The 143,030-nt window shown below is 50.5% G+C and overlaps 2 protein-coding genes and 1 long non-coding RNA gene across 7 annotated transcripts; 1 reads left to right on the top strand and 2 right to left on the bottom strand.

The window, feature by feature from the left end:
• Window positions 1-3,737: 3,737 nt before the first annotated feature.
• On the bottom strand, window positions 3,738-41,385 carry RIPK4 (receptor interacting serine/threonine kinase 4). Of its 3 annotated transcripts, none has more exons than XM_086339226.1 (8): window positions 41,189-41,385; window positions 31,224-31,515; window positions 26,154-26,302; window positions 24,252-24,301; window positions 21,848-22,006; window positions 20,949-21,052; window positions 19,440-19,701; window positions 3,738-5,955 (listed from the first exon to the last, which is right to left on the bottom strand). In XM_086339226.1, exons 1-8 carry the CDS (start codon window positions 41,368-41,370, stop codon window positions 5,918-5,920), a joined length of 1,236 nt encoding a protein of 411 aa, XP_086195352.1. In that variant the 5' UTR covers window positions 41,371-41,385; the 3' UTR covers window positions 3,738-5,917. The 3 variants fall into 3 exon arrangements, with proteins under 3 accessions (XP_086195352.1, XP_086195165.1, XP_086195258.1); XM_086339039.1 differs by lacking the exon at window positions 3,738-5,955 and adding an exon at window positions 15,208-17,853; XM_086339132.1 differs by lacking the exon at window positions 3,738-5,955 and adding an exon at window positions 15,208-17,736.
• A 20,332-nt stretch (window positions 41,386-61,717) lies between these two features.
• Window positions 61,718-67,713, top strand: LOC147379044 (uncharacterized). The gene is made up of 3 exons (XR_015132008.1): window positions 61,718-61,827; window positions 66,313-66,393; window positions 67,604-67,713. It is a non-coding gene; the product is annotated as an uncharacterized LOC147379044 (long non-coding RNA).
• Window positions 67,714-69,575: 1,862 nt separating this feature from the next.
• Window positions 69,576-137,810, bottom strand: PRDM15 (PR/SET domain 15). 3 transcript variants are annotated; one of them, XM_086315767.1, is made up of 24 exons: window positions 136,699-137,810; window positions 119,977-120,022; window positions 119,363-119,456; window positions 117,813-117,966; window positions 115,334-115,586; window positions 104,224-104,325; window positions 103,714-103,938; window positions 102,117-102,237; window positions 100,553-100,734; window positions 100,344-100,438; window positions 99,913-100,000; window positions 91,296-91,463; window positions 88,662-88,759; window positions 86,397-86,528; window positions 85,493-85,627; window positions 84,645-84,808; window positions 83,784-83,863; window positions 83,355-83,474; window positions 81,592-81,723; window positions 80,188-80,271; window positions 79,671-79,846; window positions 75,488-75,568; window positions 73,790-73,999; window positions 69,576-72,198 (listed from the first exon to the last, which is right to left on the bottom strand). In XM_086315767.1, the coding sequence occupies exons 1-24, from the start codon at window positions 137,053-137,055 to the stop codon at window positions 71,722-71,724; spliced, it is 3,774 nt and encodes a 1,257-aa protein (XP_086171893.1). In that variant the 5' UTR covers window positions 137,056-137,810; the 3' UTR covers window positions 69,576-71,721. The 3 variants fall into 3 exon arrangements, 2 of the variants coding, with proteins under 2 accessions (XP_086171893.1, XP_086171897.1); XM_086315771.1 differs by having other exon boundaries at window positions 136,695-136,811; XR_015132004.1 differs by lacking the exons at window positions 69,576-72,198; window positions 73,790-73,999; window positions 75,488-75,568; window positions 79,671-79,846; window positions 80,188-80,271 and having other exon boundaries at window positions 84,645-84,831.
• Between the last annotated feature and the right edge of the window lie 5,220 nt (window positions 137,811-143,030).

Below are 143,030 nucleotides of genomic sequence, written 5' to 3'. Positions count from 1 at the left end.
CAGGGGCTGGGCAGCCCCCGTGGCAGAGACGGACCCTGGCTTAGCACCCCTGGAACAGCAGGGGTGGGCCAAGGGGAAGCTGCCCCTAATCTCACCCTCCACAGGACTGGACCTGGGCAGCACGGCTGGAGGTGTAAAGGTTCTATTTCTAGAACTCTCCAACCTGCCTGCTGAGCTCCAAGTCTCTACTGCAGGCAGGCAGATCGGCACGAACACTCATGAGATGCCCACTGAATGCATCATCCACCCCACTTCCAGGACCAACAATCAGGCCTAGATTGGGTTTCATCTGACCCCTATTCTTTCATTCAACACATATTTATGGAGCATATTTCTCTGCTCTCAGGTGGGGATGCCTATGGTGGGCAGAATAAACCCCCCTTCCACCCCTCTCCACCCAGGGATGATGATGATCCTGGTCCTGAGACCTGTGTCATTTCTTCTGGCAGCAGGGACCCTGTAGCTGTGGTTCAGGTAAGGAATGTGAGCTGGGAGATCATTCTGGATTATCCACGTGGGCCCAATGTCATCCCAGAGGAAGAGAATCAGTGAAGGAGACCTTCAGGGAAGCAGAGAGGGAGGGAAGTGATGGCTGGCTTTGAGGCTAGAGGAAGGGGCCAGAGAGCCAGAAAGATGAGCAGCTTCTAGAAGCTGGGAAAGGATTCTCCCCCAGGATTTATAGAAGGAACCTCCCTGCTGCCACTTGACTTTATCTCAGCCAGGCCCACATCAGACCTCTGACCTCCAGCACCGAGAGCTGATAAATGCAAGCTGTCTTAAGCCACATGTAACAGCAGCCACGGGGAACCAGCCCAGCAGCCCTCTCATTGACCTCCATCCCCAGACCCCGCTTCCTCCCTGTGCTTCACACCTTCCTCCTGCCACCTTTGAATCCAGACTTTCCTCTCCCAATACAGCCTCTGATCAAACCAGTCAGTCCTAAAGGAAATCAACCCTGAATATTCATTGGAAGGACTGATGCTGAAGCTGAAGTTCCAATACTTTGGCCACCTAATGTGAAGAGCTGACTCATTGGAAAAGACTCTGATGCTGGGAAAGATTGAGGGCAGGAGAAGAAGGGGGTGACACAGAAAGAGATGGTTGGATGGTATCATGGACTCAATGGACATGAGTTTGAGCAAACTCCGGGAGACGGTGAAGGACAGGGAAGCTTGGCATGCTGCAGTCCCTAGGGTTACAAAGAGTTGGACATGACTTAGCAACTGAGCAAGAACTCATATACCACATAATTCATTCATTTAAGGTGTTCAATGCAATGGCTTTTAGTACATTCACAGAGTTGTACAACCATCTCCCAGCCATCTCCATGGTCAATTTTAGAACCTTCATCACCTCCAAAAGAAACACTCTACCCTTTCAGTAACACCCTGCAATTTCCCTCAGCCCCCAGGCCCTGGAAACCAAAACACTTACTGTTTTTCTATGACTGTGCCTGTTCTGGACATTTCATATGAGTGGAGTCATGTAACACATGTTATTCTTGCCCTTCCTTTTCCTCCTCACCACCTCCAACCCGCCACTGCTTCCTGCACCCACCTGCCTGGCACTCTCTTCTCTCAATGGGGTGGGGGGCATGTCACCTGTTATGAGTGTTATTGTTGCCTGTTCTGGTGGTTGGGGGAGAGGTGTTGGGGAGATGCTTTCACTGTTTCCTTCAATGCAGACACCTGGGAGAGTCCCACAGGTGAGGCAGGGCATTGTCCTATTGGCCCCAGTCACACCTGGACGTGGGGAGGACTTCCTGGAGAATGTTGCCAGGACTGTGTGGAGGAGGAGGGATGTGGGCAGCAGGACAGCCAGGAAGCTCCAGAAGGAGGGGCACGGATGTGTAAGAGGGGCTGCCAGCCCTTCAGGGGCCAGGACGGAGGCCCAGGAGGGTAACTGAAAGTGGGGCTGGACACAGGCTAGAGTGAGCGGCCTTCATGGGGGCAAAAGGACCACTGAAGGCCTGGGGGCATCAGGCCTGGGAAGGAGAGTCAAGTTCCTTTAGAGGCCACTGGCTGCTGAAGGGAGAGAAGACAGAAGGTAAGATGGAAGGAGGCCTGGAGCCTCTCAGAGGGACATTCCTGGCTGGTGTCCTGAATTAACCTCATGAGTTAGTTCATGCTCAGAGCACAGAAGAGGCCAAAGTTCCTGTCAGGTGCCCTGGTGAGCACTCACAGCCGCCTAATAGAGTCCTCCGCACTTTGCACCCGGGACTTCAGGGACTCCAGCCAGCTCCCCCGCCAGCCCACACTCTCCCAGCTCCCTCCTGGGCGCTTTCCGGGTTCTGGCTCCACCCCAGGTGCTTCACCACTGAGTGCCACACCCACCAGGGGTACCTGCAGATGGAGCCAGGAACCGCCACACCTCCCCCAAAGTCCTTGGTCCGGAAGTGGTGGCCAGGGACAAGAACAAGCAACTTGGCAGATTGGAGAGAGTCCTGTTCCCTTCATCTCCTGGCTGGCTTTGCAAATAGCAAAGCACGTTGTCTTTGTAATGCAAGAAATATCAGCTCTTTGTTAATGGTCATGACCCTGATGCTGGGAAAGATCGAGGGCAGGAGGAGAAGGGGGCAACAAAAAATGAGATGGTTGGATGGCATCACCAACTCAATGGACACAAGTCTGAGCAAACTCCAGGAGACAGTGAAGGACAGGGAGGCCTGGCATGCTGCAGTCCATGGGGTCCCAAAAAGTCGGACACAACTGAGCAACTGAACAACAAAATGACATCTGTGGGTTGCAGTAAAACCTATACGATAAGCTTACTTGAGAGAAATTCAAATATTGAACTATTTAAAAACAAACTTTCGGGGGGGAATAAATTAAGAGTTTGGAATTAGCAGAAATATATATATATATGCTAATATATAAATTACAATATACAAAATAGATAAATAGCAACTGTACAGCACAGGGAACTATATTCATTATCTTATAATAACCTATAATGGAAAAGAATCTGAAAAAGAATATATATATACAAGAAAAAATTTTATATATCATATAAAACTGAATCGCTGTGCTATACACCTGAAACTAACATGTTGTAAATCAACTATACTTCAATAAAACAAAAAACAAGGAAAAATTCGAAATTTAATAGAAACAAAATTTTATACTCTTCAAAGAACCAAGAATTACTAAGAGGATGTTACGTAAGTAAGGTGCTAGATAAAATGCAGGGCACCCAGTTAAATGTGAAATTCAGATCAGCAACAATTTTTTAGTATGAGTAGTCCCTGATAGCTCAGTTGGTAAAGAATCCACCTGCAATGCAGGAGACCCCGGTTCGATTCCTGAGTCGGGAAGATCCATTGGAGAAGGGATAGGCTACCCACTCCAATATTCTTGGGCTTCCCTGGTGGCTCAAGTGGTAAAGAATCTGCCTGTAATGTGGGAGACCTGGGTTCAACCCCTGGGTTGGGAAGATTCCCTTGAGAAGGGAAAGGCTACCCACTTCAGTATTCTGGCCTGGAGAATTCCATGGACTGTATAGTCCATGGGGTCACAAAGAGTTGGACACAACTGAGCGACTTTCACACATACACACAGTCATAAACAATAAAATACAAGTATAAATTATAAACATTTGTGAGCTATTCATCATTTTTTGTAAGTCCATGCAATATTTAGGGTATACTTGTGCTAAAAATTATGAATCATTTTTAAAATTTCAAACAGAACATTAGTAAAATTGAGAATTGTACATTTTAATAAAAAATTAATAAACTATATTATGGCTAACTTTTTATTGTAAGTATGTCTTGTGCAATATTTGGGATATTAAAAAGTGATCTTGGGCAATAGCTTCACCACTCTGGGGCCTCGATTGTTTCATATCCAAGGTTGTAGTCCAGTGTACACACTCCCATCCCCACTTAATCAGGATCCTCCTTGTCACCTGGGAGTGATGATACTGACCTTGGTTTTAACCAACATGATCAGGGAAGTTGGCCCCTGGCTGAGATGCTCTGACTCAGGTCATCCTGGAAGCCCCCCCTAAGGGGACTTGGGACCACAGGGAGTCGTTCCCAGGGCTGAAGGTTGAGGGAGAACTGGGTTGTGAGTGAGGACGATGGGGAGGCCACTCCAGGAAGGTGTGTTCAGGTAGATTGAGGTGATGATTTCCTGTGGCAGGTCCCAGCAGGCCGTTGCTGCCTTTGATGAATGAAGGAAGAATGTGGCCAGATCAGCAGAAGCGGTTTCCTGTGACTTGGTCTCCTCGGCGGTGCTGTGGTTGTCTACATTAACCTCTTCCCTCCTGTTGTTTCATCTCCAGAGAGAATGTGTGGTCCAGGCCCCTAGTGGGACTGCCAGGCCACCCTGCATCCCTGGGCAAGCCAATACCTTCAGTCTTATGAGTTTACCTGTATGCAAGGTAAGCGACATTCACCCAACTGAACAGGGTTCCGTGGGAACCTATGATGCTGAGGGGGCTCCAGCACCCAGGGCTGCTGGTAAGGGTGAGGAGAATGTGATGTTTCATTCTATGCATCAGCTTGGCTAGACCATGGTGCCAGACATATGGCCAAGCATTTTTCTAGTTGTTACTGTGAGAATGCTTTTGGATGAGATCAGCATCTAAATTGGTAGACTTGGAGTAAAGCAGATTGCCCTTTGTGGTGTGAGTGGGCCTCACCACATCAGTCAAAGAACCCAATAGCACAAAAGATTGCCTTCTCAAGAAAAAGAGGGCTGCTGCAACCGATGAACTTTAGACTTCAGCTGGGTCTCCAGCCATCTGGTCTACCCCATAGGATTTGGGACTTGCCAGCCTCCATAATCTCATGAGCAAATTCCTCATGATAAATCTCTTAATTTGCACATTTTCACACCCACTGTTCTGTTTCTCTGGACAGATGTGATGAATGCAGGGCGTGTCAGGCCTGCTCCCTCCCCCAAGACCAGGAGAAGCTGACAAGCATCAGACACACAGCTCTCCAGGCTCGACCAAGGCTGGGAGAAGCCTTCTGGAGGGGCCAGATCTGTGCCAAACAACTGGCAGAGCTCCCCCAGCCCCTCCTTCATGGGCCAGCCCCACCCCTCCATCCCTAACATGGCTACAGCCAGGGTGTGGAGATCATTACTGCCACCACCAATAATCACCAGGAAACTCCACCCAGCCCAGCACCGACACAGGATTCCACAACAGCCAGGCCTCTTCTGACTCCTTGGGAGCATCTCTGTTTTGCTGTTTCAGAGTTGCTCCAAAGTGCAGCTCTGGGGGCCCACAGCCTGAGATGCCTCTGCCTCAGGAAGATGTGTCCTGTGAGTGGATGGTCATGCATGGGTCCCATTGTAGCCATTTCCCTGGGGAGGGAGCCCTGCCAGCCAAGATGGAAATGGTGGAGGGTAGGGTGGGGGTGGGGGCCCCTGGACAGCCTCCCCAGCCCCAAGCCCAACTCTCCAGCCCATGAGGCCTGGTCCTAGGAGCTCATCCAACTTGTTGGGAAGAGCCCAGGATGGCTCACTCCCACGCTGGGACCATAGTGTTCTAAGCTACTGCCTAACTGACTCCGAAAGGGGCAGCATGGGCTGCTCCCCATGTCTCCACAGCCCCCGTTTCTGGCCGGCATCCAGATCACTCCCAGCACACCAGCCCATGACACATCTCTGTCCATTGTTCCCACCTGCAAGGGCTTTCCTGGTCTCCCTGACCTCCCAACACCATCCCCTAGCCACCTGAGGGCTGGGTCCCCAGGCAAGGAACTTCCAGGCCGCCTCCCTCCCCTTCTCCTCTGGGCCGGCTCTCTCTGTTACCCACTGTCCTCTAGAAGGTGAGCAAGTGTCAGAGACGCTAGAGGGCTTGGTGTCCTTTGAGACCAGGAGGTGACCCACACTGCTCGGTGGGAGCTTGGTCTGTGCAAACGATGGAGGAAGTGAAGGAACAAAAGGTGGACTGAAGGGATGCCTTAGTCTGACATGTCCATGCTGCACAGCTTCATTACATCTACAAAAGAGATGCAGTGAATCATAAGACAAGACAGAGTCAGTGTAAAATAAGGACGCACCAGGCACCGCCCAGGTCCTTAGCGGGCCTGGAAGAGGAAAACACAAACAAGGGGCCCCTTTCTGCCTTTGGCTCAGGGCCTGGCAGCTGCAGGACTTGCTTCTGTTGAGGGACCTTTTTTTTAATGTATTGAGATGAATACACACAGCATAAGATTAGTCACGTTAGAGGCAGCTGAGGAAGCATCTAGCACATTCACAATGTTGTTCCAACCCCGTGTTTCCTTCCCTCCAAAGGAAAAGCCTGGACCTCTCAGCAGTTTCTCCCCAGCCTCCCCCCAGGCCTGGCCACCACATCCAGGACTTTTCCTATCCATGGAATATACAGTATGTGACCTCCGTGTCTCTTGTCTTTCTCTGGACATAGAGACTTAGAGGCTCACTCACGTGGTAGCAGGCACCCATCCTTCCTTCCTTCCTGGATAACACGCTACTGTGTGGAGATGCTACGCTGGGTTGATTCCAGTACCCACTGACAGACCCTGCACTCTTTCCCCCTTGCTGGTTGGGAACGAGCTGCTCTGAGTACAGGTGCGCTTGCACTTCTCTGAGTCTCTGTTTGCAACTCTTGGGGTGTAGACCATCAATAGTTCACAGTTCACAGGACTGTGGATATCCAGTTTTCAGGCATCATAGCTTCGCCAGCCCACAGTCAGGAGCAGAGGGCCGGCTTTGTACGTGGGTCTCCAGACTGCATGCCATTCTCCCTCCATGCTCAGGCTTCTCTGATGGTGAAGAAAGGGAACAGAAGGTGTGTCTTCTTGCCTTAGCAGGTGGGCAACACCCACCAGGCCAGGCCGCAGGCAATGTTGTTGGAGGTGGGGCCCACATAGTCTGCCACCACCCACCCGCGCCACATGAAATAACCAGGTTGGTCCACATGCCGGGGCAGCTAGAGGAGACCTGGTTAGCCTCAGACAGAGATCAAGGTTCAGCGTCCCACGGAGAGAGGCAAAGCCCAAGTCTGGGTGGAGGGAGGGAGGGGAGCGGGAGGAGCAGACTCATGAGTGAAGCCTCACCCAGTTAGTCAGTGGCAGGTAAACATCGTTATTTCCACTCGGGGCTAAAAGAACGAGAAGGAAAGTTCCCTGATGATGCCACCATCCCGAGAAGCCACCATCAGCCTCTGAAGGTGGATTTGAGTGGACAGGAAAATCTGTGTGGGTTAATTACAAAGTCAGTGGTCAGATCTTAAGTCAATAGAGAAGTCTTCAGGGTTGGTTTCATGGACATCACTGGTGTGCCTTTTTCATTCTCCCTCAGGAAAGGCCAGAGGTTCTCAGCTCCTAGCTCAGGCGCTGGCACTTGGGAAGGGCTGAGGAATGCTTGTTGGATGGATGTTGAAACTTGGGCTGCCTTAAAAAGTGAAAGCAGAACCCCCAGAATCCTGCACTTGGGATCTTTCAGAGAGCTGGGTCTCAGCCAAGATACCCTGCCTTGTTCATTCCCAAGCCCCTTGGGGTCCTGTCATCAGCAAATCAACATGTGTAGGCATGTTCACTTGGTTGTTGCTGCTGTTCAGTCACTAAGTTATGTCCAACTCTTTGAGACCCTACGGACCACAGCACACCAGGCTTCCCTCTCCTTCACCATCTCCTGGAGTTTCTCAAACTCTTGTTCATTGGGTCAGTGATCCCATCCAACCATTTTATCCTCTGTCGCCCTCCTCTCCTGCCCTCAACCTTTCCCAGCATCAGGGTCTTTCCCAATGAATTGGCTGTTCACATCAGGTGGCCAAATTATTCCTTGTGTGTTTTTTAATCAGATCAGTAAATATACACGGTGCATTAAGCAAAGAGCTCCAGACAAGGAAGCAGAACACAACTGTCCCCTGCCTTACTGGTCGCCCACTGCCAAAATCCAGCTCTCACACAGTGGGGCAGCCACATTCAAGTCCTGAAGTTCGTGACTTCCTAGTGGTCTAGTGGTTTAGAATCCACCTTGAAGTGCAGGGGACATGTGTTCAATCCCTGATTGGGGTACTAAGGTCCTATAGAGCAACTAAGACTGTGCATCAAAACTTCTGAGCGCCCACGCTCTGGAGCCCGAACACCACTAGAGAGTCCATGTACTGCACCAAAGATCCTACATGCTGAAACTAAGACGGAGGCAGCCCAATAAATAAATATATTTTTTAAAAACTTGAAGTTCAAATATTTAGTGTTCATCCTGTCCTAAGTGGTCACTGCTGTTCACTGCTGTTTTCTGTTTAAGTCTTCATTTCTGACTACAAAAGATGAAGATTGAGCCCTTTCATAACAGCCCCACCCACACGCACAGTCACCCAGGGTGGTTATGTCAACAGCCACAATGAAATTAAAATTCACTGTTTGTACATCACTATGCCTAGGTCAATAGGCTTGGACCTGCCCCTATCCTATGTGGACCAGATATGAAGACTTGCCTAATACACATTTAGAAATGTTGTATAAAATGTGAGAATCCCTTTACATGATTATCTAAATGTACCAGAAAAAAAGGGAGCAAAATTTCTAGGCACCAAAGGAGAAGAGAGAAATGAAGACCAACCTGGTAAATGTGGCTGCCAGTCTCCATACCTGGGGAGTTGGGTCCAACATCCCAGGACACAAGATAAGGCTGGGGCCCATGCAAGGCAGCTGTTGTAAGTGAGACCCTTGAGAGCTCCCTGTAAAGGAATATGTCTACCCACCAACAAAGAGAAAAGACCTGGAAACATACCTATCTCAGCCTGCGCCAGAGAAGAGAGAAGTGAAGTCACTCAGTTGTGTCTGACTCTTTGAACCCCATGAACTGTTGTCTGCCAGGCTCCTCTGTCTATGGGATTTTCCAGGCAAGAATACTGGAGGGGGTTGCCATTTCCTTCTCCAGGGAATCTTCTCAACCCAGATATCAAGCCCACAGCTCCTGAATTGCATGCAGACTCCTTACCAGCTGAGCCATGAGGGAAGTCAGCCCGTGCCATGGGTGGTTTAAAAAACCAAGCAAAAAAACAAAAACAAAACCAATCTAGAGAACTTGTATTGGTGAGCCTGTCCTTTTCAGGTGTGAGATTCAAACGTGTACTACCTGCATAGTCTAGGACTCACAAAGCCCTGAGATTAGCATGAAAATAATCACTGACTGCCAATACAAATGAGAATCTTGCAAACACAAAATCTCTCAGGAAAAACACATCCTCAGCTTAAGCACAAAATATTCCCACAGGCAGAGCCCTACTGAAAATGAGCTCACAATCCAAAACTGTAAGACATGAGAAAACAATCCACCAGCAGACCCCATAAACAGGGAAATGAGATTCCTAAGAACCTCAGGTAATAGGACTATCAGATAATAGCTTTAAACAAACATGTTTAAAATGATTATAGATGTAAAAACAAGGAATTGAACCCAGGTACTGCTGGAAAAAAAAGGGGGGGGGGCATATTCAGAAGGAGTGAAATAGAACTTATAGAAATAAAAAATACAATGGATGGAATAACAATATCAATGGATAAGTTAATGACAGGTTAGACACAGCCCCATTCTCACAAAGTCAGCTCCACTCTGCAACTGGAAGGCACAGCTCCTATATAGGGGCCAATGATGTAGACCATAGCGAAGGGAGAGAAAAAGATGGAGAGACAAACAAAGCTGACAATTAAAGGAGAAAATTCACAGCAGTGCTAGACTGAAAAACTACCTTCCCGGGGACTTCTCTGGCAGTCCAGTGGTTAAGACTCTGCGCTTCCCCTGCAGAGGGTATGGGTTTGACCCCTAGTCGGAGAACTAAGAGCAAATGCTGCTGGGCAGTCAAAAAGAGAAAGGAAGGAAGAAAAACACTTTTCTTAGAATGTTGAGGGCATCGCTCTCTTGTCTTCTAGTTTGCCCTTTGTTGTCTAGCAGTCTGATGCCACCTGACTTAGAACCCCCCACCCCCAAGCCCCGGCAACCCCCTGGAAGTTTCCAGCACCACCTCTGCATCCCCACCCTGACCTTCCGGGTGCCATGCTTTGACTAGCTGTCCACCCAGACATTGCCCTGCACCGTGTGATGGCCCTTCTGTAGCTGAGGCTCCTGTCCTTACTTTGGGTGTCTTTGCTTCCTTCTCTCCTTCTGGACATTCTCTCATTGGGATGTTGGGCCTCCTGGAATGATTCTGACCTTCTTTCCTTCTGTTAAGGGTTTCATCTCTCCCACCACATTACAAATTTTTTTCAATTTCTGTTCTCGAAATGTTCATGCACACACTCCTGTTCTGATTGCCGTTTGTTTGAAGTCTTCTGCTTTCTCTCTGAGGTAATTGTATATTTTAAAGTTTTCCCCTGCTCCATACTTTGTTTTCTCTGCTTGTTGGCTTAGTTGGGGGTGATGTCTTTCTTTTTCTTTCTTTTATTTTTTGGTTGGGGGTAGTGTCTTTCTTTGTCTTCCTTGTGAGAGGCTCACTGTTATCTTCCCAACGTGATTAGTAACTGAAGTCTGGAAGCCCTGTGCGCAGGGGCAGGGCTTACCAATGAGCAGGTGTCTCTGCAGGATGACAGAGGGCAGGGACCTTTAACTGTCAGGGCCAGAGAGCTTTTCCTGGCTAGAGGTGCTGAGTGCTGAGAGAAGGGAGAGAGGCCTGGGGGGCAGGGCAGGAGAGGCGCAGTTCCTATTTGTGAGTATAGAGAGTCACAAGGTCCAGGCACAACTGGTTCAAATGTGTCCCATGTCCCGTCTTTGATGGAGCAGGGGGCAGGGCAGGGAGAGGTCTGGGTCTAAGGGTTCCTGGCAAGAGCGCTGAGCAGTCCACGTGTCTGTCTCTGCCTTTCAGAGTCTGGTACCTTCACCTCTGAAGATTGACATTTTTAATATCAGATTCAACACATCCAGTTGGCTTTGTTCCTGGAAGCACAGGGAGAGGTGGACGGGCAGGGAGATGCCCTGCCTCCTGGGGAGCTGGCTGGTTAATTAGCAGGGCTCTTTCAGGTGGCTCTAGTGGTAAAGAATCCACCCGCCAATGTAGGAGATACAAGGGACACAAGTTCAATCCCTGGGTCAGGAAGATCCCCTGGAGGACGGCATGGCAACCCATGCCAGTGTTCTTATCTGGAGAATCCCATGGACAGAGGAGCCCGGAGGGCTATAGTCCATGGGATCACAGAGTCAGACACAACTGAAGTGACTTAACATGCACGTTCACACAGCTGCCCAGGAAAGACCAAAGAAAAAGGAGGTCCCATGGCCACAGCCCACCACAGCCCGCGGAGGAGGCAGCGGCCTGCCCAAGAGCCAGTTTTTTCTCAAGCAGGGGCCACCTCCCCCCCAGCCACACTCACTGTCCCCATCAGGTGCCACTTCACCAGGGGCTCATCTTTCCGGTGGCCCAGCCAGCCCAGGCAGTGACTCAGGAGGGAGGAAGCAAGGAAGGAGACCTCATTCCCTTTGGTTGCCACAGAGGTGCCCAGGCTTGATGAAACCTTCAGGCTGTGAGCCAAGTAGCAGCAGCATCTAACTCAGACACGAGTCTTAAAAATTGAGTGTCCTCCCCCAGCACCCTCCACCCTCACGCTCCAGGCCAGCACCCCACAGACTCTGGGAGCATCCTTCTGGAGCTACATGCAACTATTGCTCTTTAGTCACTAAACTGTGTTGCATGCACTCTTTCGCAACCCCATGGACTATAGCCTACCAGGCTCCTCTGTCCACGGGATTATCCTGGCAAGAATACTGGAGTGGGTTGCCATTTCCCTTTCCACGGGATCTTCCCGACCCAGGGATTGAACCTGTGTCTCTTAGGTCTCCTGCACTGGCAGGCAGATTCTTTACCACTGAACCACCTGGGAACCCCATATACAACTATACAGTTATTTTTCCCCTACATGTACTTGTAGGTATGAAATGGCCGGCAGGGATGCCTCCTGCCCTAGGTGGGCTTATCTCCTACTGCATGTTTCCTCATCCTCATCCAGCAGCTAAATGCTTTTTTGAAAAATGTGGGTCAGATGGTAAAAAAAAATCCGCCTGCCAATGCAGGAGACATAAGAGACACAGGTTCGATCCCTGGGTTGGGAAGATCCCTTAAAGAAGAAAATGGCAACTCACTCCAATATTCTTGCCAGGATAATCCCATAGACAGAGGAGTCTATAGTCCATGGGGTCGCAAAGAGTCAGACATGACTGAGCACGCACACGCACACACACATACGTTACTTTTAGTGCAAACATTTTTATTACAGATATTAGCACTTTCCAATAGTCACGGAGGACACTTATTCTTTGTGTAACCCCTTCATCATCACGGCCCTCAGCCACCTGGGAGGTTCTGGGTTGTTCTTCCCTCCCGTAGCCTGCAGAGGTGGCCACCTGAGCCACCTTTCTGTTACTTGGTTGCTTCATCCCCTTCAATCAGGTGGGCACCCTCTTAGATCCAGCTTGGCTTAGGGAGGACAGGGTCTCAGTAACTAGGGATGACTCTTCTTCCCTCTAGATATGGTGAGAGTTCACAGAGCCGGGGAACAGGGGTTCCTCCCCCACCTCTGATGCATCGAGTGGGTGACCCTAAGATACTCTCTCTGACCCAGTGGCTGTGGCTTGGAAGCCACTGGGTAACTGTCCAAAAGCCAGGCCAGTGCCTTCCAGAACATCCCTGCTATTATCCAGGGTTTCAAGAAGGACCTGAATCAGGGAAACTTCTGTCCAATTCCTGAGATGTCCAGACACACATTCCACTGGCATCTCAGGTCCCCAGGCGGGTCCAGCTCATCTGGGGGCTCTTTGTGGGGGGTCTCTGTGTGGTGAAGCCTGTGTCTGTTAGTTGTTCAGTCGCCAAGTCGTGTCAGACTCTTTGTGACCCCATGGACTGCAACACGCCAGACCTCCCTATCCCTCACTGTCTCCTGGAGTTTGCCCAAGTTCATTTCCATTTAATCGGTGACGCCATCCAGCCATCTCATCCTCTGTCATCCCCTTCTCCTCCTGCCTTCAATCTTGCCCAGCATCAGGGTCTTTTCAAATGAATCAGTTCTTTGCATCAAGTGGCCAAATTACTGGAGCTTCAGCTTCAGCATCAGTCCTTCCAATGAATATTCAGGACTGATTTCCTTTAAGATTGATTGTTTGATCTCCTCGTTTTCCAAGGGACTCTCAAGAGTCTTCTCCAGCACCGCAGTTCAAAAGCATCAATCCTTTGGTGCTCAGCTTTCTTTATTGTCCAACTCACATCCGTACATGACTACTGGAAAGACCTTGGCCTTGACTACACAGACCTTTGTTAGGAAAGTGATGTCTTTGCTTTTTAACACACTGTCTACCTTTGTCATAGCTTTCCTGCCCAGAAGCAATCATCACTACCCAGCCTCTAATCCACCTCTCCAGCAGGAGTGTCCTGGTTTTCCTTTAGCAAACTACCACCCCAAGTTCTGGGTAAGACCAACCACCTGACCCAGCCTGGGGTCCAGAGCATTCTCTTGCCCTGGCCACCACAGCTGGTCTTAGGAATGGGCATAGCCAGGCCGTTCCTAAGGGGAATGGCCAATGTACTACATCAATTCTGAGATGCTGTGAATGACAAAATGTACCCTTATCTAGAGCACCTCCAAAAGAGAAAAAAATGTTGCCAACTTCAACTGTAAGATGCCATCCACTCTCGCAAGAGCTGTTAAAATGTGGGGAGGAAAAAAAGTAAGTTCCTGTGTATGTGTGTGTGAGTCCCTCAGTCGTGTCTGACTCTTTGCAACTCCATGGACTGTAGCCCACCAGGCTCCTCTGTCCATGGGATTTCCTAGGCAAGAATACTGGAGTGGGTTGCCATTTCCTTCTCCAGATCTTCCTGACCCAGGGATCAAACTCACATCTCCTGCTTTGCATCTGAACCACCAGGGAAGCCCAAGTTCCTATGAATAACATTGAATTTGGGGTTTGAGAAGGGGCAGAGATGACGAGAACACTCTTTCTACTGGGATCCTTGGGCGGAGGTTAAGCTAGATGTCAGAGCCATTTGTGTTTTTGTGCATGGAGCCTGCTTGCACCTTAATGAGACCACCAGTGGGGAAGTGTGACACTTGTGAACACTGGGTCCAGCCATTGTTCACACTGGATCATGGTGTGGCAGATTTTTCTTTGCCAATTGGGCCCAGAGTGATGACTAACACCCCTGCATAGTACACTGCCCATGTGGTGCCTTTCCTGACTCAACAGTCCCCACCAGAGCCACATGTCCCTGATCATGATGTCAATGCATGGATACAATAGGAAGTCTGGAGCTCCAGCACCTGGGAAGGTCGTGCCGGTGCTGGAATGGCAGGTCCTGACCCCCTGACTTCATACGATAATTGTAAAGGAAGGCAAGAGAAGAGAGGAAAAGAGGGGGATAAGGATGGGAGGGAGAGAGGTAGGTAGGGGGAAATGACTGAGGAAAGTGGGAGGAGAAGAGGGGTGGCTGAGTGGGGAGGGACCCTTGCCCAGGGTTAAGATCAAAGTTTTCCATAAGCTGGCCCTCGAAGTGAAAGCTCAGGGAAAGGACCCTGCTGAATGTCAGCTTCTCCAACGCTGGTTTCCGCTCTGCTGCTGCGTCAACAGGAGTCCTGAATCAAACTGCCCGCCACACCCAAGTAGCTGAGGCTGGGCAGTGAAATGCCTCCAGCCAAGGCCCTGAAGAACCGGCACCAGGCACAGTGACCTGGAAGAAGACGGCAACTCTGGGTGAGTCAGCACTTGGGTGTGGAGCACTCAAGTGGAAAACCAGGAGCCCATGGTGCCCAGGCCCGCGTGCAGGGGCAAGAGCACCAGGAGCTGACGGGCGGTGCCCTCAGCCCAATGGGGATCCGGAAGAAATTTGCACCCAGCTCACAATGTCCTCACAGTTGTTGGACACGGAGTCTAGAAACCACAGAAATGAAAGGGCTATATCGGTCATGGTCAGGGGTCTGACCTCTCTGCTCGGAGTGAGGCAGCAGGCACGTCTCTAGGGGGGACACGGTGACAACAAAGTCATGAGACACCTGAGCCCACGGGACCACGTCTCCAAGGCTGGGACTGAGACGCAGCAGACACAGCACGCGGATACTGTGGCTATCCTGGTCAGTAACAAGGGAAAGCTTGCTGCCAGCTCACCCCTGGTTCTGACCTCAGCTCCAGGCTGCCCTTCCAAAGGGCGTCTCCACACGACGTGTGACCGCCTCAACCTCTGGTCTGCAGAAATCCGATTATTTGAGCTCATGTATAAAAAGATGTAGTCTCAAGGGCTTCAGAGAAGTAGGAAGAGAACTCAGCTTTATTGACATCAAGCAGACTTTCTTCCACGCGTTCTACATCCAACAGTAATACAACATAGTAAAGCACAAGGCGTATTAAAACATAGCCAGTTCTAAGCAGTCGGGATATTTCCTGTTATAGAAAAGAAGTAACCTGCCCACAGATTCACATTAACATACACGGTACATTAATATCAATCTCTGCTTCATACACCAGGCCAAGGGGCATGTGTACGTATAGGCTGCGGCCCTTCAGCAAACTGACTCTCACAACAGCATCAGCGGGAGGTGCGAGACACCCTTGATGATGAAAGAACAGTGCTTTTATAGCCGAGACCATGAGGCTGTCTCCTGCAGTCGTCTCGGGGGTCACACCCCGAAAGCTGAGGCCCCTGCACAGTGTAGCTGTCTGTAAAGCAAGTCAGGAGCCACCTGGGAGACCCCAACACAGCATCACTCGCCACAAACCACCGTCTCTCCAAAAATAAGAACTGGAGAGAAAATGACATGAAAGGTGGGTCACTGAACTCAATAACACTGTTCTGAGTCCAGAACTGAGGCTGTCCGTTGACTTTTGGACAGCTGACTTTCGAGTTCAAATATTTTATGCAACATGAAATGAACAAAGGCAGGTAGCACGGCTGGCATCCATGTGTGGCCACCCACAAGGACAGAGTGATGGACAAACAAACTTGGGTGTAAAAGGGCTGGTGAGACGACTGCTTTTGTTTTAAAAAACCAACTTATCAGTTTATGCTCGTTGCCCACAAACTAGATTAACCTACTTTTTATTTAAATTTTCATTATCTATTTGGCTGCACAATGTCTTAGTTGTACATGCACGATCTTCAGTTGTGGCGCGTGAGATCCACTTCTGTGACCAGGGCTCAGACGCAGGCCCCTTGCACCGTGAGCATGGAGTCTTAGCCACTGACCACCAGGGAAGTCCCCGAACTGAGTGCTTTTAACAGATCTCAAGCGATAGCTGACACTCTTCATCCATTACTGACATTCTATAAAGCAAGAATCCCACTCAAACTCTGTGGAGCAAGCTTCTTCACTGCTGCAAATGGAGACAAAAGATTCAGCTTCTCCCGCACCTGCGTTCCCATGCACTCCAGGCAGCCGCTCAGGACAGGTGGGCTCACAGCTCTGTCACTGAGGGACCAAGATCAGGAGTGAGGGACACAACCAAATGCCTCCGGCCCACCATCCCTCCGACATGGGTGCCCACTAGCAGCGGCCAAGCACACTGATCAACCTCATCGGTACGCCTAAGCTCGGTCAGTGTCCCGCAGGCCACGGATGTGACGAGCACAGCACGATGCTGGGACAGGAACCCTGCTGGGCCCCGTCTCCCGTGTCAGCAGGCTAGGTCTTGCTCCGCCGGAGGAGCGTGGCGGCAGGACTGGGGCCGCCCTGGAACTTGAGGCTCTGTAGGTTGACGTGGGCTCCGTGTCTGAGCAGAGTCTCCACCGTCTTGGTATGTCGGCCCTGGGCGGCCAGGTGCAGCGCGCTGAGGCCCTGCTCATCGGACAGGTCGAGCACATCGGCGCTGACCAGCTCCTCCACCACCTCCGAGTGCCCACCGGCAGCAGCCAGGTGCAGTGCTGTCTGGCTGCGGGGGCCCCGGGCCAGCATGTTGGCCCGCTCCTCCACCAGCAGCTTGACGGTTGCCAGGTGCCCATTGCGGGCGGCCAGGTGCAGAGCAGTGCAGCCCTCTGCAGTCACTGCCTCTCTGTGGGCGCCCCGGTGCAGGAGCAGCCTGGCCGTGCTCGTGTGGCCCGTCTCCGCGGCCACATGAAGCGGCGTCTGCGCCAGCAGGTTGCACACGTTGACGTCGGAGTGTAGGTCAATGAGGACGCGGGCCACGCGGTAGTGCCCGCGCTGGGCAGCCAGGTGCAGGGGTGTCCTCCCGTCCAGCGTCTGGGCGTCCACGCTCACCCCTGGCTGCTTGGCCAGCAGCTTGACGATGGGCAGGTGGCCCTGCCAGGCGGCGTAGTGCAGTGGCACCCAGGCGTCCTTCCCCGGCAGGCCTGCATCCACGCCACGGCGCAGCAGGATCCGCACGACGCCCTCCTGGCCGTGCTGGCAGGCCACATGCATGGGCGTCCGGCCCTCGCAGTCTGCCTCTTGCACAGAGGCGTTCTTCTCCAGCAGCAGCCGCGTGCTGCCCTCGTCCCCGTTCTGGGCCGCGAAGTGCAGGGCCGTCCACTGGTCCTCATCTGCGGCGTTGACACTGATCTTCCGGGCCAGCAGGAGCTCCACGATGCCCCGCACCCGTTTCTCCACGGCCATGTGCAGCGGGGTGGAGCCCCTCCTGTTGGTGAGGTTGGGGTTGGCATTGTTGAGCAGCAGCCACTTAACACAGTCCTCCTGCCCGGCCTCCACGGCCAGGTGCAGCAGGCTGGCACCCCCGTCCAGGACCAGGTCCACGTCCTGGGGCTGCAGGATCTTCATTAGCCTGCTGGTGTCCCCACTCACGATGGCGTCCACCAGCTTCTTCTTCTGGATGTCCGTGGTGCCAAGGTCTGCAGGGACAGCAGATGCAGGGGTCAGACGGGGCGGCTCCCGAGGTCTGGCCGGTGTTTGAACGTAGCTACTGTTTACCTGAAATCGCTTAAGTGTTTGTCCATGTGGTTTAAGACCTAGTGGGGAGACCTCAGGAAGGTCAATGAATATCCCCAAGGTGCTCTTTTGTCAAATTGCAAAATGAAAATCATTCCAGCTATCCGATGAAGTTGTGATTAAATAAAGGATATAAAATTCAGGCCCTTGCTGGTGCTCAGCAATGGCAGTGACTGCTAACAAGGGAGAGAAGGCAGTGAACACAGAGCAGGCAGGAGCCCCCAAGCCACTGGAGATCTGGCAGCTCCCACCTTGGGGTATCCCTCCAGGGCCAAGCAGCTGCCTGCAGCCCAACCTCCAAACAGTGCCTCTTGTCCCAGTACCACCACCTAGGATGTTTTCTAGAAAAATCCTCCAAGGACCGAGACTCCCACTTCAGAAGGACTGTTACTCATGATGTAAACATGTAAATGTTTGATTTACAGAAAAACCCCACTATGTTGTCTGGGGTTCTGATATGCATGAAACAAGGCGCCTTCATGGGAGACACACTCAAGGGGCCTTGCATAGGAGGAGGGGGTGCTGGGGGTGCTAAGACAACAGAGTAAATGCAGCTGGGACTTGGTGTTTCAGCACAGGCCCCTGAGACGGACCAGTGACTGATCTAAGCATGAACACGTTACCTGAAGGTACCAGACCCTGAGAAGAGTGCATTCTAATGACTTTCTCCATGGGAAACAGGTGCTTCTTTCTTTCCAACCTCAGCGCTGACTGCTCACCTCCAATGCAGCCAGGCCTTCCCTACATCTGCATCTTTGCAAGGTGTCTCCTTACTCAAAATGCTCTCTTTAATCCCAAACACACCACTCTAAAAATCCCAGGAGGGCCAAGGCATCTAGGCAAGGTCCTCATTCCAGGAAGAATTCCCGATTCCCCAGGAGGAGCAAGCTTCCCTTCCCCCTGAGGTCTGCACCCTCCCCACGACCCTCTGGCCACCCCTGTGCTACAGCCCTACACATGAACATCCGTCTTTTCCTCATGGAAAGGAAATCTCACACATCGTCCTCACAGGAGATGCAGTGAGGCCCTCACAGGAGGGCCCCCATGCCCAAGGGCCAGCAACTGGGACAGGGCCGGAGCAGGGAAAAGTGCCTTCCAGAGAGAAAACCCAAGGTGTATAGTCAGGACCAGGCAGTTATGACTTCCAACGACAGTGCAGGCCCAGGAAACGGGAGCCCACAAATAAGAAAGAATGGGGTGTGTACCCAGCGTTGCCTGAGAAAGAGGGTACAGGGCTGACATTACAAAAGAGAGAGAGCTCTCCAGGAAGAGGGGGTCCATCCATTCACTGGGCTACCTGGTACAATCCAGGTTCTTCAACCTACACACCTGAGGTCAGTCCCTGCACGCGGTGTCGGCACAGGCGAGACCCTCCACACAGCCAGGGGCATGACCCACTCCCCTTACACCTAAGTGACACCTGCTCAGCCCGTGTGCCCCCCCAGTGTGCACTGACACCCAAACCCCATAAGCAAAGGGCTGCAGAAAACACAGAACTACAGCCGGGCCAAGAAACAAGACGCCTGATCCTTTTCAGTTGCTCACACCATGCCTGCCCCCTCAGAATTAAACCCATTATTTCCCTGGTGTGGGGGTCCCTGCTCACCATTCGTTGAAGGTTCCCTCTCGAAAGACAAGGACAGTGACCCTCGGGAGGAGAAAGCAGAATCCACAGAGGACACCCCCGAGAGCCTCTTGCCACTGCTTGCCGACGGAAGTTTGGACTCGGAGGAGCTGCGGCTGAGCTCTTCCGGGCCCTCAAGGGTCTGGGAGATGCCAGAGTCCAGCTGGGACAGCAGCTCAGAGAGGCTGTAATCGTTGTCGAAGGTGGGGGCAGACGCACGCTTCAGTGGGGTGGGCACAGGGGCCTGTGGAGACAAGCAGACAGAAGAGATGACCGGATGGGGCAGGATCAGGGGAACATGTGGGTCCCCCCACGTGAGCCACACAGAGAATTCAACTCTTGTTCCCACACGGTGCTGGTGCTAAAGAGAAACGGAGGAAGGAGATGGCTTTGGGTAGGGTCCTAACACGCTGAACCCTCCTTGGGGCCATGCAAGGCTGGCTTGGGAGCTGCGGGTGCACAGGTGAGGTGTGGGGCTCAGCCCTGGGGAGGGCACGGTGTTCCAGCTCAACCCGTGCTAACAGGCCCTTCACAGGCTCTGTCCTGACAGCAGGGAGAAAGGCAGGTCCTGGTGAGGGATCAGAGCCTGCGAGGGACTCACGGCCCTTCCCTGAATCCTCCAACCCCGCGGCCTGGTGCGCCGAGTCACACCCATGTGCTGGGCCGCTCTTTTCCTTATCAGGGGCCAGGTCCCCTCCACCGTCGCTTTGCCCCCAGACCTGACACACACAGCCCTCGTGCTCAGAAAGCAGACACACCATAAACGGTTACTTATCTGCCGGCCTTACACCCCGGCCAGGGATGATAACACCAGATAACACCTTATAAAGTCAGTTTATCAGCCTCCACTTTACAAGTCCGACTGCCTTAAATGTATTTATTTAGTTAGCATAGTTAGAATTTCTTATCACATCTTACATAACCTGTGTGGCACTCATAGAGGAAAAACATTTATGGGCAGTTAGAAAGGCGCCAATCCCCAACCTCGAGGTGCAGAAAGACACCCAGACCCCTGGAGCCCAGACCCCTCTCCCCAGTGTGGCCCAGCAGGGGCTTCAAGCAGCTCCCCTGGTTCAAAGAGCATCCGGCCCGGACTTCCCTGGTGGTCCAATAGTTAAGCCTGTGCCCTTTCAATACAGGGGGTGCGGGTTCTGTCCCTGGTCAAGGAACTAAGATCCCACATGCTGTGCAGTGCAGTCAGAAAACACACACACACAGCATCCAGGCGGCGGCTACTTAATGTCAGCCATGGGCCCACACTGCCCTTCCCTAAGCACAGACAGCAGGCGGGGATGGGATACCGTCAGGCAGGAAACCAATCCGGGGCCAGCACACCATGGACCTACCCCTGCCCTGAGACAGAATTCTGCGGCCGGCCCAAGCCTCAGAGCCGGGTGGGTGGTCCAGGCTGGCAGGGTGTCTGCAGGAAGCAGAGACTCAATCCCTGAAGCTGGTGTGGCAGAAACCAGGCCCCGGGAGGGTCCCCATTACCTCGGCCTCAGCATCAGGCGGGTCTCTCACATCTGGGTCTTGAGTCGTCTCTTTCACCTCCTCATCAGGTTTTTCGCACAGGTCTTCGGTTTCAGAAGTGATTTCTTTGGAGGAAAATACAAACGGGTGTGTCACTCAGACAATGAATTAGCAAATGAGCTACTTAAGCCTGTGACCTTGGAGGGGACCAGCGCCTGCAGTGTTCAGTCTGACCTGTCAGTGCTGCCCACGCTGCTGGCCCCTGGCTGAGCTCACAGCGGACCCCCGGCACCCCTATCAGCCACCACATGCAGGGTCTGGCCAGACTCTAAAAGGAGCCACCGTGTCTCTGTTTCCCCAAGAAGCCTTCGTCCAGGGAGCCCCACTAGCCAGCCAAGCCAGAGCTCGTACTCCGACGGCCTGGGCTGCCAGTACCAGGCTGCCAGCACTTCGTTCACACTCATTTTCCTCATATGTTTGAAATGTCATGATCAATTCCAACAGCATCAGGATCACTCTCCTAACCAAAGGACACAGCTGTTCCCTGGGGACGAGGCCCCAAGAGAAATTCAAAGAAGGCCACAGGCCAGTGGTCATGTGGTCCCCAAAAGACGCACTACTGTATCTGAACCCAGAACACCAGGCTCCTCGGGACAGCAGGCCGCAGCCGGAGGTGGACAGCTGGAGATGACCAAGTGGTTCCAGCCGCCCCTCCCTGGCCCTGGGAGCTGGAGGGCCATGGGCGGGGCCCTGGGCGGGTACAGCCTGCAGGAAGCGGGCTCACTCTGGCACTCCTGTCTGTGAACAGCCTCCTCGTCCCAGCTGCCGCCTGTCCCGTTCCTGGCCATCAACTCCATCCCCTGGGACAACAGCATGAGAGTCAGGCAGCAGGGCTCCCGGATCCCAGGGTGGGCGCTCACCTTGGAAGCTGGGCCGCTCCCGGGGGTCCCCGTGCCAGCAGCGCTGCATGAGGCGAAGGAGGCTCCTGCAGGCGCGCGGCCGGGGTTTGCAGACAGGCGGCAGCTCCGGCCTGTGGCCCTTCACCACTCTCACCATGATGTGCAGGATGTTTTTCTCGTCTGCAAAGGGAAGGTGCACAAGTCAGGGCAGCTCCCAGGGGCTGAGGTCGGATTTCTTATCTTCAGGAGGAGCGACGACGACCACGGGAAAGTTTGGGCGCCCTCCTGGGAGACACGGTATTATTTCCTCTTCAAAGCACAGAGGTTTCTGAAATCCTTAACCTTGCCGGACACACCTGTCCTCTATGCTCCAGATGTTGGAAACCACCTGTGATCTACCGAGGGGAATCACTCTCTGGTACCACAGAGATCTTTCTATGCCGCGAACTCAAAGAAAAATCAAGTTCAAAGGAGCAAAATATCTAACGGGGCAGATTCCAAAGGGGCCCAAACAGAGGAAAACTGATAAACCGTGGAGTCACACTGCCAGCCCCTAAGTGACCCATAGCTCCCTGCAATGACGAAAAAGTCTTTCTGAATTCCTACCCCAAAGCACACGTGCCTGGCGATGAGCCAGCCCCAGTGATGGTACATGGCTCTCAGTCTCTTCACACATGGGCTGTGTAAACGGGGACCCTTCTCCTGCAATTCGTAATGTGGGGCCCCACCTGGCCTCCTTTCTAACCCCCTTCAGAAGCAGGCGTGGACCCCTCACTATCATCATCCTGGTCACAGAATGAGGGGCCCAAGGCGACCCTCAGGGCCCAGATTTCCTCAATCAGCCTAAAACCACACCAGCGACCAAGCAGGAGTGCAAGTTTCTGGTTCCCACCACGCCCACACCAGGGGACTCCCAAGATGCCGAGCCACAGGGGTGGAAAACTGGCCCAAAGTCACCGATGGCTGCCAGGAGTCTGCTCTGATATTTTGTTCCACTTTCCCGTTAAACCTTATGCAATAGCGAGCTCAGGTATCTACATGTTATCTCCACAATAACTCAGACTTCCAAAACCCAGCAGGTCCTCTGGATAAAATGTAAGTCACCTAAACACCTGGAAGGGTTTCTGCTGCCAAACACAGACGGAACAGGTTCATAAGCCGCCTCTGCGCACCCTGGATGGCCCGTCGACCAATTGATGAAGCACGGGCACCTCAGCTCCCACGTTCCTTCCCATCGTGTGTCTGACCCCAGGGGCCATGTCCAGCAGACGGTGGCAGTCAGACAGGCACATGGCCACACTGAAAAGAACCCAGACCCTGGACCTCCGTGGAGGAGGCAGCGCCATGGAGACAGGGTAACGACTACGGGCAAAACCCTACAAGGATCCTACTCTGCTTCTCAACCAGCAGACCTAGGGCTGCACACTGACTCTGATCTGCATTTTTAGAACTTTTTGGTCAAACCAGAAAAGATGAAGTAGCCCAGATAGGCTTGGAGAGGAAGAGGAAAGCTTTCCAAAATAAAGAGAAAAAGTACTTGACTTTTCCAGTAAACCAAGTCAAGGTACTGAAATCTCAAGGCCAGAAATCCATGTGGTGGGTGCCTGGTGGGTGCGGGGGAAGAGGAAACCCCCAGCTCTCAGGCTGGGCGGGCTGACCCAGGGACTCTGACCTGGGGGCACCCCTCTACACAGTGATTCTGGAGACTGGCTGCCCCAGAAGAACACCCTTCACACGACTGCACCATACACTTCAACACAGTTCTAGTAGTCATTTCTGTTAGACATGTATTTTACAACCAAAAATTACAAAATTTAAAAAAAAAAAAAAAAAAAACCTAGCTGGAAATAAGTACAATAGACAAACCCACAGAAACAGAAAACAGGTGAGTGGTGGTCAGGGGCTGGGGGCGGGGGGTTGGGAATGACTTGCCTAAGCGCCAGGGGGTCCAGGTCGTGATGATCATACAACACTGTGAGCTTAACACCACAATGCATAGCTGAAGTGATTAAAAATGGGAATTTTAGCAACTAAATGCTAATAAGAATTACTTCTAAAAAATTGTAATGGGAATTATATGCTATGTATGTCACACAACACAAAAGAATGAGCTGGTACCTAACAAGATCCACTGACTGGACCCCATTGGATCTGTGCCTTTCCCTGTATGTGAACTGCATGGAGAGATCACCTTTTTGACATATGGGAAAGCCCACAATGAGGTGGGCCGTGGGTCTCCATGCTGACCTGCTGGGCTGGACAGAGCAGCCTCACCACCCCACCTGCCTGGACAGCCCACCAGCTCCACAAGCCAGGGCAGCCCCCTCTGCGATTGGCAGGCCCTCCTTACACAGAAAGGACCGCAAAGCACCCCCTTCACGGGGCCAGGAGAGACGGCTGCACCACCCCTGACATGTCCACTCACCTGCAAATGGCTTCTTCTGCGTGAGCACGCCCCAGATCACGATGGCAAAGCTGCAAGGAGATGGGCACATCAGTGCCTGCAAGTCAGATTCTCAAACAAAGCCAGAGCCCCACTCCCCTGACACTGCGACAAGCTCAGTAAAACCACCCCCTCAACCAGAGTCTTCAAGAGACAGGGAGAGAGAGAAAGAGGACATGGAGGTATTTTCATGAATTTTTTAAATGGGCAAATACTCTTATTGTGGGACAAGGCATGCTGGAAGCTCAGACTGGACTGTCAGTCCAGACAGCAGGAAGGGGTCCCTGAGAGGGGGCCACCCTGTCCCTGGGCCATCAGCTTGTGCGGAGAACGGCGTGACTGCTTCATTCACACCACGTTCTTGCAGACACGTCCACAAGATGCTGACTACAGCTCTTGGTGACTGAGTAACCTGCCCACTGATGTCATCCAAGTGCATGGAAAAGACGAGCAGGCAGCCATCTGAGCTTCCCACAGCCCTTGGTGGTGATTAGAAGCTATATATACTTGTGTGGTAATACATATACAAATTGGGTTGGCCAAAAAGTTCATTTGGGTTTTTCTGTAACATCTTACAGAATACAGGAATGAACATTTTATCCAACCATGTAAATATACATACATAAATGTGTGTGTATGCACATATTTTTATATATGTACACATATTTATCTACATATATAATATATACATACACAACACACATATATATATACATGTGTGTATACACACACACACACACACACACACACACAATCTATCTATATAATTGCTCTGGATATACCCCCCAAAGAGCTCAATCTGGTAAATTAAAAAAAAAAAGTCCAAACTTGGGCTATCAGCCTGCATTGGGTTAACAGCACCTGTTTATAGAGACCCAAAAGTCCTCAGTGAAAATTAACTGAAATCTGCCAGTTCAAAAACTGAAACTCTCAACTCTGAATAAAGAGAGAATTTTATTCTCCCTAAACCCTACGAGCCGGGCCCAGTGCCCCCGTACCGCTTGCCTGCAGACGGACAGAAAGAAGCCCAGCAGAGCACAGACAGGGCGGCTGTGGTCAAACCAGCTGGCCGGGACCCCAGGCAGCGGCGATGACACAAGGGCAGGGCTCAGGGTGACAGTCATCCGCGTGGACAAGAACCACAATGACGGGGCTTAAGTGCCACTCACACCCGCCCGCCTGCTTTTCTTCTTCAAGACGTCTGAGGGATTAAGACCATGACAATTTGGGAAACGATGCTACCACGTGATTCCCGATTGTTCTCTGGCTCAGAAATCCCCAATGCTGCCTTGGAACAGCCTCCAGGTGTCCACGTTCCTGTCACAGGTCAGTGATGCTCGGAAGGGTAAGTTCTGAGCCAGAGGGACTGGATTTGGGAGCCTGAATTCACATGCAGACAGACGCACAGACCACTGAAAGCAGGTGGTCTCAACAGACACGTGAGGAAGCCTACCTTTCCTACAAACACCAAAGCTCTCACCAGGCAGGGGCTGCCCATCCATTACGTAACCGGCTCTGACTGACACCAGCCATTCATGACCTCCATCCTAAGCGGCATCACTCACAGCAGAGAAGTTCCTCTTGTAAGAAAGTTCTGGGGTTGGGACTTCCCTAACAGTCCCTGGTTAAGACTCTGAGCTCCCCATGCAGGGGTCACGGGTTTGATCCCTGGTCAGGGAACTAAGACCCCCACATGCTGCACAGCGCAGCAAGGAAAGAGAAGAAAAAAGAAAGTTCTGGGGTGGCTTGTGCCCACCGACTAAACGCCCTCTCATCTGGACTGAACCTCTTATCTGACGGTACCCAGGAGCCCTTGGGAAAGCCCCGTCCAAACCCGAGGAATGGAGCTGCAGAGCCGGCCGGGGCTGTACACCTGTCGCCCACCTGTACACGTCATGCTTGGTGTCAAAGAGCCGGCTCTTCTCCCGGATGCGCTCCGGAGGGAGGTAGGCGATGGTGCCGAACAGGCCATCCATGCTGAGGTCATGCGAGTGGGACAGCCCGTTGCACTTGGCCAGCCCGAAGTCGGAAATCTGGAACAGAGCGGCGAGGAGGGGGCTGGTCAGGCTTGGCTGGCAGCGAGCCGAGTGAGGTGGCCCGGCTGCCACTTGAGGACGTTTATCATCATGTCCCCTCAGCAGTGTTGGGGGGCGCGGTCCCCCAGCCTGGCTGTGCGGGCCCCTTCACAGGACCACAGCTCTCACGTCAGCTGCACTCCCCGAGCAGGCGGGAAGGCCCGGCCGGCCAGGGAAGAACCAAGCCTGAAGACATTAAGGGCTTGACAGCTCGGGAAAAGATGACACTATCAGGAAGGAATCCACTGGGAGAGGGAACTGAAGAATTACGGCTTGTCTGTGGGGCGTTGTGTCTGCCCCGTCACACAAAGGGAGGAAGCGGCCCTTCGTTTTTAGGTGTTGGGGCAAAGCAGTTATGCAATCTCGCAGCTGGGGAAGCGGGCAAGTGGTGGCACGTCCTTTAAAAGGAAATATGTCTTCAGAAGCCCTTTAAAGCGAGCAGAACACACACGACCAATCTGTCCTCCACGCAGAACGTTCTGGGGACAGATACTTGCTGTCTGCAAGCACACAGCATCCCAGCGTCCTGCAGCCGGCTCGTACACCACCCAGCCCACCAATCCAAGGGCACCTGTTCCCAGGGGCTTGGCCCTCACACCCCCCTGCCTCCTCGGCTCCTGGGACAAAGGTGCCCACCCTGAAGGTCTGGGGAAGCCACAAGGGGGAAGTCACTGCAGGGACCCACCGCCCTCCGGCCCCCGACCCCGGCTGTCAATCAGAGCTTGGTGGTGTTAAACGCCCCTTGCAGTTAAGCCACACTTGCCGGCAGGTGGAAAATGGCCCCTTTATAAATTCTCCTCTGAGCCTCGTGGATTTTTCTAAGCCTTCTAATTAATTCTGGGCTCCTCCTCAAACACACCTCTGGAGTGATCGGAAATGCGGCTGAGTCAGGCCTTTAGTTCTGGGCTCACCTGCCCACAAGGCGAGCCAGGGGCCTGGTGTCATCACCGCTGAGCAAGGGAAGTTCACGACTGGGGACCCGGTCCTCACGTCTGCGGGGGTGGGGAGGGTGATGGGAAGAAAGCCTGCAAGACTGGACCCAGCCCCCTATTTCTGCAGCCAGGCTGTGCCAGGGTGGGCGTGGGTCCATGCAAAGGAGGCCAGTCTGGCCACTTCTGGGCTTCCGGCAGCTCTCCGTTCTCTGGCCTCCAAGACACTTTCCACTCTGAAGAGCAAAGCGCCAGCTCCCCATAACAGACCCATCACCCAACCCCGCCGCTCGGGAGGAGACAGCAACACAAGGTAATAGCTGGACGAGTGGAAAGTGTCAGGACCAGACTCAGAAGCATGCTGGCTGCCCTTTCTTTTTATTTCTGCTGTTTTCAGGTACAGCAGGCTGCTTCATGATATACGTGGTGAAAAGAAAATACGCATAATTCTATGTGAAAGCCCTGGCGTCAAAATCAAACTCAGAAATGAGAATCCTCTGATGCCCACTGACCCTCCGGCCCGCCAGACTTCTCCACCTGACCTTTCTCATCTCCCCGTCTGTCCCCAGGTTCCTGGAGAGAGGGACAGTGTGGCAATCCCGGTGAACAGCAAGTGTCTACAATTCACAAATGAATTCACACTTAGTGTCCACTGTGGTACTGCCCAGAGCCAGTGTTCACACAGGCCCCGAGACACAGCCCTTCCCCTGCTGGGCCCAGCTGGACGAGGCTAACAGAGTAACCGAGGGCAGGGGCGGGCTGCGCCACCTCGGGGAGAAGGCCACTGTGGACCACAGAGGACAGGACCCTGGGTGTCCCTCTGAACACAGTCTGGGCTGAGCAACCTGGGCCTCAAGTGTGGCCTGAGGTTTTAAGTCCAGTTATTTCATTATGAAGTTGAAATGGGTTTACTGCTTATACTAAAATTAATATTTTAGTAGTGACACTTCGTATACTTAATATCAAGTATTCATTTAATATTAAGCGTCTTGAATACTCATTCCAAAACATACTGGTTGCTGTGAAATTTTCAGTTCCAATCCTCCTATCTTTGGACATTAATGAGTCTAGAGGGATCAAGGGAAGGGGGTGGAGTGACAACTTATCATCTTATTTCAAGATTGCAGATTCCAGTTATATCACTGCAAATAACCATCAACGAAGAACTGCCCAGAAATCCAGTGGATGACTTAGAACCTCAGACCAAGCTCCCACTGAGCCATTCCTGAGGATGAAAGAAACACAGCCCATAAACAGATTTTCTGCTGGTCTGGGGCTGTGTGTGGTGACCGCCCCATAAATAGGGAGTCATGGAGGAGTCCGTTCCTGACCTCTCCAGGGAAGTGGGGCGGTACCCTGGCTGTGTCCTCCAAGTGGCAGCATCCCTCCCCACCTGTTCCCAGCCATCCCAGGTCCTCCATGACAAGCCGCATGGTCCTTGACAGAATGTTCACCCACTTCCTAAAACTGTCAAAAGTGCCAGGCCTGCCAAGCCAGGGGCTGCCAAGTGGAGGAAGAAGAAAGTGGAGGGAGAAAGTGCTCAAACCGAGGAGCCTCAGAGCCAACGCAGAAACACACAGACCACAGGGACACCAGCCCCGGGTGCCGGCGAGTGGCACTCTCCACCCTGCTGGGCGAGTGTTTGGTCCTACTGTGCACCCAGCATCAGGACCATCCCTGTAAGAAGGTCAACATCTGGTATGGACAGAACAGAGGGACTGTGTCCTGGCCATTCCAACTCCATGGGCCAGGCGCGGCGACCCAACAACAGGGCCATCAGCCCACCCGCCAGGGGCAGAGCACAGGAAGGCTGTGCTGCTGAGGAGGGTGCTGGGAGGAAGGTCACCATGGTCCTACAGGGCGTGGCCTCCCGGCCCAAACGCGGCTATCAGCAGAGGAACCTGCACCGTGGGGAGGGAATGGGCTGAAATATAAGCCCCGCCGGGCCCACTGTGGTCCATGATGCTGAAAAGACAGCTCTGAAGGCCGGGCTGTGCCCACTGGGGACTCCCTAAGAAAGGCGCATTTTATTCCAGCGATGTCTCAGCAACCCTCCCACACCCTGTGCTCTAATCCAACTATGTCTGTTTCCCCTGCCCCTAAAACCCAGAACTTTCCATGACTTCCTCCACCAAAAGGCTGTTTCGTGTGTGCCCCCCAATCCTGACTGGTCCCCCTCTGGAGACCAGTCCCACCCAGTGACACCCCCACCTTGAGCTGTTCCGTGTGTGCCCCCCAATCCTGACTGGTCCCCTCTGGAGACCAGCCCCATCCAGGAACACCCCCACCCTGAGCTGGAGTTACAGTGTCTCCTCACACTGCACCCGGGGGCTGCCTGGGCACCTACCACCACTGCCCACTCCACCCCTGCGTGACAACGCCTGCTACCCATTATGTCTGTGAGCACCCCATGTGTGGCAGCGGGTTCGGTGACGAACCAAGGGCTCCAGGGCCCCCGAATGTGGTTCTAACCTCTGCTCAACCATGTACACTGGGACAACACGGGCCTTTGACTCAACTTTCCCAGCTTGGCAGGAGCCACCGTCCAGGTGGTGCTTCCCCTGGGAGATGCGGCAGCTCCTGCAGGTGGGGTCCTCTGCAAACAGCAGGGACCTGTCCTCACCTCCCCGTTCTTGGGCATATTCAAGTTTGAGATCCAAGGTCTCACACTGACTGGGTGCCCATGGACCCCAGGTTCCCAGTCACAACCCTGTAATGTTCACAGGGGGCAGAGGGTCAACACATGAGGCCAGCACCCCAACCAGAAGGAAGCAGGACTGCAGGGGTGCTAGAGCTGGGCGGACCAGGAACCACCCACCTGATGTCTGTTTTCTCAATTCCCTGCTTCACTTTAGCAGGAGCGTACTTCGAATTTCTGCTAAAATCTGATTATTGAGTGACATCTCCTTAAGGACACATTGTAACTAAACATCTGATGTGAAAACTGATTTCCCCATGGGTCACAGGTGGACTTGGCCAGGGCTCTGTGCCTGTTGCAGAGTCAGGATGCGGGCGGTGGGTGCGGCATGCGGGGGACCAGCCTTCCTTCCAAGGTTGAGTGAGGATGCCAAGGAGCCAGAGGGGACCCAGGCCATGGTGTGTGGGTCTTCCCACCAACTTGCCTTCCTGAGGCATGGGGAGGCCGTGGCGGCTGGGTGAGCCCTAGGACCCAGGTCACCTTGTGCCCTCCATCGACAGAGATCTTCAAAGAAATGCAAACCTGAACGCACTAACAATGGCCAATCCCAGCGGGCGGCCCCTGGTTTTTAGTTATATTATACCTCATGCTTTTCTGCTTTATAAACTTACCGAAAAATAGATCAGAACTAACAGGCCTTGAGTGAAGACAACAGAAGGCGTCCCTCCAGGGCTTCTCTCCATGACACCCCGAGACTCCCATCACCCCAGGAACCACCAAGGGGAAACACAGCCCCACCGGGCCTCACACAGAGTCAGCCAATCCATGGTCCACTTTCTAACCTGACTTTGTCAGATGGCCAATAAGCCCGGACTCCTAGAGTCCTGATCCAGAATGTGGGGCAGGGTGACCTGTGTTCCTAAGAGCCCATTTTCCAGCTACACCATCAGGGGCATTCGGACCAGCCACACATGACAACAGTGGGGGTCCTGATGCTGAGAGAGCCTCTGTTTCAAGTTCTTTCCTGCAGGAGAACCTCTTCCACCTTCTCGCTGGCCCTGAGGTTCCACCACCTTCCCCACCCCACCCCAGAGCACCCAGCCCTCCCTGGGCACCCCCACCTTGACACGGTAGTGGGCGTCCAGCAGGATGGCGGGCTTGAGGGCCAGCCTCCCCCTGCACCCCCAGAGCACCCAGCCCTCCCTGGGCACCCCCACCTTGACATGGTAGTGGGTGTCCAGCAGGATGGCAGGCTTGAGGTCCAGCCTCCCCCTGCACCCCCAGAGCATGAGCCCTGCCCGCGCACCCCCACCTTGACATGGTAGTGGGCGTCCAGCAGGATGTTGGCGGGCTTGAGGTCCAGGTGCAGGAGCGGCGGGGCCATGCAGTGCAGGAAGTTCATGCCCACGGCCGTCTCATGGATGATGCGGAAGCGCAGGTCCCAGGGCAGTGGCTCAGAGGCCAGCAGCTTCTCCAGGGAGCCGGTCTCCATGTACTCCATGACCAGGCCCACGGGCTCCCGGCAGATGCCGTACACGGGCAGGATGTAACGGAACTTGGCCATCTCCATCTTCTTGGCTTCTTCCAGAAGTTCCATGCGCTCCCTGGAAAAGTTCAAAGACACGAGGAACATGGCGGGCAGCAGTTGCCTGGTCGCAAACACGGGCACCGCAGCCAGGAGACAATCAGCTCCATACGGCTGACAAAATTGCTAAAACACATGTACGCATATGTACAAATGCATGCGTGTGTGTGCACACATACACACAGGGCTCACTTTAGTGTCAAATACAGTGAGACCCCTACATACGATAGAGTTCCTTTCAAGAGCATGTTCGTAAGTCCAACAAAGTGAGCCTAGGTACCCAACTAACATAATCGGCTATATAGTACTATACTGTCTAGGTTTATAAATACTTTTCAGAAATAATATATTAAAAAACAAACACAAATTAAGAAAGAAAACATCTTTTAACCTTACAGTACAGGACCTTGAGAGCTACAGTGTACGGCACAACAGCTGGCACACGGGCACATTCACATCTTTGAAAGTTGGCAACTTAAAGGTTCGTATGTAGGGGACTTTCTGGGCCTTCCAAGGCCTTCAGTTCCATGGTTATTCAAACACAGCTATGTGTTTTGGGGTTATCAGAGGTGAAAACAGAGACTGATTATGATCTGAAAACTCTCAGGCAGCACTGAGCCAGTGCAGGCTCTGGGCTTCAGAGGCGGCGGCTGAAGCTGACAAATCCTTCACTTGGGACGTTCAGGTTAAAAGCTGTAATGAACTGTCCACCCAAAGAGCACAGTCCCCTTCTTTTTGAAGCCCATCACTCCATCCGGCCTTGTCATTCCTGACCGCAACCCCATACTGAAATCCACAGAGCACTGGTCTTGAGCAGGGTCTGCAGAGACCACTGTCCAAAAGCCTCCTTCTCTTTAAAGCCACTGTAGTGAATTACACGTAACACAGCATTTATCACTGTGACCATTCACAAGTGGGCAATTCACAGGCATCAGTATCCATTCACGAGGTTGTACAACCAACACTACTCTCTCCACCCAAACTCTGTCATCATCCCAACAAAAGTGTCTGTGCCCACCCCAACAGGAACCCTCCTCGCAGCCCCCAACCTCCTTTCCACTTCCCAGGACCTCTATGGACTTCACATAAGTGGAATCATACAATACCTGTCCTTTAGTAACTTGCTTGTTTCACTCATCATGCTTTCCCAGTCCACCCATGTTGGAGCACACACCAGAAGGTCACTCTTCTCAGAGCTGAGTAACATTCCGCTGTAGGAACCCACACGCTGTGTTTATCTGCTTATCTGCCGATCAGCACTTGGCTGGTCTGCACCTTTCAGTTACTGGGACTAATGCTGTACATTTATACACACAGGTGGTTCAAGTCCCCGCTTCTATCTCTTGGATATACTCTGAGAAGGAGAGTTGCCCGGTCATGTGGTATTTCTATGTCTAACCTTTTGAGAAACTGCTGAACTCCTGTCCACGGCCAGCTCCTATTTTCTAAAGGAACTCTGGCTGGGAGTCTTGCCCATCCATTCACGTCCCCAGGGGCAGGGCAGCCTCTACACTCAAGGCAACTCAAGGCAGAGATGCGTGGCCAGACTCCGTGGGCTGCAGAGCCTGAAACATTCGCTCTCTCCAGTCAGAAAATCGGCCAACCCCGCTCTATGTCACTTCCTGGTGCAGCCCATGGCCTTACAGCCTAGCACCCAGGGCCTTGGTCAGGGTTAGTGTGACGGGTCAAAGTCTCAGGGTGCATTCAGGAGACGAGGCTGAGGCCCAAAAGGACAGCGTCTGGCCACCGCAGAAAGGACCTGGGAGCTGGCTGAAATGCAGATTCCTCAGCCCTGCTCCTGGGGAATGGGCTCCAGGTGGGTGCCAGGAATCTGTTTTCTCCAAAGCTCCTAAGGGACAGTTCAGAAGCACATAGCCCATGGAGGGCTAGGAACTGAAGCAGAAAGCAGCACAAGAGGCCGCAGGGACCCGTCCCCACCAGAAGGCAGACTCCCACACCAGCCACCTCACCCAGACCCAGGATGGCTGGTTCCCACCGCAGGGGCTCTTTTGGAGTCTGGGTGCACCTGCCCACCCCGCCTGCCCCTGGTCCCACTTCTCAGCCTGCTGGAGAATCAGAAACCACCAAGAAAAATGAGTCTGTTTCTCACTGACCAGCCTCCTCTCTGTGACCACAGCTCACTCCTAGGCTCCCCTCACAGGCACGAAAGCACTTCCCAGGGTGGGGCCACCAGCAAGAAAGAGCCGTGACACACTGACACCGGCTCTGGCTCTGCCTTCAGTGGGCTCAGCTGGACAGCATCTCAGCACCTCTGCCTACCTGTCCAGCCCCTGCTTTTGGGAGGGGAGCCCCCCGCCCCGTGAACACTCACCACAGTGGGCGTCTCAGGGACAGGATCTCTGGATGTAGACCAGTGGTTCTCACCCAGGGGCAACTTTGCCTCCAGGGACACTGGGCACTGCCTGGAGACATGTGGGTTGTCAGAGCTGGGGGCTGCTGGCATCCAGTGGGGAGAAGCCAGGAGCACTGCCCACCCCCCTACCCTGCATTGCACAGGACAGCCCCCAAGGCCAAGACTTATCCAGCCCCAAAAGCCAAGGGTTAAGCCTGACAACCCCGGCAACAGAGCTAACGCATTTTTAGCCAAATTTAAAATAAACCACTACAGCCTGGAATCGCCCACTTCAGTACTCCCAGCATTTGCTTTAATTTTAATCCGTATCCAATTAAAATTCATTTATTGACATATATTTACTGAGCATCCTCTACATGTTAGAACTGATGACAAGGAGACCCTTCCTTGCCTTCAGGATATTTACCTTCTAGGGGAGAAGATGGAAAATTACCCCCAAAAAGAGGTGTCGTTGAAAAATCCAAGATCTTTGAGGGTAAAGAGCAGGGACCTGGGGAGGTTTAATAAAGGGGGTCCCTAACTTGGGTGGGCAGAGGGCAGGTAGCAGTAAGGGCTTATGAGGAGGTCACAGCCCCACTTCTGCAGGGGGGCCCAGGCTAGGAACCACAGGAGCAGAGGGGCTACACACACTCAGGGTGGGTGACCCACTCAGGGAGGTCACCAGGGCGCAGGCTGGTCGATGTGGGGCTCATTTCTGAATAAGAATCATTAAGGCTTGGTGACGGATTGGATGTGAAGAGGGAGGGAACAAGGACGGTCCTAGAACGCTACTGGGAATCACTAGGCGGCTCCCAATTCAGGGAAGCAGTAGGAGGTGGGAGGTAGGAAGGGTTGGCATGGGTTAGTCCTAATCAGGTTCAAGGAGCAAGAGAACCCAACTTACTGGCCTCAAACACAAGTGTGACAGGTATCAGGTGTAAATAAAGACACGACTACAAAACAAAACTGAGCTAACTCGCCTTAGTGTGATGCACTTCCTTAGCACTCTGGTTAAAGAGCCAATGAATGGACAGACAGCAGGATGCCCACAAGAGCCCCTGTGGGGGTCCCAGGCTGGGCTGAAGCCTGGGTTCAGATGCCTGGTCCCAGCCAGCCCCTCCCTGCAGCCACACTGCTCGCTGGGTTCCAGGATGACCTGCAGGCAGACCCCAGCCCTGTACCTGATCTCGAGGGACATCTATACCAGAAAAGGGCTGGATCAAGCATCATTTAAAATAAAAGTAGTGAAGGACAGGGAAACCTGATGTGCTGCAGTCCATGGGGTCACAAAGAGCTGGACACAACTTGGGGACCGAACAACAACACAAGTCACTTAAGGATCGGAAATGGCACCCTTGGCCCATCCCCTTCTTCCTCCTCCGGGGAGACCTCACGTCACCTACACTAACCAGTTCAAGCACCCTCCTCTGACACTCACTACCCAGTGGTGGGGATCAGCACTGGGGCTGCTTCTGTTCCCTACTGAAGAATCAGTTTTATGACTTGTCTGGTCCTCCTGCCTTCCTTCATATTCTTTTAAAGTGACTGGTGTGCCACTGCTCCCCACCAGCACGAGTCCAGCATGCAGCACTCACGTGGCCCTGACATATGTTTGGCCACGGGATGGACAGAGACACACTTTCACCGGGAGTCCCCCCACAGGCCTGCAGGCTTCCAGGCACTGCTGGTTCCAGAGTTTACAGGCCAGTCACTCAGAGGACATTCTGAGAGCCAGCCCCAGCCCCACCCCCCTGCCAGCCTGACAACAGCCAAGGAGGTTGTCAATTACACTGAGGCTGAAGGTCTTATAAAGAGCGGCTCTGTGCCTCTCAGCAAAAGTGTTTGCTTCCATTTGCCCAAAGGGCTGAATACATAAGACCCAGGTGACTTCTGATGGCAGAGTTCGTTAGGCTCAGAGGAGCCGCTGGCAGCAGATCACTCACGGCCCCACCAGCCGAGGTCAGCAGGTTCCCAGCTCATTCCCCTGCCCCGGGGCCCTTCCCGCCAAACTGAGACCCCGTTAACCTGACTTTGTTTAAGCGGGCTGGGGGACGGCCCTGCAGCTGTCTGCTCCATAGAGTTGACTGTGGCTGGAATGTTCTAAGACTGCCTGTACCCTTTCGGGAAGCAACACCAGGCAGGCTTTGTGACTGACACAGGTCAGTGTGACCACTGACCACACATCCCACGACAGTTGGAGGAGGAAGGTGAGATATCCTGGAAATGAAGTCTGCGTTTCAAGGGACAAATCACCTTCTCCGTGACTGCTCAGTCAGAAACGCCTTAAAGCCGAGGACCCTACCCTGGCTGCACCCACCGGGGAGGGGAAGGGGGTTCCAGGACCACGCAGCAGGGGAATCAAGGGAACCCAGAAGGAGCCCCTCACATGGAACTGGGGGCGGGCTGGCCGAGCCCCCCACCACCCTCATTGTTCAGGTTCAGGAAGGTCGACACAAAAGGTGTCCGTCCCATTTATCCTCTAGGTCTTTCTTCCCCAGGCCTCTGGTACCGTGCCAGGACCCCCCACCCCACCCCACTCCACCCCACCCCACACCTGGCAGTATCAGCAGTTCAATAAGTCTGGGCTGGGCTGGGCCCTTTCCGGGAGCTGCTGGAAAAGACAGGAAAGTGCTTCGTACACAGAATGAAACCACGACTGTGTTTTCATCAATTTAAATGCACTTTTCCTCGAAGCAGTGTTTCCAGTTTATGCTGATGACAACACACAAAGGATGGAGATTGGATATTGTGAATGGCTGCTATTACTTAAGGACCAGGAGAGACTGTCAAACAGGTCCCAGAACCCAGGTGTAGGACCGGGCCAGGGGCCTACAGGTGCCCAGACTCCTCACCATCAAATCCCATTCCACCCAGCGAGGCGGGGAAGCTCCGGCCACCAGAGTCCACTGACATCAGTTCAGCCGCTCAGTCGTGTCCGACTCTTCGTGACCCCATGAATTGCAGCACCCAGGCCTCCCTGTCCATCACCAACTCCCGGAGTTCACTGAGACTCACGTCCATCGAGTCAGTGATGCCATCCAGCCATCTCATCCTCTGTCGTCCCCTTCTCCTCCTGCCCCTAATCCCTCCCAGCATCAGAGTCTTTTCCAATGAGTCAATTCTTCGCATGAGGTGGCCAAAGTAACTGGAGTTTCAGCTTTAGCATCATTCCTTCCAAAGAACACCGACATCAGTCTTCATTAAACCCCAAAATGGTGACGTGCTAAAAGCATGTCTACAATTAGGCATAATTCAGTAGGGCTGGCGTCATGTTTCTCTTCTGTAATCATTTCAATCACATCTCCTTTCTCCCATTTGGGGAAGGGTTGCTGTTTCCCAGCAGGAATGGGGGAAAGCACACCCGCCCCACCCTTCTTGCTCTAAGACGGAACACCAAGCTGGGGTCTAATTTGTTAAAGTCACTTATTCAGCACCATTTAGGTCAGTACAATCTTTCTTCTGGCTGAAACCCATTTCCCCACCCCAGAGAAGGCGTAGGATGGGGAGAGATGAGAAATCTCACCAGATTGATCATTTTTTTCTTTCTTTTGATATTCATTTGACAGTGTCGGGTCTTAGTTGAGGCATGCGGGCTCTTTTGTCGCAGCCTGAGCTGAGCTGCCTTTCAGCTCGTGGGATCTCAGTTCCCTGCATCCCTGCATCAGAAGGAGTCCTGGCCACTGGACCACCAGGGAAGTCCCAAACTGATTATTTCCAAAGGCCCTTTTTTGGAGAAGCCATAGGGTTCTCCTCCAGTCTCAGGCAGAAATTCCAAAGACATCCAGCCATATCCGGAGGCAAGTACCTTGTGGGGAGGAGGGGAGAAAATGGGTCCTGGGACTCAGGCTTCTGAAAAAGGAGCCGCAGGAAACTGCGGGCAGAGGAGGAAGGGTGGAGGTGCTGGGAGGCACCTGGTAACAAAGAGCTCCTCAGAGGGAGAGCACTGGGAAGCACCTATGGGAAGAGGCAGCAGGAGCACCATTTAATCATTCCTGAGCCTCCCGGCCCAGCCTCCTCTCTGTGCACCAACCCAGTTACATTCCCAGGGAGCCTGCAAGGGGTTCCCACACTGCTATTTTTAAAACTGACAAGAACCAGGCTTGTCGGATTGTCGGCTCTGTATGTACAAACCTGAGGTTTGCTCAGGCTCGCCCCAACGAGCCTCGGCCAATCACCCAGCAGCTGCTGGTGCTCAGCTATCCCGGGCTTCCTCTTAGCCAGGGGTGGGGGCCAGAGGAACAGGCCTGCAGGGCTAGTTCTCACCTAAATGGGAATGCCCCCCCCAACTAAGCTCTGCCCAAAACCTCAAGATCCCCTAATGAGGGTCAGCTGGGAGGACACACGTCTCCCCCGAGCTACCAGACGTCCCCATGAGAGGGGGAGATGCAGATGAAGGGGGCATCAGTTCTCCCAGGTCCCCCTTGGAAGCTACCTTGCAGGTGTTCCTCTGCCTGCTGCAAACTTCAAGGGGTGTCTGGGACCAGGCGACTCCTGACTTTCTCACAGAGAAGTACCTGCTCACATAGTCTGGGAGAGCCTGCTCCTCTGAGGAGCCCTCAATGGGTGCTGGGGATCAGGCCCCGCTGTGGCCAAGGTGTGGCATGAAGACTGGGGCCGGGAGACCCCAGCCTCCCTAGAGGGAGAAGCAGCTAATGAAAACAAGCCCACACGTGTGCCTGCAGTGGGTCCCAATGTAACCAGCGGAAGAGGCCCTTGGAAGGAAAAGTCAGGCCCTTGTGGCAGGGGTGAGAAGCACCAGCCTAAAAACAGGCGAGACAAGACTTGGCCAGGAGGGGCACGGGGCTGGGGGCTGCACCCAGGAACCTCAGTCAAATCAACTGCCCGCTCCTGGAAACATCTTGCAAACAGAAGGGTCAGGATGGTGCGCAGCTCATCAAAAGAGCATGGAGCCAACCTGTGGAAATCTGGCTGGACACTCCACCATTCCAAGATAGGGATGCAAGCCTGCTCCCCCTGCACCACTGAGGGAGGGGCATGAACTCCGAATGAGAATCTCAAACCAAAGCGTCAATAATTAACTCTGAAGAGTTTTCTTTACAAAGAGCAGGGGTTTGACCATCTTCTCAATCAGAGGAATCTGCTGCTAACGCAGAAGCCAGCCTGCTTGACTCAGCCTGGCAAAGCGCAAGAGGTAAATTCTTCCTGCTGGGCAATGCTGACCTCGACCCAACTGCCCAGCACATGCCTCCACCTGCCTATTTCAGGCAGGGCAGGAAAGCCTTCCAGTTACAGGACAAAACACTTTTCAACCAGGCCATGCAAGATTCTAAGTGGCCTGCCTCACATGGAGAAACCCGACCTCCAACTGGGCCACCCAAGAAACAAGGGCCTGGACGCTGGAAATAACAGATCCTAGGGAGGGCTGATGAGTCAGCCTGGGGACCTGCTTGTTTACTCTGCTCTTCCAACACAATAAGGTGATGTTAAAAGCCCTCACTGATGAGGAAAACGGCCAGAAGACTCCAGCAGACAAATAAATGTCCCCGAGAGCATAAAAATCTACACAGCGGCAAGAGTCTTGCCTTTCAGTATCCAACTATTAGCTGGCATTCAAAGTGATTCAGATTTCATCAAAATAACCACAGCGCCCCTCCCAGACTGAGAAGCTCCCAGGATCCGAGGCAGAGCTTCTCAGGCTGCTCACCTTTGAGCCGGTGATATGCGCATGACACTTGTCACCACTCTACTGAAATTTGAGGCTTAGAGCAAAAAGCCACCAGTAGCTCTGCTGTATAATCTCTTAGGCCAGGATGAAAACACAAAAGATGCCCAGGGCTTCCTCCTATCGGGGACCACGGGCTGTGGCAGCTTGCACTGTGATTCTGTGTACCGCAGTCCAGGGGGTACACATGGCCACCCTGGAAATGAGCATTGCCACCACTGGGGAGGGGGTGATGGGGGGTGGAGGCGGGGGGAGCTGGAGTTTGTAGGCCCCATCACTCAATAAGCCGAGGATTAGGAACCAGGTCTCTGAGATAGCAAAGGAGTCACCTTCCTAGTCTGTGTCTGTTCAGGGCTGACTATAGAGACAGCTCTCCAAGAGCCCGCCCGTCAATGCAGAAGACCCAAGAAACACTGGGTTCGAGCCCTGGGTGGGGAAGATCCCCTGAAGTAGGAAATGACACCTCATTCCAGTATTCTTGCCTGGGAAGTTCCATGGACAGAGGGGTCTGGTGGACTATAGTCCATGGGGTTGCAAAGAGCCCCAACTTTGCAACAAGCATTGTGTGGCATGGCTCCATACAAACCACAAATGCCACACAACTTGCATGTTGAATGCAAACTTCACCAAAGGCTAAGTAATTTAGATGCACTCAACTAAAGCTTATAAATTATTAAAATGCAACCATAAACAGTGAACAACCCCCAGCCAAAAAGAGCTGCTTCTCAAGACTCTCCTCCCACCTCCCTTTCCCCTAAAAGTACACACAGACCATAATCCACCGGCTAAATTTAACTGGGGCAGCTCTGGTCCTTTCCAACTGTCTTTATTTGAGCGCCCCTGTTACCGAGGAACAAGCAGATATTCTCCCAGCTTTGGATGGAGAAACCGGGGTCTAGGAGGGCGCCCTGGCCCGGCCACAAAGCGGTAAGTGCAAGGCCGCTCCCCAGAGGCCTGGTCTGGAAATGAAATCAGCCTAAAAGGCAGTGTGCGACCAGAAAGCGCCGAGTGTTGTAACAAGGCTCCCGGGCCACCTGCCGGACCCACCGCCAGGCCCAAGCCAGGTAGCGACTCTCAAGTGCTAGGGCTCTGAGGAAGCCTGGCCAAGCCAAGTCCAGTGCTTCCGACCGAAATAATTACTGTCTTCCACCAATTTGTGCTCCAAAGTAAATTACTAAGTAAGTCGAATGGAGTCTAACTCACTCACAAAGCCCAGATCCCCACACGGCAATTTTTCTAAGCCGGGAGCAAACCGCAGCGCCTGGGTGGGACCTGGGCGGACCGGACGCGCCACCGAGGGTCGAAGATGCAAGGCGAGCTCGGGACCCTGAAAATCCGGGGCTCACCGGAAGCCAGGGAACAATACAAGGCACTCAACAACTCCTTAGGCGAACGCAGCTCCCCGAGGGTCTCCCGTAGGAGCCGCATCCTGGGACCCCGGCGGTCAGATAGACCCGGCGCTCGCCAAGCCGCCCCCCGCGTCCCTCCCACCCGGCCAGCGGCGCCCACCCCGCCGGGGGCTCACGGCCTCTCCCGGCGCTGGGTTTTCCTGCCGAGGCTGCCCCGGAGGCCACTCGGGTGGAGAGAACGGGAACGCCCGGAACCCAGGCTCCCCACCGCCCGCCCAGCGCAGCCGCCCCCGCCCGGGCCGCTGACCTGTCGTCGACGTGCAGGCTTGGCGAGCACTTGATGGCGAGCCACGTCTTCCAGTGGACGTGGCGCACCTTGTACACCTGCCCGAAGCCGCCCGAGCCGACCTTCTCCCAGCCCGCGAACTCGCCCGCGTCGAAGGTGCGCAGCAGCCCCAGGGCCCACGGGCCCCGACTCTCGCCCTCCATCGCGCGCGTCTAGCCGTCGCCCAGCGCCGCCGCGGCCGCCCAGGTGCCAGGTGCGCGCCCCGCCCGCTGACATCATGTCCGCCGCCAGCCCCGCCCCCCTCCGGCCCCGCCCCCCGAGCGATCACCAGGTTGGGCAGAACGACCCACCGGACAGGTGAGGTCGCACGGCGCCCAGCGAAAGAAGGACCTGGTGGCGCCCGCGTGTGTGCTGCGGCCCTGCGTATGTGTTTAGATCATCGTAGAGCCATACGCAGTTGTAAAAAATAATTCACTCTGCCAAAGTGCTATCACTTTACAAAATTTTGCAAAAATAGAAAAAAGTAAATATTGACTTTGATACAATCCGCCCATCTTATTCAGATTTCTCCTATATTCTTTGTTAGTAAGAAGTTCTATACAATGTTACCACTTGTGTAGATTCGTGTATCCACCTCAAACTACCTTATGTTCCCACACAGGAATCACAGCGTGGGAGCTTTTGGAATTGGCTTTTTGCACTCAGCATAATTCTCTGGAGATTCATGTCTCACTTTTTCACACGGAAGTTTCCACTTTGAAAGTAACTTGTTTTGTTTTTCAATTACCCCAGCAGAAAATCTAAAGTGCGTTCCTAAGACAGCAGAGGTTCTCATCTTTTCCTAGAGAGCAGCATCTTTTTACATATAGAAGCGACCATTTGAAAAGATGCTTTTCCACTTTTGGGAGAGAAAAAACAATTCCCCTCCTGAATGCTCCCTGCTCTTGGAAAGATATCTGGATCAGAGGTCAAGAAGTCTGACTGTGAACTTCCATGCCTAAAATACCACTCATCGAGTATATGGCTGAGCGGTGAGAGATTTATTTTTGGCCAAAGAGATGAATAATGGGAGTAGGATGGGGGAGATGAGAAGGAGCATTTTAATGACATCAACTGTATTTTTGTGTTAGTCACTAAAAAGGAGAGGTTGATCTTGGGCAGCATGTGGAAGCCTTAGCTTTCACAGACCTTACCTTCCCATAGGCACATAATCTTAGTTCACAGCCAGTACCTGATCCCCATTTTATCTTCTCTTTGGCAAGTACTCACACACTGAAACAGGGCAGTGCTTGTTCCAGGGCCTCTTGGGAAGATCAGGAGGCTGTATCCTTTTCCATATAATCTTGAAATCAACATTGATCTCCCTGAGACTAGCATGGCAAATAGTTATCTCAAGCTTGCTCATGGCAAATGTAACTAACATTTTTAAAATAATTGGGATTTAAGATATATAAAGACAAGTTGAAACATATAACATGCTCATTGTTTTGAGGGGGAAAAACACAAAATTGGGTAGAAAATGAGCCTCTTGGGCTCCTTCTGCCACCTTTCTCTCAGCTTCCTATCAACTCCGGAGTCTCAGCTACAGGAAGTTCAGCAGGCTTGGTGACTAACAGTCCACACCAGTCTAGTAATAAAACACACCAATTTCACTTCTTTAATCACCTGCTTGCTTCACTTGACAAATATTTATGGAGTGTCTGCCGCAGGCTCAGTGTTGGCCTCCTAAACTGGGGATCCAGAGCCCACAGGACCCTGCAGTGCTAGCCCCCAGCTGCAAGAAGATGGAGCCAAAGATTCGGTCCAGGGCTGGCTGGACTGGCCCGGCTGCTCCTCCAGCTGTACTGGGGTCCTCATGTCTGCCACTCATCCCTCTCTGAGGGTCAAGTTTTTCATCTGTAAAAGGAAAACAGTTTCCTTTACATGAACTGTGAAGACAGGTGGGTTCTAGACTTTTGGGAATATAGGAGAGTAATCACTATTTATGTTAATGGTATTTATGTTATTTATGTCATTTATGGTATTTATGTTAATGGAAGTTAAGGTTGGTATTTCCAAACATGAAAGCAACTTACAATCAAAACAGACTCATATATATATAGAGAGAGAAAACCAACTAGTGGTTACCAGTAGGGAGAGAGGCAGTATGGGTTAGGTGATTAAGTGTTAGTCTCTCAGTCTTGTCTGACTCTTTGCGACCCCAGGAGACTGTGGCCTCCTCTGTCCATGGAATTCTCCAGGCAAGAATACTGGGATGGGTAGGCACTTGCTTCTCCAGGGGTCTTCCTGACCCAGGGATCGAACCCCGGTCTCCTGCATTGCAGGCAGATTCTTTACTATCTGAGCCACCAGGGAAGCCCCTGTATGAGTTAGGCATATACAATTGAAATGCAAAACTTTTAATGTTAACTTTAAAATACAATAAACCTTATTAGAATATTACATAAGAAATGCATACTGGGGTGAATTTTCCATCTTAAAAGAGCTGTAGTGAGTTTCTTAGTAAACAGAGAAACTTTATCTGTATTTTGTAAGCATTCATATTCAAGGAAATGATTGAACTCATTCCAGCTTCAATACTTTTTATATCACTGGGAACTTTTAATCAAAGCATCAACTTTCACTGTTAATACATTTTAGGTAAAAGTAAAAGTGGATTGATTTAAAGAAAAATATTAGGTGGATAACAGTGCAAGCCTTGCATCTCACACTTGGCAAGTCGTGATCGTGAGAGTCCCTGCAAGCCCATCTTCGCAGTGCCTGGGTGCCCAATGCGGTAGGGAATCAGTCAGCCCAGACGGGGGCCGCCCCACGAGGGCGCTGCGCCGGGCACACCGCAGGGGCTCCAGGCGGAAAGTTTTTTGTTAGCAGAGCCCCGAGGGCTTGATGCTCAGATAAGAGACAGCTGACGTGCCTGGGAGCCGAGCACGAGTGAGCAGGGGAGGGTCAGTGAGGAGGAAACCGACAGGGATGCTGCTGGTCCTTCTCGCTAAGAATTCCTAAATCCGCTTCCTCCTTCTCGGGTCCTCGGCCGGTGCATCTCAATAGGCGGTCCCGCCGGTTGTGCTGGGCTGCGAGGAGATGTCCCCTTCTCCACGTAGCCATTTAGCACGGCGCACTGACCCTGCGGGCCAGCCTGGGGCTGGGAACTGCCTCTGTCCCACCGTGGGGACAGGCCGACCCTGCAGGCAAAGGACAAGCAGCTGCGAAGATTGTCCCGGGGCAGGGTCCCAGCACCGCTGCTGCGGATGAGTTTGCCGGTCCCTGAAGTATGGGTCTCTGCCTCAGGTTGGTGACGGTCTCCAGCCAGTGCGCAGATACTCGGTGATGGATAAACTGTGTCGATTGTTCGTTACTTCTCAGCCGTGTGTCGGCTCCGAGAACGTGCACCTCTCTTTGTCCTCCTTAGGGTCCCCGGAGCAGCGCGCCCCTTGACACAGCCTTCCCAGGCAAATGGCTCACTTAGGTCCTGGAGCCAAGCTGGGACTCACCGTGGCCCCGGGCCCAGAAGGAAGCCAAAGCCGCTAACATCCTCCTGCTGCACCAGTCCACAGGGAGAGGGAAGTGGAGCCCCAGCCAAGCCAGGGCATCCTCCACACTCCGTACCCCGCCTCCCCCCCTCCCCCTCCCCCCTCCCCCCCTCCCCCTCTCCCCCTCCCCCTCCCCCCCTCTCCCCCTCCCCCCCCTCCCCCCCTCTCCCCCTCCCCCCACTCCATCTCCCCACTCCCCCTTCCTCCCTGCCCTCCCAGGGGCTCCTCCCAGGCCTGCCCCTTCTCTGCCCTGCAGGCTCCTCCCTAGGAAGGTGTCTTGTTCACCTGGAACTGCAACTCCTGCAGCAACCTGCGTGGCCACTTTTGAGAATTCCCTGCATGATTTGAAAGCTATTTGCAAATAGAAGGTAACTTGTTCTCTGCTGGCGATACTGCCTCCCTGAATTCTGAAAAAAAGTGATTTGGAAGAAGGGGGTACCAGGAGCCAGATTCCTGGCAAGGATTTCCACAGCCGCCCCAGGGGTTGGGGTAGAAAGGAAGAAGGGGGAACTGACTCCCAATTTCTAGCTTTTCTCAAGCTACTGTGTTCTTTTTACCCAAACTCCCTTTTCAGAGACCACCTCCTCTGACCCTAGAGGTCCTGTATATGTCCTCCCTCGGGTCTTCCTGTGAGGTCAGGGTCAACACCCTGGTTGGCCCTCAGGTGGAGTGCAACATTAAGCCCTTGTTTGTTGAATTACACTCGTGATAGTGCTCTGCCCGCTGGTATTTAAGTGCTGGGCTCCATCAAGCCCCATCCAGGCCCTCTTCTCCCTCACTGGATATTCCTCTCTTTATCCCTAGTCATCCAGGCCTCAGTTTCCATCTACTCAACAAAGACTCCTGTATGTATTACTTCAGGCCAGACCTCTCCTCTGAGCCTCAGAGCCCCAAATCCAGCATGGCACCCACACTGGAATATCTTTAAGCCACCTCAACACATTTGAGATGAGCCTGTAATTTTCACCCTCAGACTGGTTTTTCCACCCATCTCTGCCTTGTGTTCTGAAGGCCAGGAACAAAGAAGTGTGTGAGAATCTCACGCACCCTCCATCCTACAAGATCCAGTCCATTGCCAACAGCCCCACCCTACACATGGACCACAGAGCTGCTCCAAAGGGCTCCTGTCTACCCTTCTTGGGCCTGCCCAGGGCCAGGAGAGGCTCACCCATTGACATCAAGCTCTGGGCACCTGTGACCCGAGAATTCCCAGCCCAAATGTCCCCATGCCCACCCATCAGCCCCTGTATGGGTCTGTCTTCCAGAGAATGACCCCGCTGCTGAGATTTGCCAGCTGGACTTGGGCTCTCCAGGGCCTTGTGAAAGTGGGTCTTTCAAAGCAGAAGGACAGAATACACTTTTTAAAAATTATGTTATTTATTTATTTTTGGCTGTACTGGGTCTTCAGTGCTGTGCAGGCTTCTCTCTAGTTGCAACAAGTGAAGGTTACTGTCTAGTTGTGGTGCACGGGCTTCTTATCGCAGTGGCTTTTCTTATCGTGGTGGCTTTTCTTATTGTGGAGCACGGCTCTAGGGCATAAGGGCTTCAGTAGTTGTGGCACATGGGCTTAGTTGTCCCAAGGCATGTGGGATCTTCCTGGACCAGGGGTCAAAGCCACATCTCCCGTATTGCAAGGCAGATTCTTAACATATTCAGGGAAGCCTCAGGATACATTTTATTTAGTAGTTTGGTAGCTTGATTTATCGTCTTCACCAGTTTAGACAATTAGCATGTAGATTTCAATCTGAACCTATCCCTTGAAGAAATGTCAGCATAGTCTGATCACTGACAGTAGCTCTTCCCTCCTGAGAATCTCCCAAGAGAACTCCTTCTCCCATACCAGCCCCTGAGCTATTTGGTTATTTCCCAGCAGGGTCATTACAGCCCCTTCCCACATTCACACTGTAGCTGATGTTTTAAAAACACAAATCCAGGACTTCCCTGGCAGCCAGTGGTTAAAACCAAGCATTCAACCCAGGGGGTTCAGGTTTGACCCTTGGTTGGGGACTAAGATCCCACATGCCTTGCAATCAAAAATCCAAAACATAAAATGCAACAGAAGCAGTATTGTAACAAATTCAACAAAGACTTTTTAAAATAGTCCACATCAAAAAAAAAACCAAAAAACCTCAAACCCCTGTCTCACTGATTGAGGATGGAAATGAGCCTGCCCTTCGGGCTTCATCCTCTAGCTTCCCTGCTCTTGTCCTTGGTGGCCCCTCCCCAACACTGCTTCGCCCAGGTCCTCTGACCCAGTCTCCCCGGGGCCTTTGCACAAGCTGTCCTGTCTGTCTGAAAAGTTCAGCTGATGCCTGCTTCACTCCCACTCAGCACATCTCTCTGTTTTCCCCAAGTCCCAGACTCGGTCACATGCTTCTGTTACAAGCTCATGGGGCATGTGGCTGAGTGTATCATTGTGTTTATTGGGGGGCTGTTGATTAATACCTGGCTCCTCCACTCTGGGCCCCATGGGGGCAGGGAAGCCCCTCCCCCTTCCCTGGCAGAGGCCCATGTCTATGCCACCCCACCCACTTGTGTGGGTTCATCACTGACCACCACCCCCTCTCTGTCATGGCCACTGGCGTTTTCCCCTCAGCCCATTGGCAGGTGGGCCAGGTTCTGGGCTGCTCTGGCCCTAATCCTCAGTGGGCCTTACCTGCCTTCACCTCTTTCTGTTCAGTATCATCACTTCACTGAGGCCTTCTTGTCCACGAAAGCGCTGACCCACTCTACCTGGATGGCACACCCTTGGAGCCACAGGGGATGCTGGCAACTTTGTCATTTCTCTGCTGACACTTGCCCTTCATGAGTTCAATTACTCAGGAGTGAGTCCTGCTTACCTGGCCTCCAAGCCTCTAGTGCCTGGATGATACAGCTCCCTAAGTCAGAGGCTCCCAAACTTCTTAATATCTCAGCGAGCCCCAAAGAAATGCCCTGAAGTTTTGTGTATTAAGCTTGCATCAAACAACTTGAAGAGTATTTATGGGAAAACCATATAATCTAGCAACTTCACTCCTAGGTATATACCCATAAGTGAAGATAGGAATTGGAACAAAACTTGTACACAAAGGATCCTAGCCAGGAGGAGGCCCTCCTGTCTCCACCCCCCACCCCCCCACACACACCCACTCCCTCCGCCCCAGGGCCCACATCCCGCTGTTTGCGTTGCACCGGGGTCTCTCCTATCGCTGCTCCAGATCAGACCTCACCAGTCAAGGCTTTCCTCTCCAAGATATCTATGGGAAAGGAATTCTCCTTGGGTCCTGCTTCTCACACAGGCTCAGGCGGCTTCGCCAAGTTCTGCAGGGAGCGTCCCACAAGGTGGACGTCTGCCACCTGTGGGCCGAGCGCGGGAACTGCAGCGGCGGCCGATTGGGACATGCGGTAGTGCGCGGCTGTGTGCCGGGCGCCGCTGTGGGCACGGGTGGCCGCGGCCTCCCTTTGGCCCTCTGGATCTCTCAGCCTGGGCTCCAGTGGGCCGCAAGGGCTGCCTCGTGGTGTCCAGACCTGCCTTGCCACCTCCCAGCAGGTGACAGAGTTTCTCCCTCTATAGGAGGAAGGTGGAACTGCGGCTTCGGACCGCTCAGGACTGAGAATTCAATAGACGTGACCCCAGGACAGTGTCAGCAAGAGTGTGGGCTCTGATTGTCTTTTTTCTTTCAGTCTGGGCTATTTTCAAGGGCTTTCAGTGATGCACTGAAAACCGCTGCTGTTAATTCCATCTGGTGTGTCTTCCCATTGATTTAGGTTTCTGTTAAAATATGATACAATTTGCAAAAGCAAAATATTGGAAGCAACCCAAGTCCCCACTGTTGGGCACTGGGTGAATTACTGTCACTCATCCCCTTGGATGGGGCTTCCCTGGAGGCTCAAACAGTAAAGGATCTGTCTGCAATGCAGGGGACCTGGGTCAGGAAGATCCCCAGGAGAAGGGAGAGGCTACCCACTCCAGTATTCTTGGGCTTCCCTGGTGGCTCAGACAGTAAAGAATCCTCCTTCAGTATAGGGGACCTGGGTTCAATCCCTGGGTCTGGAGGGATTGAAACCCTGGAGAAGGGAATGGCAACCCACTCTAGTACTCTTGCCTGGAAAATCACATGGACAGAGGAGCCCGGCAGGCTATAGTCCTTGGGGTCACAAAGAGTCAGACACAACTGAGGGACTGACACACACTGCTTATAGCAAACACCCTCTTCCAACAACACAAGAGAAGACTCTACACATGAACATCACCAGGTGGTCAACACCGAAATCAGATTGATTATATCCTTGCAGCCAAAGATGAAGAAGCTCTATACAGTCAGCAAAAACAAGATTGGGAGCTGACTGTGGCTCAGATCATGAACTCCTTATTGCAAATTCAGACCTAAATTGAAGAAAGTAGGGAAAACCACTAGACCATTTGAATCAAATAAAATAAAATCCCTTATGACTATACGCTGGAAGTGAGAAAGAGATTTAAGGGACAAGATCTGCTGGACAGAGTGTCTGATGAACTACGGGTGGAGGTATGTGACATTGTACAGGAAACAGGGATCAAGACCATCCCCAAGAAAAGAAATGCAAAAAAACAAAATGGCTGTCTGAGGAGGCCTTACAAATAGCTGTGAAAAGAAGAGAAGCCAAAGCAAAGGAGAAGAGGAAAGATATACCCATTTGAATGCAGAGTTCCAAAGACTAGCAAGGAGAGATAAGAAAGCCCTCCTCAGTGATCAGTGCAAAGAAATAGAGGAAAACAATAGAATGGGAAAGACTAGAGATCTCTTCAGGAGAAGGCAATGGCAACCCACTCCAGTACTCTTGCCTGGAAAATCCCATGGATGGGGGAGCCTGGTAGGCTGTAGTCCATGGGGTCACTGGGAGTCAGACACAACTGGGTGACTTCCCTTTCACTTTTCACTTTCATGCATTGGAGAAGGAAATGGCAACCCACTCCACTGTTCTTGCCTGGAGAATCCCAGAGACGGGGGAGCCTGGTGAGCTGTCATCTATGGGGTCGCACAGAGTCGGACACGATTGAAGTGACTTAGCAGTAGCGGCAGAAATCTCTTCAAGAAAATTAGAGATACCAAAGGAACATTTCATGCAAAGATGGGCACAATAAAGGACAGAAATGGTATGGACCTAACAGAAGCAGAAGATACTAAGAAGAGGTGGCAAGAATACACAGAAGAACTGTACAAAAAAGATCTTCATGACCCAGATAATCACAATGGTGTGATCACTCACCTAGAGCCAGACATCTTGGAATGTGAAGTCAAGTGGGCCTTGCTGCTGCTACTGCTGCTAAGTCACTTCAGTCATGTCCAACTCTGTGTGATCCCATAGACAGAAGCCCACCAGGCTCCCCCTTCCCTGGTATTCTTCAGGCAAGAACAGTGGAGTGGGTTGCCATTTCCTTCTCCAATGCATGAAAGTGAAAAGTGAAAGGGAAGTCACCCAGTCGTGTCTGACTCCTAGTGACCCCATGGACTACAGCCTACCAGGCTCCCCCATCCATGGAATTTTCCAGGCAAGAGTACTGGAATGGGGTGTCATTTCCCTCTCTGAAGTGGGCCTTAGTAAGCATCATTAAGAACAAAGCTAGTGGAGGTGATGGAATTCCAGTTGAGCTATTTCAAATCCTAAAAGATGATGCTGTGAAAGTGCTGCACTCAATATGCCAGAAAATTTGAAAAACTCAACAGTAGCCACAGGACTGGAAAATGTCAGTTTTCATTCCAATCCCAAAAAAAAGCAATGCCAAAGAATGCTCAAACTGCCACACAATTGCACTCATCTCACACGCTAGTGAAGTAATGCTCAAAATTCTCCAAGCCAGGCTTCAACAGTACGTGAACCATGAATTTCCAGATGTTCAAGCTGGGTTTAGAAAAGGCAGAGGAACGAGAGATCAAATTGCCAACATCTGCTGTATCATCAAAAAAGCAAGAAAGTTCCAGAAAAACATCTACTTCTGCTTTATTGACTATGCCAAAGCCTTTGACTGTGTGGATCACAATAAACTGTGGAAAATTCTGAAGGAGCTGGGAATACCAGACTACCTGACCTGCCTCTTGAAAAACCTGTATGCAGGTCAGGAAGCAACAGTTAGAACTGGACATGGATCAACAGACTGGTTCCAAATAGGAAAAGTAGTACGTCAAGGCTGTATATTGTCACCCTGCTTATTTAACTTTTATGCAGAGTACATCATGAGAAATATTGGGCTGGATGAAGCACAAGCTGGAATCAAGATTGCAAGGAGAAATATCAATAACCTCAGATAGGCAGATGACACAACCCTTATGGCAGAAAGTGAAGAATTTCTTGATGAAAGTGAAAGAGGAAAGTGTAAAAGTTGGCTTAAAGCTCAACATTCAGAAAACTAAGATCATGGCATCTGGTCCCATCACTTCATGGGAAATAGATGGGGAAACAGTGGAAAAAGTGTCAGACTTTATTTTTTGGGGCTCCAAAACCACTGCAGATAGTGACTGCAGGCATGAAATTAAAAGACGCTTACTCCTGGGAAGGAAAGTTATGACCAACCTAGATAGCATATTCAAAAGCAGAGACATTACCTTGCCGGCAAAGGTCCATCTAGTCAAGGCTATGGTTTTTCCAGTAGTCATGTATGGATGTGAAAGTTGGACTATAAAGAAAGCTGAGCACTGAAGAATTGATTCTTTTGAACTGTGGTGTTGGAGAAAACTCTTGAGCATACCTTGGACTACAAGGAGATCCAACCGGACCAATCCAAATGGAAATCAGTCCTGAATACTCGTTGGAAGGACTGGTGCTGAAGCCGAAACTCCAATACTTTGGCCACCTGATGCAAATAACTGACTCATTGGAAAAGACCCTGATGCTGGGAAAAACTGAAGACAGGAGAATGGTACGACAGAGTATGAGATGGCTGGATGGCATCACCGAATCAATGGACATGAGTTTGAGTAAAGTCTAGGAGTTGGCTATGGACAGGGAGCCTGAGGTGCTGCAGTCCATGGAGTTGCAAAGAGTCGGACACGACTGAGCAACTGAACTGAACTGAACACTTACTTATCCCTGTGGAGGAGCAGCAGGCAGTGGGGAAGAGGGAGGAAGTCAGTTCTGAGAGGTGGCCCTGGGGTGATCACAGAGATCTGTAAACAGAACAAGGGGAAGGAGCTAATGATGCCCAAAGTGTATATCACTGTTTTTCCAGGACAGGTGGGGAACAGGAAGGCAGTCAGCTATCATCATAATACCTATCATCATAATCAATATATTGATCATATCTTTTGTTCAGTGGCTAAGTCGTGTCCAACTTTTTGTGACCCATGAACTGCAGCATGCCAGGCTTCTCTGTCCTTCACTATCTCCCTGAGTTTGCTCAAATTCATGTCCACTGAGTCGGTGATGTCATCCAACCATCCTATCGTCCCCTTTTCCTCTTGCCCTCAGTCTTCCCCAGCGTCAGGGTCTTTTCTGGTGAGTCAGCATTTCACATCAAGTGACCAAAGTATTGCAGCTTCAGCTTCAGCATAAATCATATAATCATCTCATATAATCATAACCATTTCAATCAGCTATGTTGCTGTGGTTTAGTCTTTAAGTCATGTCCCACTCTTTATGACCCCATGGACTGTAGCCCAGCAGGCTCCTCTATCCATGGGATTTCCCAGGCAAGAATATTAGAGTGGGTTGCCATTTCCTTCTCCAATCAATCAACTATGCCTCAATTATTTATCATCTACCCATCAATATTTATCAACTGTCTACCAGCTCTCAGCTATCTCTCATAATCTGTCAAGTATTTATCAACTTGTTATTGATATTATTCTGGTGTTATTATTCTGGGACTGGTATATGTCAAGGGATAAAGCAAGTGAGATATTCAGATTCTGTCAATACCTGTGATGTGGAGGTTTTTGTTTTGAGAGGGTGGAAGTTAAGGAGCTCTGAACTTAAAAGGAATATTAGCACAGAGTTATCAGCAAAATTAATCAAAATGGATAATGGAAACACACTCTAAATCAGGCTGGTTAGCCATCATAAAGTAGTGTATTGGGGAATCATTCCTTCAAATAGCGAAGGGCTCTCCTACTCTGCTCCTTGTTTTAACTGTGTTTGTGTACACCTAAGACTCCCATTACTACCAAAATGAGAGGCACTGCTTACTGCAGTGAATCTTCAGGCCATCCTAAGAATAAAAGGTGAAATAGATTATTCAGAGTTTGCTTACAGTCTCCAAATGCCAAAACCCTCCCTACCTGATCGGTTACTTCTATCCATGATCAGGGATGAGATTATCATAATTTTTAATTTTTCACTATTAATTGTAAAAGTCAGCAAAACATTCACTTTCTAGAATAACAGCATTTGAAAGCTATCAAACAATAGTAGGTTACATGCAACCAGTAAAAACATTCTGCAGAAATCAGGGTTTTCATGCTTTCAGTAACTGACTTCCCTTTGGATCCGAATTTCTGGGAGGGGACTGGGGTGAAATTCTGCTGCTGATCCGAGAAGGCGGGTCACGTAACTTTCCCACATGCTTACCTAGGGCGGCACGTGCCGTTGTAAAACTGGAGTGAACTCAGATGAAGGTCATCAATGCCATCCTTAAATGATTCTCAGACTCCCCTCTGCTTTATGACAAGTCATTTCATTTGCGATTTAAAGATTAAACAAATGCTGCCTGATTTAAATGCTCCTTTTTGATTTGCAGAGAGAAAAGTCAATGTTAATTATTAAAGATGTGGCTGAGATATAAGTCCTGTCTAGTGGGAAGGAGAAAACACCAAATGTGTGACTGCAGGGTACATGACAAAATTAGTTAACTTTTATAAAACTTTATCCTTAGGCTGCATTCCTTCCTAAGGTCTAGAGCACTTGTCTTTCCCCTGTGTGCACACATGTGTGTTTGTGTGTGAACCTGAACCAAGGTCTCCCCACTCAGCTTCCCCAGGACCCCCTCCCCAGGACCCCCTCCCCAGACATGCACCCACACCCGCTCCCATCACACAGATGGCCCCACATTCTACACACAGCACTTGGGGGCCTCTGGGAAGGGACTAAGGGAAGAGGCCCAGCTCACACCCAAAGAAACTTCCAGACTGGCAGAGATTTGAGAAAAGCCTCCAACTCAGAAGAAACGGTTCAGAGACAATTGTGTGAAGTCCAGGGCGGGGAGGGCGGACATGGCTTAAAACAGGAGACTTGCATGTAACCTTAGGGGAACAAGATGTTTGTACCCATGAAGTTAGAAGACGGGGGGTGGTAAGTAGAAAGATGACTAGGGAACCAGAAAGAACTCTTAGAAATTAAAAACATTTTTAAAAGCCAAGGAAATCTAGATATTTCAACAAAAGGCAGAGATAAAAGGTTGAAGGAGAAAGTGGAGTAGGTCAGCAGAAGAGGTCCAATGTCTAACTCACAGGAATTCCAAAACAGGAGGAGAGAGATGGAGGGATTGAAAGGTTATCAGAGAAAGAACACAGAGAACTGCCAGGACTCAATGGACATGAATTTGAGCAAACTCTGGAAGATAGTGAGGGACAGGGAAGACTGGCGTGCTGCAGTCCACGGAGTCAGAAAAAGTTGGACACAACTTAGCAACTGAACAACAGCGACAACCAATAAGTTAGTCTTAACTAATAATCTAAAATTAACATTTAAATTAAGTGACTACTGTTATTAGCTACACATTGAAAATAGATTTTTTTCATTTTAGGATCCATTTTTAAGTACTTTCACTTTCTGTGGAAATTGTTTTTTCAGCAACCAGCTAGTCTCCATGTACAAGTCAACAGCATGCAGAAGGCAAAGAGGTGGGTGCATGGATGGGAGCCAGGAGCACCTTAACTCAGTAAATATTGACAGGCTGGTGCCTAGAGGAGACAGCAAGATTGGCTGCAATTCCCTGAGAGCCCTGATACACCCTAGGTTTAGGGTTCAAGGACATGTCCTTGCCTTTCATGCTGAAGGCGTCTGTAAGCTCTCCTTGGAGATAATTTCGAGTGTATTACATTAAAAAATACTTATTTTTTTAAGGTCTCTGGCATTAACATATACATACTATAATATATGATAGGCGCTTCCCAGCTGGCTCAGTGGTAAAGAATCTGCCTGCCAATGCAGGAAATGCGGGTTTGATCCCTGGGTCGAAAAGATCCCCTGGAGAAGGAAATAGCAAACCACTTCAGTATTCTTGCCTGGGAAATCCCATGGACAGAGGAACCCCATGGGCTACAGTCCATGGGGTCCCAAAAGAGTCAGACACAACTTAGCAAGTAAACGACAACAGCAACAACATATAAGATAGATCATCCACAAGGACCTACTGTATAGCACAGGAAACTAAACTCAATATTCTTCACTAATCTGTAAGGGAAATGAATCTCAAAAAGAATGCCTACGTCTTATATGTAATTGAATCTCTGTGCAGTACACCTGAAACTAACACCACACTGTAAATCAACTATACTCCAATACAAAATAAAAATTAAATTGAAAAAGGTATGGCATCTAAAATAAATCATTATAAATGTTAATGAAGAAAGTATTAAATTATATAGCCCTTTGTTTTTCTCTCTTCTGTTGGTTTTGTTCCATATCAATGTTAGATGTTAAGCAAAAACTTGATATTTTATTTGAATTAATAAATTATGAATTATTTGGGAACGACAGAGGATGAGATGGCTGGATGGCATCACTGACTCGATGGACATGAGTCTCAGTGAACTCTGGGAGTTGGTGATGGACAGGGAGGCCTGGTGTGCTGCGATTCATGGGGTCGCAAAGAGTCAGACACGACTGAGCGACTGATCTGATCTGACCATTATTTATAATTTATTAATAATTATTTATAATTTTATTATATAATTAATAAATTATGAATTAATGATTCATATGATCATTTTCATACTTTAAGATTGCACAATATAAATCAGAAACACTTTAAAACCTTTCCATCATATCTGAAACTTGAAGTGCTGAAGATCATTCTTTTCTTCATTCAATAAAGTCTTAGTGAATTAAAAAAAAGAAACTATCCCGTTTACTTTTCTTCAAGCTGGTAAGAAGAAGTTGTGTTGTAATTGAGCAGCCAACACCTCCTACGTGTTTTCCTGGCTTGCTACCCATGTTCCCTGAGTACGTACATGGGTGCTAAGTCGCTTCAGTCGTGTCCAACTCTGTGTGATTCCATGGATTGTAGCCCACCAGGCTCCTCTGTCCATGGGATTCTCCAGGCAAGAATACTGGAGTGGGTTGCCCTGATCTCCTCCAGGGCATCTTCCCTACCCAGGGGTTGAACTGGCATCTCTTTCGTTTAACGTGTATTGGCAGGCAGGTTCTTTACCACTGGCACCACCTGGGAAGCCTCAGTTACTTTGTCCAGTTGTCTTCTCCTTGATCCTGTCTTGTTATCACAGAACCAGAATTCAAGAATCATTTGTCTCAGAGATGAGACATCGACACAAACCACAGCGCACAAGTCAGCCTGAGTAGCTAATGAAAAAGAAATCAGTAGGAAAGTTAAAAGAGTCCAGTTAATGTGAGTCAACACCTTAATTCTTCGATTTGCAAAACAAAGCAAAAGGCTTTGCAAGCACCCGCCATGATGTTTGCCTTACTTGTTAAAAGGTAATTTGTTAGCAAAGATGTTTAAAATAATGTCAACTGTCTTGAATAAATATATGTTCTGTATCCAACAAACCCCAACTATTTGTAGGGCACTGTGGCATGTTTTATAGCAGTGGTTTAAAATACTTTAACCTACAGCCCCAGTGGACCAGCCATTTCCAAGACGGTCTCTTCAACAATGGTAAGAGATAGGCTCCGCACCTCCCTCCAGCCCTCAACGACCCCATGCTATGCTGGCTTCCTGTTCACTTCCTCACATTGACAAGGGAAGACTGGACAGGATAGGTCTTGCTAGCTGCCAGGGGCTTTCCCTGGCAACTCAAAGCTACAGGGAGAATGAAGAGTCCCACACATTGTAAGAGATTGCAGATGGTCTTGGTCAGAGGTAGGGATTGAAAGAAATTGTAGTTGCTATGGAAACCATACATTTTTCTATGCTAAACTGCTCAGAGTCAAATCATGGCCAGCTGCCCAAAAATGAAAATCACCAGGAAAAAACCCATTACAAGGAAATTCAGAATATAAAAGTTCCACTTGTTTGTTTTTTAAAGATGAATTTGTCATATGAATCTCTAGGGGTTCATCTCCATTTTTCTTTCCTCAGCTTGGGTAGATTCTAATTAATCAAACTCCCAAACTTGATTTTTTACCCTTTTCAGAATTAGACTAGTACGTAATTTAAAAACAACATATCTTTTTTAATGTAAATTTAGAAATCTCCAAAAAGTGATCTGTGCATTATAAGAAAAATATGAACAAAGCTAATGGAGGTGATGGAAGTCCAGTTGAGCTATTTCAAATCCTAAAAGATGATGCTGTGAAAGTGCTGCACTCAATATGCCAACAAATTTGGAAAACTCAGCAGCGGCCACAGAACTGGAAAATGTCAGTTTTCATTTCAATCCCAAAGAAAGGCAATGCCAAAGCATGTTCAAACTACCACACAATTGCACTCATCTCACATGCTAGCAAAGTAATGCTCAAAATTCTCCAAGCTAGGCTTCAACAGTACATGAACCATGAATTTCCAGATGTTCAAGCTGGGTTTAGAAAAGGCAGAGGAACCAGAGATTAAGTTGCCAATATTCACTGGATCATTGAAAAAGCAAAAGAGTTCCAGAAAAACATCTACTTCTGCTTTATTGACTATGCCAAAGCCTTTGACTGTGTGGATCACAACAAACTGGAAAATTCTTCAAGAGATGGGAATACCAGACCACCATACCTGCCTCCTGAGAAATCTGTATGCAGGTCAAGAAGCAACAGTTAGAACTAGACATGGAACAATGGACTGGTTCCAAATTGGGAAAGGAGTACATCAAGGCTATATATTGTCATCCTGTTTATTTAACTTATGCAGAGTACATCATACGAAATGCCGGGCTAGATGAAGCCCAAGCTGGAATCAAGATTGCTGGGAGATATATCAATAACCTCAGATATGCAGATGATACTGCCTTTATGGCAGTAAGCAAAGAGGAACTAAAGAGCCTCTTGATGAAAGTGAAAAAGATGCATTAAAACTCAACATTCAAAAAACAAAGATCACAGCATCTGATCCCATCACTTCATGCCAAATAGATGGGGAAGCAATGGAAACAGTGACAGACTATTTTTTAGGCTCCAAAATCACTTCAGATGGTGACTGCAGCCATGAAATTAAAATACGTTTGCTCCTTAGAAGAAAAGCTATGACCAACCTAGACAGTAAATTAAAAAGCAGAGACATTACTTTGCTGGCAAAGGTCCATCTAGTCAAAGCTATGGTTTTTCTAGTAATCATGTATGGATATGAGAGTTGGACCATAAAGAAAGCTGAGTGCCAAATAATTGATGCTTTTGAAATTGGTGTTGGAGAAGACTCTTGAGAGTCCCTTGGACTGCAAGGAGATCAAACCAGCCAATCCTAAAGGAAATCAGTCCTGAATATTCATTGGATGGACTGATCCTGAAGCTGAAGCCACAATCTTTTGGCCACCTGATGCAGAGAACTGACTCATTGGAAAAGACTCTGATGCTGGGGAAAGATTGAAGACAGGAGGAGAAGGGGATGACAGAGGATGAGATGGTTGGATGGCATCACTGACTCGATGGACACAAGTTTGAGCAAGCTCCGGGAGTTGGTGATGGACAGGGAATCCTGGCGTGCTGCAATCCATGGGGTCGCAAAGAGTAGGACATGACTGAATGCCTGAACTCAACTAGGCTTCCCAGGTGGCTCGGCAGTGAATCTGCCAATTCAGGAGCCGAAGGTTCGATTCCTGGGTTGGGCAGATCCCCTGGAGAAGGGAATGGCAACCCATCCAGTATTCTTGCCTGGGAAATCCCATGGACAGAGGAGCCTGATAGGCAACTGTCCATGGGGTAGGAGAGAGTTGGATGTGACTTATGACTAAACAACAATAAAGCAGTCTAGCCACACAGTCTAACCTGGCTCCATACGGATATCGATAAATACATGCTCTAAAGTTAAACATAAGCTCACCAAAAATGAGCCATAAACTTATTAGTAGAGTGTGGTTTAATAAGTGAAAGTGACAGTCACTCAGTCGTGTCCAACTCTTTGAGACTCCATGGACTATACAGTCCATGGAATTCTTCAGGCCAGAATACTGGAGTGGGTAGCCTTTCCCTTCTCCCGGGAATCTTCCCAACCCAGGGATCAAACCCATATCTCCTGCATCGCACGTGGAATCTTTACCAACTGAGCCACAGGGAAGCCTAAGAATACGGGAGTGGGTAGCCTCTCCCTTCTCCAGCTGTATCTTCCGGACCCAGGAATCAAACCACGGTCTCCTGCATTGTAGGTGGATTCTTTACCAACTGAGCTATGAGGGAAGCCCATGGTTTAATAAAAGATTTTATAAAAATATAATTCATAATTCATATTTTTCCTGAAAAGCTACATGAAATGAAAGTAAATACTGATCAGCCCACACAGAAAGGAGAGTTGAGCACAGAGAGAAATAATTAAAATAAAATAAAATCACAATGAAAACATTTTAAATATAAACTATAATAATGATCAGCAAATATAAATATTTCAGAAGACATTTATACCTATACTCTAAAGTACTTTTAAACACTCATTTGCAAAAACTTGGTAAATGAATATGAAAAATAAAAATGTATTCTAAAATGCTAACTGAAAATCTTGAATGTGAGTTGCATATACGATTGTGTGTGTGACAACAGAAGAAAACGTTTTCTTATCACAGCTGACATTTCCTGCAAGAAAAGCTTCCTGTGAGCAGGGCCTCAAATTTCGAAAGCAGAACTATGCCAGCAACAGATTATGGGTCATGAGAGCCTAGCCATTTATTGCTGATCTTATAATGTGCTCCATATGCTTGCTTTCCATTTGTTGTTGCTCATTCGCCCAGTCATGTCCAACTCTTTGTGACCCCATAGACTGAAGCACACCAGGCCTACCTGTTCCTCATCATCTCCTTGAGATTGCCCAAGTTCATGTTCATTGCATCAGTGATGCCATCCAGCCATCTCATCCTCTGACGCCCTCTTCTCCTTTTGCCCTTGATCTTTCCCAGCATCAGAGACTTTTCCAGTGAGTTGTCTGTTCACATCAGATGACCAAAATACTGGAGCTTCAGCTCAGCATCAGTCCTTCCAGTGAATATTCAGGGTTAATCTCCCTTGAGATTGACTGATTTGATATCCTGGCAGTCCAAGGGACTTCCCATTTAGAAATGGACATATCAGGACACTCCAGCTCACTCTAATTCAGTAGAGATATTTGGGACCCAAGCAGTTTACAAGGACCTCAAGCTGCCCCAATCTGTACAAAATCAAGAAGGAAGGTTCCTAAGACCTAATGCTTTATTTATCTATTTTTTCTTTCTTTCTTTTTTTTTTTTTTTTGGCCACTTGAGTGCAGCATGTGGGATCTTAGTTCCCCAAGGAGGAATGGAACCCGTGTCCCCTGTGGTGGAAGCTCAGAGTCTTAACCATTGGACCACCAGGGAGGTCCCAAGAGTTAATGCTTTAGAAAAGTGCTAAATTCTTTTCTTGCTTGTGAACCCAGATTGCCCAATATGACCCTGATCCCTTACTTAATCTGAGACTGCACCCAATTTGTCAACACAAAACTTTATGTCACTTGTAGGTCACCCACAGTTATGATAAGAAGACAAATGCCTTTACAAGCAGCTTAGAGTTTTGCTAAAATGTCTTTCCGTATCATTACATCTAATAAAAGATCCTTAATAACATAAAGATATCAAGGAGTTTTTAAGATAGGCTGAAGCTACAATTAGATGACCTTCAAAAGCAAATGCATTAGATTGCAAAAAAAGTCTCTCTCTTTTTTTAAATGAATGAAGAACAATAACCACAGAAAAATATGCCATTCTCTTTAAAAAAAAAAATTCTAAACCTTTCCAAAACCTCCAGTTTCTAAACTTTCATTTTCCCGTCTTAACAATAAGTGATGCACTTTCTAAACCTTTCTTAAAAGAACTTCAAATCTAAATATAATGAACCTGAGGCACTTCCCTGGTGGTTCTTGGCCAAAACTCCACTCTTCCAACACAGGGAGCTGGGGGTTCAATCCTTGCTCAGGGAGGTGGATTCCACATGCCACATCTAGAAGACTCCGCATGCCACAACTCAGACCTGGCACAGACAAGTAAATAAAATACATACACACACATAAAATGAACTTGAAGAAAGCCTTCGTACAGAGTCGCACACAGTGTGTTCACAGTGACAGGTAAGAGGAAGCCAGTGTTACAAATTTTCCCTGTGTAGGCGTTTGCCTGGACCCTGAGCTCATCTGATATTACCATTACTGACCATAGCCTACAACTTCATTGTACAATAATGACACGGCGAAGCTGATGTCAGTGTATTGTCAATTCAGTTTAACTCTAAAAGAAGTTGTTAAAGACCTACTGAACTGCACTGATCAACTGAGGAACTGTCTCTCCAGCTGTCCAGAAGAGTTGTGTATCATATGTACACAGTCTCCTTTACTTCAGATTCAAAAGGAAGTGCCAAGTTAAGGCATAGTACTGTAGGGGCTTCCCTGGTGGTCCACTGGCAATGACTCCATGCTCTGAATTCAGGAGACCCAAGTTCGACTCCTGTTCAGGGAACTAGATCCCACATGCCACATCTAAGGGTTTACATGCTGACACAAAGATCGAAGATTCCCTCTTGCTGCAACTAAGACCCAGTGCAGCCAAATAAAAAAATTAAATAATTAATTTTTAAAAAGCATGTAACTATGATTCCAAAACCTTCAAAACATCATATTTTTAACCTCTGGATTGAATCTGACTTTTGGAAAATAAAATATTTGGCAAGAATATTTACTTTGTCATCAAAAAAACAGCCATGGACTTGCTGTCTTCTGGAACCTGTGATTTCACAAGATCAAAAGTTTACATTTGGGGAGAACATTCCTGGACGAGCAGGACAAGCCAGAACTTCCTCCTGAGCGTGTGTTCTGAGTGCCCGCTGGGTTGGTGCCTCCTGTTCTCCTGGGTCCCTGCCTTAAAGGTATGTCCTTGAAGGTTATAAAGAGATCTCCTTCAGCTGGGTCATGTGATAAAAGTAACATTAGTTTTTGCAAGGCATTCTAAAACTGAAAGGGAGATGATTAACTTAAGCAGTATTTTCAGCCATTGTCTAGGGGAGCGCTCTACTTACATCCACTTGAAAAGGAAGACAATTACAAAGCACACATACAAAGTAATGTGATTCAAGTTACAGATCCTGAAAGCTTTATTCCCTGTCTAGTCAAGATGGGACATAAGGAACTGGATTTTCACCACTAGTACGCTCTCTTTCAAAGAACGAGACTAGGAAAAGTGTGTAGCCGAGGGGCACGCCAGCCCTCAATGTGGGCTAGCCCAGTTTAAGACATGATTCAGAAGTACATCCAGATGTAACTACAATGCTTAGGGGATGAGGGGTACATTAAAAATCTAAATTCCCCTGAAAAACTGAAAAATAGATCATCAATGAAATTAGGTTCAGGGACTTTCCTGGTGGCCCAGTGGATAAGACTATATACTTCCTCTGCAGGGTCCATGGGTTCAAACCTGAATGCTGCACACCTTGGTCTAAAGAAGTTAAGTTCAAAGTTTATATGGAGTACATGTTTGGATGAAAACGAAACCACAGAGGACTTCCCTAGCAGTCTAGTGGTTAAGACTTGATGCTTCCAATGCAGGGGGCCTGGACTCAATCCCTGGTTTGGGTACAAGGATCCCACGTGCCATGGGGTGTGGCCAAAAAAAAAAAAAAAAAGATTACAGAAAGCAAAGCCACAGAAATGCACAAAATGAACTGCTTCTGTTCAAGAAATGAAAATCAGATTGCACAAAAATGAGCATAAGCTTGATGTCCACGCACAAATAGAGCAACAGGTAGATTTCTGCTTGGCTTTATCATTGTCCTTTTTATTAAGAATCATGCAAGGACTCTATTTCTTATTTTATCTTACTACAATGTTGTTAAGGGATCTATTTTTGAGCAACATTCTTTGTACAAGACCTTTCCAAGACCAGCTGGGCTCTCCCGACAGTTACTCTTCATTACCTGAGCTGGACTCAAGCCCCCAGGGAGGGTCAATGTGTTCAGTTTTACTTCTTCAGGTCACAGAAAAGTGGTCCAGACTCATCATGGTTTCAACCCCCAAGGAAAGTGAGGATTTTAAAAAGGCTATCATCTCAGGAATGTCCTGCAAATTCTATCACCAAAGACAGAACAACAGTCAATCAATTCTACAAACTAACTGTACTTTGCTGTTGTTTAGTTGCTCAGTCGTGTCCGACTCTTTGTGACCCCCTGGACTGTAGCCAGCCAAGCTTCTCCATCCATGGGATTTCCCGGGCAAGAACAGTGGAGTGGGCTGCCGTTTCATTCTCCAGGGGATCTTCCTGACCCAGGGATGGAAACTGCATCTCTTGCATCTCCTGAATTGGCAGGCGATTCTTTCCTGCTGAGTACTTAAGTCAGGTTTAATTGAAGTAAAACGATTCAGAGTTGTTAATTCACTAGATACAGCCCTTGTCAGGAAGACCCTTTAACTAGAATATGCAAAATAATACTTGGGTTTACAGTTGAAAGTATTTGGAACCCTTGAAGAGAATATAGGCAAAACATTCTCTGATATAAATTGTACCAATGTTTTCTTAAGTCAGTCTCACAAAACAATAGAGATAAAACAAAAATAAACAAATGGGACCCCTTCAAACTTACAAGCTTTTGTACAGCAAAGTAAACCATAAGCAAAATGAAAAGACAACCCACAGACTAGGAGAAAATATTTGCAAACTATGTGACCAAAAAGGGCTTAATTTCCAAAATACACAAATAGCTCATACAACTCAACATCAAAAAAAAAAAACAACAACAACTAATCAAAAATAGGCAGAAGACCTAAACAGACATTTCTCCAAAGGAGACATACAGATGGCCAATAAGCACATGAAAAGATGCTCAACATGCCTAATCATTAGAAAAATGTAAATCAGAACTACGTGGAAATATCACCTCACATCAGTCAGAATGGCCATCATGAAGAAGTCTACAAACAATAAATCCTGGAGAGAGTGTGTAGAAAAGGGAACCCTCCTACAGTGTTGGTGAGAATGTAAGTTGGTGCAACCATTATGGTGAATAGCATGGAGGTTCCTTAAAAAACCAGAAATAGAGTTACCTTATGATCCTGCATTTCCACTCCCGGGCGTATCCAGACGAAACTAATCCCAAAGGATACATACTTCCCTATTTTCACAGCAATGCTATTCACAATAGCCCAGACATGGAAGCAACCTAAATGTCTATCGACAGATGAATGGGTAAAGAAGATGTGGTGTATAAAGTGTATATACCATGAAGCATCAGTGAAGTGAGTGAAGTCGCTCAGTCATGTCCGACTCTTTGCGACCCTAAGGACTGTAGCCCACCAGGATCCTCCCCCATGGGATTCTTCAAGCAAGAGTACTGGAGTGGGTTGCCATTTCCTTCTCCAGGGGATCTTCCCGACTCAGGGATCGAACCCAGGTCTCCTGCATTCCAGACAGACGCTTTAACCTCTGAGCCATCAGGGAAGCCCATGGAGCATTACTCAGTCATAAGAAAGAACCAAATGACGCCATTTGTAGCAACATGGATGGATCTCGAGATTATCCATTAAGTGAAATTAAGTCAGGAAGAGAAATACGAATATCAGATCGTACCATTCATATGCGGAACCTAAACTATGACACAAATAAACCTGCCTATGAAACAGAATCACGGGGAACAGACTGGTGGTTGCCAAAGGGCAGGAGGTCGGGCAAAGGTTGGAGGGGGAGGTTGAGGTTAGCAGATGCAAGCTTTATAAACACGAGGGACAACAACAAGGCCCCACTGTACAGCACAGAGAGCTATATTCAGTATCCTGTGATAAATCATAATAGAAAAGAATAACTTAAAAAATGTGTATATATATATATATTTATAACTGAATCGCTTTCTGTATAGCAGTAATCAACATATTGTAAATCAACTATATTTTAATTAAAAAAAAAAACTGGAACCCTTCAAGGTTCAAGGGTAAATCGAAGAGGAGAAAACATCAAGAACAAAAGTCTGAAGAGCTAGGGCAGGTTGTGGAGTTAGTTTGTGGGTTTAAGAAGTGTAAGGTTATTGGACAAAAACCTATGATTGGCTCTTCTTGATCTTCACCACAAACAGAACAAGGGGGCATACCCTCAATTATCGGACACAAGGGTGTTTTTTTGCACAGAAACAACTCCACTCGCCTCATTAGCAGTAAAATAAACGCTGGGGGAGTTCAGTTGTGTTTCTATTCTTGGTTTGAAATACTGGTGCCAAGCAGCAGCTCAGGGCTATTAAAATCTGAGTTGTAGCAAGCTGAGGAAAAGCCACTCTGCTGGGTGTGAGTCACCAGAGCCAGGGAAGTTCTCACAGTGATTCACACGGCAAGCCAGAGGTGACGGTAAGCTCTGCAGCATCACAAGTCTGACTGTGGCTGGTGACTAAGCAGTTCAAACATTGAGGCTGTGACTCCACCTGAAGACAGGTGTGGGGTAGGGGTGGGGGGTAATTACAGCCTGAGTGGGAAAGCTGAGCCCTGTCTGACAAACTGTCGGAAGGGAGCCAGTAAAGTCATTTAACTTTTTTTATTGTTGCCTTTGCAGTTAAAAAGGGAAAAACATAGTATGGAGGGTCCTCAAAAAACTAAAAATGAAGTTGCCATATGATCCGGCAATCCCATTCTTGGGCATTTATCCAGACAAAACTAGAATTTGAAAAGATACATCACCCCAATTCATAGCAGCGCTATTCACAGTAGCCAAGACACAAAAGCAAGCACAGAACCATTGACAGATGAATGGATTGAGAAGATGTGCTACATACATACAGATGGGTATCAGCCTTAGAAAAATGAAATAATGCCATTTGCAGAAATGTGGGTGGACCTGGAGATTATCATACTAAACAAAGGCAGTCAGAAAGAGAAGGGCAAGTATCATACGGTATTGCTTATATGTGGAATCTAAGATATGACACAAATAAATCTATCTATGACAGAGATAGACTATCTTAATAAAACAAAGTTGAAGAAATAATTAATCATCTCATCAATAAGATTGAGTCATTGGAGACTAGGATTTCCAAGTCTCTCAAAGACTCGGAAGTTTCAAGTGATAACTCCAACTAGATTTAATAAATTTCTGTTTTGGGGGGTTAGTGCTTCAAAGCTTTGGTGCTCAAGGAAGTATGTTGTCTCCCTCGATGCTTAGGAAAAATACTTGCCTATTAATCTCTAGTGTGGGTCAGGCTTATTGCATGGGGCTGGGGGTGGCTCAGAGTAAAAATGATGAGAAAAAGCAGTCTCAACTGAGCCACTGAGCACACACACGCTTTTGGAGCTTACTGAACAGCAGGGAAGCTCAAATATGAACAAAGTCATATAATGAGTAAATAGTGTAATTGCCAACTGATTGGTGTTGTGCTTGCTTTCAGATGTGATATGAGGGTGACTCCAAGAGGTGTCTCTGAGGTGGAGTTTGAGGCGAGATCTGAAGGACAAGTACATTTAACCAAGTAAGGGTTGGGAGCTAGGTGGGTGGAGATCTTGGGAGGGGGTGGGAGAGGGAGGCAGGACAGCCACTGCAGCCTCGAGGCCACAGAAATGATCAGGGTGTGTCCAGAGACAGAGTCTGTTGGAGGATACTAGCATTGATGCGTGGGTGACCATAGAGCAACACCCCCACAAGGGCCACTGAGGCCGCCCTGTGGAACAGGGGAACGAGGGGGGCTGACTGGCCCCACAGGGTTGTCCACTGGAAATTTGGAGGGAGACAGTCACGGAGATGGTGACACCCAGACAGATCCAAAGGCACTGGGGGTCTAAATGCGGCTCTGGGTTCTTGCCTGTGTGAGTAGGTGGAGGGCTAGGCTATCAGCTGTGAGAGGTGACAGTGGAGGGGAGGCGCCAGGTTTGGGGCTGGGGGTCATGGATTCCAGGGTCAGACGTGCAAGCCTGACAACCCTCGGGGACATCCAGGTGGAGATGAGTCGGTGGACTTCCCGGGAACAGAAGATGGCAATGCAGGAGCCACACAGCACCCTTTCCCCAACTGCAGCCAGCCCCCCGCTCCCACCCTAGATCGTCTAGGAAAAGCAGACAGTGACACCTGAGGACTTCTAAAACAGCTCCTGCAATGCAGCGCCCACTCCCTGTCTTTCCTTGATGATCTTGCTACCCTGTTTCATGGCTAAAACTTGGAAGAGAGAATTTCTGGGGTAGGAGGCAAGCTCCAGATGGTCGTGCAAGGGCATGATGCCCTAGCGCCCAGGAAGAGTTGAAAGTCCCAAGTGGAACAGACAGGGATCACTGGGTACTGAGTCCTGGGTCCTGCATCCTTGCTCTTCCAGGGAGGTGTGCTACGCCAGGCTCCCTGCAGACTCAGGTAGGTCTGTGTCCCATTGATGGGCCATCTTCCCACAGAGACTGGGTCCGTCTCCCTCCTTATGGAGCAAATGTGGGCAGATACACCTGTTAACGGGGAAGAGCAGACGGCTTGGATTCAAGGCAGTCTGCAGGCAGGTGCCAACCCTCTGGTGTTGTCTGGATGCCAGCTGCCTGCACCTGGGACCATGGGGAGGGAGGAAAGCCTCAGATCCTGGGGCACTGGGGCTTGGTGGGTGGGATGATCCCAGTCAGCTGGTTGTGTGGGTAACCTAGAGCGGCTGCCAGACAATTCTGTTGCTTCCACCATCACGCAAATCAGATCATTCGCTGTCATTCCAGAACCGGGGCACTTCTGATGCAGAGGCGCTCAAGCTGGATGAAAACAGCCAGAGGCGCAACTGTCTCCCCTTTCTACTGGAATTTGTTGGACGTACAAGAATGTGCTGACGGCCTGCTGGATGCTGAGCAGGTGAATCCCACTCACTGGCAGGAGGGTTAGCTGCTATCAGCTGTCCCCTAAGACAGAACCGAAGCATCTAAAACAAGGTTCTCCTAATTCAAATCCTTAGAAGGTCTGATGGCACACCAGGTGCTTTTTAAGTTTAAAATGACCACTCCTAACAAATCAGAACAATTTGATCAATACAATTTAAGGGATTGTTCCAGACCACTTGCCCAAAGAAACACCTTGCTTGTCAAGTTCTCCCTTCTCTGGCTACTCATCTTTTTTGGATCTATTCTCTCTGTTTGAACTGTGGTGCCGAAGAAGACTCTTGAGAGTCCCTTGAATGGCAAGGAGATAAAACCAGTCAATCTTAAAGGAAATCAACCCTGAATATTCACTGGAAGGACTGATGCTGAAACTCTAATACTTTGGCCACCTGATGTGAAGAGCCAACTCACTGGAATAGACCCTGATGCTGGGAAAGATTGAAGGCAGGAGGAGAAGGGGGTGACAGAGGATGAGATGGTTGGGTGGTACCACCAACTCGGTGGATATGGGTTTGAGCAAGCTCTGGGAGTGGGTGATGGACAGGGAAGCCTAGCATGCTACAGTTCGTGGGGTCTCAAGGAATCAGACATGACTGAGCAAATGAACTGGACTGATTCTCTCCGTTTAAGGGCTTACCCTGGTGGCTCAGACTGTTAAGAATCTGCCTGCAATGCAGGAGACCCAGCTTTAATCCCTGGGTGGGGAAGATCCCCTGGAGAAGAGAATGGCAACCCACTCCAGTATTCTTGCCTAGAGAACTCCATGGACAGAGGAGCCTGGCAGGCTACAGTCCATAGGGTCACAAAGAGTCGGACACGACTAAGTGACTAACACACATCTCCATTTAAGCTTTACAAAAATTGCTACTACCACTTGCTTTTTCAAAAAATTGATGGCTGCACTGTGAGACATGCAGGAAGTTAGTTCTCTGACCAGGAATTGGCTCTGTTCCTTAAAAAAAAAAAAAAAAACCTGTGAAAGCTTCTAATATTTTAATATCTTGTTTATTTTCAACGTTTGGGTCACTTAAAATAATCCAAACATTTCACAGGGTGTGAACCACACAGGAATTACAATCGTTCTCAAAATATACTAAGTGTGTCCCCCACTCAGGACGAGTGATCTGAGCAGACCGTGAGCCATGGAAAAACACAGCTCCTGGCAAATCTTGTCTTCGAACAAATTGATGGGATTTGAAGGACGTGTGACTTCTCAGCCTTGACACCTTTCAAAACCCAACAGGAAAGTGACTCACACAGCCCTGAGTTGGGAGCTATGAGCTCTGGGCGCCGTGGCAGTCAGGCCCACACATCTGCCTCCAGAGCCTGGAATCCTCCCAGGCGGTCACCCTTGGTCACATGACCACTGTGGAGCAGCACCCAGCATGGGAGCACACCCCCCTGCGGGCCCTCCTGTCCTTGCCTCACAGTCCATGTCAGGCAGTGTACCCCGGGGGCCAGCTCTGCAAGGCTCACAGCACTGATGGCGTGGACGACACTTCACGGGCCTAGACCCAGCGTCTTCTAGTTACTGATTTAGCGGAACTCGGGGATTCACAGAGCTCAGAGGCCACAGTGATTTCATCCCCTTTCCTCCTACACTTGTGCACCTGGGATCAATTAAACACTAAATCCTTTCTACCAGGAAACAGGGATAAATGTGCACAGCACTCTAGAGCTGATGGCTCTTTGGGCTGACTAGGTTTTTTTTTGCTCCCCAGTTTTTTATATGGAAACTCAAAGCAACTGTTTCACGACAGCACAAATCTATTTTGCCTCAGACAGTGATCCTATTAGGACAAATATTTCTACAGAAAACTCAGGAGTAAATCTGATTTTTATTTCGAGTTTTCGCTTATTGTAACAAGAAGTATTATTACACATCTGTGTATTGAAATGAACGATGGTAAGTACACTGGGGCCACACAACCTAAATTAGGTTCTTTAAAAACACACGATGCATTCTTATCCTAGTCACAAAAACAACTTTTCTTAAAAAAATAAAATTGTGATTTTAAAGGCCTTTATTTCATAGGGAAGAGGAATAAAAGATAAATGATAGCGGGTGTTCAATCACATCTGGGTTTTTTTTTTCCTTGGTCATTTGTCCTTTATCTTCTGCAAGTGCAAAAGGAAATGGTCAGTGATGTTTAAAAAAATACCTTAGGGACCTTGGCGTGCTTGATGACTCCACAGACACCTGGACCACTTACATTTGGAGAACAGAGAGAATGCTTAGAAAATATATCACCCCTAGCCCAAGTTCATTTGATGAAACTATTATGTATAAAGCAGTTAATTATATACATAAATAACATAAAAATAATTATCATAAATTAAAAGTCAAATAATCGCCCACGACAAATTCAACCGAGAGGGGCAAGCTGGGAGTTAGGGACGAGCTGGGTGTGGAGGGTGAATTCTGCAGCCCCCTTTCACATGCTGCATGGGTGATGAACTCAGTTCACGAAGGCCTGTATTGCACACATCAAAACCTAGCCCTCTCCTCAACAGCTTGTGACTTGGAACTACGCGAAGTGCTGAGAACGCTGCCCTTTGCGCGACAGATCTCCCGCAGCCTCACTGGCAGCATCAGGTCAGTCTGTCTCACTTATTCACTCTTTACTGAAGGTCTCCCAACTAACACAGGATCACAAAGAGTGATCGAGACAAAGCAAAGCAACCGTTATCTTTTCATTCTGGACAGGGCAAAGGCATCACTCAAGCTTCTTCACCTGCCTCTTTGTCTCCCTGGCTGGACAGCCAGAGGACTGGCTGCTGGCCGCCACCTCGGTGGCCCTGAGCCTCACCCACCACCCCTGAAATGGGTGCACACGTGTGAGCTGTCACTCAGCACATTCATTCATTCATTCATTCGGGGCGCTGATGCTTCTACTACTCAGCTAATGACCTTTTCTGCTTTCATACTACTTGGCAGGACAGCACTACCTCTGTATTTCAGAAAAAAAACCTACCCCTTTCCCCATAAGGAGCAAAGTTCATTCAACATTTTTATAGAAAACTGGTCTTGAAACACATCAACCTTTGGAATTAGAGTTTAAACAGAAAAAAGACATGAATTTCTTCCCCGTTCTCCAGTTCAGGGGACTCTAGCCGAGTCTCAGCCACAATAAATACATTTGGATGGCAGAGTCCTGAGACGGCTCCAGGGAGCCTCCAGAAGGGCCAGCGGGAGGCCCTTTTGATGCACGTGTAACAGCGACCCCTGCGTTGGGGCCGCTGTGTAAGCTGGACATAGGCCTACAGTGCAAACGACGTCGTGTGTCAAAAGAAAACAGAAGAACATGGTCTCCACAGTTTCGAACACACGAGATACGCTCGAGATAAAGTCTAAAAAAAGAACCGTACTGAAAATCCATTCAGGAACCCTATTACTAGGATGCCTTGCTGAGCGACCTCACGTGACCGCTTGCCTGTGACCAATGGGAAGGCCAGAGGAGGGGCATCACCCCACAGGGCAGCTTTCCACATGGTTTCAGCCAACGACTTTGACTCAACTGGAATTTCAAAGAAGATAAACGTGACTTGAACTTCTACTTGTTCAAAGTCCAGGAGCCGAGAGAAAACTCTGTTCCCGCCCAGCACATTGCTACATTTTAACACAGCAGCCCAGCCCTAAAGGGAAAAAGGAAACAAACCACTTCCCTTTTGCAAACCTCCAGTCCCTCCAGCTCTGGGAGGGAAGCCTGGGGGCCTGCCTTATCTGGGAGAATGTGTGGGGCTGCTCCTGGGGACAACTGGCCTGCCCAGGGTCACTTCTGAGTTCAGCTGACATACTGCCATGGTTCTGGGGGCATTTGGAGATAATTCTGCAAAAGCTAAGTCAACCTTTCTTACACTGCAATAATGTGTTTGCTTTTCTCTGTTTGGTATCCAGCCAACAAATCTTAAGTGAAAACAAACCCCCATCTGTGGTTCTTTCCCTGGTTTCTCTGTAAGCTGCCTCAGTAGCTGTACATCTGCGGCTGCTGCTCGGCCGGCACTGAGGGCTGGGCGGCCTGCGGGGCGGGGGCGGGCGGCGGTGGGGGTGGCCCATCCGTCTGGGGCACCGCCCGCCAGGTGAGCGGGTGCTGCTCGCCCAGCTGGCTCCCCAGGGGCGTGATGGAGTTGACCAGGGTGGTCAGGTTGATGAAGTGGGCCACAGATTGTGGGTTCGAGGCTTCCGGCTGCGGGTGGATCTGGAGGTCGTTCTGGCGGTTGTGCAGCATGGCGGAGCCGCTGACGGTATCAAAGGTCACGGTCAGGATGGAGTTGTCCAGCTGGAGCTGGCGTTCTGGAGTGGTCAGGTGCCCGACGGCCACTGGCTGGAGGTTGGTAAACTGGGTCCCGGCCGTGGTGGTGATGGGGGTCACGGTGATGTTGGTCAGGCCGACGGAGCTGGACGGGGTGGTCACATTGGGGTCGCCCAGGGTCACCACCACCTGGAAGAGTCACGCATGACACGAGACCGTTAGTTTCTGAAGAATTAAGAACAAGAGCAGCTTCCTGTGCTGTGCTTTGTGGAGGATTCCCCGTGACGCAGGGATCATCTCACGTTCGGCCCAAAGGAAGGAGGTGAGATGTGCTGGTGAAAGACTAAACCACACTAGTTTCCTGGAAAAAGAATTCCAGGGAAAAAGAGAAACGAGATACAAATGTGATCATTGAGACCATCAGTTGGATCTGAGCAATAAATGATTTCAGTGTCGAGAAAAAAACAGAGAACAGTAATCACGAGAGAAGCTGAAGTGAAGAGGAACTCAAGAGCCTCTTGATGAGGGTGAAAGAGGAGAGTGAAAAAGCTGGCTTAAAACTCAGCATTCAAAATACTAAGATCATGACATGTGGTCCCATCAATTCATGGCAAATAGATGGGGAAAAAGTGGAAGCAGTGACAGATTTTATTTTCTTGGGCTCCAAAATCACTGTGGATGGTGACTGTAGAAGGCGAAATTAAAAGACACTTACTCCTTGGAAGAAAAGCCATGACAAACCTAGACAGTGTGTTAAAAAGCAGAGACATTACTTTGCCAACAAAGGTCCATCTAGTCAAAGCTGTGGTTTTTCCAGTAGTCACGTATGGATGTGAGAGTTGGATCATAAAGAAGGCTGAGTGCTGAAGGACTGATGCTTTTGAATTGCAGTGTTGGATAAAACTCTTGAGAGTCTCTTGGACAGCAAGATCAAACCAGTCACTCCTAAAGGAAATCAACCCTGACTAGTCACTGGAAGGACTGAGGCTAAAGCGGAAGCTTCAATATTTTAGCCATCTGATGTGAAGAGCTGACTCATCGGAAAAGACCCTGATGCTGGGAAAGACTGAGGGCAGGGGGAGAAGGGGACGACAGAGGATGAGATAGTTGGATGGCATCACCAACTTAAGGAACATGAGTTTGAGCAAACTCTGGGAGACAGTGAAGAACAGGGAAGCTTGTCATGCTGCCATCCATGAGGTCGCAATGAATCAGACATGACTCAGCGACTGAACAACAACAATCACGAGAATATTCTTCGTTGTCTCTTAACACACTGCAAAGCTCAGAAGGACAACAAACCCGTGTGCATGGCCAAGAGCTAATAAACAAAAAAGACAGCACCGCTCTCCCCACGAAGAGGGACAAAAGGCCAGAGAAACACAGGAACCCTTGCAACCAGGATGACCAGGGCCACTCAAGAGAGGCGCGGTGTCCAACACACGCTGACAGAGAGCTGAGGGCCCTGAAACCCAAGCAGGGAAGGGTCGGCAAAGGGGAAGTTCTGGCTAAAAGCAGCGGCTGGACACACGCCCCGCTGTGCAGGGTCAGGTCCCCCCGCCTGACCAGCACACTCAGGCCCCTGAGGACGTCCCCCAACTGGTCCCAGCCAGTTCCCAACCGTGGGGGTACGCCTGCTTTTCACCACGATGGTGGTGACCTCTGGGTCTGCACTGGGAAACGGGGCACAGGCTGACAGCGGTCAGGGTCCAAGTCCCCATGGGGAGAAGGGTACCAGGCCGGCCCCCCACACCCGGGCCAGACTCCGCACAAGCGCCACCTGCTGGATGCTCTGCACGGCCGAGTCCGTCTCGTCCCCGACACCGCCCGAGAACGAGCCCTCCTTCTCCGAGAACTCGCTGAAGGCGGCATCCTCAGGGCCCGTGGCCCCGGCCTCCTCCTCCGGCTTCTGCTTCCTCTTGGGAGCTCTCCTGGTGGCTTTCACGTGCTTCCCTTCGGCCAGCTCCTCCTGCTCCAGACTCAGCTCAGGCTGCATGAGCAGAAGGTGAGACAATGACAGGTCAGTGCGTCGTGCCCCTGAGGCAGCCTGGCACCATCTCCAGACACCAGGTGACCAGGCCCATCTGCTAATGTGCACATCTAGGGATGGCAGCAAGTTCCCGCTGGTCTCCGCTGCTTTTCTTTAAAGTGAGGAAAGTTGGATAGAAGTCATACTTGGTGCTGAAATAGAAATATCTCTGAAAACAGGTTTTGAGCCCCTGTTTCAGCCCTGTTGAGCTCTGCCTGAGGCTACAAAGGCTTTCACATCGGGCTCTCTGCCCCAGGCTGACACAGGTTCACTGTAGACATAATCTTGGATCAAGGATGAGTCTGACTGCAAGAACCGTGTGGTCATGGTTTTTAGGGATAGCAAATAAGGGCCCAGCAGTAATGGTGACCACAGATGGGTGCCCGGCATACTTCTTTCCCTCCTGCTGACCCACAGCTGGCCCAGCCCAGGATCACATTGGCCGCTGGGCAGTGGTGGCCCGCAAGGTTCTCCGCCTCGGTCACCCGCCACCCCTCCTGTCCTCGGCGCCATCCCATGAGGTGTGGCCTCACCCAGTGGCAGACAGACCCCAAGGAGGCCTGTCAGGACATGGCCACGAGGGGCTGCCCATGTCAGGGGCGGACGTGGTCATGGGTCTCAGGCCTGGCTGTTTAGCGCAACCCAGCCACTGAGCACTGGGCTCAAAGCTCTGCTACAAAACAGAGAAGGGTAAACGCGATTTTAAAGTAACTGAGCGCGAAATGTTCCCTTCAAAATAAGAGAAAGCCTTTATATCAAGGTACTGACTACAAATTCCTTTTGAAAGTTCACATAATACGTTTAAGGTTATTTTGCTCTTCTGGGTGATACTTGTGATGGTTAACTAAAGCATCCCTTTGCTAGTTTGGGGCGCCCAGTCATGTGGCCCAACACCAGTCCAGATGCTGTCCTGAAGGTGTTTTTCAGATGTGATCAACACTGAAGCCAGTAGGTGCTGAGTAAAACAGCACCTTCTGAACGTGGGTGGGCCTGGACCAATCAGGTGAAGGCCCTGAGAGCCGACAAAGTTCCCAGAAGACGAGGGAATTCTGCCTCCAGCATCAGCTCCTCTTGGGTGTCCAGCCTCCGGCCCTCCCGGCAGATTCTGGACCTGCCAGACCCACAACTGAGTGAGCCAACTCCTTAAAATAAATCTAGTTCTCTCTGCATGTGCGTGCATGCGCGTGCACGCACACACACACACTTTACTGTTTTCTCTGGGGGAACTCAGTCTTAATAAACAATCTATTCTCTAAAAAGACACACATCTGTTTTCAGAAAACTGAAATTCTAGAAATGTTCACAGAAACTAGAAGGCTCCTGGGGTGATGACCAATTAACAGAAGAGAGGGAAATGAGTGTGACACGTAGGGGTTGCCCCAAGGGCTGCTCCTGACACCTGCTGGGCTCCTCGGGTGAGACGCCCTGCCCCGCGTGCTCCGCACTCACCTGGACGATGCCGATGGAGGAGGCGTCAATGGTGGTGGTCTCCGGGAGGTGGTCCAGGTCATCAATCCTCACGGCCAGGACCTAGGAGTGGGTGCAGGGCCGTGAGCCCAGGACACAGCGCCTGAAGGCCAGCCCAGGAAAGTGGGGCCAGACACACGGCCGCCGGGCTGTCTCCCTCACAGGCCCCTGCGCGCCCACCGGCCCTGCTCAGCACTCAGAAGCCTGGGATCCAGAGTCCTGCCCGGCTCTCCTTCCCTCCTCCCAGGCTCCCTCTCCTCAAGTGTCCACCACGTTCCCCACACGGGGGTGTCCCCTCGGCCGTCCATGCGTCATCGCACCATCTACTGCCCCGGTGGAGGCCCTGCTTCCCTTCCTGTCCACGCCGTCCACTCTCTGAGGAAGTGCGTCCTCACTCAATCTCAGTATCTCTCACTAAAGCAGAGCGGGATAAGACACAGTACAGCAAACCCATCCTATAACGAGTTACCAAGAGGGAGACGTGTCCACGTGACACACCTTAATTTCCCAGCTGCGCCCCCCCACCCGCAGCCCCCAGGAGCCACACCGGCCTGTCCTCAGCAGGAGGCAGACCCTTACACTGGAACGCACGCTCGAGCTTTACATGGTTCCCCCCTCACCCCAAACCTGGTCCACACCCCGCTGACACTGGCTACACAGGTGACTGTGGTCACCTAACTGAACAAGTCACAGGTGGTGCACAGAGCACGTAGGACACTTCGGGGGGAGGCTGTGATGGGGAGTCGCTGAGGGACGGAGGTGGCTGTGGAAAAACGAAATGCAACCAGGGAAAGCACGGCAGTCTGTCCAAACGGCTCTGCAGTCAAATGGCTTTGCAAGCATCTTTCCATTTTTGTTCCAAACTAAATTAAGAACAAAACTATAGGCTATATATCATGGGTGTGGCTTATTTAAGAAAGATGACAGACCACTGTATTTCTGGGCTTAGGATCCAAGACCATCCAGGACAGGGCACTCTGAAAGGGTGGCCAGCGAGGCGGTTATGTGTGTTTCAATAGAAATACTGACATGGTGGTGAGAACTCAAGTGTGACTGAGGCTGCAAAGCTGAGTCAGAGCAGCTGGAGGCCACTGACTGTTCTCTCCCACCACACCACCTCCACCTCTGTCACCATCACCACCCCATCGCTGCCACCACCACCTCCATCACCAACATCATCAGTGTCCTAGTCACACCATCCGGAAGCCAGAGAGAACCACCACAGCAGCACCTGTCGACTTTACTCTGTTAGGAGATTCGACCACACGTGAAAAGCACTTTTTGTGTTTGAATTTTCCTCAATGTAACATTCATTCAAAGCAGAGGGAAGACCATGAGTGGAGTCACAAAATAGCATGAATTCTTAAAGATCCTGAGTTTGTGAAAGCAGCTTATACTTAACACCCTAACACGCAGGCCAGTCTTCACCAGACCCCCACGCCCGAGTCTGTGCCCAGCACCACTGCGGAGCACCCCCGCCCTGCACAGCACCCCCGCCCTGCACAGCCTGGCCGCGCGTGGTGCCCTCACTGCAGCAGAGCCTCCCCGGCCTCACTCCTGCAGTCTGGGGACGTTTCCCCCATTCCCTCTGCTCTCCTCTGTGTGACGTGTCTGCATCCTTCCCCTCCTTCCATCTACCACCCTAGACCATCAGGTCCAAGAGGACGGGGCACCCCCGGTCCAGCTGGTCACCAGCGCTCATCCCTGCAGGCACTTAACTATTTGAACACACAGAAGGAAACAACAGAGAAACATCAAAGGATCGAAGGAAAGCAGCTCAGGGGAGAGAGGCTGAAAGTGCCTGAGACAGAAGGGAGTGAGGAGAGAGCCCCGACAGTGGAGCCCGAGCCTGCTGGGGGCCCCTCCAGAGTACTCTGCAGCCCAGCATGGTGGGCTTGACAAGAGGTGCTAAGAGGTGGCCATGCAGATGGAGCGATGAGACAAGCGATCGTTAACCAGAGGAAAACATCTGCTGAGCTGCTCCGTGTCCGCAAGGGCCCTGCACCCAGCAGCACACATCACACATGCCATGGGTAAAACCCACCGTGCACACCGTTAGTGCACGGAGCTACAGACACCCATGTGCCGAGAAATCACTCACTCCCACCCACCACGAGCCCCCGGGGGAGCCTGCAGCATCTGCCCTGGACCCCAACACCTAGAGGGGGCCCCACTGACACTGGGCAGCCAGATGGATGCTGACACACCAGGCTCCTGCTCCCGACTTTGTTTCTCTAGGTGGAGACGCCAGCAGGCCACTAGGCGAAAAAGGCTGGAGTGAGGGGAGCAAAGCTGGTGGAATCCCAGTTCCTCATGCTAAGCGGAAAGAGCCTGGGGTCCATGGGTCATGGACCTGCACGGGCTGTGGAGGACATGGCGAGGTGATGGGAGAAAAAGACGAACTCATCAGCCAAATGAAGCAGAAGGTGCTCTTATAATTGCAAAAGTAACCCATGTTCATCAGAGGCGATTCTTTGAAACAGAGAAAACTATAAAGGTAAGAAATAACCAAAACTTCGGTGCCAGAAGACCACAGTGCAATGCTTCCCCCTTTCTTGTTTCACATGGTTTATATTACACAGGTGAGTATCTGTAAATATACAATGTGAACGACACGCTGTGGGTACACCTGTAGTCTATGCAAGGTGCACGCTGCTTTCTTACAATGCGCATTCACAATCTTACGCAGAACTCTCTGCAAACACATCACAGTCACGCACATCGCTGAGCTACCACTAACAGCGGCATTCCTCTTACTGGACACTCAGGGGTCCACACAGTCATTTATTAAAGCATTGGGGAGATGTCACACTACCCTCAGGAGGACATGCAACTGTGCATGCCCTGGAAAGTGAAAGTGAAGTCGCTCAGTTGTGTCCGACTCTTTGCGACCCCATGGTCTGTAGCCTACCAGGCTCCTCTGTCCATGGGATTTTCTAGGCAAGAGTGCTGGAGTGGGGTGCCATTTCCTTCTCCAGAGGATCTTTCCAACCCAGGGATCGAACCCTGGTCTCCCGCACTGCAGGCAGATGCTTTAACCTCTGAGCTTCCAGTCCTGGAATTGGGTGCAATCCCAGTCATTCTGAATCCCAGAACCTCCCCTAATTCCACGGAGGAAGCATGCCACCTTCTACTGTTAAAGGCTTTCTCTCGTGTCTCAACCACATGTACTTCCTTTAGTGAATCTCCTCTCCCCAGACACAGTGGGTTCTCTGTTATTCTCGTGGAAGGCGTGCTATCTTTACCATTAACAGCCAGTATTTGTTAACTGCTGCTGCTAAGTCACTTCAGTCGTGTCCGACTCTGTGCGACCCCATAGACGGCAGCCCACCAGGCTCCCCCATCCCTGGGATTCTCCAGGCAAGAACACTAGAGTGGGTTGCCATTTCCTTCTCCAATGCATGAAAGTGAAAAGTGAAAGTGAAGTCGCTCAGTCGCGTCCGACTCTTAGCGACCCCAGGCTCCTCCGTCCATGGGATTTTCCAGGCAAGAGTACTGGAGCGGGGTGCCATTGCCTTCTCCGTCTGTTAACTATACTGACCCATTTTTCAGTTTTCCCTTTGCGTGTTCTCTTGACCCCCAGAAACTCTACTTGTTATGTTGTTTACTTAGTCAAATCGTTTGTTCAAAATTTTCACTGCTTTCGTGCTTATAAAGCCTCTAGTTTTGTTTTCAGTTTACTGTCTTTTCAAACAGAATGACTTATTCAATGCCCTGGACCTGCCTTGAGCACCGGCTTCTGGGTGTCAGGGTCCACCTACCTTCCTGGGTACACTTTCTCCATCTCAATCCTCAGGGCCACTTTCTAAGCAGCCCCCAACACCATGCAGAGCCCCTGGTTCTGCACATTTTTTAGCTACTCTAAAGGGAGGAATGGGGGAGAGGGAGGGTAGCACCCCTGTCCTGCTATAATTCCAGGGAGGGAGTAATTGATTACTTCAGCAAAAGACCACTTGGGGCTCTTCTATTCACTCATCCATTCGGTGCCTCCTACCCGCAGGCAGAGGGGAGCGTCGGACCCCAGCCCTGCCTCCAGGAATCCCGGGGTGGTGACCCTGCGTGGTGGGATCTCGGAGCGGGGAAGTCAGCGGGCCGAGGACAGAGGTGCCGGGCTCGCACGGGGGAGGGGACATAGAGTGGGCAGCCCCGCCCGGCGCATGCTCACCTCAGGGTGCTTGCGCCGCATGTGTCTGCTCATGGAGGCCCTGGTGGACACCTTAGTCCCACACAGCTGGCAGCTCTGCGCCTCCACCTTGTCGTGGGTGAGCTGCACGTGCTTCTGCAGCATGTACTCGGTGACATACTTCTTGTCACACACGGAGCACGTCCACTGCTTGCCCACTGCGCGGGCGCATGGGGAGGGAGAGACGAGCGTGGGTGGTGAGGGGGTCAGCCTCTAGGTCGCAGACCCAGTCACCCACCCCGAGGTCAGGCCTTGGAAAGACCCTCCTCCCACCCAGGAATGCTTCAATCAACATCTGAAAATGTGAGCATGAATATTCAAAAGTTTTGTGGCTGAATTTTAGGGGGGAAGGGGCTTCATTAAGGCACAAAAGTGTCAGATATTCTGAAAAAGTCCACATAGAGCCTCACAGCCAAGCTCTCCACACCCTGCACGCCCAGACGGCCCCAGCAAAAACCATGGCAGCCGGCCGGATGGTCCCCAGGCACTCCCAGCTCACCCGTGTGGATGAGCTTGTGTGTCTCCATCGTGTTTCTCTCACTGAATGTTTTTCCACACAGTTCGCACATGAAATCTTTAATCCCTGCAGGAAAAGGCACATTTAACATCACATTTCTCGAGTGTTTTAACTGTATACAGCATCAGTCTTGTCCATGACACGTTTCTGTATTTGTAAAGGCTGTGGGGGCTGCTAAGTTACCCAGAGATGACAGTAAGCCTTCATTCCCCCATTCAACCTGCAAACTGTGGCTTGAAAACCATCCTACTGCAGGTGTCTGAGTGTTCAGATCAGTGACTTGGGCTGGGGTGGTCACCCTGCCCGCCTGCAACCTGGTAACATGGAAGCATCAAGCCGTCAGACCGTTGCATTCCCCAAGCTGACAAAAAAGGTGGGCCCTCTGCCTCTTAGATAAACATTTGCCCTAAATGTAAAGCACGGCAAGTGACTTTCAAGTCTGCTTATCTCGGTCCTATATTTGCTGGGCCCCTGGTACTGAGGATCCCATGTTCACGTGGCTCCTGGTGGCGAGAGCGACAGAGGCCACTACACCCCAGTGGGTGGAGAGTTGTGAGACCCCCAAGGAGGCGCAGGACCCAGTCCCAGGAGGCGAGTGCTTCCAAGAAAAGGGGAAGCAAGAAACGGATGGCCTCCCCCAGGAAAAGGAGAGCCGCATGCTTTTGTGAAAGCCCAGTGCCCTGGGGGCTGGCATTCCAGGGGGACCCAAAGCAGACCTGTGTGGTGGCCTGGCCGGCCCTGGGGGCAGTGAGAGAGGTGGGCACACAGCTGGGCCAGGCAGTAGCAAGACTCAAGTCCATTTTAGAGAGAATATGAACCAACCAGATGCTCCTGCTAACTTCACACACAGCTCCACCACCCTGGGAAGACTGTCTCTCATTCTGCTGTCGATCTGATTCTGTCTTATATACACGTTCACCCATAGACAACCGTTTATAAGAAATGAGCTCGTGAATGTTGATGAAAGTTAACATGCACATCTCATCACTTGAAGGATGCACTGTCCTTTAAGGTGGACACACAATTCAGCCTCTGCCCTGCTGATAGACACTTAAGGGGTCCAGTCTCCCGTCCAGATGACATGACGATCATGCACACACACATGCCAGGTCTTTGTCCGATGGTTTCTCCTGGCTGAGTGGGAGGGAACGGCACTGAAGGCATCGAGGGCGGTAACCAGGACCTGTGTGTTTGGGGGACGCAGGGGGCTTGTTGCAGGGATGGGGGAGCTTCTGGGAAACCGGTTACTTATCCAGTTTCCTAAAGCTCGACCAGAGAGCCAGGGGCCTGTTGGGAGCTAGAGACCCTGCGGAGCAGCGGCGGCTCTGCTCGAGCTGTTCCTCACCAGCGGGCTGGTGCCTCTGCACCTGAGCACCACGGACTCACCCGTGTGCCGCTTATAGTGCTTGAGCATGTTGACCTTCTGCGCGAACTTGCGGTGGCACTCCCTGCACTCGTACTCCTTGATGCCCTTGTGCAGCTTCATGTGGTGGCGCAGCGCGTGCTTGGTCTTCATGCCTGCGGGACAGGGCGGGTTGGCGCCCCACCTCGGGAGCTGCCCATGCCACACCCCACACCCTGCCCCCAGTGCCCACGCCTGCCCCCCACACCCCGCTCATCCCCCGCCCCGAGGGTCCATGCCTTACCCCACCCCCATGTCCTTCCCTGCCCCCACGCCCCCGCGTGCCCATGCCCCACCCCCACTCCACTCCGAGTGCCCATGCCCACCCACAGCGCCCATGCCCACCCTGAGGAAAGGTATGCCATACAAGATGTGAGAACAGGCCCCAGTACCTGCCCTGGACACCCCTCCCCATCTGGCCAGGCCCACTGAGCAGCACTCAGGACTCAGGTATGGTTGTCCCTGCCCACCTGGGGGCAGGGCCCACCAGACCTGTCCCCTCCAGCCCTCCCCACCTCTCCACAGCTCCAGAGCGGTGGGAATGGGGCTGGAAGAGCTGTGGCAAAGATGGGGCTGGGGCTGGGGGTGGACTTCCACCCAGCATGGCCAGGGCTAAGACACAGGTAGAAACTTCTAGAAATGTCCGTGTGCAACACTTACATGCTGCTTTTGAAGCACGTAACTAAGGCTTGAGGCAGGAAAAACTATTTTGTATAACCATTTGTGTTGTTTAAAAATAAATATTTTTTGGTTAGGTTCTTGTGTTACTTTTCAATAGAACAATCTGCACTTCTGCACAGGGTTACTCTGGAGAACAGACAAGAAACTCTTGCCTCTGGGGAGGGGGACTGGAGCTGCCCGGGGTGAGGAACTTCTCACTTTCTGCTCTTCTCTGGTTAACTCTTTAAGTCTTCTACACGTAATCTTATTTTATGAGGCTAATTAGCAGTTGATCCAGTGAGTAGAATTATGGGACATTTGTGTTTGCTTTATACCTTCCTGTTTAATTTTAAAAATCAAGGAAAAATAAAAACTTCATGAAATATTAAATTTTTAAAAGATGCTAATGGCATCAAGACAAACTTTTAAATCAAGACAGACTTGATTTGTCCTGTATCTGAAGGAGGGTGGCCCTGCCACTCTTCCACACACACAGCACTGGCAGCCACTTGGAACCAAAGATCCACAGCTCCAGGCCTTCCTCACAGTTTTGGTTTCTTTTTAAACAGAAATGGGTTAAAATTTTACCATGGACTGGGATTATCTCTTTCTATCTGATTATACTTAGTGATATGAGCTATTTTACTAACAGGTTCATTTAACTAATTTCACCTGATTAAAATAAAGGTCATTGTCATCACCGGCCACAGAAAGTCAGTGTCGACACACAGCTGGTCCCTGGAAGCAGCTGAGGGGTCTGCACCTCCACTGAGACCACACGGTGATTCTGAGGGCACTCTGTACATCACACACGGTGATTCTGAGGGCGCTCTGTACATCACACACGGTGATTCTGAGGGCGCTCTATACATCACACAGCCACGCTGCACTGTCTCCCTGCTCTTAAAACAGCTTACCTATGCCTCGGTTTTATCCCCTGCCTTTGACTGACTTTTCTTTTTGACCCACGGTTAAATACTCTGGGTCTTCTTTTCTGGTAGATGACTCAGGTCTGGGCAACGCCCCCCACCAGCCACTCGGCCTGCTGCCCCTTCTGGATGACGGCCAGGCCCCCACCTGCCCTCACCTTTCCCACACTCCGCACACAGGTACTCCCGGATGTTGTCATGGACACGCATGTGCTCCTTCAGCATGTCCTTCCTGGCAAAGGACTTCCCACACTGCTCACAGGCATGACTTTTCACACCTACGAGCAAACACAGGGCAGGCTGTCACCGCAGGGAATCCTGACCCAGGGTCACTGCACGAGGGCAGCACCCGGAAGAAGCACATCCCCTGGCCCAACCCAACCCACCCCTTGCAGCTGGAGCCCTGACCACTGAACCCTCCTTCCTTGGTCTCTGCAAGGACCCAGAGGGGGACTGGACAAGGAGGGGCTGAGTTGGGAGGAGTAGCAAGTATGGATGGAGAAGGACCAGCCGGGAGATGATGACGACCCCCCAGGGCAGGAAGCACGCAGAGGGGCCTGGCGCTGCATCCTCCCAGGCCCGGCTACCTGTGTGGATTAATTTGTGCCGCTCCAGGTTCCCGATGCTGTTGAAGATCCGCCCGCAGATCTCGCAGGGGTGGATGTACCTGAAAGCAGACACAGGCTCAGGACGGCACACAGCCTCGGCCGACCGGCACACGGAGTGCACTTGCATAAGCGCCTTTATCAGCAAGTGGGGTAAAAAAGGTGCTATGGGGGTGACAAGGGGCCCGAGACTTTAGCCTCCATCTGGGCTGAGTTGTCCCCCTCGAAGTTCAGATGCTGGTATCCTGACTCTGCACCTCAGAACGTGGCTGAGCCTGGAGATGGGGGGGGGTCTCTGCAGAGATCCTCAAATTAAAGATGAGGTCACTGGACGGGCCCTAACCCAGTAACTGGTGTTCTTTCAAGCAGGGACACAGAGACACGCGCAGAGGGAAGGCCATGAAGACACACCCTGGCGCCAAGGAGAGAGCTGGGGCTGACACTCTCCCATGGCCACAGGGGGACCCAGAGCTCGGCCTCAGCATCGACATAACATGTCACTGTTGTTCAGGCCTCCGGGTCGCGGCCCCAGCGGAGGACTCGGCTCTAAACAAGGCTGTAGCCTGACTCACCCAGACACGCAGTACTGACTACTGGCTGCAGCCAGATGGGGGAGCTGATGTTCACAAAACCTAATTACTCTGGGGAAAAGGGTCTCTGGTCCTATGTAGGCAGGTCTGCAATGCCGCCCACTGCTGTGGGTCCCAGAGACTGTGCGAGCTGATGACCAAGCAAGGAGCAAGGCCAGCGCATCCCCCAGGCCGGCCCAGGGCTCTCAAAGGAGACAGGTTGCTCCGTGCCCAGCCCTCTCTCCGCACCACCCTAGAGTCCCGGGATCCTCACTTCTGCACGTTGGGGTCGGGCAGGTTCTCGCGGTGGATGACCATGTGGGCGTGGTAGGTGGCCTTTAGGGCGAAGCGCCGGTGGCAGATGCTGCAGCCGTAGCCCTTCTCCTTGTGCACCTCCATGATGTGCTTCAGGTACTCCTTCCCGCGGCCGAAGGTGAGCTGCGGACGCACACGCTGTTCACCTGCGCACGCAGCCCATCCCCGCGGCTAACGATGCGCCGCCTCCGCGCAGGCGCCCCGGGCACAGGGGGAGAACCCGCCTCCACGCAGCAGAGAGGAACTCTAAGGTGCAGGGCCAGTACCCGGCAAAACTATGAAGCAGGGGGGCCGTTAAGAGGCAGACCCCAGGTCCTCCTGTAACTCTCACAGCAGGTCCCGTCCCCCACCCAAGGCAGCTTCTAGAACTCCTCTCCTCTGCACTCAACCGACCCCATCTTTCCCCCACGCCCAAAGGTCCTGACAAGTGCAGGGCCTGGTGCGGGTGCCCAGCACACAGGGACCTACTTTGTGAAACCACAGGGTCTACCAATTGCTGAATATGGAAACCTCCCCCTGCACCCCCAGCTGCTAAGCAAGGCCCTCTGCTGTATGCGAGGGCACGGCCAAGGAGAGAAGCCCCGGCGCACAGGTCCACGCTGGTCAGCCACACAGGCACCGTGTGGACCAGACTGGTTCTGAGACGGTGGTCCCTGTGATGGTGATAAGACCCACAACCATCATCCCGGAGAAGCGACGAGCCCTGGGGCACCCTCCAGGACTTCTGTGAGGGCCCCACCCAAGCCTGAGCCTCTGTGGGCCAGCAGCCCCGCTACCCCATGCAGTCAGCAGCCGTGGTCCGCTTACCTGACACCTTTTGCAGCTGTATTTGTGAGGCTCTGAGTCTGCACTCTCGTCTGAATGGTCATCATTTTCTTCTGAGGAGATCCCAATCTTGCCAATAAACTCCTCTCTCTGGTGGTCATCCATCAGCGCGATGTCCTGCAAGACAATCACCGTGTTCTGCTTCTAACGTGCTTGGCAGAAGCAGTAACCGGTGGCCTGTACACTAGGTGCAGAAACTATGTCCTCGGGTCACCTGGAACACCCCACCCCCTGACGATGGTGCCATCAGGTCCTGCTTGCGTTCACATGACTCTGCATGCCAGGGCTGGAGCTCCCAGGAACAGTCCCTGAGACGGACGACGCCTGGAGGGCGTGTTCTCCATCCTCACTTGGGCACCTACCACTCTTTCCTTTTTCCCGGATCAGCACTTCTCCCCCGAGAGCGAACCCGAATCCTCACTACCCTGCACACTGGCAAGCTCTCATCTCATGTTCCTCAAAGGTAGGGAGGGAAGCAAAAGCCCCTGGCCTGATCCTTGGTCTTCTCCCAGGAGGTATCTAGCATGGAGGGTTTTTTTGTTTTGTTTTTTTATTTTTATTTTTAAACTTTACATAATTGTATTAGTTTTGCCAAATATCAAAATGAATCCGCCACGGTATGCATGTGTTCCCTATCCTGAACCCTCCTCCCTCCCCATATGGAGGGTTTTTAATGTGAGCCCTTTAGGTGGGCGTGAAATGCAGCACTCAAGAGAGCTCACCTGGAGAGCAGCAAAAATATCCCTCAGACCCAGAGGGCTGGCCCCGCCCCCCCGCCCCCCCGCGCGCCCCGCGCGCCCCGCGCCGAGGGCTGGCCCCGCCGCCCCCCCCCCGCCGAGGGCTGGCCCCGCCCCCCCGCGCCCCGCGCTCCAGGCGCCTGACTCACCTTGAAGTGGACGTGGATGTGGTCCCTGAGCACGTCCACACGGAAGAACTTGCGCCCGCAGATCTCACAGGTGTACTTCTTGTCGCCGTGGGTCAGCAGGTGCTTGTTCATGTTGCTCCTGCAGGAGAACACCTGCGGGCAGGAGAGCGGGGGCGGAGATGCCTGTTACCACGCATGTAGGGCCTCACTGAGAGAACATAATCGGGCACAAAAATGCGGTAGTTTCCTCCCAAAATATAAGTTGCCACAAATCCTCAGTGTTCAAGAGAAATAATCCCGTGGTGCTGCAATCATGATCGTTTAACCATTTAAACTGGTGCTTACATTGTAATACAGAACTAACTGTTCTTTAGTCTTCACCATACACTACTCTGCTCACAATTTTACTCAAATATTTCACTGGAATGGGGCCTACCAAGAAGAGTAAGTCACACAAACAGCTGCAGTTTTCTCAAAGTGGGTATCAGAGTTACAGTTTGTGTTCCCTATTTCATGCATAATTATTATCACCTCCCTCAATTTCTCTGTATTTCGTGTCTAAAGTGATAAGTGTGGGGACTCCGCCATTCACCCAATCAATACTAATCCAGATGTGCCTGCAGAGACCACCCCCACGACCCCACTGATCTAAAGTCTCTGGCCGCATGGCTTTCCCCCGAATGGTCAAATAACCAGAGGAGCAGGTCTCCTTAGCACTCTTCTCAGAAAGAGACCAAAACCTGAATGAAAGGGAAAAAGGTTCACAAGGAACAGAGGCAAATGTTGTTGAGGGACATTTCCGTTCAAGATCTGCAGGTGACTTGGGGCCGACAGCCCTGAGACCACAGCCCAGGGAGGCCGGGCCGCAAGTCAAGTCAGCAGAGCAGGAAGACGGGCACCTCTGGGGAGGGACAGAGGCCCTGGGTGTCCCCCAGCACCTGTCTTCTCCAAGCAGACAGGGCTGGAGACAGGTATAGCTGGAGGCAGTGAAGAAGTCAGTCCTGGAGACATTCAGGTTCCTTTGTTGCTGGCATCCCTCTGTGAGCATCCAGTGAACATCTCACAGAATAAAATGTGTCTGAGTGTGAGTCACATAGCTGGCTGGTTCACGCACAGGGTATTCCAAGAACACAGGAGGGACATGGTGTTGTCACTCCTCAGAGCCAGTGGTCGGCAGGCAGGATGAGCAGGATCCGTGGACACAGGGCAGCCTCATCCACCCCTGCCTGGCCACCTGGGCTCAGGTGTGCATTCTGCGGCACCTGCTCCCCCTGCCACTCCAGCCCCTAAACCCACACTAAGTCAGGGCCTGCACTGTGGGTCCACGGGCCACACAACCCAGCTGACCTGTTTGCTTTGTGGTTTGGAAAAAAAAAAATCAGGAAATTTCCCATAAAAACATGGATTTCCGTTTTCTCTTGAAAAGGTCAAAAGATCTGGCAATGTGGCCACCTGCCAGCAGGCTAGGCCAAATCACAGCTGGCCAGTGGCCTGGGGTTTCACTTTTCCATCGTCTGGACCTGGTGTCTGTTGAGGGTGCACCGATGCTCCAGGGCCACGTGGCTCCCGTGGGCTTGTGGGACTGAGAGCCTGGGCCTCCCGAGTGGTGGGAGGCAAGTCTAAGAATGGAGCAACTGCAGGGGGCACATGCACAAAGACCACCACCATTTCCCGTGTAAGCTGACGTGGCCTGGACGGCAGCACTTGGACAGGGCTCCCCACGCAGGGCTGATCAATGCCCCTCCTGGACGTGGCCCGGGGCTATTCAGATAGTCGGTGCACTCTGGAAGTTTAGGGTCTGCCGAGCAGTCGGGCCTCTCTGACGGCCAGCTCAGACAGCCCAGCATTGATTTGCTTACTTGGGGCACAAGCATCCATGGACATGCATGGCGTGTGTGGCCGTGGCTGGGTCAGTGTCTCACTTGGAAATAGTGCGGGAGGATCACAACTGACCAAGATGTAAACCTAGAACGTCCAGCCCCCTCCACCACACGCGCCCGGCTCCGGGCACTGGAGATGGAGCATGCGCACTTTGGCAGCATCAGCGGAAAATCCTAGCTGAGCGGAGACAAGGCTGAGCTCCTTCACTGGAGATCCACCTCGACAGCAAGAGAGCAGATGACCGGAGCACCGAGTAACGGGACCCCGTGGCTCAGGACACCCGAGTATCCACTCGACCCTAAACCTTCTCCCCCAACCCCGTCCACGCGTGCAGTGGGTAGAGCTTTCAGGTTTCCCATAGAAAAAGGTGAGCTGGGTCCCGGGTACCGCACCGACTCGTGTTACCTTGCCGCACACCGGGCATCCAGACGGCTCCTTCCTGTAGCGCACCAGGTTCTCACCGCCGCCGGCCTCCACGTCTTCCCTCTTCACCCGCCGCACTCCTGAAACCCCCGCCCGCGAGAGTCAGAGTCAGTGCGCACCGCACGCGGGAGCCCTGGTCCCTTCCGACGTCCGCCATCTGCCAGGGGCTCGCCCAGCCAGCAGAGGTCAGGGCTGCCCACGGGTGGGTCCAAGGAGCCAGCAGGGTCTCTTGTCTGTGATGCACTAGCGCCACCTGCCGCTCGGAGACGGAGCCCGGGCGATGGGGCAGGAGCCCACGCCACAAGCTCCTTACCGCCTGCCGCACCTGACACTTGCAAATCCAAGGGCAGCGAGTTTTACAACGCAGAAGAGTCAGAATGCGTTACCGTAAGGAAGGCATTTGTGCTCAACCTAAAGGCTCAAGACAACGGTGGGATTCTTTGAGACAGCTGAGAGTAGGCGGGAATACTTATTAAAAAGATAGTAATATTCATACTTAACATTAAATCAGCCCAATCAGGATCAAGGTAAACAGTAAGACTAAAAAAAAAATAAAAAAATTAAGGCATAAGTGTTCATGTGTGCGTGCTCAGTCACTTCAATGTCTGACTCTTCAACCCCATGGACTGCAGCCTGCCAGGATCCCCTGTCCATGGGATTCTCCAGGTAAAAATACTGGAGTGCGTTGCCATGCTGTCCTCCAAGGAATCTTCCCCACTGAGGGATCAAACCCTGGCCTCTTACACCTCCTGCATTAGCAGGCAGGTTCTTTACCACTAGCACTAGCTGGGAAGCCCAAGTGTTCATAATTGGGGTCAAAACAGACTGAGAAGTTCTCAGGAAACAAGGAATTTTTGGATACAAACAAGAAGTTCCTTCTCAGGGTCTCTTACTAACCACTGACCTGTCTTTCTGGGGCATTCTTGCATAAACCATGTGAACACAGAGCCAGGCTCAAACATGGCTGGCAAAGTGACCTGGAGACAAACAGTTCCCAGCAGTAAAGCATGCAGGTGTGCAGCTGGTGTGGTTTACGCTTCTATATAGAAGGGAAGGCCATGAACAGCCACAGAGTATTCGCTCATTCCCAAGGAAAATGATTTGAGCTGTGTCAGCTGTAAAACATTGTGAGATAAAAGTTGTATAAAGCAACCCACACATGTGTCAATCAGGAAACACCTGACTTCTCCAGGTAATGGCAGCTCTTAGGGGCCCACCTGGGGCTTGATAATCAGGGTCCAGTTCAACCAGGCCAGCAGGTCAGCTCAGTGGTTATCCCCACCGCAGATGGTGAGGAGACAGGCCCAGGGGCGTGCCCAAGGCCACCTACTCACAAAGTGGACACCAGGCCCTTGGAGCAGCCCCAGATCACAGAGGGAGTGGTGGAGCTTATGAACCAGGTGGAGAAGGGCCAGGTAAAAAGGCAGGATGCAAACGTGAGGCAGGACGTGATCAGGCATGTATTAAAAGCCACGATGACACACGTACATACACAGCTGTGTGCAGTGGTCAGACTTCACGTACGAGTTTGTTATCTGACCTTTTTCCTCAACAGGCATATATACTCCATTTGTAATTCTTTGTAAAGTGACTTTTTTTTTAATAAGAAGGTGCTCTGCTCAGTGAGTGCTGCTTACAGAGGCCGGTTGGCAAGAGAGCAATGGCCTGCAGAATAAGGATTGTGCTGTGCTTAGGCAGTCAGTCATGTCCCACTCTCTGTGTCCCATGGACTGTAGCCCACCAGGCTCCTCTGTCCATGGGGATTCTCCAGGCAAGAACACTGGAGTGAGTTGCCAATGGATCTTCCCAAAACAGGGATCAAACTTGGGTCTCCTGCATCGTGGGTGGATTCTTCACATCTGAGCCACTAAAGCTGAAGTGCCACTTAAAAAGAGGGTCTGTCAGAGCAGGTTCTTGGAGAAAACCTCAGGTGAGGTGCGTGCTCAGGACACACCTGTGGCCCAGGGGCCCAGGTCTCCTTCTTCTCTTTGGTGCCCTGGCCTTCCCGTCGGGTCTGCCCTGTGGGGGCCCCCCACACACACACCTCACTTCCTGTCTTACTCCTTCCCTCAGTTGCCCTGCCACGTCCCACCCCAATACTGATCCCACTTAAGTCCACCTTGTCTTGTGCTGGCCTCTCGTGAACCTACCACATGAAGGGCAGCCCCAGGCCCGCCAGACTTGGCAAGGGTCATCAGGGCCCTCGACAGACAGAAGGGGAAGAGGGGGAGTCACTCGTGGTCCCAACAGCATCCTCCTGCAAGGCTCTGCTCCACCCACATGGCTGCAAGCACACCCCATGTGGCACTTCATACCCCATCTTTTCCCTACTTATATCGGAAGCATTTCCTTAATATTAAACTCCTTGGAAAAACTGTTTTGGGTGACTGAGGACGTTCAGTCCCTCAAAGAGTCCAGTTCCCCTGATATCCTCCCCACGCCCCGTGGAATGTTCAGCGCCCCGTGGAGTGTTAGGGACGGCTCCGGTTCCCACTGACACGTGACGCGACCATTCCCCGCAGGACCCGAGGCTGTGCCAGTTCCTGTGAGGCAGCGCCTTACAGCAGGCACCCACGGGGGTGGGGCGGCATCACCCATGCCCACAGGTGCGCTCACCTTCCAGGTGCCGCCTCTGGTGGTCGAGCATGACGTCCTTGCGGTAGAACATCTTGTTGCAGACCTCACAGGCGAACTTCTTGTCCCCGTGCTTCTTCTTGTGCTTGGAGAGGTTGCTGTTGGTGGAGAAGAACCGGAAGCACATCTCACACTGGAACGTCTTGTCGTCTGTCGAAGAGGTTGGGAAAGGAAGCGGCTTTTAGGTGCGTGACACTGAGCGCGTGTTCCCCTGGGGCTGGCAATGAGGCCGAGGGGAAGGGCAGAGTCAGGAAAAGGCACTGCCGCCACCATCTGAACTGAGAAAACACCCTGCCCGGCCAGGCCTGAGGCATGTGCAGAGTGGACAGAGCTACTGCCCAGCCCATCCCCTCACCCCCAGGACACACATCTTCAGCATCTGGGGATTCCTAGTGAGGCAAAAGGCCTGGGCCCTCACCCCCTAACCTGACTGCAGCCCCCACCCCTGCTTTCCCCACACCCACTTCGGACAAGCTGCCTCCCACCCCAGCCCAGGCTCAGCTCCCCACCCCAGCCCAGGCTCAGCTCCCCACCCCAGCCCAGGCTCAGCCCCCCAGCCCCTCTTTCCCCCCACCCCACCCAGGCTCAGCTTCCCCAGAGCCCAGCTATCACCTGCCCCTTCTCTCCCACCTGGCCCTCCATGGGCTCCTCCCCCATCGCACATAGACATCCCCCGTTTCTCCCACCTGTAAACAGATTGCCTTGTTCCTAGGGCCCCTTTAGGAGATACATACCTTCCACCTCTACCCCTAATGAAGGCTCTGGAAATACCGACGGCCAATATCCCAGCCTCACCCCCAGTTCCTCCCCAAAGGTGGCCAAACTGCCCACCAGGGCCTCTGACAGTCCCCACCCTGCTCTTTCCTTCCAGGCAAGCAGGGCACCCCTCAGCCCTCCTGCCCACCCCCTAGCCCTGAGGATCTGCTCCCCATGAGTGCAAACAGAGGGGCCATCGGGGGACCTGCGTGGCCCTGGCCTCTCGTCAGCTGTCCACCTTGGTCCCACCCACCTGGCCTCCGCCAGGGGATCTCAGCCAGCACTCTCCTCTCAGACTGGTCCCCTGCTCCCCCATCTCATGTCACCCCCTAACCCCCATACCCACCCTGCTCCTGCCAGGACGCGTACCTGCCAAGGTCTGTCACCTAAACCAGCCCCATAAGGGAGTCCCCACTACCCACTGGCCCTCCTCCAACCCAGGAGCCCTGTCCCTTGTCGCCTGTGTGGGTGGGCGTGACAGTGTGCTTCCTGCTCCGGAGTGAGGGCCAGAGGATGCTCTGCATCACACTCATTTCTGGGCCCTTGGTTACAGCCCACTGACCACTTCCCGTGGTCAGTCAGTGTGTGCTGAGTGCACCAATCCCAGAGTTAAGTTTCATTTTCTACATTGATTCTGACTGGGGTTCTCATTCTGCTTCACAATGGACCCCCATCCCAGAATCTCAGCCTGTGCACTGCAGACACTTGGGCTGATCATAGTGGAGGAGGATGGGTGGTGGGGGTGTCCCACAGTCGGCATGCTGAGCAGCATCCCTGGCCTCCCCCGCCCCAGATGCTGGCAGCACCCCCAGCTGTTACAAGCCAGTCAGCTCCAGACTCAGCGGTTAACTTCTCTCCTGACCCCAGTGTGCAGCCCCGTGAGGCCCAGGGGTGTCCACACAGTGCCCTGTACACGGGTTTGTGCATGTGTGCACAGCACAGGCACTTAGCATGTGAAGATTTTCAGACTTATTTTAACAGCTACATAATATTCTACTCAGTTCATGTATCACAATTTTCTTCATTGTTTTTGATACCAGACAATTTAGTAGTTCTTGGTAATTTTTTTTTTCCAACTAGATTTCCCCAGCATTGATTCTTAGGAACAAGACCAGAGACAAGGGCATCTGCCATCTTGCTTAGTGAAGGGCCACACCATAGAGCGTGCTGAAGCTGACGCTCCAATGCTTGGTCACCTGATGTGAAGAGCCGACTCACTGGAAAAGACCCTGATGCCGGCAAAGACTGAGGGCAGGAGGAGAAGGGGATGACAGAGGATGAGATGGCTGGATGGCATCACTGACTCAGCGGACATGAGTTTGAGCGAACCCTGGGAAATAGTGAAGAACAGGAAGGCCTAGTGTGCTGCAGTCCACGGGGTCACAAAGAGTCAGACACGACTGAGCGACTGAACAGCACCCCCCTACAGTGCTATCCCAGCAGATTACTGGAGGCCCCACCCATCCTGGGCCTCCCAAACCACACAGGTGAGCGTCCCTCCTGGGCAGGTTGGCCCCACAAGCCCCAGATGGAACCCGACAGCCGTGCAAAGTGCAGTGCAGCCCTTGGACATCAGCTCCCTCTCTCCCTAATGAGTCCCTCCCAGCTAATGGAGATGACCCACTTCTAACCTTTCCCAAACCACAGAGGTGGCCTCCGCCCAGCGACAGTGGAGCTGGAGCAGCTGTCGGGCCAGGCTGTCAGCTCGGGCGGCTTTTCCCGCCGTGGCATCCACCTGTCACCAGTTCAGGAGTCCAGACAGGCGCTCAAGGACAACCTTCTCCCACCCATAATCCTGTTGCCCTCGAGGTCTACACTGGTCTTTTGACAAAATGCAGCAACTGCGAATGAATACCTATTATGTGGTGTGTGGTCAGGCCACGCGGGACGGCCGTCCTCCGGCTCTCTGTCCACCTCCTGCTTGTCCAGCATCTGTCTCACCTCTACTCACATGAACCGCTTGCCCTCTGCCTCAGCTAGGGACTGTCCTAATCTTTAGGCCAGAAAGACTCCACCTGCTAGTTCATTCAAGGGAAATACCTGCCCTCGTGCTGGTCCTGGCTGTTAACCTGAGGGGCTGGAAGGGGTGTGCCCCAGCTGCTGGACTCCCTGGTAACTGACAAGCCAACCTGAAGGCAATCTCCCCCTATAAATGGGGTGTGTGTGTGTATAGCAGAGGCAGCTGTGGCTTCAGAGCCTATGTTTCTGACGTGTAAGGTAATGTCTCTGTCGCTGTCTCTGGACTTTCTTTGGTTTCAAGGACAGGCAACTCCAAGGCCTGCAAGCCTGGGAGTGCAGCTTGACACGCAGGCTCTGGTGAAGGGTAAGTGTGCAGGACATGGGATAGGGAATTTCCAGGGGGCTGGCTGCACGGGAACCCAGGTGGCTCTGTCTTGCCCGATGGCCTAGACATGAACCTCAGCTCTTCTCTAGCTCCCAAGAAAGGCTGAGAGCAGATGAGGGCCATTTACAAGAGTTAGACTTACGCCTCCTCATACCCAGGACAGGCTCCACTGTCCCTGAGAAAAGCCCAAGAAATCATCATTTCAAAGCTCACACAAATCCCTGACTTAAGAGCCTATGGAAGATACATTGTCCTAAGGTGAGTACTATATAAAAGTATAATGGTGCAAATATATATTACACAAATCAGCTCAGTTCCCAGTTTATCCTGTTTTCCATTCAAAACTTCTAACGTTTGAAATTACAGAGAAATTACACTTCAATCCACTGCTGCTCAGGTACTTCTATATAACAAAGAACCACAAGCGTCTGTTTTAACAGAATTTTCTGCTGACGTGTAGCAACTGCTGCTTTGTCTGCATACATCCTGTTTCATTTGTGTCCAGAGAAATAAAGATAAAAAAAGGACAACTTCTCTTCCTCGGCTTTGAGCCAGTCTCACCAAACAGGACCTGTGTCACCCTCCACTCACCCAGTGTGCTCGTGCAGAACCGAGCGTGGCCACACGGGGCGCCATCGTCCCACTGGGCACCAAGGTCAGCTGAGGCCCATCTGACTGTTGCTTGCTCGCTAAGGCTAACACGTGTCCCACTCTTTGCGACCCTATGAACTGCAGCACACCAGGCTTCCCTGTCCTTCACTATCTCTCAGAGTTTGCACAAACTCATGTCCATTGAGTCAGTGATGCCGTCCAACCATTTCATCCTCTGTCATTCCCTTCTCCTTCCGCCTTCAATCTTCCCAGCATCAGGGTCTCTTCCAATGAGTCAGTTCTTCACATCAGGGAGCCAAAGTATTGGTGCTTTGGCTTCAGCATTAGTCCTTCCAATGAATATTCAGGACTGATATCCTTTAGGATTGACTGGTTGGATCTCCTTGCTGTCCAAGAGACTCTCAAGAGTCTTCTCCAACACCACGGTTTGAATGCATCCATTCTTTGGTGCTCAGTCTTCTCTATACTCCAACTCTCCCATCCATACATGACTACTGGAAAACCATAGCTTTGACTAGATGGACCTTTGTAAGCAAAGTAATCTCTCTGCTTTTTAATACACTGTCATCTATTTCTGCTTTATTGACTATGCCAAAGCCTTTGACTATGTGGATCACAATAAACTGGAAAATTCTGGAACAGATGGGAATACCAGACCACCTGATCTGCCTCTTGAAAAATCTGTATGCAGTTCAGGAAGCAACAGTTAGAACTGGACATGGAACAACAGACTGGTTCCAAATAGGAAAAGGAGTTCGTCAAGGCTGTATATTGTCACCCTGTTTATTTAACTTATATGCAGAGTACATCATGAGAAACGCTGGACTGGAAGAAACACAAGCTGGAATCAAGATTGCTGGGAGAAATATCAATCACCTCAGATATGCAGATGACACCACCGTTATGGCAGAAAGTGAAGAGGAACTCAAAAGCCTCTTGATGAAAGTGGAAGTGGAGAGTGAAAAAGTTGGCTTAAAGCTCAACATTCAGAAAACGAAGATCATGGCATCCAGTCCCATCACTTCATGGCAAATAGATGGGGCAACAGCGGAAACAGTGTCAGACTTTATTTTTTGGGCTCCAAAATCACTGCAGATGGTGACTGCAGCCGTGAAATTAAAAGATGCTTACTCCTTGGAAGGAAAGTTATGACCAACCTAGATAGCATATTCAAAAGCAGAGATATTACTTTGCCAACAAAGGTCCATCTAGTCAAGGCTATGGTTTTTCCTGTGGTCATGTATGGATGTGAGAGTTGGACTGTGAAGAAGGCTGAGCGCCGAAGAATTGATTCTTTTGAACTGTGGTGTTGGAGAAGACTCTTGAGAGTCCCTGGGACTGCAAGGAGATCCAACCAGTCCATTCTGAAGAAGATCAGCACTGGGATTTCTTTGGAAGGAATGATGCTAAAGCTGAAACTCCAGTACTTTGGCCACCTCATGCGAAGAGTTGACTCACTGGAAAAGACTCTGATACTGGGAGGGATTGGGGGCAAGAGGAGAAGGGGACAACAGAGGATGAGACGGCTAGATGGCATCACTGACTTGATGGACGTGAGTCTCAGTGAACTCCGGGAGTTGGTGATAGACAGGGAGGCCTGGTGTGCTGTGATTCACGGGGTCGCAAAGAGTCAGACACCACTGAGCGACTGATCTGATCTGATCTAGGTTTGTCATAGCTATTCTTCCAAGGAGCAAGTCTCTTTTAATTTCATGGCTGCAATCACCATCCGCATAGATTCTGGAGCCCAAGAAAATTAAATCTGAGTTTCCACGTTTTCCCCATCTATTTGTCATGTGACAGGACTGAATGCCAAGATCTTAGTTTCTTGAATGCTGAGTTTTAAGCCAGCTTTTTTCAGTCTCCTCTTTGACCTACATCAAGACGCTCTTTAATTCCTCTTCACTTTCTGCCATTAGACTGGTAACATCTTCATATCTGAGGTTATATTTCTCCCGGCAATCTTGATTCCAGCTTGTGCTTCATCCAGCCCTGCATTTCACATGATGTCCTCTGCATATAAGTTAAATATGCAGGGTGACAATATACAGCCTTGATGTACACCTTTCCCAATTTGAAACCAGTCCGTGGTTCCATGTCCGGTTCTAACTATTGCTTCTTGTCCTGCATACAGGTTTCACAAGAGACAGGGAAGATGGTCTGGTATTCCCATCTCATTAAGAATATTCTTCAGTTTGTTGTGATCCACACAGTCAAAGGCTTTAGCTTAGTCAATGAAGCAGATTTTTTTTTTGGAATTACCTTGCTTTTTCTATGATCCAGCATATGTTGGCAATTTGATCTCTGGTTCCTCTGCCTTTTCTAAATCTAGCTTGTACAGCTGGAAGTTCTTGGTTCACATACTGTTCAAGCCTCACTTGAAGGATTTTGAGCGTAATCTTGCTGGCATGTGAAATGAGTGCAATTGTGTGGTAGTTTGAACTTTCTTTGGCATTGTTCTTCTTTGGGATTGGAATGAAAACTGACGTTTTCCAGTGCTGTGGCCACTGCTGAGTTTTCTAAATTTGCTGGCATATTGAGTGCAGCACTTTCACAGCATCATCTTTTAGGATTTGAAATAGCTTAGCTGGAATTCCATCACCTCTACTAGCTTTGTTCGTAGTGATGCTTCCTAATGCCCACTTGACTTCACATTCCAGGATGTCTGGATGTAGGTAAGTGATCACACCATCGTGGTTATCTGGGTCGTTAAGACCTTTTTTGTATAGTTCTGTGTATTCTTGCCACCTCTTCTTAATATCTTCTGCTTCTGTTAGGTCCTTGCTGTTTTTGTCCTTTATTGTACCCATCTTTGCATGAAATGTTCCCTTGATCTCTCCAATGTTGTTAAAGAGATGTCTAGTCTTTCCCATTCTATTCTTTTCCCCTATTTCTTTGCATTGTTCATACAGTCAGCAAAAACAAGACCCGGAGTTGACTGTGGCTCAGATCATCAGCTCCTTACTACAAAATTCAGGCTCAAATTGAAGAAAGTGGGGAAAACCACTAGGCCATTCAGGTATGACCTAAATCAAATCCCTTATGACTATACAGTGGAGGTGATAAATAGACTGAAGGGACCAGATCTGGTAGATAGAGTGACAGACAGACCTGTAGACAGACAGATAGTAATAGGCAGACAGAATGACGGACAGTCTGTAACACTGTGCAGGAGGTGGTGACCAAAACCATCCCCAGGAAAAAGAGATGCAAGAAGGCAAAGTGGTTGTCTGAGAAGGCCTTACAAATACCTGAGAAAGGAAGAACAGTGAAAGGCAAAGGAGAAAGGAAAGGATATTCCTAAGTGAATGCAGAGTTCCAGAGAATAGCAAGAAAGCCATCCTAAGTGAACAATTTGACTGACGTGACATCAAAAATTGGTGGGTTTCCCCAGGTTTGGGGCACACGACTGCAGACTGCAGGTGGCGGGGCACATTATATGGATCCACCTGGAAGCTTCCAAGTCCGCTTCACCCCGTGACTGACGCTGCAGAGCAGCCTGAGCTCAAGTGAGACAAGACTCACCTGCCACTTCAGAAAAGCCCCACCGTGGGTGGAGGAAACAGCCTTGGTTTCCAACAGAAGCCCGCAGAGTGGAACAAGCACGTGAGTCAAACAAAGGGACAGAGCAGAGCCTGCAGGAGCAGGCGCCGGCGGGGAGGGCAGCGACGGTGGATATGATGGGTAAGGATGCCCCAAGATGAGGACTGGCCAGCACCTTAACAAGAATCAGCACAGAGTCACAGAGTGAACAGGGACCCACATGGAGGGTCAATGGAAGGGGATTCGGAATTAAGTGCTAACTTGGCAAGTGTCCAAGCCGGCTGCCACCAGTGCCCCCTCCCATCCCCCCGGCCCAGGTGCCATGATTCCGAGAATAGGGGCCGAAAAGACAACAGTGACCCTCCCCGGTGCCCATCCTCCCAGGGTGGGGATGGGGGGCAGCGAGCCTTCACCCACGGGGCGCCAGACAGAGGCCACCCTGACCGGCTGAGCCCCACACAGCCATGTCCTGGCCATCCTCAGAGATTTATGTACATCATGTGTGCTCACCAGCTGTGAGCTGGCCAGACACTGAGCTCAGGATGCTTGGCTAGGCCCAGCAAGCCATCCTGGCCACAGGCTGGTCTGAGCATATGGCATCAGCCACACACAAGCAGACGAAGGTCCAGGTCATGAGTGGAGACCAGGGACAGAGGCAGGCTCAGAGCAAAACCAGTCAGTGAGAGGGAACAGCCAGGCCTTTGCCGGACACGGGTGGGCCCACGGAGGGAGGAGGGTGGATGGCTGAGGAAGGTCCTACCGATAAGGAGGCAGAAGCCCACTCCTCCAGCCGTGACCCCACCTCGGCACGTACTTCTCCCTTGATCCCCGAACAAACCCTCCTCGGCCGCTCAACATTCTTGGTGAGGATGAAACCTCCCCAGTCTCAGATGCAGCCATGGGCATGCTCAGTCGCTCAATCGTGTCCAACTCTTTGTGCAGCCCCATGGACTGTAGCCCATCAGGCTCCTCTGTCCATAGGATTCTCCAGGAAAGAATACTGGAGTGGGTTGCCAGGCCCTCCTCCAGGGGATCTTCCCAACCTGTGGATGGAACCTGCATCTCCTGAATTGGCAGGAGGATTCTCTACCACTAGCGCCACCAGGGAAGCCGCAAATGCAACCATATGTAGCTGCTTTTGATGAATAGTAGGAAATAAATTCTCTTTTAAATGGGAACTCTCCATCTGCATGTCTTAGCATTAACAGCTGCTTGAAAGCAAACCAAATGGAGCAGAATCTTAAAGGTGAGGTTACCAGTTAAATTCACCTTCACCCCCTGCTGGAGCACCTGGTTCCCACCCCGCCAGGTACCTGAGCCTCAGTGCTGGGCGGGGCCGCTCACCTGTGCGGCAGTTGTGAAACTCCAGCGCGCTCTGGATGCGGAAGGTCTTCTCACAGGTGCCACAGCGGTACCTGTACTCGCTGTCGACCTGATGGGAGGAGACGGGGGGGGGGGGGGGGGGGGGCAGTAGTGGGGCAGCTGGGACACCCTCTCCTCAAAGGAGCTGCTCCAGCAATGTCGTGTCTCACACTCCCTCCCTCTGCTACCCTCCTGCCCAGCTTAGAAACACGAACCGTGCCTGGCTGACCCACTGCCCTGGAAAGAGAAGCATCCAGGTGACCTCGGTGCCCACGTTGGCCTCCGGCTCCTCCCCGATCCGCGGCAGCACCCTGCCAGGCCCCGGCCTATCTCGGCCCCTGCGGCTCCCTCTCCCCACTCCCCTCGCCCGGGACTCTCCAGTCATCATTGCTCTTCTCTCCTCCACCACCCACCTCGTTCCTGCTGTGCTTGTACGAGACGTGCTGCTTCAGGCTCTCCTTGCGGCTGAACAACTTGGCACATTCCTCACATTTAAACAGCTTGTCACCTAAGGACAAGCCAGTGATGAGCACGTCACTCCTCCAGGCGCACCGAGACCCCGGTGCCCGCCTGGGGCCGCCGCCTGGCCCCCGGGGCGGACATGGCGGCGGCAGGGACTCACCGTGCGAGCGCACGTGCCTGCTCAGGTTGCTGCTGTTCTGGAAGACCTTGCTGCAGATACTACACTGGTATACCCGCCTGTGCTCGCCCAGCTGCCGCACCACCTTCCGCCGGATGCCGTGCCGGCTCGAGAGGATCAGGCTCCTCTTGAGGGTGATGGTGCCGCTCTGGTGATGCGGGAACCTGCGGGAGAGACGCACAGGCTGGTGAGGTGGGCGGGAGGCAGGGTCGCTGGGGAGAGAAGCTCAAGGTTAGTCATCCTGGAAAGGGCGCCTGTCGAATCTTCCCAGCTAGACACCGGAGGGGAGTGTTGGGCACAGGTGTCCCCCAGCTTTGGGGCTTCTGGATAAGGGAGCACCCTGAATGTCTCTGGAAGGGAGACACCCTGAATGTGCGGTGGCATCACTCAGCTTTTCCACACCAGCCACTCATCTCCCTCGGCATTAACTCTGGTCACCAGAAGCCTGGACCTCAGTTAGTACATTGGCCAGAGTGACCCCATCTCTTCTGCTTTCCTCACTTGCCTCTACCCTGTTTCATATCTTCCCTGAACCTGATTTTTTCAAACTTCTTCTCCCTATTAAATGTGTTTCTAACAGTAAGTTACTGAAATCCTCTGGGCAATAAGATGGAGCATGAATAAGTAGGTCACGCTCACCATTTCTGACAATGCTCTGCTCTGCTCTGTTTTTGCACAGCTTCCTGGACTGTCTAGGACCAGGCATGCTTTGACACTGAAGGATGCACTCCAAAAAGGACCTAAAAACTGTCACAGGCTTATTCAACTTCAGGGCAAAAATTACCAAGAATAATAGCTAAAACAAACATTTTCCTCATTCACAAAAAGAAGAGAAATGCAGAATATTAAATTTACAGAAGTTCAGATACAAACTGTTCCATCATGGCAGCCTTGTTAGACACAACACAAGTATCAGCTGGTGGAAGGAGTGGATGAACCAAGTGTGGTCCTCCCGCATGATGGAGTAGCGTTCCGACTTAAACCAGAAGGACACTCCGATACCTGCTGCAACACACATGGACCTCGAGGGCGTTACGCTAAGTGAAGTAAACCAGTCACCAAAGGACAAACATGTGTGATCCGTTATACGAGGTCCTGAGAGACGTGAGTACCTCCTGTAAGGTCGTCACAGAGATAGAAAGCAGAAGAGTGGGTGCCAGGGGCTGGAGAGGGGGAGATGGGGAGTTAGTATTTCATAAGGATGGAGTTTCATCTTGGGGAAGATGAAAAAATTCTGGAGATGGATGGAAGGTTCTGCAAAGACGTGATTGTTTTTGAAAACACTGAACCATACACTTAGAAATGGCTAAGATGATAAATTGTATACTATGTGTATTTTACAACAATAAAAAGGCTTTCTCATCTATTTTCACAGAGGCTGCACTATTAACTCCCTGAGCTCCAGGACATTCCTGCTGCTCCCCATGCATGTGCATTTCCCATAAGAAGTAAACCATCCCCTCTCATCAGGCTTTCCCTCTGAAATGGATTAGCCGCCACACGCTGCTGCCCATGAAGCCAGGCCAAGTGCCATTCTGGGACTTACTTTGGCACTGAGCTGGTGTCGCTGGGGGTGGCGGCCAGCTTTCCCAGAACAAGCTCCATGATCCGCTCATCTGGCGTCACAGTCACGGGCTCGACCTCAGTCATGATCTCTGTCACTTGCTCTGCAAGGAGGGGACAAGACAAGCTGTGTCACTTCTGGGGCCGTGGACAGAACACAGCTGAACCCAGATGACAGGCCCAAGGGGTGGCAGCCAGGCCAATGCCATAGACACGGGTCACAAGATTGACAGAGGGAAAAAAACAGCAATACTTTAGAATCCACACATTTGCCTGCAGATTGAAAAGAGCAAAATGTTATTCTTAACTCAAAACTGGAGTTGGAATCTGTGATTCTTTTTAAAACCACAGGAGTCATAACTCTATTTCAATCCCTTTTCATACCACCTAAAACAAAACACTTTGATATATAGTAGGGTCTTATAACTTATTAAATTCATCCTGACAGAGATTTAGGAGTATTAATTTCTGTAATTACACAAGTCATCGTATGTTCAAAAGCAAATAATCATTTTCTATAAGAGTTAAATACCAAATGACCACAGTAATAGGGACCCAGGACTGACCCTCTAAACAAATGAAATATGGGAAGACTACACAAAAAGATTTATCTACTTCACCTACTATGATGTGTCTTCCTAACGCAACTAATAATTAGTGAAATAATCACTTAATAAGTTTTTCACTTCTGTCTTTTCTTCTTGTTTATAGAGAAGTACAGAGACTGTCCAGGGGAAGCTTAAACCACTTCTCCTGAGAATATTATCTGAGGGCTGCTCCTCTGAATTCTCTTTAACTCTGAGAGAGAACAAAAATTTCTTGTCACTCACAAAGAAATCCTAGGCTACAGCAGACAGCAAGAAGAAAAACTGCCCAGTGGGTGGTCAGTGAGGAAGGCAGTGAGGGGACTCACGAGTGTCTGAGCATCAAGTCTGGTCCTTGCGTGCCAGACCCGCCAGAATCTGGTGGCACTTCTGGTGAGGCCATGAGGTCTGAGGGGACGTGGCCTCGTGGGGACCCCTCACCCGAGAGACCAGGTTCCCTCCAAACTCAACTGAAGCTACTATATTGTCAGAGTAACACCTTTAGCCATGGCCCAGAGTGCAGCTGCATGTCCGTTCACAGGAGACAGGGAGCAGACGCTGGAGCACCCACACGATGGACCGACATGACTCGGCACCGAAGGAAAGTGGGAAGCCCAACGTGGACAAGTCTTTTCCACATGTGGCCTGGAAGATGCTGAGCACAGAGCTCCCAGGATGGGTGGCTGAGGAGATGGAAATGTTCTGTCCAGACGACCACCTACAATGGGGAACCCGCCTATCAAAGTTCACAGCCCACGCACTCTACCAAACGCACTGGGAGTAAGCTGTACTCGAAAGAGCTGGTTCACAGCAAGAGCAGGGCTTAAACAGCACCTCCGTCTAGACTCTGGACCAAGTTCTCCTGCCTGGCAAGGAGGCAATATGGCCTCAGGCCCCTCCCTGCTATCATCACTCCTCCCCCAGGACCACGCCCCAAGCTGGCTCCTCCCCATGGCCACGCCCCCAAGCTGGCTCCTCCCCCAGGACCGCCCTCACCTGCTGGCTCCTTGCCTTCAACAATGACTAGAGGCTGCTCTGGTTTGGATGCTTTGGGTTTTCTTCCCCTTCGAGGCTTTTTCTTCTGCTCTTTGGTGGCACTGACAGTCTTGGGAACCTCAGCAGGTTCCCCCCGGGGCACATCTGCTTCCTTCTCCGGGGCTGACTCCTGCTGGCCGGCTGGGGCGCCGCTCTTGGATTGTTCCAAGTGGCCCAACAGGTGCTCTGCAGAAGATGCTTATGATGAATCCACCAGGCTGAAAACACTTAGGCCACAAAAACAGAGCCCCCACTACCCTTCTCCCCAACTGAACTACTCTGCTGAGATGGAGGACACACAGAGGACTTCAAGACAAAGCACAGATCCCTGGGAGGAGGCCCGCGGGACACAGGCCAGGAGAGGAGCCAGGGGAATCCTGACACCCTCCCCGATGGAAGTGACAGTGCGCGTCTGAGTGAACGCATCCGGAGACTCCCTGGCGTCTGGCCCAGCAGGCGCCTGCCCCTTACCATTCAGCAGCTGCAGCTCCAGGAAGGTGGCTGAACACACCTTGCACACCCACTGGCTGGGCTCTGCCTCCACTGGGGTGCTGTTCTCTGGGGTGCCTGCAGCTTCAAAAGACAAGGTGGGGGGAGAAGGTCCAGAAGTTCCTCTCTGTGCTGCCCAGCCCAGTGGAGGGCGCACCTGCCCCATAGGAGGTGACAATGACAGTGGTGACAACTGCCATCTCTTGGGAGCAAATCCAACCCTCCAAACACTGTTCTCAGAGTTTTACCCACAGGGACTCGTTCATGCCTGTAAGCACCCCCATTTCACAGATGAGGAAACCGGGCACGGAGAACTGGAACCAGTCTGAGGCAGGGCTGGCACCAGTCAAGGAAATGTACCCTCTTCACAGAAGCCAGTCCAGTGGGAACAGACACACACCCCTCCACACACACTGATGACTTCAAGGAAAAAAAAAAAAAGGCATCCTAGAGCCCACAGCGAATTCTCTACTCTCTCACTGGCTCATGTGTCAAGAAGGGGCGAATCCACGAGTCAGGCGCCATGCCCTGAGCCCAGTTTCGCCATGGCTCCTGCCCAAGCACTGTCAACAAAACTTTTGCAATGACAGAAATGTTCTGTAACTGCCTTCCAGGTGGCAGCCACGTGTGCCTAGTGCCCCTGAGGAACTGGACTTCTGCTTTTACTGCATTTGAATTTAGGTTTAAATAGCCCAACCACTAGACCATTCAGGTATGACCCAAATCAAATCCCTTATGATTATACAGTGGAAGTGAGAAATAGATTTAAGGGCCTAGATCTGATAGAGTGCCTGATGAACTATGGAATGAGGTTTGTGACATCGTATAGGAGACAGGTATCAAGACCATCCCCATGGAAAAGAAATGCAAAAAAGCAAAATGTCTGGGGAGGCCTTACAAATAGCTGTGAAAAGAAGAGAAGCGAAAAGCAAAGGAGAAAAGGAAAGATATAAACATCTGATGCAGAGTTCCAAAGAATAGCAAGAAGAGATAAGAAAGCCTTCTTCAGCAATCAATGCAAAAAAATAGAGGAAAACAACAGAATGGGAAAGACTAGAGATCTCTTTTAGAAAATCAGAGATACCAAAGGAGCATTTCATGCAAAGATGGGCTCAATAAAGGACAGAAATGGTATGGACCTAACAGAAGCAGAAGATATTAAGAAGAGATGGCAAGAATACACAGAAGAACTGTACAAAGAGATCTTCACGACCCAGATAATCACGATGGTGTGATCACTGACCTAGAGCCAGACATCCTGGAATGTGAAGTCAAGTGGGCCTTAGAAAGCATCACTACGAACAAAGCTAGTGGAGGTGATAGAATTCCAGTTGAGCTATTTCAAATCCTGAAAGATGATGCTGTGAAAGTGCTGCACTCAATATGCCAGCAAATTTGGAAAACTCAGCAGTGGCCACAGGACTGGAAAAGGTCAGTTTTCATTCCAATCCCAAAGAAAGGCAATGCCAAAGAATGCTCAAACTACCGCACAATTGCACTCATCTCACACGCTAGTAAAGTAATGCTCAAAATTCTCCAATCCAGGCTTCAGCAATATGTGAACTGTGAACTTCCTGATGTGCAAGCTGGTTTTAGAAAAGGCAGAGGAACCATAGATCAAATTGCCAACATCCGCTGGATCATGGAAAAAGCAAGAGAGTTCCAGAAAAACATCTATTTCTTCTTTATTGACTATGCCACAGCCTTTGACTGTGTGCATCACCATAAACTGTGGAAAATTCTGAAAGAGATGGGAATACCAGACCACCTGATCTGCCTCTTGCGAAATCTGTATGCAGGTCAGGAAGCAACAGTTAGAACTGGACATGGAACAACAACAACAGACTGGTTCCAAATAGGAAAAGTAGTATGTCAAGGCTGTATATTGTCACCCTGTTTATTTAACTTATATGCAGAGTACATCATGAGAAACGCTGGACTGGAAGAAACATAAGCTGGAATCAAGATTGCCGGGAGAAATGTCAATCACCTCAGCTATGCAGATGACACCACCCTTATGGCAGAAAGTGAAGAGGAACTCAAAAGCCTCTTGATGAAAGTGAAAGAGGAGAGTGAAAAAGTTGGCTTAAAGCTCAATGTTCAGAAAACGAAGATCATGGCATCTGGTCCCATCACTTCATGGGAAATAGATGGGGAAACAGTGGAAACGTGTCAGACTTTATTTTTCTGGGCTCCAAAATCACTGCAGATGGTGACTGCAGCCATGAAATTAAAAGACGCTTACTCCTTGGAAGGAAAATTATGACCACCATAGATAGCATATTTAAAAGCAGAGATGTTACTTTGCCAACAAAGGTTCGTCTAGTCAAGGCTATGGTTTTTCCTGTGGTCATGTATGGATGTGAGAGTTGGACTGTGAAGAAGGCTGAGCGCCGAAGAATTGATGCTTTTGAACTGTGGTGTTGGAGAAGACTCTTGAGAGTCCCTTGGACTGCAAGGAGATCCAACCAGTCCCTTCTGAAGGAGATCAGCCCTGGGATTTCTTTGGAAGGAATGATGCTAAAGCTGAAACTCCAGTACTTTGGCCACCTCATGCGAAGAGTTGACTCACTGGAAAAGACTCTGATGCTGGGAGGGATTGGGGGCAGGAGGAGAAGGGGACGACAGAGGATGAGATGGCTGGATGGCATCACTGACTCGATGGATGTGAGTCTCAGTGAACTCTGGGAGTTGGTGATGGACAGGGAGGCCTGGTGTGCTGCGATTCATGGGGTCGCAAAGAGTCGGACACGACTGAGCGGCTGACCTGAGCCCCCCCGGGGCAGGTGCTTCTGCAGGGCAGTGCCTCTACCCCTCCTGGTACCTTCACCGGAGTCTGGGTCGGAGGAAGACGACCAGGGCCCATGGAACACAGAGGGGGATCCTGGCTGCGTAGACTCTTTTAAAAAAAAAAAACTGATGCTCTTGTGAGTCCTCAGAGTTAGGAATGTAATAGAGAAGAACCTTTGTTTTCTATTACAGGTGGAACTAGTAGTCAAGAATCCGCCTGCAATGCAGGAGACGTGAAGAGACATGGGTCCGATCCGGGGGAGGGAAGATACCCTGGAGTAGGAAATGGCAACCCACTCTAGTATTCTTGTCTGGAAAATCCCACGGACAGAGGAGCCTGGGGACTGCAGTCCACTGGGTTGCACAGAGTCAGACATGACTAAAGCGACTTAGCACATGAGCACCCACAAGTTAGTCACTAAAGGGATGTTGCCTGTAAGCTTAAATTACACATTATGGCCCATCCCTGGGAACCCTGCCTCTCAGGGTTTGAGAGGCAGCTTAATGAACATTAAGCTGAAATACCTTTGTTTAGCTCACAGGAAACACCCTGACCAGGCTCACCTGTGAATGGCTGCAGGAAGAAAGAAATTAACACATCCCCTCTGGAGGCTGACTGGAACCAGGAAACGCTTGCCTTCATTCCCTCCCCTTTTAGTACAAAAGAGGCCTGAATTCTAACTCAGAGAAGATGGTTCTTTGGGACACTGGTCCACTATCTTCTAGAACCTGCTGTCTTTCCAAATAAAGTGGCTATTCCTGCCCCAACAACTGTCTCTCGATTGACTGTGCAGTGAGCAGTATGAGCTTGGATTCTCTAACAGGGACGTTCGAAGCAAATGTATGTTCATGATATCCTGGCCCAGGAGACTGATTTCTCTAAACCCCACATGGCAGCCTGTCAGGGCTGGACAGAGGCCACCAGCTCTCACCACCACCTCCACTCCTGTCTGTGTGTAGCTTGTGTTGACACTCAGGACCCATCACAACACCCATCAAAACACGCTGGGGCCACCCACAAAGCAAGACCCTCCAGGGCTGTGACTTGCGCATGCCTTCAGTTACTAGGAAAAAGCACACCTCTTTCTGTATCAAAAACCAGCAATAAGGCTGCAAAAGATGGAAGGAAAAATGGAGACCACCGCTACAACTATTTGCGTGCATTTTCTGAGTCTTCGTCAGATAACAAGAGATTAGAAATATAAGTGGATGTGAAATTTTCGGTTATACCAAAACTAGAACAGAAAGAGCAGACAGTGAGCAGCACAGAAGCAGGGCATGTTCTCGGGAGGTGCCCTCTGGCTCAGCCTCTGCTCTCGCCTGCGCCTGCTCTCTGGGGAATCCGTGGAAGAGCATCAGGAAAAGGTGGTCACAATTGAAACCAAAATCCCATATCTCACTCACCTTCCCCAACACACACGGTCTAAAGAGGGCAGAGTACTCTTGCACAGGAGAGTTTCAGAGAAGGAGGCTGAGGAGGGGTGAGCGGGCAGCTCCTTCTAACCCAAATGAGTTGCGGTCACCGCACCACGAGGTCCCCGCCCAGGGGTGGAATTCACGCTGACCTGACCTGGGGCAGGAAACCTTTTTCTTTAGCTGATGTCCGGAAGCGGAAGCGGGGCTGACAGGACCAACTAGAAGAACCAGTCATGACTGCTGTCCTCTCACTGAGGGCAGTGTTCTATTTCACAAAAACTATCTTTAAAGGTAAAAATTATGAGAAAAAAAAATATTAGCCAACGATCAGGAGGCAACTGCTGATCACAATCACGCACGTCCAACAAGACAGACACGTCTATGCAAAATGAAACGACGCTGTGGGGGAGAGGCAGCGATGACACGGAAGGCTCCCAGCAGACAGTCACCAAAACAAGTGACGAAGACCGAGCACGCGGTGTGCCAGCACGCGAGGCAGGACCTCAGCCTCGCAGAAACGCACGGCTGCGTAAACAATGGAAGAGAAACGGCGTAAGTACAAGGACGGGGATGGACACTGGTCACCAGGGGACGGGGTACAGAGTCATACGAGGGAACCTTCTGGGGTGAGGAGAACATTCCATATCTTTTTTAAAACAATAAGTTTGAATGTTTGTTTTTTAATTTCTTTGGCTGTGCCAGGTCTCAGTTGCGGCATGCGGGATCTTTAGTTGTGGCCTGCAAACTCTCAGTTGTAGTATGGGGGATCTAGTTTCCTGACCAGGGATGGAACCCAGGCCCCCTGCGTCGGAAGCAAGGAAGCTTACCCGCTGGACCGCCGGGGAAGCCCCAGACCATTCTCTATCTTGATTGCAATGGAGGTCCCGCAACTGTGGACCTTTGTTCAAACTCTGATACCGCCCACTAAAATCACTATTTTATTGTTTGAAAACTATATGCCCACTGTGTTGATTTGTAAAAACTGCTAGAAAATGCCAAGCAAAAATCCCAAGAGTCATTAAGATGGTGCTGTTATACGTAATCAAGAAGTTCCTCAAGTGTTAGGAAATGTATTTACAGCTCACCTCTTTCACTAGGAAAGTGATTTTGAAAATCTGACGCTGACAGCTGACTCTAAATCCTACACACCTGCTGGCTGAGACCACGAGGCTTCCTGGGCTGCCTACTTCATCGGCCAATGGGCCCAGATGTGTGCAAAGAAGAGAAATTAACCTTCATGGACATTCAATGAAAACATGTGATTAGGAAAGTAATCCAATACCAGGGAAAAAAAATTTATAGATTAAGTTTTGAAAGAAGTGTGTGTCACTGCTCCTTCAGGTGGAAGGAAAAATACTTCTGTATTTAAATGTCTATTCTGGCAAACTGCAAACTGGCGTAATACCTGTATAATTATTAACAGTGCCCAATGTTCTTAGAAGCCCAGAGGTGGGCTGGTGTTCCTGAACGAGAGCAGTCAGGACAGGGTGGAGAGGCAGATGTGCTGGATGACACGGTTCCAAGGTGATTTCATTAAGATCTGTTCTATCAAACTCAGCCCCCGATTAAGGAGCTCTCCTACAGAAGAAGGCAATGGCACCCCACTCCAGTACTCTTGCCTGGAAAATCCCATGGACAGAAGAGCCTGGTAGGCTGTAGTCCGTGGGGTCGCTAAGAGTCGGACATGACTGAGTGACTTCCCTTTCACTTTTCACTTTCATGCATTGGAGAAGGAAATGGCAACCCACTCCAGTATTCTTGCCTGGAGAATCCCAGGGACAGGGGAGCCTGGTGGGCTGCTGTCTACGGGGTCGCACAGAGTCGGACATGACTGAAGTGACTTAGCAGCAACAGCAGCAGCTACAGGTAAAAAAAAAAAAAAAGCCAACAGGACAACTGTCACTCTGATTGTTGTTCTTCAGTTGCCAAGTTGGGTCTGACTCTTTGCAGACTATCTCCTGGAATTTGCTTAAATTCATGTCCATTGAGTCAGTGATACTACCTAACCATCTCATCCTCTGCTGCCCTCTTCTCCTTTTGCCCTCAATCTTTTCCAGTATCAGCATTTTTTCCAATGAGGTGACTCTTCACATCAAGTGGTCAAAGTACTGGGGCTTCAGCTTCAGCATCACTCCTTCCAATGAATACACAGGGCTGATTTCCTTTAGGATGACTGATTTGATCTCCCTGCAGTCCAAAGGACTCTCAAGAGTCTTCTCCAGCAGCACAATTTTAAAGCATCAGTTCTTTGGCACTCAGTCTTCTTTATGGTTCAACTCTCACATCCAGACTGGAAATCCCATAGCTTTGACCATACAGACCTTCGTCAGCAAAGTGATGTCTCTGCTTATTAATACGCTGTCTAGGTTTGCCATAGCTTTCTTCCAAGGAGCAAGCACCTTTTAATTTCATGGCTGCAATCACCATCTGCAGTGATTTTAGAGCCCCAAAATATAAAATCTGTCACTGCTTCCACATTTCCCCTTTCTATTTGCCAGGAAGTGATGGGTCCAAATGTCATGATCTTAAGTCTTTCAAATGTTGAATTTTAAGCCAGCTTTTTCATTCTCCCCTTTCACCTTCACCAAGAGGCTCTTTAGTTCCTCTTCACTTTCTGCCATTAGAGTGGTATCATCTGCATATCTATGGTTGTTGATATTTCTCCCAGCAATCTTGATTTCAGCTTGTGCTTCATCCAGCCCGGCATTGCACATGATGCATTCTGCACAGAAGTGAAATAAGCAGGGTGACAATATACAGCCTTGTCACACTTGTTTCCCAATTTTGAACCAATTTGTTGTTCCATGGCTGGTTCTAACTGCTGCTTATTGACCTGCATACAGGTTTCTCAGGAGACAGGTAAGGTGGTCTGGTATTCCCATCTCTTGAGGAATTTTCCAGTTTACTGTGATCCACATTGTCAAAGGCTTGAGCACAGTCAATGAAGCAGAAGCAGATGCTTTTCTGGAATTCCTTTGCTTTTTCTATGATCCAGCATATGTTGGCAATTTGATCTCTCATTCCTCTGCCTTTTCTAAATCCAGCTTATACATCTGGAAGTTCTTGGTTCATGTACTGCTGAAGCTTAGCTTGAAGGAATTTGACCATTATTTGCTAGTGTGTGAAATTAGTGCAATTGTGTGGTAGTTAGAACATTCTTTGGCACCACCCTTCTTTGGGATTGGAATGAAAACTGACCTCTTCCAGTTCTGTAGCCACTGGTGAGTTTCCCAAATTTGCTCGCATATTGAGTGCAGCACTTTCACAGCATCATCTTTTAGGATTTGAAATAGCTCAGCTGGAATTCCATTACCCACACTAGCTTTGTTTGTAGTCATGCATCCTAAAGCCCACTTGACTTCACACTCAGTATGTCTGGCTCTAGGTAAGTGACCATACCCTCATGGTTATCTGGGTCATTAAGACCTTTTTTGTACAGTTCTTGAGTGTGTTTTTGCCACCTCTTCTTAATCTCTTCTGCTTCTGTAAGGTCCTTAGTATTTCTGTCCTTTATGGTTCCCATCTTTGCATGAACTATTCCCTTGATCTCTCCAATTTTCTTAAAGAAATCTCTAGTCTGTCCCATTCTATTATTTTCTACTACTTCTTTGCACTGTTCATTTAAGAAGGCCTTCTTACCTCTCCTTGCTATTCTCTGGAACTCTGCATTCAGTTGGGTATATCTTTCCCTTTCTCCCTTGCTTTTTGCTTCTCTTTTCTCAGCTACTTATAAAGCCTCTTCAGACAACCCCTTGGCCCTTCTTGCATTTCTTTTTCTTGGGGATGGTTTTGGTCACTGCCTCCCATACAATGTTACAAACCTCTGTCCACAGTTCTTCACTAGCACTGGCACTCCATCTCCTAGATCTAATCCCTTGAATCCATTTGTCACTTCTACTGTATAATCATGAGAGATTTAATTTAGGTCATATCTGAAAGGTCTAGTGGTTTTCCCTACTTTCTTCACTTTCAACCTGAATTTTACAGCAAGGAGCTCATGATCTAAGCCACAGTCAGCTCCTGGCCTTGTTTTGCTGACTGTATAAAGCTTCTCCATCTTTGGCTGCAAAGAACATAATCAATCTGATTTTGGCATTGACCATTTGGTGTTGTCTATGTTTAGAATTGTCTCTTGTGTTGTTGGAAAAGGGTGTTTGCTATGACCAGTGTGTTCTCTTGGCAAAACTCTGTTAGCCTTTGCCCTGCTTCATTTTATACTCCAAGGCCAAACTTGCCTGTGCTCCAGGTATCTCATGACTTCCTACTTTGGTATTCCAATCCTCTATGATAAAAAAAGTATCTTTTTTTTTGGTGTTAGTTCTAGAAGATGTTGTAGGTCTCCATAGAACCGTTCAGCTTCTTCAGCATTAGTGGTTGGGGCATAGACTTGGATTACTGTGATATTGAATGGTTTGCCATGGAAATGAACAGAGATCATTCTGTAGTTTTTGAAACTACACCCAAGTACTGCATTTCAGACTCTTGTTGATTATGAGGGCTACTCCACTTCTTCTAAGAGACTGTTGCCCAGAGCAGTAGATATATATAATGGTCATCTGAATTAAATTCACCCATTCCCATCCATTTCAGTTTACTGATTCCAAAGATGTCAGTGATCACTCTTGCCATCTCCTGTTTGACCACATCTAATTTACCTTTATCCATGGATCTAACATTCCAGGTTCCTATGAAACATTGTATTTTACAGCATTGGACTTTACTTTCACCATGAGACATATCCACAACTGAGAATTGTTTCCACTTGGCCTAGCCGCTTCATTCTTTCTGGAGCTTTTAGTAATTGCCCTCCACTGTTCCCAAGTACCATACTGGACACCTTCCGACCTGGGGTCTCATCTTCCAGTGTCATATCCTTTCGCCTTTTCATACTGTTCATAGGGTTCTCGTGCCAAGAATACTGGAGTGGTTTGCCATTCCCTCCTCCAGTGGACCACGTTTTTGTCAGAACTCTTCACTATAACCCATCCGTCTTGGGTGGCCCTGCACAGCATGGCTCATAGCTCCAATGAGTTACACATGCTCCTTTGCACTGACAAGGCTGTGATCCATGAAGAAGAAACTCCAATATGGGGAGTAACCTCTATGCTGGCTTTGACCTTGAAAGTCATGAGGCATGTGCCATACACAACCGATAACGTCAGACCCTAACAACCGAACCCTGACGTGCAGTCTAGGCTGGTCACATGGAATACGGAATCCAGGACATAAGGAAACCAGGTCAGTAAGATGCTGGTGACCCTGGAAGCAGTTGGGGAGCTGGCTTCATCCCACCCACTGCGGGTGCCTCTGGGGGGTAGGGCAAGGTACCCAGTTTTAGCAAATCCAGAGGGTGGGTCTAGGAGCAGTCTGGTAAAAAACCAAGGGTCTCTCCAAATTCCTTCTGTCTCCTTTCCTATCAAAATAAAGAAAGGCCCCTCAAGGCCAGTGTCCCTCTGCAAACACCCCTGTGAAGATGTAAACCCTCTGCTGCCATCAGGCCCCATGTGCAGCCGTCTGTCTTTCCTGGGGAATCCCCAGAAGCTCAGCACACCACCACCTGCACCCAGCCTGTACTCACTGAAGGAACGCCCTGGAAATTCACGTCTACCCAGAGGCTCTGGGTAGGGGTTTTGAAGAAGTAACCAAGGCAAGGCAGGTGAGACTGGATTTGGGTGGTCCTAAATCCAGTGACTGGTGTCCTCATAGGAAAAGGACCCAGAGACCCAGGGAGAGATCCCGGCAGGGACGAGGTGATGCAGCGACCAGCCAAGGATCGCCAAGGGCCATCAGCAACACCAGAGCTGGAACAGGGCCAGAGGAACCAGCCCTACCCACACCTGAATCCTGGACTTCAGGCTTCCAGACTGTGAGACAGGACATTTCTCTCATTTAAGCCCTGGTCTGCAGTGCTCTGAGAAACCGTGCGGGCCACTTCATGGACCCCTCCCTCCTTGATACTGCTGGGCAAGCCCACCTGGAGTGGCTCCCAAACCTCAGCTACGATGTAGGGGTCATGGGACAGCCCAGAGCCCCCCAAACTTGTTACCCCTCTTGCCCTACCAAGCCATCTGTAACCCACAGTGCTCAAAACAAAAGAGATCATTTCCTTGTCAGAATCCTGTGGTTTGGGGTCAGGAGGAAAGTCAGCGTCTGCTTCTCCCCAAGAGGAATTCATCTTAGAGGCAGCCACAAGCGTGTCCACCCCCGGCAGTCCCAGGTGGGGTGTGTGAAATCCCATTCACCCAGGTCACAGCCCCACATGTAAGCCATTCACAAGGTCAGGTGGGAAGGACATGCACCCAAAGGACCTACAATGGGGGTGGAAAAGCCTTAAGTCCACCCGCCCCTTACAAGGTCAGACGCCCCAGTTCGGGGTGGCAAGCCCTCATCTGATTTGCTTCTCCATACGATGCAGGTGAATCACAGGTGTCCACTAGGTCTTTCTCTGACCCCCCCCCACACACACACACACATATGCACACCCCAACCTCTAGGAGAAGGCTGCTGGAGCCAGAATCCGGGTTCAAATCCTGATTCCTTCACTCTCTGCTCTGTGACTCAAGGCAGGTTTCTTAACCTCCCTGTGCTCCATTCCCTCTGCCCAAACCCTGGGACCATAACCTGACCCCAGAGGATGGGCAGGTGAGTGATGTGGGAAGCCAGAGGACCGAGCTGGGAATGGAGCTGCCGCCAGCAAGCCTGGCCTTGGGCGAGCTCTTCTAACAGCCTCTCAGGCCAGGCAATCAACATGCACACCAACTAACCCATCTGCATTCCCCACCCCCGCAGGCCTGCTCAGCTGGACGCCTCTCACTAACATCAGGTTGCTGTGCGAGGCAGGGGCAGCAGGACAGCGGGCAGGCTGGGGGCAGGGGCCACCACATACCCTGGAGCCCGGGGCAGGCCTGCCTCAGCATGGGCTTGTCCATCCTCTTGGCGTAGAAGGCTGCGTACCACACACGCAGCTCGGTGCCCGGGGGGATGTCCCTGGAGGTGGTGAAGTAGACATCGCTGCCGTGCTGGAAGGCTGTCAGGTTCTGGTGACCTGGCTCTGCTGCCGGCCGCACCAGCATCATCCAGTTGCAGTCGTCCTCGTTGGAGGTGTCGAAGCACACGGGGTGCCCATCCTTCTGGAACACCTGGCGGGGGGAGCGCAGACCACCGCAGGGCCGGGTGGGGGCTGGTTATCCACCAGTGTGTGTATTAGCGTGCACACACGTGTGTGTGTGTGCATGTGCGCACGCAAGGGGCTACTGAGTGACCAGTCTAGACACTGCCACATCAGGGCACTGCACGGACCTGTTCTACACTGATAGGTGTCCACACTGATGGGCAGGCAGAGGAGGACCCCCAAAACAGGTCAGACTGGTCACAGGCAACAGGGAAGCAGGAGGCACAACTAAAGGTCAGGTGTCAGGGGGAGGCCTGAGTTCTTAGGTGGGAACTGGGGTGCCTCATCTCCACCTGTGGTCCAGGCGGGTACCTGGTCACGTGTGCTCTGCTCCTGTTCCAGGATGCACGAGGAAGCCTGAGCTCTACTCCCAGGTCAGGAGTTCTCAGGAGCCCTGAGTGCTACGCATGGTCCTGTTGGGAATGAGGACACCTCAGGTCTACCTGTGGTCCAGGTGTAGGACCTGGACACTCAGCTCTAATCAGTTTTCAAGTGGGCATGAAGACACCCGAGTTCTACTCCTGGCCCAGGGTGTCAGGGGAACACCTGAACTCTATACCTGGGCCGGGTGTATCAGGATACCTGAGTTCTTTTCCCAGTTCTGTTGCAACTATGTTCAATGACTTTGGCAAAGTTTCTCAATCCCTTTTTAAAAATTTGAATTATTTATTCATTTATTTATTGACTTGTTGACCATTCCAGGCGGCATGCGGGATCTTAGTTCCCAGACCAGGGAGTGGACCTGTGCACCCTTCAGTGGAAGTGCGGAGTCTTAACCACTGGGCCATGGAAGTCCCATTCCTTGATCTTTACAAGCTGTGCCCTCATCTAAAAAGCAGCACCATCACTTTATGGATGGAATGCAGGCAGGGACGAGGGGAAGAAGCCTGAATATTTTGAAGTTCAAAGTAACCACATGGAATGGGGGCTCCAGTCCCCTATTTGCTGATGCAATTGTTGTTTCCTCATTATAGAAAGAAATCTCCCTTCTTCTGCCTTTTCCTGTAGGGGCACCCCACTGCTAAGAGCTGGAGAACCCCCTCTGAGAAGGGGAGGGGGTGGAGGGGGCTACCAGGTGCCTAATGCCTCCTAGTTGGTACAGGGGCTGCTCCCAGTTGGCCTTAGCCTCCTCCTGTGGGCATAAAGGTGCCCCCAGCACCCAGGTACCCAACACTGAGCCTGTGCTGGAACAACTCAACACCAGACACAGACCTTCGGAATCTTGAGTCACTGAAAGAAACCAAAACAGGCACAAAGGGCTTTTTCAAAGAGGCCTTGGCCAACCACGGGCCCACAGCGATTACTCCCATCAGCCCCGGGTCTCTTGACATCACTCCTGCACATAAAACAGCCTTTCTTTCTTTCCTTTCTTTGTAAACAAATCAAGTCCCTTTCCTTTCTCTCTGCCATGCTGAAATCTCCCTTGTAAACTCAGTTCTCTGAGGACTGTCGAGTCCCCACGGTCAGCTGGATCATCTCTGTCACAAAACACTTGGGTCTCTGCTAAGGGTCTCCAGGAAAGCTCGCCTCTGGGGCTCACTGCTGCCCGACCAGCGTCTGTTCCTCTCAGTTTATTTCATGGGTGTTTCTGAAGGCTGGCTGCGGCTGAGCCCTCTGGGCATGGGGCCAGAGCTGTGACCCATACTCACAACCCCAGCCTCGCGGCACCTCTGGGGGTCTCACTTTAAGTGATCAAGTCCTCCCTGTGATTTTCTTCCATTTCCTTTTTCTCAGTGTCACACAGAAGCCATCATCTCCCTGTCTGATGTGCTTTTCAGAGTTGCCAAATTTTGCACTGGTCTCTCATCAACACAAAACACCTTCCTTTCAAAAGAGCCTTGCAAACTCCACACAGGTGTGAAATCCCCACGCGGTTCTGCAAATTCCACAGAAAGCCCCTCCTACAGCCTGCACTGGGGTGGTAGGGGGGCTGTCCATTCTTGCCTATGTTTTAAATATACTCTTATGAGTTTTGCAAAATACTAACTTAACTCATGCTCTTTGTGATATAAACTAAAAAAAAAAAAAGAAAAAGAAACACTGTCTTGGAAATTCAGCAGAACTACAACACCTAGAGCTGTCTCTATGATGTTTGTAAATCACTGAACTCTTCAGTGAGCATCGCCCTCACACACCTGCACGCAAGGAAGGTCACAAACACGGGTGCCACAGCCCCCACCAGCCCAGCGTGTACCTTCAGTGGAAACGCGGACTCCTTCTCCCATTTGGCGACGCGTCGCGACTCAAAGGGGCCGAACTGCGTGCGCTTGACGAGCTGGGTCACGGCAAACACCCCCTCAGCTCCGTCTTCCAGGCGTCTGATCTCCAGGTTGGAGGGAAGGGATGACCTAGAGATGAAACAAAGCAAGAGAGTCTCGGCCTCCAGTGCCCACTGGCCAGGGTGCCACCCTCACCAGGGACAGAGGGTTAGGACGATGGAGAAGGCTGCTCCCGCTGGCCCCAGAGCAGCTGACGGAGAGGCAATGACTTGAAGATGTGTTTATACTCCCCACCCAGGAGACAGAGCCAATGCTCACATGCATGCATACACACACACACACACACACACCCCCTAAGTGGGCCCATAGAGAGGGAGGGAGGACCACAGAGAGACCACGAAGAGGTGCCAGGTGGAAAGGACCACGGGAATGACAAGACCAGAAGAGGGTTTCCTGCGAGGCTGCGCTGGGCGAGGTTCATCACGAATGTGGCCTTTCTAAGTCAATTCAGACAATGTTAAGGAGAGGACACGTGTATCCTGGTGGGAGAGGAAGGGAGGTGTGTCGGCAAGGACCTAGCGTGAGCCAAGACCAGGGCACGCCTGACCCACGTCTGGGGTGGGGTATGGACCCCTCACAGGAGCAGCAGGAGGCCAGTTGAGATGAGGAACCCATCTGGGAAGGACCGATGGCTCCCACTGGAGCTTTGTGGGCAATGGGCAACCACTGAAGGGTCTGGAAGAGCTGGTCAGATCTGTGGTCTGGGCCAAAATAGGAATCTCTCTGCTCTGCACAGGTAAGTCACAGTCAAACTAGTTGGGAGGCCTCTAGGAACAGCAGTGATAAGATGACAGCCTGAGTGCCAGCCCATTCCTAAAGCAGATGTCGTGATGACAGCCACGTCTGAGGGGCCACCCTCTCCTCTTTACAGATGAGACAACCAGGATGCATAGAGGGGCACGTCTCGTCCAGGTCCAAACAGCTACCACATGGCAACAGGGCTGCAACCTGGGGGCCCCACAGGGGACACGGTCCCCCAACCCCAGGGAAACGTGGACTGGCAGAGCCACAGAGCCCCTGCACCAGATCTAGGTGCTCGTCCAGCAGCTACTCCCCCTTTGCCTAGCCACCTGTACTCACTGCCCACAGCTCCAGCCCCCAGCCAGGCATGTGTCAGACAGCAAGCCTGGGTTCGAACCATAGGGGAGACTGAAGGAGCAGACCTACAACCTCAGCCGTGGTCACTTGGTGTATAAACCAACTCAGCGCCCCAGCTGAACCAGGAACTAGATAAAAGATATTGACCAGGAAGCCTCTTCCTTGACATGCCCAGGCTCATCCCCGGGGCAGGTAAACAGCTTGCAGTGGATGGTGGCTTCGAACAAGAGGACGATCCCTCTCCTCCTTATTTGCTGTCTCCTCCTTTTGTGTAGACACCAAGGTGGCCAGGCTCTCGCCACAGGTGACAAACAGACAACCCTGTTTGACAGGCAGGATGGTAAAGACAGCTGGAGGGGTCACTCACCTGGCCCTGCTTAACACGAAGGAGTCTTTGACCATGACCACCGGGCCCAGCTCAGGACATTCAGAGTCGTGGTACTGGCTGCAGTCCTCACACCCTGAAAACAGACATCCTGGCATCAGGGGAGGGGGCATCAAAAGGGGAGGGAGACGCCCACAGAGCATCCCGCAGCCCGGGGGTGACCCACAGCGCTCCCCACAAGTGCAAAAAGAGAGCAACACAGGACACGAGCCCCCAGGAGAAAAACCCAGCTCCACGGCACGCGGCAAGGCTGACCCAGTCAGCTCTATGGGGACGCAGGACAGCGTCTCAGTCAACGAAAACTCACCAATGTAACCTGTTTCTCATAAATCGAACATGTCGGAAACCCTTCTAAAACCCGGGATGACCTTTCTGAGTCTGCTGCTACCCTTGTCCCAGTGCCCTTTGCCGGGAGTTCTGGGAAAGAAGATTCTTTTAAAATCGGACCCGGTAGCCCATTTCATGTCATACACTGTGGTTCTCAGTAACAGGGAAAATCCCGTCTAAAAGGAGACAGCTTTTCTCTACACAAAGACCAGATGTGCACGTGACTCTGCCTGCTGGTGAAGGTGGGCCACGGGCCCCGCAACACTTACAGATGAACATGATCTCTTCATTCCCGTCCTCAGCCATCGCCGCCACCTGCCAGGACACAGTGCCACATTAGTGAGCAGCTTTGGGCCCAAGGCATTTTTTTTTTTTAATTTATTGAGTAAACTTGATTTACAAAGTGGTGTTAATTTCTAATACACGGCGAAGTGATTCAGTTACATATATGCATGCGTGCTGAGTCACTTCGGTCGTGTCCAGCTTTTTGTGACCCTGTGGACTGTACCCACCAGGCTCCTCTGTCCATGGGATTCTCCAGGCAAGAACACTGGAGTGGGCTGCCGTGCCCTTCTCCTTCAGTTATACATACAATTCTTCCTTACATTCTTTCCCACTGGCATTTTTGATGATTAATATTTTTTAATTGGAGGATAATTACTTTACGAGGTTGTATTAGTTTCTACTGTATAATGAAGTGAATCAGCTACATGTATACATATATGCCCTCCCTTGCGGACCTCCCCCGACCCCCATCTCATGCCTCGACGTCACCACAGAGGACCAAACTGAGCTCCCTGTGCTTCTGGACCTAGAGTCCATCATACAGAGTACAGTTAGGAAGAGAAAAATTTCACATATGAATGCATATATGTGAAAGCCAGAAAAATGATACAAATGAACCTATTTTCAGGGGAGGAATAGAGACACAGATGTAGAGACATGTGAACACAGTGGGGGAAGGGGAGGACGGGATGTATCGGGAGATTGGGATTGACATATGTAAGTTACTGTGTGTAAAATAGCTACCTAGTGGGAAGCTGCTATAAAGCCAGAAAGCTCAGCTCAGTGCTCCACTTGCATATTTTTTTAGTATTTATTTATTTGGTTGCACCAGGCATATAGAATCCAGTTCCCTGACCACGGATCGAACACAGGCCCCCTGCATTGGGGGCATGGAGTCTTAGCCACTGGATCACCAGGGAGGTCCCCCTCCATTGGCATTTTTTAAAGACAGTTCCTGCTCCCATGGACAAAGGAGCCTGGTAGGCCGAGGTCCATGGGGCCGATAAGAGTCAGACACGACTGAGCGACTTTACTTTCACTTTTCACTTTCATGCATTGGAGAAGGAAATGGCAACCCACTCCAGTGTTCTTGCCTGGAGAATCGCAGGGATGGGGGAGCCTGGTGGGCTGCCGTCTATGGGGTCACACAGAGTCGGACACGACTGATGCAACTTAGCAGCAGCAGCAGCTAATGGCCCCCTAAACCATATACAGAGACTGACTTTGTGATTAGAAAAAAAATTTTTTTTCCATTTTGTTTTTTTGGTCACATCATGTGGCTTGCAGAACCTCAGTTCCCTGACCAGGAATAGAACCCGGGCTCTCGCAGTGGAAACACAGAGCCCTAACCACTGCACAGTCAGGGAATTCCCTGACTTGGTGCTCCAAAGGCAACATGCAGTACGGTCCTCTTTATTGTGGGATGGGTTTGGGCCTTGAAATGTTTCCTCACCCAGAACGATGTTGCTTTTAACAAGCCACATGTGTGCATGGCTCTGGATTTAGGACACTGTCGTGAAACCTGGCTTTCACCTTTCCCTAGCAGCCATCCGTTTCCATATGTAAAATACATGTTGTTGTTGTCCAGTCGCTCAGTTGTATCCGACTCTTGCAACTCCGTGGACTGCAGTATGCCAGGCTTCCCTGTCCTTCACTATCTCTCAGAGCTTGCTCAAATTCATGTCCATTGAGTCAGTGATGCCATCCAACCATCTCAATCTCTGTTGCCCCCTTCTTCTCCTGCTTTCAATCTTTCCCAGCATCAGGGTCTTTTCCAATGAGTCCACTCTTCACATCAGGTGTCAACAGTACTGGAATTTCAGCTTCAGCATCAGCTTCCAAAGAACACCCAGGACTGATCTCCTATAGGATGGACTGGTTGGATCTCCTTGCAGTCCAAGGGACTCTCAAGAGTCTTCTCCAACACCACAGTTCAAAAGCTTCAATTCTTCAGCACTCAGATGAAAGTGAAAGAGGAGAGTGAAAAAGTTGGCTTAAAGCTCAACATTCAGAAAACTAAGATCATGGCATCCGGTCCCATCACTTCATGGCAAATAGATGGGGAAACAGTGGAACAGTGGCTGACTTTATTTTTCTGGGCTCCAAAATCACTGCAGATGGTGACTGCAGCCATGAAATTAAAAGACGCTTACTCCTTGGAAGGAAAGTTATGACCAACCTAGACAAATATTCGGAGAAGGCAATGGCAACCCACTCCAGTACTCTTGCCTGGCAAATCCCATAGATGGAGGAGCCTGGTGGGCTTCAGTCCATGGGGTCCCTAGGAGTCGGACATGACTGAGTGACTTCACTTTCACTTTTCACTTTTATGCACTGGATAAGGAAATGGCAACCCACTCCAGTGTCTTTGCCTGGAGAATCCCAGGGACGGGATTCCCAGCCCTGGTGGGCTACTGTCTATGGGGTCGCACAGAGTCGGACACGACTGAAGTGACTTAGCAGCAGCAGACAACATATTAAAAAGCAGAGACGTTACTTTGTCAACAAAGGTCCGTCTAGTCAAGGCTATGGTTTTTCCAGTAGTCATGTATGTATGTGAGAGTTGGACTATAAAGAAAGCTGAGTGCCGAAGAATTGATGCTTTTGAACTGTGGTGTTGGAGAAGACTCTTGAGAGTCCTTTGGACTGCAAGGAGATCCAACCAGTCCATCCTAAAGGAGATCAGTCCTGGGTGTTCAGTGGAAGGACTGATGTTGAAGCTGAAACTCTAATACTTTGGCCACCTGATGTGAAGTGCTGACTCATTTGAAAAGACCCTGATGCTGGGAAAGACTGAGGGCAAGAGGAGAAGGGGACAACAGAGGATGAGATGGTTGGATGGCATCACTGACTCAAGGGACATGGGTTGGATAGACTCCAGGAGTTGGTGATGGACAGGGAGGCCTGGCGTGCTGCGGTTCATGGGGTCACAAAGAGTCGGACACGCCTGAGCAACTGAACTGAACTGAACAGCTTTCTTTACAGTCCAACTCTCACATCCATATGTGACTATTGGTAAAACCACATCTTTGACTATACAGACCTTTGTCAGCAAAGTGATATTTCTGCTTTTTAATACACTAAGTTTGTCACAGCTTTTCTTCCAAGGAGCAAGTGACTTTTAATTTCATGGCTGTAGTCACTCTCCACAGTGATTTCTGAGCCTAAGGAAATAGTCTGTCACTGTTTCCATTGTTTCCCCATCTATTTGCAGTGAAGTGATGGGACTGGATGCCATGATCTTAGTTTCTTTAATGCACTGCCATTTAGAGAAAGCCAGTTTCCACGTGGCCACTTCTATTCTCCCTGCCTCACAGGACTGTGAATGCCTCCAGGGCAGCCTTGTCTCACACGACCTCTATTTTTCTCCACCTGCTAACCTCTGCGAAACATCACATTTCTCACATTTCTCTCGGGGACTAAGGCACCACCTAACATCATCGAGGGGAGTCCTCCTGCTCTCCACAAAACCTTTATCACATCCGGTCACTTCTATTTCTGGTTCAACCTTGAGGTTCACCTCCATAGCAGGCAGCCACACCCAGCCCCACTACCTATATATTTGTGGGCAATCTGAACATGTTCATTCTGGGGTCTCAGACTCCTGACCCATAAAAGGGAAATTAAGATGCCCACCCCATATAGCTTTGGGGGGAGTATAAAGTGAGATACACCTGGTGCGTGCCACTTAATAATAGTTCCTCTTCCCCCCCACCCTTCCATCCCCAATTAAGTCAACCCAGTACATCCTTCCTGTATCCCACTCCTGGCCAAGACCATCTGTGGTACCATATGCAGGCTTGCATACTTCCTGAATGCTGATTCCACATGCCCTCTGTCCCATTCCCATCCCCAGGAGCTATTAAAGGATGAACAGCAGACAATGCAAAGTCCAAATGAAAATGCAGATTTGCTGAGCACATAATTTCATGAGCAGAGTAGAGGACAGAGTTGAAAATTCCACCACCGAAGTCGATTAGTTACAAGGAAATGAGGCAGAGACGGGATTTCCAATTTGCCCTTAAAATGCCAAGGATCCATAACCAGGGCATATTTTCCCCCAAACACAGCACAGTAGCTTCTGTTCCTGGGAACACACCTTTACAAGATGTCTCAAGTGGTTCAGCATGTTTAACTTGGGGCTTCCTGCCTGATGGCCTGCACAGGCAGGGTCAGAGGTCAGCCTGGAATGTGGGCAACGGCTGGTCACAGGGCAAAAGAGGAAGGACAAAGAGGAAGAAACATGTGGAAACCCACTTTCGTGAGCTGCTGAGGTGCCCCCAGGGGCCTAAGAACCGTCTGCTCACTGGCAGGAACCACTGACCTCCACTGGTCACATTCAAGGAAGTTCTCAAGAACACTCCCCAAACTGAAGCCAGATCATGGCAGAACACAGGATTCCCACAAAGCTGGCAGCATCAGAGGGTGCAAACGACGGGAACCACTCTGGCCTTTCTTGAGGCCTGATGTGGCCACCTGCCTCTGGTCTGGCCTCTCAAGGAGTCCACTTCCTGGCTATTATAAGTGGTCCTTCTATGAACACTGGGGTGCCAGAATCTTTCTGAATTACAGTTCTCTCCCAGGGATATACCCAGGGACTGCTGGATCATATGCTAGTTCTCAGTGCTTTAGGGAACCTCCATGGTTTTTTCCATAGTGGTTGTACCAACTGACATTCCCTCCAACAGTGTAGAAGGGTCCCCTTTTCTCTATACCCTCTCCATCACTTGTTATCTGGTTCCTGCCAGACTTTTCAGCGATGGCCATACTGACCAGTGTGAAGTGATACTTCACTGCAGTTCTGATCTGCATTTCTCTAACAATTAGTGATGCTGAGCATCCTTTCACATGCCCATTTGCCATCCCTGGGCTTTCCTGGTGGCTCAGATGGTAAAGAACCTGCCTGCAGTGCAGAAGACCTGGGTTTGATCCCTGGGTCAGGAAGATACCCTGGAGAAGGGAATGGCTACCCACTCCTGTATTCTGGCCTGGAAAATCCCATGGACAGAGAAGCCTGGTCTGCTGCAGTACAAGGGGTCACAAAGAGTCAGACATGACTGAGCAACTAACATTTGGCCATTCCTAGGGATCTCTTCAAGAAAATCAGAGATACCAAAGGAACATTTCATGCAAAGATGGGCTCGATAAAGGGCAAAAATGGTATGGACCTAACAGAAGCAGAAGATATTAAGAAGAGATGGCAAGAATACACAGAACTGTACAAAAAAGATAATCACGATGGTGTGATCACTGACCTAGAGCCAGACATCCTGGAATGCGAAGTCAAGTGGGCCTTAGAAAGCATCACTATGAACAAAGCTAGTGGAGGTGATAGAATTCCAGTTGAGCTATTTCAAATCCTGAAAGATGATGCTGTGAAAGTGCTGCACTTGATATGCCAGCAAATTTGGAAAACTCAGCAGTGGCCACAGGACTGGAAAAGGTCAGTTTTCATTCCAATCCCAAAGAAAGGCAATGCCAAAGAATGCTCAAACTACCGCACAATTGCACTCATCTCACACGCTAGTAAAGTAATGCTCAAAATTCTCCAATCCAGGCTTCAGCAATATGTGAACCGTGAACTTCCTGATGTTCAAGCTGGTTTTAGAAAAGACAGAGGAACCAGAGATCAAATTGCCAACATCTGCTGGATCATGGAAAAAGCAAGAGAGTTCCAGAAAAACATCTATTTCTGCTTTATTGACTATGCCAAAGCCTTTGACTGTGTGCATCACAATAAACTGTGGAAAATTCTGAAAGAGATGGGAATACCAGACCACCTGATCTGCCTCTTGCGAAATCTGTATGCAGGTCAGGAAGCAACAGTTAGAACTGGACATGGAACAACAGACTGGTTCCAAATAGGAAAAGGAGTTCGTCAAGGCTGTATATTGTCACCCTGTTTATTTAACTCATATGCAGAGTACATCATGAGAAATGCTGGACTGGAAGAAACACAAGCTGGAATCAAGATTGCCGGGAGAAATGTCAATCACCTCAGCTATGCAGATGACACCACCCTTATGGCAGAAAGTGAAGAGGAACTCAAAAGCCTCTTGATGAAAGTGAAAGTGGAGAGTGAAAAAGTTGGCTTAAAGCTCAACATTCAGAAAACGAAGATCATGGCATCCGGTCCCATCACTTCATGGGAAATAGATGGGGAAACAGTGGAAACAGTGTCAGACTTTATTTTTCTGGGCTCCAAAATCACTACAGATGGTGACTGCAGCCATGAAATTAAAAGACGCTTACACCTTGGAAGGAAAGTTATGACCAACCTGGATAGCATATTCAAAAGCAGAGACATTACTTTGCCAACAAAGGTCCATCTAGTCAAGGCTATGGTTTTTCCTGTGGTCATGTATGGATGTGAGAGTTGGACTGTGAAGAAGGCTGAGCGCCAAAGAATTGATACTTTTGAACTGTGGTGTTGGAGAAGACTCATGAAAGTCCCTTGGACTGCAAGGAGATCCAACCAGTCCATTCTGAAGGAGATCAGCCCTGGGATTTCTTTGGAAGGAATGATGCTAAAGCTGAAACTCCAGTACTTTGGCCACCTCATGCGAAGAGTTGACTCATTGGAAAAGACTGATGCTGGGAGGGATTGGGGGCAAGAGGAAAAGGGGACGACAGAGGATGAGATGGCTGGATGGCATCACTGACTCGATGGATGTGAGTCTGGGTGAACTCTGGGAGTTGGTCATGGATAGGGAGGCTTGGCGTGCTGCGATTCATGGGGTCGCAAAGAGTCGGACACGACTGAGCGACTGATCTGATCTGATGACTTCCTTTGGCAAAATGGCTATTTAGGTCTTCTGCCCACTTTTTGACTTGTTTTTCTGTTACTGAGTTATACAAGCTATCTGTATATTTTGGAAATTAAGCCCTTGTCAACTGCATAATTTGCAAATATTTTCTCCCATTCCATAGGTTATCTTTTCATTGTGGTTTCCTTTGCTGTGCAAAAGCTTATGAGTTTGATTAGATCCCATTCGTTCATTTTTGCTTGTATTTCTATTGCCTTGGGAGACTAAGAAAACATCAGTATGATTTATGTCAGAGAATGTTTGGGCTATATTCTCTTCTAGGAGTTTTCTGGTATCTTGTCTTTATGCCATTTTGAGTTTATTTTCATGTGCAATGAGAGACCACGGTCTAACTTCATTGTTTTACAAGTAGCCATCCAGCTTTCCCAATGCCAGTTACTAAAGGGACTGTCTTTTCTCCATTGTACATTCTTGCCTCCTTTGATGAAAATTAATTGACTGTAGATACTTGGGTTTGTTTCTGGGCTTTCTACTCTGTTCCATTGATTCACAGGTCTGTTTCTGTGCCATACCAAGCTATTTTGATTAGTACACCTTTGTAATATTATCTGAAGCCTGAGTTATGATGCCTCCAGCTTTGTTCTTCTTGCTCAGGATTGATTTGGCAATTCTGTGTCTCTTATGGTTCCACATAAATTTTAGGATTCTTTGTCTATGAAATATGTCTCCAGTCATTTGATAAGGGCTGCAATCAATTTGTAGACTGCTTTGAGTATTACGGCCATTTTAACAATACTATTTCTTCTAATCAAAGAGCATGGGCTATCTTTCCATTTCTTTAAACAATATTTAATTTCCTTTTTCAGTGTTTTATAGTTCTCAGCATATAAGTCATTCATTTCCTCAATCAACTTTATTCCTAAGTATTTTTTATGCAATTTTAAACAGGATTTTTTTTTTAACTTTCCCTTTCTGATATTTCACTGTTAGTGTAAAGAAGTGCAACAGATTTATGCATGTTAATCCTGCATCCTGCTACTTTGCTGAATTCATTTATCGGTTCTAGTAGTTTTTGTGTGGCATCTTTTTTGTTGCTGTTCAGTGACTAAATTGTGTCTAGCTCTTCACGACCTCACGGACTACAGCACACCAGGTTTCCCTGTTCTTCACTATTTCCTGGAGTTCGCCCAAACTCATGTCCATTGAGTTGGTGATGTCATCCATCATTTCATCCTCTGTTGCCCCTTCTCCTGCCCTCGAGCTTTTCCAGCATCAGGGTCTTTCCCAGTGAATCAGCTCTTCCCATCAGGTGGCCAAAGTACCAGAGATTCAGCATCAGCCCTTCCAATGAATACTCAGGGTTGATTTCCTTTAGGATTGACTGCTTTGATCTTCTTGCAGTCCAAAGGACTCTCAAGAGTCATCTTCTCCACCACAATTTGAAAGCATCAATTCTTCAGCACTCAGCCTTCTTTATGGTTCAGCGCTCATAACCATACATGACTACTGGAAAAACCATAGCTTTGACTATATATGTACCTTTGCTGGCAAAGAGATGTCTCTGCTTTTTAATCTGTTATCTAGGTTCGTCATTTTAAAAAAGAAAGCAGAGACATCACTTTGCCAACAAAGGTTTGTTGTGATTTTGGAGCCCGAGAAAACAAAGTCTTTCACTGCTTCCACTTTTTCTTCCTCTATTTGCCATGAAGTGATGGCACCAGATGCCATGATCTGAGTTCAGAAATACTGGAATGGGTTGCCATTCCCTCCTCCAGTGGACCATATTTTGTCAGAACTCTTCACTACAACCTGTCCATTTTGGGTGGCCCTGCATGGCATGGCTCATAGCGTCATTGAGTTACACAAGCCCCTTTGCCATGACAAGGCTGTGATCCATGAAGAAGTGGCATCTTTAGGTTTTTCTATATATAGTATCATGTCACTTGCAAATAAAGACAATTTTACCTCTTCCTTCCAGTTTGGATACCTTTTCTTTTTCTTGTCTGATTGCTGTGGCCTGCACTTCCAATAACTATGTTGAACAGAAGTGGTGAGAGTGGACACACTTGTTCCAGATTTTAGCAAGGAGGCTTTCAGCTTTTCACTGTTGTATATTACATTAGTGATGTGTATGTCATAAATAGGTTTTATAAAGAAGCCTCCTGAAGTCTGTGCTATCCTGGAAAAATCCCTTTGGTGCATGGAATGCTCCTTTGTAGAAGGGAAGTTCAGTCTCCAGACTTTTTCAGCATGTAAGAAATCCTAGAACAAGGGACTGTAGATAGTACTCTTGTAGGGGGAAATGACAGAAAAATTCACAAAGTGTGAGATTCAGCCATTTTAACTACTGATCCTGGAGATACGTACCTTACACCAGTGGTTCTCAAAGTGTGGTCCCTGGACTAGCAAACAGTAACACCAGCAGCACCTGGGAATTTCTTGAAAAGGCAAATTCTTGGGTCCCTCCCCAGACCTGCTGGAGCAGCCTCTCTGGGCTGGGATCTCCATACTCTGCAAACCGTAAGGTATTTGCAAACCTTTAGGTTATTTTGATGCAGCTCAAGTCTGAGAACAGCTGCTTAACCTTAAATCTTTTTAAAACTTACACGGCTGCCAAAAGAAAACAAACAGCAACTGTGATCACTGGAGGACCACAGTAACAGTGTCAGGAAACCTGTGATCGCTGGAGGACCACAGTAACAGTGTCAGGAAACCTGTGATCGCTGGAGGACCACGGTAACAGTGTCAGGAAACCTGTGATCGCTGGAGGACCACGGTAAGTGTTAGGAAACCTGTAATCGCTGGAGGACCACAGTAACAGTGTCAGGAAACCTGTGATCACTGAAGGACCACAGTAATAGTGTCAGAAAACCTGTGATCACTGAAGGACCACGGTAACAGTGTCAGGAAACCTGTGATCGCTGGAGGACCACGGTAACAATGTCAGGAAACCTGTGATCGCTGGAGGACCACGGTAAGTGTTAGGAAACCTGTGATTGCTGGAGGACCACAGTAACAGTGTCAGGAAACCTGTGATCACTGAAGGACCACAGTAACAGTGTCAGAAAACCTGTGATCACTGAAGGGCCATGGTAACAGTGTCAGGAAACCTGTGATCGCTAGAGGACCACAGTAACAGTGTCAGGAAACCTGTGATCACTGAAGGACCACAGTAACAGTGTCAGAAAACCTGTGATCGCTGAAGGACCACGGTAACAGTGTCAGGAAACCTGTGATCACTGAAGGACCACGGTAACAGTGTCAGGAAACCTGTGATCGCTGGAGGACCACGGTAACAGTGTCAGGAAACCTGTGATCGCTGGGGACCACGGTAACAGTGTCAGGAAACCTGTGATCGCTGGAGGACCACGGTAACAGTGTCAGGAAACCTGTGATCGCTGGAGGACCACGGTAACAGTGCCAGAAAACCTGTGATCGCTGGAGGACCATGGTAACAGTGTCAGAAAGCCTGTGATCGCTGGGGACCACAGTAACAGTGTCAAGAAACCTATGATCGCTGGGGACCATGGTAACAGTGTCAGGAAACCTGTGATCGCTGGAGGACCACGGTAACAGTATCAGGAAACCTGTGATCACTGGGGACCATGGTAACAGTGTCAGGAAACCTGTGATCACTGGAGGACCATGGTAACAGTATCAGGAAAACTGTGATCACTGGAGGACCACGGTAACAGTATCAGGAAACCTGTGATCGCTGGAGGACCACAGTAACAGTGTCAGGAAACCTGTGATCACTGGGGACCACGGTAACAGTGTCAGGAAACCTGTGATCGCTGGAGGACCACGGTACCAGTGTCAGGAAACCTGTGATCGCTGGAAGACCACAGTAACAGTGTTAGGAAGCCAGATTCATCCTGAATGTCAGTTAGGCTCAGGTCAGGATGACCTGTGTGTAACTTGGTGAGAAATGGTTTGAAAGGAGGGGTGATGTGGAGCAGATGTTCTCTGTGACAACTGAGGTTTACGAGGCAGCCCCCGTAATGATAACTGTTAGGAAATGATTCTGAAAAGAAGATTAAAGTGGGAGGAGTCACCCTACCTGACTCAAACTTAATTATAAAGCGACAGCAATGAGGACTCGGGTTTAGCTGGAGAGACAGAAGCATAGGTCAATGGAAATGGAGAACAGAGTCACACAAATATGCTCAACTGATTTTGAACAAAGGGTAGAAGGAGCTCAACTAAAGAAGTTGGTCTTTTCAACAGTGCTGGAGCAACTGGACATGCAGAGGCAAAAAAAAAAAAGAACTGTGACCTTACATCTTACACAAGGATTAATTCCTAACAGACAAGAAACTTAAAAGGATAAAAAAATTTTTTACTTTTAGAAAAATAGGAGAAAATCTTTGGAAACTAGGGCTAGCCAGCTTTTAGACTTGTTACCAAAAGCATAGTTGACTAAAGGAAAACTGATAAATGGGACTTCACCAAAATTTAAAGATTTTGCTTTACAGAATTCACTGTTAAGAGGATGAACAAAGTAAAGAACCAGAGACATTTTAACAAACCATGTATCCATATGTAAGATACGCAAAGAACTCTTAAAACCCAAGGATAGGATAAAAATGCAAGCAACCCATTTGTAAAGTGGGCAAAAGACATAAACAGACATTTCACCAACAAAAACACTGGAATGACAAATAAGCACATGAAGAGATGTTCAACATCATTAGCCTCCAAGTACAAAGCACAATGAGACACCACTACACACCTCTCAGAACAGCAGAGACTGGGGCACCCATGCACCCTAGTGGCGTGGAATTCAATTCGACAATTTCTGATGAATCAACATGGCCTATGACTCAGCAACAGTACCGGCTGGGTGGTCATCCCAGAGAAATGGAAAGTTCCATCCATATAAAAGCCTGTACACTGCTGTTGGGGGCAGCTTTATTCCTAACAGCCCCATCTGGAGATAACCCAGGGTGCCTCACTGAGTGCCTGGTTCTGTAGCCCATCTACAGTCTGGAATACTAGTCAGCAACTGAAAACATGGAACTCTTGACACACAACAGACCCTGGTGAGCCTCCAGAACACTGCTGGGTGAAAAAAGCCAATCCCCAGCAGTTACATAGTGTGTGATCCTGTTCACGTTCTTGAAATGGCAAAATCAGTGAGAAGGGAACTAGAGCAGTGAGTGGCTGGTGGGGGTCAAGGAGGGGTTGGTGTGGAAAGACAGAGAGCATGAAGCTATTAGAGGGCTCCAACCGGGCTGGCATGTCCTGTGTCTGGACCCCATCAAGGTCACCATTCCTCCAGTCACCCAGTACTGGAGTTGTGCATGGTGGTACCACCAGTGGGAAGTGGATGAAGTGAATATGGATCTCTGCATTCTTTTTTACAACCACCTGGGTAGCCACAGTGATCTCCAAATCACAGCAGTTTAAAAGCGACTTCCAGCACAATGGGTGGGAATGGTCTGGATCCCAGTGGAAATAAAGTACATATGACCTTGACTGGACAGCTGGATATCTGAACACTGGCTGGGTATCTGGCCAGATTTTGACCACATTAAGGTGCCAGCATTAAACGCTTTAGGTGGGCTCACGTATGGCGGTTATTTTTAGAGTCCTTCTCCTGGAGAGACACACACCGAAACATTTACAGATGCAATGATGTGACCAGGGTTTGCCTCCAGGTCCAACCAGTGGCAAGTCCTGGACGGGGTGGAGGGGGCAGTCAGGCCCCAGGCAGCGGCAACTGGGGTGGTGATTGACGCATGACTGTTGCCAGCCTGCTTCCTGTGTTCAGGTTTTCATACGAAAACCCCTTGTGAGTGGCACCCATACACACTTCCCCTGTCCTCTTCTTCCGTTGATTTTTTTTGAGTCCTGCCCCCAGAGCTGACTGAAGACACATGTCAAGTCCATTAAACATCTTTTTCTTCACCTCACTTGACCTCTGAGTCATGCCAGACGTGGCTGACCACCTTCCTCTCCCCACATTCACTCGCCATCACCTCCCATGCCCAAGTCCACCCAGGCCCTGATCCTACCTAACGCTTAGGTCCAGGCATGACTGACCTCTTTGACCTCTTTGATGGTCCCACAAAAGTATTGTGTGAAATGCTATTTCCGGTCCTTCACCTGACAGTATAAGTAGCTCAGCCTTACTTGAAACAGCTGTTCAGTTCAGTTCAGTTCAGTTGCTCAGTCGTGTCTGACTCTTTGCGACCCCATGAATCGCAGCATGCCAGGCCTCCCTGTCCATCACCAACTCCTGGAGTTCACTCAAACTCACGTCCATCGAGTCAGTAATACCATCCAGCCATCTCATCCTCTGTTGTCTCCTTCTCCTCCTGCCCCCCAATCCCTCCCAGCATCAGTCTTTTCCAATGAGTCAACTCTTCGCATGAGGTGGCCAAAGTACTGGAGTTTCAGCTTCAACATCAGTCCTTCCACTGAACACCCAGGACTGATCTCCTTTAGGATGGACTGGTTGGATCTCCTTGCAGTCCCAGGGACTCTCAAGAGTCTTCTCCAACACCACAGTTTAAAAGCATCAATTTTTCGGCACTCAGCTTGCTTCACAGTCCAACTCTCACATCCATACATGACCACTGGAAAAACCATAGCCTTGACTAGACGGACCTTTGTTGGCAAAGTAATGTCTCTGCTTTTGAATATGCTATCTAGGTTGGTCATAACTTTCCTTCCAAGGAGTAAGCATCTTTTAATTTCATGGCTGCAATCACCATCTGAAACAGCTGTGAGGGACATAATTTCCAGCATATTATAAATATTGACTTCTTAAAATAGTTCTGTGGCTCTTTAAGCATGTCTATTGGAATCAAAGCACCAGAGCGTGACATCCGGTCATAGGGTATGTGGACAAGCTCTTCTCCCCCTTCAGGAGGTGCTTCTGTCTCTACCAGCATTTGTTTCCATCACTGCAGGTGTTAAACCCCACGTGTTACATTGGTGCTTGAAATGACTATGGATCACCTTTTATACATATAGATCAAACTGGTCTTGATTTTCTAGGACCCTGAGTCTGTGGCAACTTCTCCTGGACTGAGCTATCGTTCCAATAACTGGGACACCACTGATCAAAATGGAAATGCTGCCCACACCGGTGACCGCTGACCTGACACACAGGCTGGGATTAATGAGGTAAACAGGGCTTTCTCCCCAGTCCACTCATGTACGGTGGAATTTGATTCAGCTCCGCTCCTATCCTCTGCTCTCACAGATGTGAGTGCAGAAGGCTCTGCTCCACAGACAAGCAATTTTGCGGGGGAGGGGCTCTGTCACTACTTAGCGACAGCCACTGCCCGAGGTCTCCCAGACACCGTGATGCCCACACGCCTGTGAGCTGACCATGGCCCACACTGAGACTGGGGCTGGGGGTCGCCATGTCCTGGATGACGGGAGGGGCCTTTCTTAAGCCGGGAGCACTTCAGGAAGGTGAGGACCAGGGCCGCGAGCGCAGGGCAAGGGTCTCTCCCACCCTGAGGGGCAGTTTAAAAATGCTGCTGGTCTCCTGGGCCCTGATTCCCTGACCACGCCCCAACCTGCACACCTGTCAGCTGCCTTCAGCGAATGGCACCGCCTGTCACCCCTGCACATTCCCCACCAGTCCAGTAGCAAGGCCTGCCTCACTCTAGAAACACTCCTTGTCCTGTCCTGACTCCTCATTTCCCCTCTGCCTCCACCCTGTTTCTACGGGAAAGACACAGATTTGCTGGACTCCTGCCCAAAGCCCCCAGGGGTGTCTGGCTCTCAGGGTGAACTCTGAGTAGAGTACAGCCTGTGCTGCCCTGACTCGGCCACACAAAGCTTGCTGCCACCCCAGGGCCTTTGCACTTGCCCTCATCCCAGATCTCCACTGAGGAACACTGGTTTCCATTCAGCCATCCCCTCCCCAGATAGACCTTCTGGGTCCCCACTGCCCAAGTGCGCCCACCCCTGCCCAAACCCCCACCTCCACCTGCCACCCTTCCTGCCTTCTCCTCCAGGCTCCAACCACTATCCATCTCCTCCCCTCCAGAACATTCGATCTATGGGGCAGGGCGTTCTCTCTTCTCTGCAGCACCCGGCAAGGAACAGCTGCTTGAACGATGGCCGATGAATGCAGGCATACATGAACTGTGTGAGATGAACTCAGTGAGTATTGTCATGGGTCACAACTGTGAAAAGGAGGCTAAGAAAGCATTTGAGTCCCTGCTCACAAACTCAGCCTCTCAAATCCCATGTCCAAGAAACAGCTGCCTTCAATCTCTCTCAAACCTGCAGAATGGGTGCTGCGTTCTCCGGCCTTCTACACAGACAATGGTATGTGAGACACATATGCCAAGCTAATGGAGTTCTTTCTCAAATACAATTATTCCCAGAAAAGCTATTAGCCTCGCAGTTGAGTTTTGTTTTGGTTTATGGGTGTTCTGGAAAAATATAAATGTTTTTTCTGTTTACAAAATAGAACATATTACTACTGCATTCTTTGTTGGCAATTTTTCTGCAAAAATATGAATCAAAGATATAGGAGGAAAAAACTACATAGGATAAATCCTACTATTTTTCCTCTTCAAAATTCAAACTACAGTTGTTTTCTTAACCATTCAATCACCATAAGGTAGTGATGTCAAGGAAATGCAGAGAAGCAGAATGAAGCAGTGAAAATGTGGAAAATGTGAAAATATCCAGATTTGAAACAAAATATGGTAGCGGTATGTGTGTAGTGGGGGGAGAGAGAAGAGGGGGGCTGACTTATAAAACAAAGTGTCCACAATCATTCCAGGCAGAGTTCACATTGTTGGCTCTAAAGATTTGTTACAAAACCAGTTGCTCATTTACTTTTCATCCTTAATACTTCCAGGAACTTAACAGTGTTCTCCAAATTGATCTGGTGAGTCCAGATTTTATGAGAGTGGCTTAGGCAACCCTGATATTTGTGGGCTGGCAGCTTTAACTATGTACACGGGTCCACGTGTCTCTGATCACACACTTTTTTTCTACCATTTTAATCTACCCATGGTGTACCCAGTGGTGGGGAGAGGGCAATTTCTGAGCGTTTGTGGATTAAAAAAAATCTCATCCACTACATTAAGATCTTAATAAACACAAAATAACGATAACCATCAGGAAGGTGGATATTTCCATAGGGCGTTTCCACTTGTCCCCTCAAAGCTGACCCTCACCGGTCCGACATCCTCTCCAGAGGCCACATGGCCTGCTGGTCCACCTGTCCGCGCCAGGGCGGGGCCAGCGCACCCCTTCCCAGCACGGCCACCCACCCGGAGAGTGGGCACATGTCACCTGTCCGTGGGTTTCACTATCTTGCCTCTGCCACGCAAGGGTTTACATAAACGGGATGCAGGGTGCTCTTGGGGATGGGGGTGGGGTGGGCAGCCCCATCGCCCAAATTCAGGGGTCTGCCTTTGTAATCTCAGGAGCCAGGGGTCCAGGGACCCTCCCTGTGCGCCCCCGGAGGCTGGGCCCAGGACGGGGGAGCGTGACATCAAGAGGGACCGTCGGCGACGAGGGCGCCCGGGGGCGGGACCGCGGGCCGGGGGCCGGGGACGGCGGACCCCCTGCGCCGCGCCCACGGGCGAGCGCGGCCCCGGCCCCGCGCCGGGAGCCGGCCGCCCGGGGTGCGGGGGGCGGCGAGGGGCGGCAGGCGGCGGGGCCCGCGGCGGAGCCGGCGGCGGCGGGCGGGCGGGCAGGCGGCGCGCAGGGCGATCCCGGAGCGGCTCCGGGAAATCCAGCCGGGTTTTGACTCCGATCGCCCACGGTGCCCGCAGCCGGCGAATGTAACAAAGAACAGGCGGCATGGCGGATGGACCGGGGCGGGCGGCGGGCCGGGCGGGGCCGGGGGCGGCAGGCCGGGCCGGGGCGCGCGGGGGCGGCCGGCCGGGGGTGGCTGGCCGGGGCGGCGCGCGCGGGGGCGGGCGGCGGGCGCGGGACCCGGGCTTTACCTGCCTTTGGAATGTGCAGAGCGGGATCGGATCCGGACTCCGGGTTGCGATCCGCTCCGGAAACTGCGCAGCACCGGAAGCCGGGGGGCGGCAGCGAGGCATTGTGGGAGTTGTAGTCCTCGCGGGACGCGGGCGGCGTGGACGCGAGAGCCTGGACAGGAGAGCGGGAGCGGGCGGCCTGGGCCTGGACTGGGCGGTGTGGCCGCGGAGCAGGCGGTCTGGACTGGGGAGCGGGCAGGGCGGACCGGGAGCGGGTGGTGTGGACGGGGCCGCGGGCGGCGTAGACTGGAGAGCCTGGGAGTAGGAGGTGTGGACGCGGAAGCGGGCGGCATGGACCAGCGAGCAGCAGGGCGCGGGTCATGTGGACCGAGAGGAGGTGGCACAGACCGGTGGAACGGTAGCGGACGCGGTGGACCGGGGCAGTGGGATTGCGGATCGCATGGACGAGGGGGACCGGAGCGGCGTGGACTGGACTGGCAGGGCGCGGGCGAGGCGTGGACCGGTTGCTGGGTGAACGGGCGGTGTGGATCCGGATCGGGCGGCAGACGCGTAGCGGGTTCCGGCTGCCCTTTCCCCGGGGCCGGAGGGGGCGTCAAGCGGCCGCGCGCACCCCTTCCCCGGTGGCGTGGCGGATCCGGATACCCGCGACGGGTTCGCGGGTTCACGTTGGCAGCTCGCACACCGCCACCCAGCGCGGACCTTTCTTCTGACGGTTCCCTCGAGACTTAATTTCCTGGGGGTGGGGGAGGGGAGGTGAAAGAGAGTCGAACTTTCTTTTTTTCTAACTTATTTATTTTTTAATTGAAGGATAATTGCTTTACAGAGTTTTGTTTTCTGTCAAACATCAAGAATCAGCCATAGGTGCACCCATGTCCCTTCCCTCCAGAACCTCCCTCCCATCTCCTTCCCCATCCCGCTCTTACAGGTTGTTACACAGACCCTGTATGAGTTCCCTGGTCATACAGCAAATTCCTATTGGCTATTTATTTTACATATGGTATTGTAAATTTGCATGTTACTCTCTCCATACATCTCAACCTCCACCCCCACTACCCCCCACCCCGCCGGTGTCGATAAGTCTGTTTGCCGCCCAGGAATAACGATTTCTGAATTTAGCCCACAGACCTGCTTGCTACCTTTCTTGGTCATCTTTCTGTCCACTTGGTAAAGGCTTAGAGGCTCTTGACTTGCTTGCCAAGCTCCTAAATTAGAGCAGCTCACTGGTGAGTGGAGATCCTGCCTTTTAAGTTCAGGCCCTGGGAGTCCCCAGAGTTCTGCCTTAACCACTGCCCCACACTGCGCTGTGCCAAGTACCTACAGGCACCCCGGATGCTGCGAACTTGAGGCCAGAGCGCCACTGCCTGGCACAAACTGTTTCTGTCCCCTCTGCCTTCCACCCAAGCTTGGGGGAGGGATGGGGCTTGTATGGTCTCAACCCTTATCATTCACTGAACAAACAGTCACAGAGGAATAGAAACAGAAGAGACCAGAAGGATCCTTCATCTAGTCCTGGGAGCTCAGATTTGGCAATGTAGCTGCCTTGGCTCAGAGATTAAAACGTCTGCCTGGAATGTGGGAGACCCGGGTTCGATCCCTGGGTGGGGAAGATCCACCTGGAGAAGGAAATGGCAACCCACTCCAGTACTCTTGCCTGGAGAATCCCATGGAGGGAGGAGCCTGGTAGGCTACAGTCCATGGGGTCTCCAAAGAGTTGGACACAACTGAGTTCACTTTCTGCCTTGTACATTTCTGCCTGGCAAAAACATACTAATAAAATCAAAGAGAGGGAGTGAACTGAGAGCAATGATTTGAAATTGATATTAGAAAGGGCTCCTTCCCCTAATATATATAAAGCTCTTAAGAACCAGTAAGAAAAAGATAAAGAACCCAACAGAAAAATCAACAGTCTATGGACAGTTCACAGAAAATACAATGACTCCTATGTATGTTATTCACTCAGTCATGTCCAACTCTTTTTCAACCACATAACTGTAGCCCTCCAGGCTCCTCTGTCCATGGGATTCTCCAGGTAAGAATACTGGAGTGGGTTGCCATGCCCTCCTCCAGGGGATCCTTCCCAACCCAGGGATCAAACCCAGGTCTCCCACATTGCAGGCAGATTCTTTACTGTCTGAGCCACCAGGGAAACCCATAGGAAATGCTAACCAACTATATTATTGCAGCTGTGTATGTAAGCAAACTTACAGTGAGATCATTTTTATCTCTTACATTAGCAAAGATTTTCAAAGATTAATAGCATGATTTTGAAGAGACTGTAGAGAAACAAACAGTCTCATCCTTTCCAGGTTCAGATATAATCAGCACAGCCTCCATCTGGGCCATCTGTTAATATCCACAGAAATCCTCGATGCACAGAACCTTTGGCCCAGCCGTCCCACCTGCAGGAATTTATCCTTCGGTCGGACTCACTTGTACAAATTGATCTGTGTACGAGGTTGATCTTTTTTTCCTTTGTGGGACTTAATTCCCTGACTAGGGATTGAAACCACGCCCCGGGCAGTGAAGTTGATCTTAATTTCCCATCAGCAGGGCGTGTCCATAGGGACTGGGGAGGAAGTGCTGCTGGGGCTCCTTTCTCTGCTCCTACCCCACCTTGACAGACAGCCTTCCGCAGTGGCTGCCGGGTGGCACTCTCAGTAGGTCCGCATCACCACCTCCCACACCTGGATTACCTCACCTGTGCCTCCTCAGCTCCACCCTGCTGAGCCCCACCCAGTGGTGAGATTCCAGCCTTCTGTTCCTTGAACACGTTGCCAAGGTCTACACTTACCCCTGTATCTTGGAACATGTTCCCAGGTTCTCCCCATCATTCAGGTCTTTGCCCAAGTGCACCCCAACTGCCAAGAGCCCCAAACTGACCACAGCAGCTAATGTGCAATCCCCACCAACACACTCACCCCTCTTGAAACATCACTCCCAGGTCTCATTCAATAAGATCATGGCATCTGGTCCCATCACTTCATGGCAAATAGATGGGGAAACAATGGAAACAGTGAGAGACATTACTTTTTTGGGCTTCAAAATCACTGCAGATGGTGACCGCAGCCATGAAATGAAAAGACGCTTGCTCCTTGGAAGAAAAGTTATTACCAACCTAGATAGCATATTGAAAAGCAGAGACATTACTTTGCTGACAAAGTCTATCTAGTCAAAGCTATGGTTTTTCCAGTAGTCGTGTATGGATGTGAGAGTTGGGACTATACAGAAAGCTGAGCACGGAAGAATTGATGCTTTTGAACCATGGTGTTGGAGAAGACTCTTGAGAGTCCCTTGGACAGCAAAGAGATCAAATCAGTCAATCCTAAAGGAAATCAGTCCTGAACATTCATTGGAAGGACTGTTGCTGAAGCTGAAACTCCAATACTTTGGCCATCTGATGTGAAGAGCCAACTCATTGGAAAAGACCCTGATGCTGGGAAAGATTGAAGGCAGGAGGAGAAGGGGGCAACAGAGGATGAGATGGTTGGATGGCATCACCAACTCAATGGACATGAGTTTGAGCAAGCTCCAGGAGATGGTGAAGGACAGGGAAGCCCAAAGTGCTGCAGTCCGTGGGGTCACAAAGAGCTGGACACGACTGAGTGACAGAACATGTTCTTAGAAAAAGCTTTCTGAAGAATTTAGGGTGAAACATGATGTCCTCAAACAATAATCAATCAATTGAGCACTAGATCCTGGATTGAACAAATAGAGCAAAACCAGAGAATCTAGGTGAAGGATATATAGGTTATTCCCTAGGTTGGAATTTTTAAAAATAAATTGGGAGAATTCAAAACAAAAACACACAAGGCTTTCCCTTGTGTGTTTGAGTGGCTAAGTCTCCATGCTCCCCATGTAGGGGGCCGAGGTTAGTTCCCTCGTGGGAACTGAATCCCACATGCTACAATTAAAGATCCCACATGCCACAAAGAAGATTTAAGATCCTGTGTGCCAGGAACAGCGAAATAAATAAATATGTATAAAACCCCACATAAACAGAGAAGTGCTTCCCATATGATCAGCGGATTTTCCTTCTCAAACAGCAGCTGTGACGTTAAGATGCCATTGCCTTACTGTGCAGCCCCAGACTGGGGCTCATGCTCTCAGCCCCGACATTGGCCTGCCTGATACATGTCTCATAGCTCTGGCTTTCTGTTAATTTAAACATAAAGCTCCTTTGCTAGGGGATACTGTGGACATACATATCCTAAGCTTCACTTCTCCACACCACCTTTAGCTTCTGCTTTCAATCTGGCTAATTCTTCCCATCCAGATAAAGAGAACTAACCAGCAAGGACTTCCCTGGTGGCTCAGACGGTAAAGCGTCTGTCTGCAGTGCGGGAGACCTGGGTTCCATCCCTGGGTCGGGAAGAGTCCCTGGAGAAGGAAGTGGCAACCCACTCCAGTACTCTTGCCTAGAAAGTCCCACAGATGGAGGAGCCTGGTGTCCATGGGGTCACAAAGAGTTGGACACGACTGAGCAATTTCACTTCACTTTCACAACCAGCAAGTGGTCTCGTGCCTACTGTGTGCCAAGCAGTGCATCTCATGTTCCATCATTCTCACCCATAACATAAAGTTCGGGAAAGACCATGTGAGGCCACAAGTCCTTGGTCTCTTCAGTTGACACGAGGTGGTGGAGACTAGTCATAAAAATGGGTTCTGCAGCCAGGCAGCCTGGGCTTAAATTCTGATCCTGCCAAGTTACCAGCTGTGTGATCTTGAGCAAGCGACTAAACCTCTTGATGCCTCAGTTTCCTGAGATCATAACTCACAGGGTTGCTTCAAAGAGCATAGAAGTCAGGGTCTAGTAAATTCTTTGCAAAATCCTGGCACATAGCAAGCGCTCAGTTAGTTTTGGCAATAATTACTGTGATCTCGAGTCCTCCCCTGGTATTTCTCTAAAATATCAAGCAGCCCAGTGCACCTATACAAGCATCTAACTTGATGAATATTGACAGCATCAGTATCATGAATCGTTCTGAATGCCTGGCACATGCAAGGCACAGCTTGGCCATTTGCATTACAGACAGTTACGGTTCAGAGCGGAGGTGAGCTGTGGACAGCTATGGAGGGTGATGGCCCTGGCTCACCTTGGGAAAGGGGCCTGGCCTGGCAGCTTTCTCTTGAGGGCGGGCACTGTGCTACATCATTCAGGCTGGTATCCAGCCCTCTATGGCGAGCGAGCTGCCTTTCTTTTGATAAACGATTTACTGACACATACACACAGCACCCTACATTTGTGAGGGACCAAGGTCAAGAGCAGCATTCTTTGTCACACACATCCCCTCCATGTCTGCTCCATCCCCAGACCCCAGTGAGTGGGGTAGGAGTGAGTAAGCAGAATTCCTGTATGAGCTGGTACAAAGCTGTCAACTGATGTCCATCATCATGGACATCATTCTAAACCCAGGGGATACGGGCACCCACATTCTTGCTGGGCTTCAAGTCTAGGACAGGGTGAGAAGGGGCCGAGTGGCAGGGCTGAAGGATGCTGACAGAATTGCTCTGGGGCAGGCACTTCACATAGAGTGCAGGACTTGTTTGGTTAGACCGTAAGAACGGGAGAGGTGTGTCCTGGGGCTGAGGGGTGCGCACGCCACGATGAATGTGCTGAAGTGGCTGAACTGGATCCATCTATGCTGTGTAGACGGGATCGGCAAGAACACAGTGTGCACCTGCAAGTGACCGCCAGGAGGTCAGGTTAGGACAGCTGGTCGTCCAGCACCTCCATCAGACTCCTCCCGAGTGTCAGAGCAGAACAGACTGCTGGCCACACAGGAAGCAGCTGTTCAACAGAGGGCCTGAGACACCTTGATCCCAAGCCAGACTCGGCGCCATCGCCACCTGCCATGTCCAGAGCAGAGAACCCAGAGCCGAGCCTGCAATGCTGGGGCTTTATGTAGGCGGACTCCTCCTCTGAAATGCAGGGCTGTGAGTCAGTCTTGGCCCTCGAGTGACCACTCCATACCTAGAGGACGTTCAGGGTTAGGACAGCTGAGAGGAAGGATGGGGGATGGGGATGGGGGTTGGACTGGGGACCAGTTTTCTTAGGGCTTGGGCAGAGCAGGGGGACAGGAAACTGACACACGGGGAGGCTGATAAGCAGCAAAGATGTGAGGCCTGGAGGGCTGGCACAGGATACTCTGTCTGCGCGCCCCTCCCGGCCCCTGCCCCACCGCTACCCCCTGAACCTACAGCCTGGATCCCAGCCATCCTGGGGCCCCACCTGGCATCTACCCCTCCAGCTCTCAGGCAGCTGGGGCAGGGTGATGATGGTGGCATGGTGGATAGATAGCGGTTTCACCCCAATGGAACAGTGCTCCTCAAAAAGTC

The sequence above is a fragment of the Bos grunniens genome, chromosome 1 (assembly GCF_055505025.1).
Source record: "Bos grunniens cultivar Pamir isolate PY7600 chromosome 1, Bosgru_T2T1.0, whole genome shotgun sequence".
In the NCBI taxonomy this organism is placed as follows: domain Eukaryota; kingdom Metazoa; phylum Chordata; class Mammalia; order Artiodactyla; family Bovidae; genus Bos; species Bos grunniens.
Note: the sequence above shows the minus strand (reverse complement) of the source record. Positions and strands in the feature narration are given on the sequence as shown.

What these genes read in the sequence shown, in the direction of transcription:
- RIPK4 (XM_086339039.1), bottom strand. Translation starts at nt 41,370, where the DNA reads ATGGAGGGCGAGAGTCGGGGCCCGTGGGCCCTGGGGCTGCTGCGCACC. An exon ending in AGCCTGCACGTCGACGACAG is followed by an intron (nt 31,516 to 41,188) that starts GTCAGCGGCCCG and finishes GAACTTTTCCAG; the next exon opens with GGAGCGCATGGAACTTCTGG. An exon ending in ACCAAGCATGACGTGTACAG is followed by an intron (nt 24,302 to 26,153) that starts GTGGGCGACAGG and finishes ATCTCCTTGCAG; the next exon opens with CTTTGCCATCGTGATCTGGG.
- PRDM15 (XM_086315767.1), bottom strand. Translation starts at nt 137,055, where the DNA reads ATGACCCGCGCCCTGCTGCTCGCTGGTCCATGCCGCCCGCTTCCGCGT. An exon ending in GGCCTGCCCCGGGCTCCAGG is followed by an intron (nt 104,326 to 115,333) that starts GTATGTGGTGGC and finishes TGTCTTTTGAAG; the next exon opens with CTGCAGGCACCCCAGAGAAC. An exon ending in GCACAAATTAATCCACACAG is followed by an intron (nt 83,475 to 83,783) that starts GTAGCCGGGCCT and finishes GTTTGCTCGTAG; the next exon opens with GTGTGAAAAGTCATGCCTGT.